The sequence below is a fragment of the Carassius carassius genome, chromosome 37 (assembly GCF_963082965.1).
Source record: "Carassius carassius chromosome 37, fCarCar2.1, whole genome shotgun sequence".
In the NCBI taxonomy this organism is placed as follows: domain Eukaryota; kingdom Metazoa; phylum Chordata; class Actinopteri; order Cypriniformes; family Cyprinidae; genus Carassius; species Carassius carassius.
In genome coordinates this window covers 24,811,264-24,955,442 of record NC_081791.1, presented here as the reverse complement: position 1 = coordinate 24,955,442, position 144,179 = coordinate 24,811,264, and the positions used below count along the sequence as shown (strand labels likewise).

The 144,179-nt window shown below is 36.9% G+C and overlaps 10 protein-coding genes across 17 annotated transcripts in view; 4 read left to right on the top strand and 6 right to left on the bottom strand.

Annotated features, from left to right (window-relative positions):
- LOC132118495 (chemokine XC receptor 1-like) overlaps positions 1–584 on the bottom strand; it is a 1,175-nt gene extending 591 nt beyond the window's left edge. Inside the window, exons 1-2 of the mRNA XM_059528368.1 lie at positions 453–584; positions 1–341 (exon numbers count right to left, since the gene is read on the bottom strand). The exon at positions 1–341 is cut by the window's left edge and continues 591 nt beyond it. Coding sequence (XP_059384351.1) covers positions 1–333 — 333 coding nt within the window. The 5' untranslated portion in view covers positions 334–341; positions 453–584. The remainder of the gene's footprint in view (positions 342–452) is intronic.
- Positions 585–937: 353 nt separating this feature from the next.
- LOC132117786 (chemokine XC receptor 1-like) lies at positions 938–3,578 on the bottom strand. Its single transcript, XM_059527093.1, has 2 exons — positions 3,415–3,578; positions 938–3,185 (listed from the first exon to the last, which is right to left on the bottom strand). Exon 2 carries the CDS (start codon positions 3,134–3,136, stop codon positions 2,228–2,230), a length of 909 nt encoding a protein of 302 aa, XP_059383076.1. The 5' UTR covers positions 3,137–3,185; positions 3,415–3,578; the 3' UTR covers positions 938–2,227.
- Positions 3,579–18,760: 15,182 nt separating this feature from the next.
- Positions 18,761–19,651, bottom strand: LOC132117785 (chemokine XC receptor 1-like). The gene has a single exon (XM_059527092.1). The coding sequence runs from the start codon at positions 19,649–19,651 to the stop codon at positions 18,761–18,763; it is 891 nt and encodes a 296-aa protein (XP_059383075.1).
- Positions 19,652–24,113: 4,462 nt separating this feature from the next.
- On the bottom strand, positions 24,114–25,422 carry LOC132118492 (chemokine XC receptor 1-like). The gene has a single exon (XM_059528361.1). The coding sequence runs from the start codon at positions 25,296–25,298 to the stop codon at positions 24,318–24,320; it is 981 nt and encodes a 326-aa protein (XP_059384344.1). The 5' UTR covers positions 25,299–25,422; the 3' UTR covers positions 24,114–24,317.
- Positions 25,423–31,466: 6,044 nt separating this feature from the next.
- LOC132118491 (FYVE and coiled-coil domain-containing protein 1-like) lies at positions 31,467–59,400 on the top strand. Of its 3 annotated transcripts, none has more exons than XM_059528359.1 (18): positions 31,467–31,524; positions 33,010–33,116; positions 33,521–33,627; positions 36,516–36,641; positions 39,108–39,214; positions 41,889–42,032; positions 42,230–42,323; positions 42,523–45,009; positions 45,607–45,699; positions 46,688–46,806; positions 46,983–47,150; positions 48,397–48,549; positions 49,820–50,043; positions 51,296–51,437; positions 53,741–53,833; positions 56,521–56,731; positions 58,010–58,119; positions 58,661–59,400. In XM_059528359.1, the coding sequence occupies exons 2-18, from the start codon at positions 33,056–33,058 to the stop codon at positions 58,734–58,736; spliced, it is 4,515 nt and encodes a 1,504-aa protein (XP_059384342.1). In that variant the 5' UTR covers positions 31,467–31,524; positions 33,010–33,055; the 3' UTR covers positions 58,737–59,400. The 3 variants fall into 3 exon arrangements, with proteins under 3 accessions (XP_059384342.1, XP_059384343.1, XP_059384341.1); XM_059528360.1 differs by having other exon boundaries at positions 33,007–33,116; positions 42,526–45,009; XM_059528358.1 differs by having other exon boundaries at positions 33,007–33,116.
- A 2,327-nt stretch (positions 59,401–61,727) lies between these two features.
- On the top strand, positions 61,728–97,514 carry LOC132117784 (growth hormone-releasing hormone receptor-like). 2 transcript variants are annotated; one of them, XM_059527090.1, is made up of 13 exons: positions 61,728–61,787; positions 78,550–78,658; positions 79,551–79,658; positions 81,219–81,310; positions 82,478–82,575; positions 83,442–83,574; positions 84,680–84,833; positions 89,099–89,159; positions 89,620–89,689; positions 89,767–89,858; positions 93,932–94,061; positions 96,279–96,320; positions 97,083–97,514. In XM_059527090.1, exons 1-13 carry the CDS (start codon positions 61,740–61,742, stop codon positions 97,182–97,184), a joined length of 1,239 nt encoding a protein of 412 aa, XP_059383073.1. In that variant the 5' UTR covers positions 61,728–61,739; the 3' UTR covers positions 97,185–97,514. The 2 variants fall into 2 exon arrangements, with proteins under 2 accessions (XP_059383073.1, XP_059383074.1); XM_059527091.1 differs by lacking the exon at positions 97,083–97,514 and adding an exon at positions 96,808–96,963.
- Positions 97,515–99,444: 1,930 nt separating this feature from the next.
- On the top strand, positions 99,445–122,630 carry LOC132118490 (G-protein-signaling modulator 2-like). Of its 5 annotated transcripts, none has more exons than XM_059528354.1 (14): positions 99,445–99,668; positions 110,986–111,207; positions 111,303–111,438; positions 112,567–112,706; positions 112,893–113,016; positions 113,336–113,451; positions 114,191–114,346; positions 114,446–114,554; positions 115,625–115,763; positions 119,913–119,989; positions 120,084–120,344; positions 120,464–120,623; positions 121,565–121,785; positions 121,871–122,630. In XM_059528354.1, exons 2-14 carry the CDS (start codon positions 110,987–110,989, stop codon positions 122,042–122,044), a joined length of 2,034 nt encoding a protein of 677 aa, XP_059384337.1. In that variant the 5' UTR covers positions 99,445–99,668; position 110,986; the 3' UTR covers positions 122,045–122,630. The 5 variants fall into 5 exon arrangements, with proteins under 5 accessions (XP_059384337.1, XP_059384338.1, XP_059384339.1 ...); XM_059528355.1 differs by lacking the exon at positions 99,445–99,668 and adding an exon at positions 104,975–105,034; XM_059528356.1 differs by lacking the exon at positions 99,445–99,668 and adding an exon at positions 104,983–105,019.
- Positions 122,631–122,964: 334 nt separating this feature from the next.
- Positions 122,965–126,680, bottom strand: LOC132117783 (protein-glutamine gamma-glutamyltransferase K-like). The gene is made up of 12 exons (XM_059527089.1): positions 126,232–126,680; positions 125,855–126,106; positions 125,638–125,756; positions 125,324–125,431; positions 125,031–125,208; positions 124,803–124,941; positions 124,524–124,716; positions 124,286–124,439; positions 123,869–124,153; positions 123,586–123,746; positions 123,358–123,494; positions 122,965–123,186 (listed from the first exon to the last, which is right to left on the bottom strand). The coding sequence occupies exons 1-12, from the start codon at positions 126,473–126,475 to the stop codon at positions 123,039–123,041; spliced, it is 2,118 nt and encodes a 705-aa protein (XP_059383072.1). The 5' UTR covers positions 126,476–126,680; the 3' UTR covers positions 122,965–123,038.
- A 6,207-nt stretch (positions 126,681–132,887) lies between these two features.
- On the top strand, positions 132,888–136,212 carry LOC132118689 (protein-glutamine gamma-glutamyltransferase K-like). Its single transcript, XM_059528650.1, has 12 exons — positions 132,888–132,981; positions 133,082–133,273; positions 133,363–133,614; positions 133,714–133,832; positions 133,993–134,100; positions 134,233–134,410; positions 134,493–134,631; positions 134,783–134,975; positions 135,070–135,223; positions 135,310–135,680; positions 135,854–135,990; positions 136,071–136,212. Exons 1-12 carry the CDS (start codon positions 132,888–132,890, stop codon positions 136,210–136,212), a joined length of 2,079 nt encoding a protein of 692 aa, XP_059384633.1.
- A 6,183-nt stretch (positions 136,213–142,395) lies between these two features.
- LOC132117782 (protein-glutamine gamma-glutamyltransferase K-like) overlaps positions 142,396–144,179 on the bottom strand; it is a 5,402-nt gene continuing 3,618 nt past the window's right edge. Inside the window, exons 10-14 of the mRNA XM_059527088.1 lie at positions 144,149–144,179; positions 143,784–144,068; positions 143,142–143,302; positions 142,810–142,946; positions 142,396–142,701 (exon numbers count right to left, since the gene is read on the bottom strand). The exon at positions 144,149–144,179 is cut by the window's right edge and continues 123 nt beyond it. Coding sequence (XP_059383071.1) covers positions 142,557–142,701; positions 142,810–142,946; positions 143,142–143,302; positions 143,784–144,068; positions 144,149–144,179 — 759 coding nt within the window. The 3' untranslated portion in view covers positions 142,396–142,556. The remainder of the gene's footprint in view (positions 142,702–142,809; positions 142,947–143,141; positions 143,303–143,783; positions 144,069–144,148) is intronic.

Genomic DNA, 144,179 nt, shown 5'->3' with positions numbered 1-144,179 from the left:
GCTGCTGTAAAAACCGAGAGAGAACAGAAACTTCACAGCTTTGCAGCCAGCCTCTCCAAATGTCCAACCCCAGACGAAGTACAAAGCCCAAAATGGAAGTCCAAAAGTGAACAGCAGATCTGACACGGCTAGATTGAAGATCAGGATGTTGACCAGCAATCTAAACTTCTCATACAGCACCAGGATGACCAGAACCAGCAGGTTACCAATGCAACTACACACAACCAGAACACCAAAGAAAACCGGAATAACAATGGATCCAGCTTTGACCACCTCTTCTTTGTGACATAGTTGGTTTTCTGTATCTGAATACTCTGTATACTCTTCAGTCATGATGTTTTCTGTAAAATCATATTAATTTTGTCATTAGAATGTATTATTGTATTTTATTAATTTGAAATATTTAATTCAGACGTTTATTTATTAATAAATAATAAGAAGACTATTCTTACCTTAATTGTTTGTCAGTTCTGTTTGTATTAATATGACTCAAAACTGGCAAACTGGAGCCCACAGCAAACTGAGGCTAATTTGTAGTGTTAAGGATGTTCTGGATGGGATATTTGAGTGATTTTATGTTGAGTGGGACTGACCTCAATCTCAGCCATTTCTCTTTTCCTTTAAAAAAGTGAAATGAAAGTATCGTTTTCACAATGAAAAGTAGTTGTTCTGTTGAGTGTTGTGGCAATTCCTAATATTTTAAGGTCATTTCAAGTTAATGGGAAGTTTCAAAACTGCTGGTTTACATTATAGTAATCACATGATTTGGTTAACTTTAATCTTAATAAGTAAAACAGCCTAGCTCCAGTCCTTGCTTTTGTTTCAAGTTTAAAGCCAGTAGTAGGACAGACTGAATAAATACATGAAGAAACTGCTTTTTAATCATCTATTTATTTCATAAGACTATTTAAAAAGTTGTAAAAGGTTGTTGCTTTTATAAAAGCGATAAGATCTTGGCATCTCATGTTCAGTATGTATTCTAAAAACATACTAATATTGTTGATATTTACCTGTCTAAAAATTAGATGCAAGAAATAAGTTTGGTATGATCTCAAATCTTCCATTTTCCTGTTTAAATAGGTCAATGATGATGCTGTGCTTCCTTCCACAGACCACAATTTACACTTTGTCACGTGAAAGAAAAACAGTCAACTTCCAGTCATGGTTACATTTGACATATTTCACTGCACAAAAACAAAACTGCATAATCTGCATTTTCACTAACAGTTGTCATGGTTTATTTTACAGTAATTTTAGGTGGGAGTATCTGAGAAGTTTACAACACATCATTCACAACATATTTTCCTTGAAATATTGCCTTCATTCTTTTGTGCATTCAAATTAGAACATGCTTTTAAACAGATATATAGCACTGAACATTTTTGTTTCAGGTGTTCTTTGTAATTAGTTTAATATGATGACCCCATGTGCAGACAGATACTTCAATCTTCATTGTTTGTTTTCTTACAGATTTTTAAATGAATAATTCACACAAAAATTAGAAATTGCTGAAAATGTACCCACCTCTGGGACATCCAAGATGTAGATGAGTTTAATTCTTCTACGGAACAGATTTGGAGAAATTTAACTTTTCATCACTTCAGTCCTCGGCAGTGAATGGGTGCCATCAAAACGAGAGTTCAAACAGCTGATAAAAACATCACAATAATCCACAAGTTATCCACACCACTCCAGTCCATCTTGTGAAGTAAAAAGCTGTGTTTTTGTAAGAAGCAAAGCTATCATTTAGACGTTTTAACTTTAAACCATCACGACTGACCATAATCCATGATAACGCTTCCTCTAGTGAAAAACATCTCTCACAGACATATTAGTTTAGGGCTGTTTTGGACCATTTTTGCTTGTAAACTGTGCTTGATCTGTTAATATTTCTCTCCTGATTCAGACAGGATGATTTATTCACTGGATTATTGTGATGTTTCTAATCAGCTATTTGGACTATCATTCTGATGGCACCCATTCACTGCAGAACATCTATTGTTGATCAAGTGATGTGATGCTAAAAACTCTCCAAATCTGCTCTTTTGAAGAAACATACTACTACTACTACTACAAACTACAATCTTCTTGGATGGCCCGAGGGTGAGTATATTTTTTTAGCGATTTTTCTTTTTCGTGTGAACTATCCTGTTAAGCACTTTTAAAGTGTATTTTCTCTCAAGTTGCTATTATATTGTTTGTAACAAAAATACAAATTTATATTTATTCATACTTTACACAAAACAAAACCTCCTTGAAGTTTTTCGTAAAACTTTGGATCTACAAAAACAAAAATCACTGGGTTTATGCAACAGTGTGAGAAAGCTAACATTCGGCAAGCATAATATGCGTAGTCAAGTCTTATGCTTACTTCACAGTCTGTGAATGGATGGATTGTCAAAGATTTTAAGAACATGACAATGTTATATGGAGCCCAACCGATAAAAAACACCAGCACGATAAAAAATATTAGTCTAACAAACTTGTGACTCTTCTTAGATTTTGTGATCGTCCGAAGCATTCTGCCATAGCAGTAACCCATTATCACAAATGCAATGAAGAAAAAAACATTTTGAAAATAAGCAATGCCAGTTTTCCATTTAATGCTGTCATATTCACAGTATAGGCTGCCGGATTCTATCAAGACTTCACTATGAAATGAACTAAGCAGTGCAACCGTTACACTCAGGATCCAAACGATAAAAGGAGATAAAGAAAGGCCTCTGCATCTCTTCCAGTCGGACAGAGGATGAACCACTGCCATGTAACGCTGAACGGTCATTAGAGTCAAGAACAACACGCTGCTGTAAAAGCCCAAATAGAAGAGAAACTTCACAGCTTTACAGCCAGCATCTCCAAATGTCCAACCCCAGACATAGTACGAGGCCCAAAATGGAAGTCCAATAGTGAACAGCAGATCTGACACAGCTAAATTGAGGATGAAGACATTGGTCAGGCACCTGAACTTTTTGCAGAGTGCAAGGAAAACCAGAACAAAGATGTTGCCAATGCAGCTCAATACAACCAGTGCTGTGAAAAAGAGTGGAATGACAATAGATCCGACCTTTACCACCTCCTCTTTGCGACACAACTGGTCTTCATAGTCATATGTGTAGTTGTAAATGTCCTCAGTCATGTTGTTCCACAAACTGGCCAGAACAGATCAGACCAGGTTCAGGTCTTTGCTGTTTGTACACAAATAAAGTACTTTTACTTAGAATTTTCTTGTAAAGTTTAGAAATAATTACAAAGAAATTTTAAGTTATGCTGATTTCTTTTAAAACATGGTTCAGTAGTTTTTGTTTTACTTATACTCAATACAATCCTATGACATCAATGCAATCCTAATCCAAACATTAATACTGTCTCTAGGGAAAACATGTAATAGTTATAATAAATATATAAAAGACTTACCTGAATTCTTGATGATCTTGTAGAGCACAATGATGATCACAACAGCTCATTAACTGATCACTGCAGACAACCACAATCTCTAGTATAAAATGAACTATATTTTTTACATCAACCAACTATGCTAACTGCAGTTTGTGTGAATGTACCATATCAATGAATCTTAAAAGGGCAGCGTTATTGTTCAGGTGATTTCTGAGAGATGTTTGAATGATAGATAAATAACATACATCCTCCCTCAAACCTCAGACTCGGAATTCTTTCATCTCACATGCTGAGAGGAAGCTGAAGTGGCTTTGTGATCTTTACACTTGACGTTACTGATCTACTAAGAGGCAACCAATACAGTAAGAAAGACACCTGCTTTCTCACGAGCAAAAGATCCAAATGATGTGTGTGTGATCGTGTAGCTTCATAAGAGAGTTACATGAGCTCAAATTTTCCAAGAAAACAAATTTTGCAATGAAAAGTAATAGTCATTTGGTTTGTTATGTCATTTGCTATTATAATGGGGGGGAAATTAAGTCACATTTACTTGATAAAAGCTAGGGAACAAATTTTCCCTTTCAGTCACAAAAACATTTAAACTATCCTATTACTTTTTTCCACTTTTTCTTTTAACACTGAAGTGCGTGCATACTGTCCATTTAGATACTTTTGGCTTTTGCAAACATAATTGCATTTACTTAAACATGTGACTCTACACTCAAATGTGTATTTCTACCCAGACAGATGCTGTCACTCACCACAACCTTATCCTCTGAAGAGCGAAACTGATGTTACACCAAAGTACATAATGGACTTAACATCCTTTATAACACTGTTAGTGTTCTAGATAATTCTTTTAAAGCATGGCTCTTTATGGAACCTTATAAAAAGGGTTTAAAAAGTGCTCCAAAGTGTTTACACTTGGCTTTGGCATCACTGTTTTTTAGAGGGGGGTCAGAATGGTAATTTTGATTCAGAGAATCAGAGCCAAATTACAGGGGGTTAAAATGACTTAAGAAAGATGGCAGCATAATAATGATATTTTTACACAGAGATTGGTAGATCTATCAGTAAAATCTGTTGACTTTAGCCATCTTTGTTGTATAGTGTGCCAATAGTGACCATTCAAAACTGGGGAAACAACACTTTTCAAAGTTTGCATGCCTGTAACTCAAGAAGTATTTATCGTAATGTCCTTTTAGACACTGAGTCTTTAAGGACCTAACTGCTTTAAACATGCCTGTCTGAGTCCTTTTCCAAAGTTTGTGTGCATATAACTCAATAAGTATTAAAGATATCACAACGTGATTTTGGATTCTAGGTCTTAGAAACTATTTTAGAATCTTAATTTTTTAAGGTCCTGCATCATTCAGTCCCAGAGATATGAGCAACTCAATGAGGCTCCATTTTCAGATTGTTGGATGTTACCTTTTTTCAGTGCTTGAAAACCAAATGTTGGTCACTTTACATGCAGTTGATTCTATTTAAAGCAAAATGTCTGAGGAATAAGTAATGCAGAAACTAGAAATGTATCTTGTTTCTCTCTATCAAAACAATTGTATAGGATATACCTGAGTATCATAAAATGTGTGTGCCTGTAACTGTATCTATGATTGAAGTTCCCAAGAAACTTTTCTTTTGAAAAATTCATTTTTAAGGGCCTGTATGGTTTAATCCCAGAGATATTAAGATCTCAGGGCAGTTCCTTGTCCAAATTTAGTATCCTACCCATTTTCAATTGTGAAAAAACCAAATATGGTTTTGTGTTTATCTTGTCATCACGGTTGACAATGCAAATAATAACAATAGCCCAGGGTTTATGAATGTACAGTGTGACACGTCAGACTATGAATGACCAGGATTAATTGTTAACCCTATTCAGAGTATGAACAGTGTGAAATGCAAAGTAAGATTACGCAGGATTCCATTTACTTAGGGTTTAGAATTACCTAGTAATATATATATATATATATATAATAAAAAATATATTACTAGTTAATTTTTTTAGATACTGTCTGAAATAGTATGTAAATTTGATTTATATAGCAAATGAAACATAGCAAAGCTATCCAAAGTGCTGAACAATGTAAAATAAAATTAAAAGTAAGAGGAAACACAGAAAAGAACAAACAACACATATAATACAATAAAACAGCAATGAAGTGAAATTAAAATGCTAAGGAGAAAAGATAGGTTTTCAATCTCGATTTAAAAATCGTAATGGAAGGTGCAAGGCGGCAGTCTAGAGGCAGTTGGTTCCACAGACGGGGGGCAGTGACTGAAAAGGCTCTGTCACCCTTAGTTTTCATACGGGAACGAAGGACAGATAAAATAGCCCTGTCAGCAGATCTTTAAAGTCTGGTAGATGGCAAAGGAATGATAAGATCTTTAAGATAAGATGGAGCTTGATTGTTAAGAGCTTTAAAAACAAACAACAGAATCTTAAACTGAACCCTAAAATGGACTGGAAGCCAGTGAAGAGAAGCTAAAATTGGAGTGACATGGTCATATTTCTTTGTCCCAGTCAGCAGCCTTGCAGCTGCATTTTGTACCAACTGGAGGCGTGAAAGCGATGACTGAGGAAGACCTGAGTACAGTGAATTACAGTAATCTAAACAACACTAAAAAAATGTACTTTTACTTTTGCCAATTTTACTTAATCCGTTCATGTTGTGATTAAAAAAACATTTTTTTTAACAATGTGCCCCTGATACCAATCAGATGTTCTAAACGGAAAATAAGAACATTATGATCCACGGTATCAAAGGCAGCAGTAAGATCCAGTAGAATCAATACTGCATTTTTACGAGCATCAACTGCCACCAAATTATAATTGAACACTTTAAGCAAAGCAGACTCCGTGCTGTGATAAGTAGTGAATCCAGATTGAAAAGGTTCTAATAAATTAGCTGTACTTAAGAATGTGATCAGCTCTAACTGCACAACTTTTTCCAAAAGCTTTGACAAAAAAGATAACTTTGAGACAGGCTGAAAATTGTTAAAGCAACTTTCATCCAAACCTTGTTTCTTAAGCAAAGGCTGAACAACTGCATGCTTAAAGCAGTTCGGGACCACACCAGTGTCCAAAGAAGAATTAATCAACACTTGGACACTGGGGCCAATTACTGGAAAAGCTGCTTTTATGATCACAGAAGGAACAACATCCAGTGAGGAATTAGTAGACTTCATTTTGTTAATGAGATCGGAAAGTTCTACATTTACATTTATTCATTTAGCTGACGCTTTTATCCAAAGCGACTTACAATTGCTATATATGTCAGAGGTTGCACGCCTCTGGAGCAACTAGGGGTTAAGTGTCTTGCTCAGGGACACATTGGTGTCTCACAGTGGATTCGAACCCGGGTCTCTCACACCAAAGGCATGTGTCTTATCCACTGCGCCAACACCACCCCCTTCTATTAAAGTGACATGTTAAAAATGGCTAAATAAAAATGGACTACCAGGCGAGTTCAAATACAGGTCTGAGAGCGGTGAAGTAAAAGCGAATAAGCGAATGGCACTCACTTTGTCAACAAAAAATGGCAAAAATGTCTCACAGAGCCCTGCTGATGGCTCCCTAGAGAACTGGGATTTCGGATTAAAAACTGAATTTATTGTGGAGAATAAAACCCTAGGTCTATGAGAGTGTGCACGGTAATCAGTTCTGAAAAATATTTCGATCTTGCTGACTTAGCAGCACTCTGAAACTTAACCAGACAATCGTTAAAAATCTCAAGAGACACAGTAAGATGATCAGTCTTCCATCTCCTCTCTGCTTTATGGCATGTCTGTCTAAGAGAGCGAGCGTTGTCATCCAACCAATAATAAGATTTTATCTTAGGTTGTTTAACTTTAAAAGGAGCAATAGAATCTAAGATATTAGAACAAACTGTGTAAAACAGAGAAATCATATCATCAGGCCCATAGGATGCCTTTGCAGCATGTAAGATAGATTTTTCAACAGCATTAGCTAGATAGTAATCATTGAACTGAGAAACAGTCACTGAGTTTATAAAACGAGAATAAAAACCAGCAGGCTTATTCACAGTAGCAGAGATTACAGCAGGAACCTTAAAAAGAATGGGTTTGTGATCAGAGAAGGAAGCATCATCAATGACAACATCAATGACAACATCATCTACAACGGAACCATGTGACATTATAAGGTCAAGTGTGTGACCAAAAACATTAAGTTGCTTGATTTATATGTTGAGAAAAGCAGAACGAGTCCAAGATATTACAAAACTCAGCAACCAAAGGACGCCCCAGGCAGCAAAGATGATTTGCCAGTTCACTATGATCTAGTTGTGGTTTGTTAATAAGAGGCTTAATAACCGCCAGCTTGAATGGTTTTGGGATGTGACCTAAAAATAACGATGAGTTAATGATATCGAGTGTTGAGTGGGTATTGAGTGGGTACAGGATCTAATAATAATGATGGGGTGGTGTTGGCGCAGTGGATAAGACACATGCCTTTGGTGTGAAAGAACTGGGTTTGAATCCACTGTGAGATACCAATGTGTCCCTGAGCAAGACACTTGTGTGACCTCTGACATATATAGCAATTGTAAGTTGCTTTGGATAAAAGCTAAACATGTTGTTGGTTTAGAAGTTTATTTAGCACTTCCTATCCTATAGTTGTAAAGCACTGCAGTTTATTGGGTAAGTCGTGGCCTAATGGTTAGAGTCGGACTCTGAATCGGAGGGTTGTGAGTTCAAGTCTTGGGAAGGCAGGAATTGTAGGTGGGGGGGAGTGCATGCACAGTGCTCTCTCCACCCTCAATACCGTGACTGAGGTGCCCTTGAGCAAGGCACCGAACCCCCAACTGCTCCCCGGGCGCCGCAGCATAAATGGCTGCCCACTGCTGTGTGTGTGTGTGTGTGTGTGTGTGTGTGTGTGTGTTAAAAGGGATGGGTTAAAAGCAGAGCACGAATTTTGAGTATTGGTCACCATACTTGGCTGAATGTTACGTCACTTTCACTATCTTTGAGATTGATGGATGAAACTGAAGTGTTAGACGCTGTAGAATCTACATTTGTTATTGTATTTCTGATGTTATCTATTTTATCAGAAGAAATCATAAAGTCATTACTATTAAATGTTGATGGAATATTTGAATCAGGTGGCGTCTGGGTATTTGTTAATTTAGCCACTGTGCTAAATAAAAAGCTTGGATTATTTTGGTTACTTTCAATGAGTTTGTGGATATGCTCTGCCCTGGCAGTTTTTAGAGCTGTTTATAGCAGGACATACTGTTTTTCCACACAATTCTAAAAACTTTAGAATTTTTCTCCATTTGCGCTCAAGACAACGAGTTTCTTTCTTGAGAGAGTATTATTGTTATGCCATGGCACAGTACGTTTTTCTCTAACCTTTTAAATTTGATGGGGGCAATGGCTTCTAATGTAATACAGAAAATAGTGCCCTTGTTGCCAGTCATTTTGTGTAGTTCATGTGTATTTTTTGCAGTTGATAGAAATCAGGCAGGTTATTGGTAAATCTGTCTTTGGTGGGTAAGTACATCCCCCCTCAAACCTCAGACTCTAAATATTTTATTTCACATGTTTAGAGGAAGCTGAAGTGGTTATGTGTTCTATAGAAGTAAATACTCTGCTTAAACCATTTTTTAATGACAGACAAGGCAACAAATACTACAAGAAAGTACTTGCTTTCTCAACAGCAAGACCCAAGTAATGTCATACATTATGTGTCTTCTAGCTTTCTCTTCTCTTCTTTATTTAAAGAAACCGGGACAGAGTACAATAAACATTAACCTCAAAGGGAGAGATGCATAGTACTGGGTTTTAGCTCAAGAGCTAATTTTCACCTGTAGTCCCTGGGCAGGCTGATGTTAAGCTACAATATATAAAACATACATGAGTAATAAGATTTACTCTTGCCAAAAAAAAAAAAAAAAAAAATTGTACAAAACTTCATGTTCACACCTTTCATATACTTAGACCACACACACATATCTGGTCACATGTGGGGACAAATTTGATTTGATAAAAGTCATTTCTTTGCTTGGCGTGTGAAGGTGTAAAAATGTGTGCTTTTTTTAGCTCTGTAGGCAACATATTCCACTGACGAGCGGCCACACAAGTAAATGCAAGAGTTTCCAAATACTGTACTGCGTTTAGGGATCCTGCGTTCACCTCACACCGTAGATCTTGTGGCTCGAGCTGTTGTTTCAGAGCCCAAAGATATGAATTCTTTTAGTGGAGGAGCAGCGTTGTCATGAAGGATCTTATACATCAAACACAGATTGGTGTGAATTATCAGATTTTGCAAAGCTGAGAAACTGGTATTTTACAAGAATATGACTGATGGAATCGTCTGCTTTTCTTATCGTGAATCTTTAGAGATCTTTTATATAATGACTCAAGTGGCTAGAGTGCAATTTTAGTAGCCTGTGACCAACTTGTCATACAATATCGAAAATGAGGAACAATCATTGCATTTAGATAGGCCCCTGAGGCCTCGATTGTAAAGGAATTTCGAATGTATCTGAACTGTGCCATATTAAATTTTATTGTATTTGTTAACTTTTTTTATATGCTTTTTAAAGCCTAAATTTGGTTCCAATATGACACCTAAATATTTTACCTGTTCTTGATTTGAAATGATTTGTCCATCAATTAAAATATTAGGGTAAATTTGTATTTTAAAACGATTTGTGAAAAACATAGAAACAGTCTTATCTAAATTTAGAGTGAGACATGAGTTCTTCATAAGAGTTACATGTAATTACATTTTTCACGAAAACTAATTTTGCTATCAAAAGTCATAGCTATTTGGTTTGCAGCCACAATTGCTATTGCCAGCAGGTACTTTGAAATCAATTTGATGACAAATTTTAGTGAAGACCTGATCAAGATTTTGTAACAACATTTTAAATTCATATTTAACGGCAAAGTCTTCTAGTGGTAATTGGGTGAAAATAGGAAGTTAATCCCACACTGAAACTGGTTTAATGTATATTTAGGCAATATGTTTGATGTTCAATTTACATCAAATAAACCTCATGTCAAGTTTTTGATGTCAGTTTTATTAGCATATTGAACCAGTTTTTTTACATCAATTTTGATCTGAGGCCTTAACATTAATTGTCCACTGGGTATTATACTGGGAAAAATTGAGTAGGATTTATTAGACAGAAATCTAGGAAACAATTGGTGAATTTCACAATTTCAAAGAAGTGGGAAGTAATTAGTGTGTAAAATTCCAAATAGAAGATTGAAATAGTATTTGTACTAATCTTTGTTTCATTTGCAACTTTGAAATCATTTTTAAGGCATCAATCAAGTTATATGTTAGCTAAATATTTAGCTAATTCAGATTTAGAGACAGCATTATTACTTTTTGTATGCAAAGAAAACAAAAATAACTTTATTCAACAATCCATCTCCTTTGAGTTATTTTTGTTTTCTTTGCGTACAAAAAGTATTCTCCTATAGCTTGTAAAATTACAGTTGAACCCCTGATATCACATGGGTAATTTTACCGATCTTATTCGATAGAAGTATTGGACTGTAATAGGTGAGGATTTATTATTTTCTAGCTTTCCTCAATGGGGTGTCGATCAGAACACAATGGATTCGATCAGTTCGATGCAAAGGAGGTTTATTGTTGACAGTTTTGGCTATGCACAGAACAGCAGTACACAGGTTGCTTAAAATTATTTAGATGTGTGTGTTTATGGTCTACAAAGGGAAAGAAATAAAGATATATATTAACAAATGTCTCTAGTATTATTATACAAACATTACTTCCAAAACTACATTTCTCAAATAAAGAATTATCAGGTTCGATTCTATATTAAATAAAGAAATCAATATGCAAGCAACGAGAATATGCAACACCGCCACCCGGTGGTCAGAAATGGCATAAACATACAAAACCGAAACTAAATCTGAGGTAATTTAAATGAACGGCACATAATCATAAAGATCGCGTCCTTAACTCGAAATAACAAGAGTTTCAAATACTAATGTAACGGTCACACATACATATGTACAAATCAAACACTGGGTGCAATATAAATATTATAAATTGGAAGTTATATCGAACATAAAACGGCACATTCACGAACTCTCAACCTCACGCGATTAACAGATTCATCTCTCTTGAACATGCATCACTTTATGAAAGTATGACATCAAGGCTTTACAGCTCCTTAACAAATATCGATCACCAAACTAGGTGAACAGTCAACTTACATATATTTATTGACGCACTTTGCACACACAGTCTTGCTTGTACAGTCCCGCTCATACAGTCCCGCTCTCTGCTGACGATGACTGACAGTAAATGGCGCATGCGCACATGACTCGGCCTTTCCAACACAGCCGCCCCCAAATTTGGTTACAAATTTGCTCCATTGAAAGGCCGACACTATAGGGACTATCGTTAGTCACTAGTGTGGCTTTTATCCACTTCATCTCGGATCTCCGGAAGAACAATCAGTCGAGCGATGGGTCTTGTGTAGCCTTTGTCCTTAATCTGCACCTCAACCGTTCGAACTCGATTATCAGCCCCCGGAAAGACATTAAGCACTCTCCCGATCTGCCACAATGAACGGGGTAACTGAGGGTCAACAAGCATGACAACTGTCCCGGGTTTGATGTCTACTGATGGATTCTGCCACTTTCCCCTGGCCTGCATGTCGGGTAAGTAATACTTTATGAAGGCCGTCCAGAATCTGTCAGACAATACTTGGGAATGCCTCCATCTCCGTCTTCCTAGGAGCTCAGACACTGGATATATGACTTGGGGTAGGGACCCATCCGGCCACCCCATTAGAAGGCAGTTCGGGGTGATCGGATCTGCATCAGCAATGTCTGCTGAAACGTAACCAAGAGGTTTGGAGTTGAGGATGGCCTCAATCTCTATGAGGACAGTTTGAAGCACTTCTTCGGTTACTGATTCTGAGCCCAGGGTTGTATAAAGTGCAGCCTTTACTGAACAAATCTCACGTTCCCACACCCCTCCAAAGTGTGGAGCAGCTGGAGGATTGAAACGAAAGCTAATTTGTTGCTTCGCTAGCTGCTGTTGCAGATCACCACTGAGCTGACTGAATGCTTCTCTAAGCTCTCTCTCACCACCTCGGAAGTTGGTGCCTTGGTCCGAGTATAACTCTGCAGGTTTTCCACGGCGACCTATAAACCGACGTAGTGCCATGAGAAAGGCATCACTATCTATAGATGTCAGCACCTCAAGGTGCACCGCCCGGGTGGTCAAGCACTTAAATAAAAGTCCCCACCGCTTCTCCGTCCGACGACCTATTTTGACCAGAAGAGGTCCAAAGCAGTCCATTCCAGTTGAATGAAAAGCAGGCTTGAACAACCGAAGTCGTGGTGGAGGGAGATCAACCATCTTCTGGGAGGCTGGCTTCGACCTCCATTTACAGCATTCAAGACATGTTCGCTGGTGCTTTCTCACTGCTTCTCTCCCTTTCAGTATCCACACATTTCGACGGAGCTCCGCAAACACTCGCTCTGGTCCTGGATGGCAAAGGCGAGCATCATATTCCTTTATGAGTAGCTGAGTGTTAGGGTGACTGGAATCCAACACAATAGGGTGTACTGTGCTTGGGTCTAATCCTTCCACCCGCCTTAATCGTCCTCCAACCCGTATTACCTCACCGGTTCTGTCGAACTCTGGGGAGAGACAAAGTAAGCGGCTGCTAGAACGAACAGGTTTACCACTCTTCAACAGATGGTAATCTTCATGAAAACTATCCATCTGGACCTGTCTCAGTGCGGTCAGTTCTGCCTTTTGGTAAGCACTGGCTGGAGGGGAGCCACTTTGTTCTGCCGCCCCTTGCAACTCCTGTGCTACTGCTTCGACCAAGTCTTTCCAGCTACTAAACTTGCTACCATCTGCTGTCACTGCTGCTGAGTTAACCACGCCACAGAATGCACTTCGCTTTAATTCCGTAGCATCATCAGGCACTAAGCTGTGCACAACTGGTGGTGCTGGCCAAGTACTCTGAGGTTGGAGGAGGAATTTTGGCCCTTGGATCCAACGATTGGGTTCAATAAGGTCCTTAAGGCTCTTACCACGGGTAAGATCATCCGCAGGGTTCCTGACAGAATCAATGTAATTCCACCCTTTAAGGTCAGTCAATTCTTGAATCTCTGCCACCCTAGTGCCCACAAACACCTTGAAGCGGCAGGATTCGGAATGTAACCAGTGGAGGACAGTTGTTGAATCTGTCCAGAAAGTGACCTTCTGGATCTTCAAGGTGAGCTCATTTTCAGCCAGCTTGGCCATCTGCGCTCCTATTAGAGCAGCACACAGCTCCAGTCTAGGAATTGAGCACTGCTTACGTGGGGCAACACGTGATCGGGCCATGAGGAATGAAAGGTGTAACTTCCCGCATGGATCTTCTGAGCGAAGGTAAGTGACTGCCCCATAAGCCTTCTCAGAAGCATCGGTGAAGATATGGATTTCCCGAGTGACCTCTGAGTTGTCCATGCTGGATGGAATGTAGCACCTAGGGAGTACTACAAGAGGTAAGCACTGAAGCTCAGCTTCCCACACCCTCCATGCCTGCTGAAGATCATCAGGAAGTTGTGGATCATCCCAGTTCCTGTTCTTAATCCAGAGCTGTTGAACAATCACCTTGGCTCGTGTGGTGAAAGGAAGAATGACACCAAGGGGGTCATACTGACTTGCTAACACACGATATATGTTCCGCATCGTCAGAGCACTGTAAGTAACAGGTCTATGCTTAAATCCTAGGTGGTCCGACTCACAGAGCCAATTCAGTCCCAAGGTGGATTCACGTAGGTCTTCTTTATTCTGTGAAAGCCACAACTCTAGTTTGGGAGATCTGGCTTCTGGTGGCAAGTGACTGACGACTTCTTGCACGTTGCTGGCCCATTGACGGATATCAAACCCTCCGGACGCTAGCAGCTTACGAAGTTTGTCTAGTAACTGCCGTGCCTCTTGAGCAGATGGGAAGCTCTGTAGACAGTTATCCACATAAAAGCAGCGTTCCACAGAATGTCTCACATCTTCATCCGCTGTGCTGTGCGATGAGACATGTCTTTGGAGGGCGAAGGATGCACAGCAGGGACTGCACGTGGTTCCGAACGGCAGCACCTCGCCGCGTCTCATGCCACGCCAGAGAAAGCGCAGGAGGGGTTTGTCCTCAGGTAAGAGCAGAACTTGGTGGAACATTCCACGTATATCACCGCTGATAGCAACACAATGCTCTCTGAAACGAAGTAGAACACCTAACAGAGAAGGGCTCAAGGTTGGACCAGGCATCAAGGAATCATTGAGGTTCAGTCCTTTATATTGGAAAGAGCAATTGAACACAATACGGTCCTTATCATTGTGGCTGACTAAGTGGTGCGGGATATACCAGGTCTCCCCTGCCATAGTGCTTGCAGCAGCTGAGAGTTTGGTAACTGCTCCATTCAGTTCCAGCTTTTCAATTTCAGCATTGTACACGGCTGCTTTCTCTGGATTTTGGGTTAGTCGTCGTTCCATACTCCGGAGACTTGGAACCACAGCCTCTTTCGGAGCACTAAAGGAGGTTGAAGCCTTTCTGCGCAACAAGGGTGTCGCGTAACGTAATATTCCATTCACCTCCACGCGAGTTGTCCTGGTCTCTAAGAGGTTAATGGCATCCTGGTCCTCCCTGGACCTTGTCACCTGCTTTTCACAACGGAAAGGCAAAACATCAAGTTGCCATAGCCTTTCAACATCTCTTTTGAGTTCTAGTTCCGCAGGGGTGAGAGACAGGAAAAGGCACTGCTGTGGCTGCAACTTGGTCTCCAAGATCTTGGCTGGTCCCTGCAGTGTCCATCCTAGCCTTGTCTTTATGGCGGCCGGACCACCAAGTGGACCAATTCGGACAGGTGCAATTGGTGTGATTAGATGGGTGTTATCAGCTCCGTTGAGAAGTAAAGGACTCACTCTTTCAAAGGCCTGCAGGGGGAGATCTTTGAGATGCTTGTACTTCAACAAACTGACAGGATAGGAGTAATCGGCCAGACCAAGACGTTTCGCAGTGAATGCTGCATTGATCTTAAAGGTCTTCTGTGGTTGAGTGGCAGGAGATATGTGGAAGGTAACCGTGGTTCCACTGATGGTCTGCACATCTTGGCGGATGGTCCGTAAGGCTATGTTTTCGGCTTGACCTTGTATACCAAGCTCATGGGCGGCATCAGGAAGAAGAATAGTGCGCTCGGACCCATCATCCATGACAGCATAGGTGTCGAGCGTCTTGCCTCCATAGCGCAGCAAGACCCGGATGACCTTTAGGAGAACACGCCTGCAGTCGGTGGGGTCCAAGTACAGAGTCTCAGTGGTTGAACTAACAAGGCAAGAACCTTCTCTGGTACTCTTTGTGTTGACCTCATGCAAGATTTGTAAGTGCTTCCCTTTGCAGATGCTACAAGGCTTCTTGAGTGTGCACTGGGCTGCTTGGTGTGCATGTCCACAGCGCCAACAACGATGATTGGTCTGGATCCATTCAATCATTTGCTGTTTATCAAAGGACTTGAAAGTGGGACATTGACTAAGATAATGGTCCTCGTTATCGCAGTAAGGACAAAAAGCTCTAGGTGGGAGTTTAGGTTTCTCCACTTTAACTGGTCTAACTTGAGAGGGTGCTGAGGGTATCTTTGTGGCAATGTCGTCCACTCCATGAAGGATGGTAGCTGAACGGGCAGTGGGTTTGGTTTCTCTCCAGCGTTCTGGTCTCTGGCTCTTGTAACTGATCTGTGTCTCACTGCTTTGACACCAGGCCTCATACTGGAGCCACTGTGAAAATTCACAAAGGTTATACACAGACCCAGGACGGTGGTACATCTGTCTTCGGAATCCTGATCTCATTTCAGCAGGTAACTTACTCAGCAGCCTCTCTACATGTGACCCACAACGAAGCTCGGCTTCACCTTCGTCTCCAAGAGTTTCCAACATACCCACCAAAGCCCTAATCTGTAAAGCAAATTTGTCAAAGGCCTCAGTATCTCCTCGTCGAATATCTGGGGAATCCATCACTTTGGCAATCTTCTTGAGTGCCAACTTGTGAGGCTGGCCAAACCTTTCATTGAGAGCAGCCATGGTAGCAGAGTACGGAAATGGTGAATTGAGATAGGAATCTGCCACCAGACGAGCTTCATCTAGCTTCAAATGATCCAGCAAGATTTGGTACCGGAACAGCTCTGTGGCATCTGATGGTAGAAGGTTCTCAAGAGCTATCTTTAAACGAGTAAACTCACTGGGGTCCTTAGTACAAAAGTTGGGTATGGTTGGCACTGGACCTCGGTAAGTGGTTTCTTGTCTTACAGGATTCAGGTTAGAGGCATAAGGATCTCTGTGTACTAACTGTGGCCCTGTGGGTTGCTGGGACTGAGAACGCACCTGTGTAGGGTAATCTGAAGACTCTCTAGAGGACTTATACAATGTCCTGGAATGCCAGTGAGGGACAGGAGTATCTGTTTGGAGGCCCGGCATAGGAAGAGCTGTTCTCTGATAAAGAGGGTGACTTGGGTTTTCAGCATGTTGCCAGGAAGGGAAATCATGGCCAGCATGTTCACCACACATGGTTGGCCTAATATGTGATTTAGTAGGTGCCGCCGCTAAGATCTGATCTTTCATTATCTGAAGCTCACCCATCATTGTTCCCAGAATGTCTAACATTTTAGAGTCACCTGTTGTGGCAGGAAGGGGCTGGTGTGGCTTTAGAGGTGACGCTGTTGTGTAGTCTGTCTGGCGATGCTTACCATAGGTAGGTGGGGGCAAAGATGTATACACCACGGAGTGTGGATTGTAGGATGCCGTTCCAGGATGTGGGAGGAGTCTATCCTGTCCAGGGAAAGATGTACTTGGCAACGGCGTGGACTGATGTTTTTCCCATGGCCGATGATATGGAGAAGTCTGAGGACTATTAACTGGCTGCACTGGAGCGTAGCTGGCGCTAGGTTGTTGCAGTTCTATATTATCCATTCCTTGGATAAAAAGATCCCTTTCCCCGACTATGGGCGACCATTCATCCACTGTGTCCCATGGACCTTGACTTATAGGACTCGTTCCTCTGGTAGAAGGTGAAGAGATGTTCACTGCAGCATCTCCAAGCCACTGTGTATGCTGTATTGTGTGAGGCGATACCGGCTGGCTGCCTGCTCTATGATGTACTGTCGTAAGATCATAATCTCTTAGGTAAGCAGGAAGATGAACTTGACGTTTTGGTCTGACAATCTGTGAAGATGCTTCTTCAGGTTGCATAGTGATACTGATCAATTCTTTGTCCATAAGGAATGCCAGATCCGGCTCGAAGGACCATTTATTCTATAGAAGTATTGGACTGTAATAGGTGAGGATTTATTATTTTCTAGCTTTCCTCAATGGGGTGTCAGAACACAATGGATTCGATCAGTTCGATGCAAAGGAGGTTTATTGTTGACAGTTTTGGCTATGCACAGAACAGCAGTACACAGGTTGCTTAAAATTATTTAGATGTGTGTGTTTATGGTCTACAAAGGGAAAGAAATAAAGATATATATTAACAAATGTCTCTAGTATTATTATACAAACATTACTTCCAAAACTACATTTCTCAAATAAAGAATTATCAGGTTCGATTCTATATTAAATAAAGAAATCAATATGCAAGCAACGAGAATATGCAACACCGCCACCCGGTGGTCAGAAATGGCATAAACATACAAAACCGAAACTAAATCTGAGGTAATTTAAATGAACGGCACATAATCATAAAGATCGCGTCCTTAACTCGAAATAACAAGAGTTTCAAATACTAATGTAACGGTCACACATACATATGTACAAATCAAACACTGGGTGCAATATAAATATTATAAATTGCAAGTAATATCGAACATAAAACGGCACATTCACGAACTCTCAACCTCACGCGATTAACAGATTCATCTCTCTTGAACATGCATCACTTTATGAAAGTATGACATCAAGGCTTTACAGCTCCTTAACAAATATCGATCACCAAACTAGGTGAACAGTCAACTTACATATATTTATTGACGCACTTTGCACACACAGTCTTGCTTGTACAGTCCCGCTCATACAGTCCCGCTCTCTGCTGACGATGACTGACAGTAAATCGCGCATGCGCACATGACTCGGCCTTTCCAACAGATCTCTTTGCTATGTTTCTGAACCTTGACCATGGTAATTAGATTGCTGTCTATGAGAGGGTCAGAGAGCTCTCAGAATGCATCAAAATATCTTAATTTGTGTTGTGAAGGTGAAGATGAGGTTGTACAGGGTTAGAACAACATGAGGATAAGTAATGACAGAATTTTCATTTTTGGAAGAACTATCCTTTTAAATCTTTACACAAAACTTCCTTGGAATTGCTCATAAACTATTGCGGAACCTTCCATCTGCAAAAACTAAAAACACAACAGTGTGCACAAAACACTGTGTAACAGCTAAAATTCGGCATGCATAATATTTAGCATGGTCGAGTCTTATGCTTACTTCACAGTTTGTGAATGGAGAGAAGGTCAAAGATTTTAAGAACACGACTATGTTATATGGAGCCCAACCGATAAAAAACACCAGCACAATAAAAAATATTAGTCTAACAGTCTTGTGTCTCTTATTAGTCCATGATTTCGTGATCGTCTGATGCATTCTGCCATAGCAGTAACCCATGATCACAAATGCAATGAAGAAAAAAGCATTTTGAAAATAAGCAATGCCAGTTTTCCATTCAATGCTGCCATATTCACAGTATAGGCTGCCGGATTCTATCAAGACTTCACTATGAAATGAACTAAGCAGTGCAACCGTTCCACTCAGGATCCAGATGATAAAAGGAGATAAAGAAAGGCCTCTGCATCTCTTCCAGTCGGACAGAGGATGAACCACTGCCATGTAACGCTGAACGGTCATTAGAGTCAAGAACAACACGCTGCTGTAAAAGCCCAAAAAGAAGAGGAGCTTCTCAGCTTTACAGTAAGCCTCTCCAAATGTCCAACCCCAGTAGTACGAGACATGAAACAGAAGTCCAAAAGTGAACAGCAGATTTGACAAAGCTAAATTGAGGAAAAAAACACTGGTCAGGGATCTAAGGTTCTCATGGAGTGCAAGGAAAACCAGAAAAAGGATGTCACGGATGCAGCTCAACACAACCACTGAAATGAAAAGGAGTGGAATAGATGCGTCTTTCACCCCGACCTCTTTGCGACACGACAGGTCTTCATAGTCTGTGACATAGTCGTATGTTGTATTCTCATCAGTCATGTTTTGCAGTTGCAAACTGGCAAGATCGGATTTGTTCTTGTTTAATTCTTTGCTCTTTGAACACAGAAAAAAACAACAACTTTAAAATGCTTGTAATTTTCTGAAATATTTGCAAAGAAATGGCAAGTAGGACAATAAATAAAACATTACATTTTTATGCAGACATACTGAAATAACATTTTCTTGTAAAACATAGGCTACACTGTTTTCTTTACATCATACAATCTTGGTATTTTTTTGCAGTGTATACAGAAAAAAAATCTATATATTTTCCTCAGAAGAAACATCAAGCTCCAAACTAAATAATTTTTTTTTTTTAGGTAGAAAAGCAGAAATCGAATTTTCTTGTAAAACAGTTTTTACTTCTAATATTGAAAGTATAGAGGATGTTTATGGAAAGATATTAATAAAATCTCTGCCTTTTCATCAGAGGAGAAAAGAAGTTATAGCAATTAATGTAACTTGAATGACATAGTCAAATGAAATGACTTACCTGAATTAACTTAAATATTATAGAGTACAGTGATGATCATGACAGCTCATTAACTGATCACTGCAGTCTCTAGTATAAAATGAACTGGAATTTCAGGAACCGTTAATAGATCAACTATTAGTAACTGCAAGTTGTAAGAACGTACCCAATCAATGAATCAAAAAAAAAAAAAAAACAGCATTATTGTTCTTGTGATTTCTGAGTGATGTTTATATGATGGGAAAGCAAATAAATGTGACCTCAAACCTCAAACTCTAAATCGTCATTTCTCATGCACAGAGGAAGCTGAAGTGGCTTTTTGATCTTTACACCAAGTGCGTGCTCTGCTTAGAAAATTTTGTAACGTCAAACTAGGCAACAAATACAGTGCTGTGAAAAAGTTTTGGCCCCCTTCCTGTTTTTTATTTTTTTGAACGTCACATTTAAAAGATTCAGATCATTAAACTAATTTTTAAATTACACAAAGATAACTCGATTAAATATAAAATGCAGTTATAAAATAATTATTTCATTTATTAAGGGCAAAAAGCTGTCCAAACCCGCCTAGCACTAGGTGAAAAAAGTAATTGCCCCCTAAAATCTAATACTTGGTTGTGCCACCATTGGCAGCAACAACTGCAATCAAGCGTTTCTGATAACTGGCGATGAGTCTTTCACATCGCTGTGGAGGAATTTTAGTCCATTCTCATTGCAGAATTGTTTTAGTTCAGCCACATTGGATAGTTTTCGAGCATAAATGGACTGTTTAAGGTCATGCCACAGCATTTCAATCAGATTTAAGTCCGGACTTTGATTTGGTCACTCTAAAACCTTCATTTTGTTTTTAAGCCATTCAGAGGTGGACTTGTTGCTGTGTTTGGAATCATTATCCTACTGCATAACCCAAGTGTGCTTGAGCTTGAAGTCACAAACTAACGGCCGGACATTCTAACTATTAGAGCAGAATTCATAGTTTCATTAATTATGGCAAGTCGTCCAGATCCTGAAGCTGCAGAGCAGCCCAAGACCATCACAGTACCATCACCATGTTTGACTGCTGGTATGATCTTCTTTTTATGAAATCCTGTGTTGGTTGTACACCAGATGTTAACGGGACACACACCTTCCAAAAAGTTCAACTTATGTCTCAATTTTACCTTGGACCTCTCCAATAGATGCTGTTCTTGCCCAGTCTCTTTCTTATCATGAACACGGACCTTAATTTAGGCAACTGAGGCGAGTGAGGCATATTCTTCAGATGTTGTTCTGGGTTTTTCTATGACCTCCTGGATGAGTTGTTGTTGCACTCTTGGAGTAATTTTGGTTGGCCAGCCTCACCTGGTAAGGTTCACCACAGTTCCAAGTTTTCTCTGTTTGTAAATGAAGGCTTTGACCGTGGTTCACTGGAGTCCCAAAGCCTTAGAAATGACTTTATAGCCCTTTCCAGACTGATACATGTCAACTATTTTGTTTCTCATCTGTTCGTGAATTTCTTTAGATGGTGGCATGATGTGTTGCTCTTTAAGCATGCTTCACTTTATCAGATAGGTTCTTTTTAAGTGATTTCTTGATTTAACAGGTCAGTAATCATGCCTGTGTGGCTAGTGAAATTTAACACAGCTTTCTAAAATAATGTGGTTAATCACACTCATTACATGATTTAACCGGAGGGGGCAATTCATTTTACATGTAGGGCCAGATAGGTTTGGACAGCTTTTATTCCTTAATAAATTAAATCATCATTGTGACGAGTGGGGCGGGGCCGAGAGACGTGGGAACAGAGCGAGGCCGGTGGAATGATTGGAGATGAGGGACACCTGTTCGACCCACCGGTCTCGAGTCCCACGGAGGAGATGGAAGGATATAAAACTGGAGCGACGACAGTGAAGGATGAGAGAGGACCAGGCCTGGGTTTTAGTTTGTGTTTGCTTTTTATTTGTGCTTGACAGTCGTCCGTGAGGGGCTGTTGCGCTGTTTTGTGTTTATTTTGATTATTAAAATCTCATTTGATTGTCCGCCGGTGATTAGGAAGGTTTTATTGTTACAATCATATAAAAACTGCATTTTGTATTTACTTGCATTATTTTTGTGTAATATTAAAATAGGTTTGATGATCCAAATCTTTTAAGTGTGACACATATGCAAAAAATAAAAACTGCACTATACCACAGAAAAATCACATGCTTCCTCATGAGCAAGAGACCCAAAGACTAACAAATGTGTCTGTTCTTCTCTGCAGTAATGACTAAGCATTTGTTAGTGGGGCTTTCAGTTATACTTTTATATGCAAAACTGAGAAAATGACAAAAAAGAAGAACACTGATTATAATTCAGAACATGATTTTCTCATAACTGAATGCTTTTGAATAATAATCTTAAGATCATATTATTAATCATAAGAGTCACATGTGCTCAAATTTTTACAATAAATAGCAACAAATTGTGCTATCAAAAGTCACCGTCATTTAAATTGAGACTTTTTGCAAATGTCAGAAATAATGACAAGAAACAGAAGGAAACATTTAACTATTTGTTTTACCTTTTAGATAAGTCATCCCAAAGTTAAACGTTGGTTCATTCAGATTTAGAGACAGTATGGTTTATTTTACATTTTACACTTCTGTTTCCCACTAATTCCTTTGCTGGACAACAGAAAGAGCATTTTCAGTAACTTGAGGCAGAATTTCTGAGGATATAAACCTGATTGGATGTAAAACTTGCATAGCTTCTGTGCCTAATATGTGATACTGTGGATGCTAATTCATTTTCTGAATGTTGATTTACCCTGCTATAAGTTGAGAAGGGTAATTATTCCACTGATAAATACACTCTAAAAAGAGGTTCTTTACACTTAGTAACAGTTCTGGAGCTCAACAGTTTCTGGAGCCCAACCATCCAGCTAGAGCTAGACAGACTACAAATGTCAACTTGTAACTGGTATCATATATCAGTCATGTCTCTTTTTATTTTGTTAAACAGAATATGTAAGTGTGATCAACTCCATTCAGTCAATGATACTTCTCTCTTCTTCTCCACTAAGTGAGTAAATGACACAGATATTAATACTCAGTTTTATGTTAACTGTTACTTGGGTTTCTGTATGCCCAGTGACACAAAACATCAAAGTTATCTAATGATTACACACACAGACAAATCTTTCAGATGATGTCACTCCACACAACCTCATCATCTCCAGGAAGAAACTGGCACTCAATTACACTAAAATACATGACAGACTTAAATATTCTTCATAGCACCATTACGTTTCTATATAACACTCTCAAAGCGTGGTTCTTTATGGAACGGAACCTTATAAAAATGTATTATTTAACACCCAAAAAAGGTTCTGCTATTTTTACAAACTGAATAACCATATCTGGTATCATATACAACCATTTAGGTGTAAAACAAATGTTAATAGTTATTTTTGACCACAAAACTGACCACACTCTTAAAAATCAAAAGTTTTTTTTTGTTTTTTTGCAGCAATGTCATTGAAGAACCATTTTTGGTTCTCCAAAGAACCGTTAATAAGTGAACAATTCTTTCCTAGTTTGAAGAATATTTGTATAATCTATATTTTTATCATTCGAAAGAATCTTTTCTGTAATGAAAAGATTAAATGGATACTAAAGGTTGTCCATTGAACCTTTATTTTTAAGAGTGCATAATAGCAGAAGGTTTATAACTGGACTCATACTTAATGCTCATGCAGTTTATTTTACACTGCATTATCCATTTAATAAACCGTACAGGCAGTGACATAAACATGAAAGCCACACAGTAATACATGCAAGAAGGTAAATAGATTTAATTTAATTTAATGTACAAATTGTTTCTGCATTAATGACTACACATTTGTTGGTTCTTCTATTACTTGCTTTTTGCTATATTTTTTACATAGAAAAAATGAGAACTTTAACCACAAAAATTAGAACACTGATTATAATTATTTTTTTTTAATTCACAACTGAATGCTTTCGCTGCTTGATAAAGTGGGGAATTCTCCTGCAAAATGGCACTTTATTTGAATTTTAATCAAGCAGATCAGGTTGTAATAATCAATTCCAGCATATTAACAATAATAATAATAAAAAAATTGCAACAGCATCTCTATGTACATCAATCAAACAGTATTTTAAAACTCCAAATAAGTTGGTTCGCTGCAATTGGTAAAAGTACTTGAGTTTTCTCTCAGTAAATTGAACCCAGCGACTGAATTTTTGCCTGTGTGGCTTGGAGTTTTTTTTTTTTTTGAATGAGCTTCTGCAGAATCATTTTTAGATGATTCCTGAATTTTACACCAACAAAAACATAAAATACAGGGTTCAAGCAACAGTGGGAGAAGGCTATCATTCGGCAAGCATAATATGCATAGTCAAGTCTTTTGCTTATTTCACAGTCTGTGAATGGAGAGATGGCCAAAGATTTTAAGAAAATGACAATGTTATATGGAGCCCAACCGATAAAAAACACCATTGCGATGGAGAATATTAGTCTAACAGTCTTGTGTTTCTTCTTAGTCCGTGATTTTGTGATCGTCCGAAGCATTCTGCCATAGCAGTAACCCATGATTACAAATCCAATGAAGAAAAAAACATTTTGAAAATAAGCAATGCCAGTTTTCCATTTAATGCTGCCATATTCACAGTATAGGCTGCCAGATTCTATCATGACTTCACTTTGAAGTGAACCGAGCAGTGCAACCGTTAAACTCAGGATCCAAACGATATAAGGAGATAAAGAAAGCCCTCTGCATCTCTCCCAGTCGGACAGAGGATGAACCACTGCCATGTAACGCTGAACGGTCATTAGAGTCAAGAACAACACGCTGCTGTAAAAGCCCAAATAGAAGAGAAACTTCACAGCTTTACAGCCAGCATCTCCAAATCTCCAACCCCAGACATAGTACGAGGCCCAAAATGGAAGTCCAATAGTGAACAGCAGATCTGACACAGCTAAATTGAGGATGAAGAAATTGGTCAGGGGTTTGATGCTCTCATAGAGCGCAAGGATTATCAAAACGAGGATGTTACCGATGCAGCTCAATACAACCACTGCTGTGAAAAAAATTGGAATAATAATGGATCCAATTTTTACCATCTGCTCTTTGCGACACAGCTGGTCTTCATAGTCTGTGACATAGTCGTATGTTGTATTATAATCAGTCGTCATGTTGTTCTGCAGTTGGAAACTACCAGATCAAATTCGGTTCTTTATTCCCTACCAACATTTTCTGTGTAGAATATGCTCCAGCACAAATCTGCCTTTTTATTTAGACAAAACAAGAAAAAAATTAGTTATTCAGTAATTAATTATCAGTTATTAATCAATGTATCTACATTTATTACTGTGTGAATATACTAAATTAGTTTACTAAACATTTAGTTCTTACCTGCTTCTTTCCAGTCGGTTTACAAGACAATAAACTGTCTCGTCTCTAACTAAATGGGATCAAACCCGTCTGATATGAAATATATAAAACCATTGCCCCCACAGATTTTTAAAGTTCTTTCTTCTTGTCTAGTTGACAGCTGATCAGAGAAGTGGAAGATGCATTTACATTGTTCTAATTTATACTGACAAAGAAGAATCAATTCCTCTTACATTTATAAACAGCTTCAGTCAGAAATATATACTGTAGGCAGGGCTTGACATTAACTTTTTTGCTCACTAGCCAATGAGCAGAGGTGGGTAGAGTACCCAAAAACTGTACTCAAGTAAAAGTAAAAGTACTTCTAGAAATATTTACTCAAGTAAAAGTAAAAGTACTAGTCTTGAATAGTTACTACCAGTATCGGATAAAAAATCTACTCAAGTAGTTAGTTACTAGTTACTTTGGGTCATATATACTGATCCTATTTTTATTTAGATATATAGATAAAATGTATGTAATGTATGTTATGTGTGTGTATAAATGTATATATTTCATCAGCTTTTACTCCAATTTATGTAATTTATTATAAAACCCTGTCTGTTTACTTAAGTAACAGATATAGGTGTCATGCCATAGCATATTTTTAATACGACTGACTTTATATTAAATGTGAATTTAACATTGAAAGTTAATGTGATATAAATATTGCTACTAATCTTTCATTGTTCAGAAAGAGAGCAAATAACATTTACATTATTAAAGATCATTTTCACTGACAGTCTAGATTTCAATCACTCTCAGAAACTCCCATTAAAATCACTGAAACTGTTAACACTGTGAAATCAATATCTTAATTAAAGATTCGTACACACATCTGCACTTTGTTGTTTCTGACGAGAGAATTCGCCAGAAAGAGGTATTCAGTCAGTGAGCGAGTGAAGGAAGAACCGGAATTTTAGCGATGACTCATCTGAACGCCTCTGATTGGACAATGCTTTAATAAGCTCAAAAGAATCATGTGTGATTGGTTATAATGCACAGCGCTGTAAAAACACATCTATCTCTGGCTCAGCGCCAGCAAGCAATCACAGATCTGAATTTAGCAGCTGATGATATGACTTGCTGAACGTACTCGCACTGGTGTGATTGTATTAAAATTAATAAAATCTTAATCGGCTATTTTTGTCTTTTGGAAGCTGCATTCAACTTGACTCCCCTCTTATAAGCCACACACGTACAACAAACTAATGTCACAGTGGTATCGTGTACTGTAATCGAATGTAGACCAAGTTATTACCTTTGCAGATTTGCTTTCAATTCAGTGCAGTTCCAAAGCCACGTTTTCAACGCTGCTGATGTTAAACGTTACAACTCTGAGTGAACCACTTCAGATGCTCAGCGCGTGCGGCAGGGAACTGAACGACTCATTCAAACTGATTCATGAACCAATTCGCTCGTTTGCCAATTGGTTTGATCAAGCCTTTGAACAGAATTGACTCAAAAGAATGAATCATTCGCGAATGGGCATTGCTCATTGCCCAGAGAAAAGTAGACTGCGCGTTTGGAATAAACTGAAGCATTTATAACATTTATTGCATTAAGATAAAGTAACGAGAGGAGCGTCACCCACAGTAACGAAGTAAAAGTACAGATTTTTCCCCAAAAATTTACTCAAGTAAGAGTATAAAGTACCCATCTTTAAATATACTCCGAAAAGTATTAGTTACCCCAAAAAATTACTCAAGTAAATGTAACGAAGTAAATGTAATTCCTGCCAATGTGGCTAGTGATTTTCCAAATTTACTAGCCATACAGCATTTTTACTAGCCACATTTTTGTTGTTGTGAATATACTCTCATATCATATACCAGCCGTTCTCGACCTGACTTCCATTTTTCGTTGAAAAGTCTTTTGTATTTCTTTGTCTCTTCTTCCTTTTTGGTTTCATCATCAGGTTTTCTCTTGTTGTCTGCTCACCAGTTTTGTTAAACCTTTTATATGTCGCCACATAGCTCCACCGGCGTCCAACGACCTAACTCCAGCAGGGCAGCTAGCTCTCTTCATTTCTGTCACTAGAGCGCAAGCGCAAGGCAATACTGTCGTCTCATAACCCACGGACCCCACGGGTCGGGTAAAGAAATTGTCACTTTATTTGTGGGGCGAGTTGGTCCGGGTCATTAAAAACAAAACAAAAAAAATCCATATATGTTGTAGTGTTGGGCTATATGGTCATTTTTCTAATCAGATCAGATCGACGCTTCACGATATTATCGTGCATGGGTGAAACAAGAGAGAGACTCTTTGTTCTAGTCATAGCATAACGGTGAAAATCAATAGTAGATTTCCTTTGAAGTCCAACAGTTTAACTCCAATATGGGACATAAACAAACACGTTAAATATAAAGTAGACCATTCAAAACAGGTAAGTTATTTGGAGTAAAGGTGAATTGAACTGATGCATCAGTCATACTCATGATGAGCTCGACGCACCGCCACAGAAACATGAGTGGGATGTATTCTAACATAATTGTGGCATTAAACTCAGTTAGTGAGGGCTCGTTTAAAATATTGCACATACTGTATATAGGCCGTTCAGATTACTTGTTAAAAGTGCAATGAAATACCTTATATCTGCAGACGATGTACATCTGTTTGTGGATGCAGACTTCACCGGCAACATGTGCTAATTCTCATTTGCGTGCGCATGTCTGAAATGCGATGCTGAAATTAAAAAGCTGGGCAGTTTGATAGCTGAATTATAATAGGTCGCCTCATAACCTGCAGTTCGGGTTGGGGCGGGTAAGGAAATTTTACTTTATTTGAGGGGCGGGCCAAATATTTTAATAAAATGGGACCCGTGGGTTGGGAAAAACCCTGACTCTCGCATCACTAGTGTGCATGTAATACTCATGGGAGTCGTAGTGTCACACTACAATATGGATTATTTAAGATACCTTTTAAAACCCTACCATTATTGAACCCGCCAAAGTGGCTAGTTGGAGTCACTGTGTTACCCGCCATGAGCAAAATCCACCCCCATTTGGCGGGTTGGTGTTAATGTCAAGCCATGATTGTAGGTATGATTTTGACATTGGTGGGGCATAACAGCAGACACCCCCCCCCCCCCCCATCCGACTAGTCCAACATTTTCACAATTATCATCAAACAAATAATATAATTCTTATTCTCAAGGATTAAATAAAAAAAAAAATGATTGCACAACCACCAGTTAGGTGGCGATATGAATCTAGTATGCAAACGACTTTTGACCAGAAGAAGAAGAAAAGTAGAATGGCAAACTTTTTCTTAGCGTCTTTTTCCATAGTGACTTGTCGATTCATCACTCTGTTGAGAATGTTTTGTGTGTTCACCAGGAACTTACTTTGGGTTAAATGAACTTACTCCCGGATGCGTTTTTGGAACCAATATACCTCAAGAAAGCAAGGCTTGGGATAGTCCACTGAGTGTTCAGGGTTTAGCAGATGGTAAGTTAACCGTGCTTTCTGGAATCAACCCTCGTTGTGTTGCAAGCAATGGCATCGTCAATATTGTTTAACATTTATGACCGTTTTTTTACCACAGTTTCAAGTCATCCATTGCTATTTTAGCCAACATACGTAATGGTATTAATAACTATGGTAGCCAGCATTCTCCAAATTAATAAAGATCTTTTTATGTTAGCCTCAGAGTACTGGGTGTTTTAATGAGGCTTTACATCATTTTATTTTAATATTAAAAATTAATTGGACCAATGATATTTCTGTTGCTGTAGTAAAGAATGCAACCTTCACCTCATCTGATTGACAGATAAATCACACATTCTTTTTTCAGTGTTTTTATTTCAGCTAACAGTTTGCTTTGTACATTCAGTTTAACAACATAAATTTACATAGACCAAACTTTATAATTCAAATGAATTGTCCACGTGTTTTAAAGGGGTGGTTGACAGATTTTTTTTTTTTTTTTTTTTACTTAAGGTAGTATATAATGTTGCTGTTTGAGTATAAACAATAGCTAGGCCCTATGTTTCCATCCACAGATTTGAATTAAACTTATGCGCAAAACTAGAATATCGCATAGAACATTTTGCGAATAAAGTGCTGTTTTTGCGAAATAGCATAAGCTGCCTGCCTTCAATTCATATTCTCCAAAATGGTGCTACGGTGACATAGAGGAGACGAACTGTTGAATAAAGTCATTATTTTTGTTTTCTTTGTGTTCAAAAAGTATTCTCGTCACTTCTTCAATTCAGATTGAACCAGCAGATGGACTAATATGATGACGTCTTTCATACTTTTCTGGACCTTAACAGTGTAATTTACTTGGCAGTATATGGGACAGTCACAAGCCTCCCGGTTTTCATCCAAAATATCTTAAATTGTGTTCTGTAGACGAACTAAGCTTTTAAGGGTTTGGAACAACATGGGGGTAAGTAAATGACTTAATGACAAAATTCTCATTATGGGGTGGAGTATCCCTTTAACTTACCAGCTGTTAAACCCTGAACTGTTGGTTAACATACCATCTGTTAACCCAAACCTTGCTTACTTGAGGTATGTTGGTTCCAAAATCACATCCAGGAGTAAGTTCATTCAACCCAGAGTAAGAGTCTTGCAAGACATTCTCAACAAAGCGATGAATCAACGAGTCACTATGGAAACAGATGCTAAGTCTGCATCCCAGTGTGCACGCTATCCATTCTAAATTCTGTGATATTAGAAATTTTAATACTATTTAGGGCAGATAGGGTGGATAGTATGCACAATGGGACGAAGGGTAAGAAAAAGTATGCCATACTACTTCGTTCTTCTTTTTCTGTTCGAAGGCCGTTTGCATATTTGGTTCATATCTCCAATCTGTATCAATAATCTGCCACGCTCACTGGACTCTGGTCAGTAGGTCACGCATGCACTGATGGCGCTGAAGTAAGATAACCCGGAAACAGAACATACTCTGCAGCAGGTTATGTTCAGAGAGTAAGTTGCTATGTTTATTTAGTAACCTTGGGTTTTGCAACTGAAAGCTGATTTTATCTGCTTACAGGGGTGGACTTGGGCCAAAAAGTGGTCATGGAGTTTTTAGCACAGAGTTGCCCTCCAAACCCGGTCTGCAACAATTGTCAGACAGGTTGTTCACGTGACATCTACGTCATCAAGCTCAGTTTGAGTCTGCGCAGTACGCTCGATCCCCAGGAAGTGCGTGCTTCTAATTGACTTCACTTGTCTCCGTTGAATCCAGTTGGTTCGCTGTGTCCATTTCTTTTACTGTCTTTTACCCGAACGATGAACTAATCAATTCTCTTTTCGGCTCAGACTGTATTGACTGACACGGGTGAATTACTACTAGCGAACAGAACCTATAGAATATTGCGCATGCGCGACTGAACGAATCACCCCCCGAGACGACTCGTTCTTCCCGAGTCACATTAAAGATTCGTTCAAAATGAACGAATCGTTCAAGAACGACACATCACTACACGGTAGTGTGACGTAGTGATGGGAAGGTCGGTTCTTTTCCGCGAACCGGTTCTTTCGGACGGTTCGATTCAATAAACCGGCCCACAGGTTCAGTGTACTGATGATCCTACAATCGATGCAACCGGTTCTTGACTCGAGAACGAGAACCGCTCTAACCAGCACGCAAACAAAATACGCGTCCGACAGAAACGCTCCAGCAGTGGGCGTGTTTGTTCGTCATCTGGCTCGGTGTTCATCTTTAGTTCTCTCGTCACAGCAGTTCAGTCAGTGTACTATTTGATTAAATGAATTACTCCGGGATATTGGTTTATTCTGACTCATAGAGAGTGTCTCTACGTTAAAAAAGTTAACACCGTAAGTAATTTGTGGATTAATGCTTATTGGAGACGCGAACCGTTTCAAACGAATCAGTTCGATTTGGTGAACTGGTTCAACCGGTTCACTAAGAAGAACCGGTTAAGTCGAACGATTCGTTCGCGAATCGGACATCACTAGTGTGACGATGTAAACTAAAAGTGGACCTTCTCGGATCCTTACGAAAGTTAAAGTATGTCCACTTCTTTTTTCACTTTCAAGATCTTTATCACACTTCCACACTGTTATACATACATGCTAACTTCACTCTAAAACCGCGTTTATCCGGAATACACATTCTGACATGTCATCCTGTGCGTGACGAGCTATTGAGCCCTTTGAATTCTTGACTGAACTTTTATACAGTTGTTCGTTATTATTATTATAATTTTTTTTAGAAAATCTTGTTTCTATGGCAACAAAAGGCTGTTCCAAAAAACTCGTTCTCTTTCATTTGAATTAAAACAGTAAGTTCAAAGGAATATGTGAGAGAACGGCGACACTCTTTGTTTACATTTAAAAACAGCTGTTTCTAGTGTTGTGTGACTCTAATCGAACAGTACAGTAAATATGCATGTTATTGTTTCTCTCAGAGGCCTTTCTGTACCACTCTGATGGTTTTGATGCCATATATGTGATCTTTTTTAATCTTGATATTTATAATTAAGGGTAAGTTAGTCATACATTCTCAGAAACAAACAGTAGACGCTGTTAAAATAGATTAGAGAAGTAGGTTTACCCTACCATATTTTAAATTATGTTTAGCTTGCAATTGGTACATTTTAGTAATTCCTTGTAGTTCCTGTAGTTTCAAGACATCTGATAGATGATGTCTTTTTGTATTTAAGCATTCACACCAGTTTTTGTCCTGCCACCATTGCTGTTACTAATTGATGCTGCACATTGCTTAATTTTAATGAGAAAGTAGACACTTTGGCCTTAACTATAGTTATTTGTATGCTAAATTGTTGGTTATCATAAGAGGGAAATACTGAGATCCTTATTTGTGGCCTTGTGAATTGAACCAATGAGCCTGATTATACCCGAAAACCAATTTAACCAGCGATATTATTTATCTGTACAATTTAAAAAATAGGTAATTCATGCATTGAAATGCTAAACTAGACTTTAAAACATTATAAATGTACAATCAGACTGAAGTATAAGCACTAATAATGATGCTTGATTTAAAGGATTATTCACTCAAATGGGTGCCCTCAGAATTAGAGTCCAAACAGCTGATGAAAACATCACAATAATCCACAAGGAATCCACATGATTCCAGTCCATCAGTAAACATCTTGTGAAGTAAAAAGCTGTGTGTTTGTAAGAAACAAATCCATCGTTAAGCCGTTTTCAACTTCAAAACATTGCTTCCGGATGAAATGCAAGTCCTCTATCCATAACATTGCTTCATCTAGTGGAAAGCACAGATCAAGCACAGTTTACAAGCAAAAACAGTTCTAAACAAATATGTCAGTGGATTTTAATGTGAGAGGACAAAAGGCGATGCCTCTTAAAATCACCAATGTGACCGATGTATCATGCTTCTTCTCTATAAATAAATATAAATGTGCATGTCAAATGTGAAGTGTGAGTGAGGTGACATTCAGCCAAGTATGGTGACCCATACTCTGTGTGAGTTATCTGTTGTCACTGTGATTCTTTTACTCAGCAGACTACAGATGACCTCTTGACCCCGTTGGCAGGAAGCTAGTCAGACCATGGCCGCTGGTGCTGCAGTTGGGGAGGGTCAGATCCAACGGATTATCAGAGATCTGCATGGTACGGATGTGCTTTGGCCTTAATGAGAGAGGCAAAGCTACTGTTTAGAGAGTAAAATGAGAAATGGTGGACCATGGTGGAGCACCAGCAATTGTAATTCTCAGGGTGCTGGTTTTCAACATGGGGGAAAGAGAAATGCATAACGAGAGAGACCTGCGTGTCAGAGTTCAACCCTAATGCGTGCCGTTTCAGTTCCTGAGGTCGATGAAAGGCGCATGGAGTAAATATAACCAAGATGGGCTAAAGAAGGAGAAAAGCACTTCTTAAACCCTTGAAAAATTACTATAAAGTTGCTGTTTTGTTGCCTGTGATCATTGTTAATTACAGTATATCCCTCTGAAATTGTTTTAAAATGTGATCTAGGTATTTTTGACTTGCTTCATTCTCATGATCTTTCTTTATAGATGATGTATCAGAACTGACAAAGAAGTATATGGAGAACGGCGAGCCCATTACAGATGACAGCTCCAGTCTGCACAAGTTCTCCTACAAACTGGAGTACCTGCTTCAGGTCAGAGACGCATAGACACAGAAAACAGGTGTAAAGTAGACAGAAATGCATGTGATCACATTGCATATGTTGTGTAACTTCTTATGCATCCTGACCAACAAAACAGTACTGCATACTCACCTGACAATCAAATGTTTTGCTAAAATAAGGATTTTAAACTTGCACTGATATGTGTGGGTTTAAACGAAAAGAAAGTGTAAAAAATAAATAAAATAAGGTTCAGGTCATATGACATTGTCTTAAGTTGCACTTTCACAAATGAAGGCCTTAAAAGGGCCCTGAATCAGAGCAGGAAGTCATGGCATTAAATGTTGCACGCTTTGGAAAAAAAATCTTCTTTAGTATTTTTTTTTTTTTTAGAAATATATAAACATCCTTAAATTCAGATATATTTGCTGGTGCAAATGTAAAATGTCTTGGAAAGATTGAACAAGAATATCGTTCAGTGGTTTATGAAAACATGTTTCCCCTTTGACTTTATTTGAACCCACTGACAAAAATGTTTTTGTTGGAAACTCAGAAGCGAAGACCAGGGGACATTGGAATATCTTTCACACAGAAGTTCCTCTTTATTGAGGACTCACTGTGCGTTGCTGCAAGTCTCACCAAAGCAATGATACTTTTATACATTCAAGTTGGAGGGATACATACAGTAGAGGTGGATACAATTCAAACAAATCATCCAAACTGAATACAGGGATCAGCCAAATACTGACCATTTTCCCCATCTTTGATCTTATCAGCATAACAGTCTCATTTAAAGCGATAGTTCACCGAAAAATGAAAATTATGTCATTAATGACTCACCTTCATGTCGTTTCAAACCCGTTAGACCTCCATTCATCTTGGGAACACAGTTTAAGATATTTTAGATTTAGTCCGAGAGCTTTCTGTCCCTCCAATGAAAGTGTCTGTACGTACTGTACATGTCCAGAAAGGTAATAAAAAACATCTTCAAAGTAGTCTATGTGACATCAGAGTGTCAGTTAAAATTTTTTGAAGCATCGAAAATACATTTTGGTCCAAAAATAGCAAAAACGACAACTTTATTCAGCATTGTCTTCTCTTCCGTGTCTGTTGTGAGCGCGCTCACTGCAGTGTAGTGATATCCGGTTTGGGAACGAATCACTCGATGTAACCGGATATTTTTGAACCAGTTCACCAAATCGGACTGAATCGTTTGAAACGGTTTGCATCTCCAATATTCATTAGTCCACAAATGACTTAAGCTGTTAATTTGTTTAATGTGGCTGACACTCCCTCTGAGTTCAAACAAACCAATATCCCGGAGTAATTCATTTACTCAAACAGTACACTGACTGAACTGCTGTGAAGAGAGAACTGAAGATGAACACCGAGCCGAGCCAGATAACGAACGAACGATTGACTTGTTCTGGACTTTTGGTCCAACAATGTTCTTTAACTCTCTCAGAACTCCCTCTCTCAATTCATCTTTACTGACATGTTGTAGTTCAGAAGTAACCCCAGACTCAAAACTGTTGAATTCAGATTCAGTTAGAATTTGTGACATCAGTTGTGTGACTTCTGCTAATGACATGTCATAGAGACGCATTTTGTTGATCAATGCTCTTCTAAATTCAGTAAAATGTGTGCCTGCTGAGGGTAAACTGTGGGATAGTCTCTCTATATCTTTAGGTCTTAGCACTTTGGCAACAGTTTGTTCTTGGACAACAGAAGAGTTGGGAGGAACACGTTCAATTCCCTCAATTCTCTGAGATCTCTTAGTCCCACATATCTTTACAGGCACATCAGTTACTGATTGGATGGCTACATCTGTTTCAAAGAAAGCTTGTAAGTCAGGATAATTGTTATCAGGCTGACTAACTTCTTCCACGTCAGTTTTTGCTGCAGCTTTGTTGCAGTTTAATTTCTTAGTCAAAGAGTATACTCTAGCTCTGAGCTCTTTGGTCTGTTTTTCACCAAAGCAATGATACTTTTGATATTTTATACATTCAAGTGGGAGGGATACATACAGTAGAGGTGGATACAATTTAAACAAAGCATCCAAATTGAATACAGGGATCAGCCAAAAACTGGCCATTTTCCCATCTTTGATCTTACTAGCATAACAATGTCATTTAAATACAGAGGTGCTTGACTGTATCGCTGATACCTTCACATTGTCATAGAAACAAAGGCACAGCTGTGTTTTGAGCTTCAGTCAGGAAGAGCATAAAAACAAAAGGTCATTAGCAAGACACCTAAGCTTCCTGATTTGATCTTTTAGAAGTGTCATCCTTTTTACCTCACAATGTATATAACTTTTTTCATTTAACATTTTATAAATTTGTAATCCCACATTTTCTTGTTTTAATCAGGAACTCACTTTTTTGAGTAGTTAAGCTGAAAACAAGACTTCTTATTTGTTATTTTGCTTCTCACAGAAATGTATCTTGATTAAATCATCTATGGATATTTCTACTGGAAAACAAGACAAAAATACTAAGGAAGGACATATTTTTTGCAGTAATGAAGAATTTCACTGAGATTAGGCAACAAAAGTGCTTTATTTATATTTCTGGTGCTTTAATTTTTGTGTATGATGTGCCAGACGTATTTAGTCACAAAATGGGAAACCTTGCTTTGATTAAACCCAACCACAAGTGATCACAGGAGATGCATGTTAATATCAGGTGTAAATGACAATGTCTCTACCGACAACTTGGGATCTGATCACCTGCAACGGATGCTAATACCAAGTGTGAAGTGGGCCATATGGATGTACTCAAAATCTCTAATCATGCAAGATGAGACCCATGCTGTCCCTAAAGGACTTGAAAATTTTCCATTGAAACTTCTTTGAGTCTGTTTTTAAGATGTTTCACAGTCATTTTTCTGAAGTGGTATGTTATTGTTATGTTGCTCAGTTTGACCAGAACGAGAAAACAACATTTCTGGGATCCAGAAAAGACTACTGGGATTATTTCAGTGACTGTCTGGCCAAAATCAAAGGAGCAAACGATGGAATCCGTTTTGTTAAATCAATTCCAGAGGTAAACATTTTCACTTATCTTCACTTCACACTTCTAACACCAACATCTGAGCAGCTTTTTTCTGAGTGACATACTAAATATTTAATCTAAAACTACATTGCTGTTTTTAACCTACTCCTATTTTTGTTTTTATTATAACAAAATAATTAATTAATAATAACAATAGTGTAGGTGTATAATATATAATACGGAAATGTGAAATAATAATGTAATGATGATATAAAAATATTTATTAAACTTAAACTTACTCATAAAAAGTAAATACAAATTTATAATATAATATAATAATAGTGCTAATAACAAATGTTATTTAAAGCATCTTTAAAAGTAGCTTCTCAAAGCACATTACATAATAAATCAACATTGTTAGCAATAAAAACATTGCAAACTAATGCAAATACATAAATATAATAAAAAATACATAGATCTGTGTCATTCACATTCACATATAAATATGAACAATAATAACTTACTAATAATACTACTATTTTGTTATTCATATATACTAATAATTAGTGCTGCACGATTATGACATAAATAGTAATTTTTCGATTGTTTCCTTAAAAGTGTAATTGCGATTATTAATTTTCACAATTTAAAATGAATCATTTGTATACCATTGTTTGGAGCAACCACATACCATATTTTTAGATGAAAATAAACAAGCTGAAAACACTCTAACTGAAAAAGTTGTGTTGCTTTTCTAATATTAATCCTCAAATGTCAACTGTACATTGGATTGGTTCCTTAAAATATTAGATTAGTTTCTTAAAAATAGTTATGGTGTTTATAGTAGTTTAGTATAATATGTTATACTAAAACTAAAATTAAAACAATGGAAAAACCCTTGAGATAACCTGCAGAAAGAAAAAAACACATCTTAAGCACACAGAATAACATAAGTGGACTTTGAAAGATTATTTGCCACTTTAAATGATTACGTAATTGTGGCATCCGTAATTGTAATCAAGATAGAAATTCAATTAATTGTGCAGTCTTACTAATAATACTCATTTATTGCTTATATTTATTATTCTCTTTGTTGCATATGCATGAAAAAGTGGTTAATGTCCACGTTAACTACTCTTTTTTTTGTTGTTGTACAGTATTAGTGGACATCTCTTACCAAAGCATGTCTGTAGACACACACATTTTGTTTAAACAAATTTTCCTATCTGAATTGTACAGTTCCGTTTTTTTCACTAAAACACAAGAAATATTAGTGGTGCTATAGATCAGGTTGTTCCTTGTTTTGCCCGCATGAAACACGGATCTAAATGCCATGTTCTTTTTAAAAGAACCACTTTCACATGTTTGATATTGTCCAGAGCCAAACTCGTATTTGTATTATCTTGATGCAGGGGAAGTCGTGGCCTAATGGTTAGAGAGTCGGACTCCCAATCAAAAGGTTGTGAGTTCGAGTCCCGGGCCGGCAGGAATTGTGGGTGGGGGGAGTGCATGTACAGTTCTCTCTCCACCTTCAATACCACGACTTAGGTGTCCTTGAGCAAGGCATTGAACCCCCAACTGCTCCCCGGGCGCCGCAGCATAAATGGCTGCCCACTGCTCCGGGTGTGTGCTCACAGTGTGTGTGTGTGTTCACTGCTCTGTGTGTGTGCACTTCGGATGGGTTAAATGCAGAGCACAAATTCTGAGTATGGGTCACCATACTTGGCTGAATGTCACTTCACTATTGAACTGAATGCTATAGTGGTGACCAGCTTCTCTTGTTGTGTGTTTATTTTCACTGGCAGATACCTAACTTTGACTTTGAAAGTTGCTTGTCTATGTGTAGGCAAATATATAAAAAACACTGGATGTTCTTCATTGTGTAAATTAGATAACTATTTATTCTTATTAAAGTTACAAAAGAGATTTAGTCCAGAGGAATGAGATTTTCTTTGTTTTGTTGTTTGATTATAACATGAATGACATACTGCAGGAATATTAGACTGCAGTCACTTTAAGAGCTACCCAGATCCAATATTCTGTTACACGTGATTTCTTCCTCAACTGTTTGCTTTAACTTAAGATCTAATTTACTGCGTTTACAATGATCATTTCAAAGATGGGCATTTTTTTACACATACAAATGTGTTTACCACGTAGCACAGAATCACGTGAGTATATAACTGTGATAGAGACAATAGTCCAAAATCTCTACTGGTTGACAAATTTCTACCAGCTAATCATGTCTGCCTATATATTACCCACCCCTAATATCCATCAATTTAAAAGCAAAAAGATATATATATATATATATATATACTGTCAATTGAAAAGCATTAATTAACTATATATGTAAAAAGTCCACCCAAAATCGACCACCCAAAACGTCCTAGCAACCACTTTTCGAAAATGAAAAAAAAAAAAAAAAAAGATCTGTTATCATTCATATTTTTTAAAAGGGTCAGATATGTTTTGGGCCACTGTAGATTCTTGAGTGATGTTCTTTTTCTCTCTTAGCTGAAGACATCTCTGGGTAAAGGCAGAGCATTTATTCGTTACTCGCTTGTGCATCAGCGGCTGGCAGACACACTCCAGCAGTGCCTCATGAACCACAGGGTCACCAGGTAACACTTCACGGTCCCCTCATCTGTCATGTTGCCCATCTTTTTTCATAAACATTGAATTTAATATTCAGACCCTTAGTCAATCTTTTGATTGTTTGAGTTCCAAATATTACACTGAAATGTTGTCCTTTTGATATTATTAAATAGTTTTTGTTTCAAAATAAAGAGAATGACAAACAGTCTATCTGTGCAATATTTCTTCATGTAGGTTTATACAAAATCATATATAACATGGATTAATACAATATTTGACAAAAGTTTGGAAATGTTTCTGAATAAGAAGTATCTTATGCTCACCAAGGCTGCATTTATGTACAGAATACAGAAAAAACAGTTATATTGTGAAATAGAATTACAATTTAAGTTTTCTTTTGCCATAAAATGTAATTTGTTCCTGTGATGCAAAGTGGATTTTTTTGCTTTATTACTCCAGTCTTCATTGTCACATAATCAAATAAGCTGATTTGCTGCTCAAGAAACATTTCTTATTATTATCAGTGATGAAAACGGTTGTTTTACCATGAAATACTACCATTCAAATGTTTGGGGTATGTTTTTGTGTGTGTGTGTTTTAATTTAAATTAACAAAGTAGTTTGAAAAACTGGAGTATTGATGCTGAAAATTCAGCATTACGAAAAGTTGACATCCCTACTATGCTTCACTGATTTTTTTAGTACTTTTATTTTTCTTCCTCTTTCTCTGTATAAGTGGACGGTTTCATGGCATCTGTTTGTACATAGTTCTTTTGAAATTTGACTTGAGATTTATTTCTGAAAGTGAAATTAATCTGAATAAAAATGTTGATCACAAAAAAAAAAAATGCAGCATTGCATCACAGAAATAAATTACATGTTAAAATGTATTCAAAAACAAAGCATTTCACATTACTGCTGTTTTTACAGCAGTTTTGATCTAATAATTGCAACCTTGGTGAGCAAAAGAGACTTTAAAACTTTAGACAAGTACTGTATACATAATGGGTATTGGAAAATATAAATACAATAATTATAGTTCTAATGATACTGATAAACTTGTATGGTGTATGAAAAATATGGAGATATATATATATATATATATATATATATATATATATATATATATATATATATATATATATATATTATAGATTTACAAAAGTTTTATTAAAAACTTTATATGGACATTTGAAATAATAAATATCATCATAATCAACTATTACTGCACTTTTAAAAGTAGCATCTTAAAGTACTTAACATAGTAAAAACAGCCTTAACAATACAAACATTACAAATGAATGAAAATTATAAAGCATGCAATTTAAAAAAAAACGTGTATGTACTTGTATATGTTATAGTATATGTTGCAGTGTGTGATTGTATTTTTAATCATGGCAGGAAATTATATATGATACTTTAATCATTTAAAATGGTAATTTAAAACTTGATTTTCTGTAAGGAAGGTAAATCATTTAATCAAATGACCTTAACCTTTTGTTATTCAACATTTGTATTCTAAAGTTAATCAAACACACACACTGTTTTATGCAGCGATTATGGAGAAATGGCACCTGTCCCATCATAGCTGACGCATGTTGGTGTTCACCATCTAAACCAAAAAAGGCGAAAACTTGAACATAAGCTATCATTTCCTTATGTTCTATTTTCAGTATTTTAGCAATACATCTTAATTCATTAGAAACAATACTAAGAGTGCAGTTTTACTTCTTTAAATGGCTTCCCTGTTTTAAGAGAACACTATTTCAGGTTAGTGGGTTTGTGCTTTTTGAATACAAGCTTAATGTGAGCTTCCTTATTTTTAATAATAATTTATTATTTCTTAGACACTGTAGTGCTTGTAATGAATACATGGCATGATAACCCATGGCGAGATTGAATTAATATGGCCAGTACAATGTAATTTGATATCTGGTAAGTTTGCACTTACTCTGTAGATATTGTGGTCTTCTTTCAGATGCATGCCTCATTAGGGATGTGAGATTAAAGTTAACCTGCAATAAAGCATCCCAGTTCATATTCTTCTACAATGCACTTATGTACTATCCTGGTTATGCTGGAGTAGTTAAAGCAAACTAAGTTAACCAAGAACTGTCATAAACATTTGTGCAACCGGTTGTTGTAAGTTACATTAGCCAAAACTGCTTGCATTAATCAATACACATTTTAAAATGCTTTTTGAAATAGTTTGGGATTCTGCGAGGCTTAAAAAGGTCTTAATTCACCTTTCCTTTAAAAGCTTTAAAGCAGAGATGCAAATTGAAGATATGAAGTCTTGTTTTGAACTAAATTTAATGAGCTTGTGCTTAAAACAAAAATAAATATGTGATTTTGGTTTTCAGGTAAATGTAACTTTAATTATTTTAGACATTTGTACTGGGAAAACAAGAAACTTTTTTGTGATCAGAAAGTATAATAATATAATAAACATTATTTCCATATTCTAGAATTATTCAAGGTTTAGTTTAGTTTTATTTTATTTATTTTTTTAGATTAATGGAGATGGAATTTTCATTTTCAAACTTTGAAGCGTTGCCAATACAAGACATTTACACTTAGAGTACACATTGATGTGTTTAATTGGTCTTAAAAAGTCTTAAGGTTTAGAGCGCCATCATTTTTCTGTCTCATTGGAGAGTTTTAGACTGTTTTCCAATGTTCTACTGGTGTTCCTCTGTAGTGACTGGTATAATTCCCGGAGTCCATTTCTCAAACCCCATCTCAGTGTGGACATCATTAATTACCTCTATGAGCTGAATGATGTTCAATTTGATGTGGCATCCAGGGGTCATGACCTTGACTCAGAATGGCCCACTTTTGCCAGGTAAAAGCATGCTGTCATTTTGTAAAGTAGATTAATACAAACACATTGGCACAAAAATAATGCTCCTAATTTATAGTCCAATTGCCAGTCCATTTGTCATGATTGGTAATAGTTTGTGTGTGAATGCATTTGAATCAGCAGATTGATGTTCAGTTAAGTTGGATTTTAAAATTAATTTTAAAAAAAATGTCACACAGGAGGAAATTGGGAATGACTAGCTCCCCCAGTTACACTTGGAAACCACTGAGTCGTAGTTCCAGCATCAACAGTCTAGCCAGCACATACTCACAGGTACCAGCAAATCTTAAGAAGTTCCTTGTTGTCATGTTTCACTCTAAGCTTACTGTAGAAATATTTACGCTACAGTTTTATATCCAGTAGATGGCAGTGTTTGTCTCAAATCTGCTCTGATTCAACTTGAAGAAATCTGTTTTTATTATTTTGTTTATGTACATTCCCTCTCACAAACATTAATTCTCAAACTTTTTAGCAGGCCCATGAGTTCCCAGGGAGTCCAGACTTTGGACCTGGGCTTCTATCAGACATGTCTATCCAAAACTCCAGTGGACTAAATGATTCTTCCATCAGTGCTATAGATGAGCTCCGTCTGGAGCTGGACCAATCTGAATTAAAGCAAAGATATCTCCTTGACCAGGTTCAGCAGTTAGGCAGCGAAGCGGGTGAACTCCGAGGGGTTGTGGTAGAACTCCAAAGGCAGCTGGATGTCTCTCTAGCTGCCCAAGGTAACCATCAGGAGCTCCAGCTGAACCTGGAGGTGCTAGCTTCGAGTGAACGAGCACTATCTCATGAGCTGGAGGTCTTGAGGGGACACGAGACTGTCAGGGAGGCCTCCTATAAGGACCTCCAAGACATTTTGGCAGCCGCTGAGTGTAAAAATGAGGAATTGATGGCAAGGCTAGATGGAGTATTGGATGAGAAAGGCCAGAGGGCGGCCAGTGACTTCCACTCTGCCCAAAAGATTCACGAGTTGTTGAATGAATTGAAAGAGGCTGAGAAGGGAAGGATACATGCTGTGGCAGAAGGAGAAGAAAGGAGGAGGCAGGCAGAAGAGCTGGCTGAGAAAGTCAGAATGAAGGATGAAGCACTCAAAGAGGCTGAGGTAAAAATGGCAGCTTGGATGATAAAGGGTGAACAGCTGCAAACCAGGGCAGAAGAGCACCGTAATGTCATGGACAAACTTCAAGGGGCACTTGGCGTGCGAGAGGAGGAGACCAGCAACATGCAGAAGCAACTGCAACATCTCCAGCACTCTTTGGAAACAATGGAAAAGCAAGCCAAAGTGGAGCGGAAGGAAATGCAAGAGGATAAAGAAGATCTTGAGAAAAAGATGAGTGGTCTGGTAGAGCAGTTGCAAACATTGCGGACACAGCTGAAGGCTAAGGAGTCCAATCTTCTTTCCAGTACCAAGAGAGTCCAGTTTTTGGAGAAGGAATCAGAGAAGCTTAAAAGCAACAAACAGAGTCTGAGAGAAACCATGTCTGAACTGGAGAACAACAGCCAAGAACAGGCCAAGAAGATTGGAGAGTACAAAGATAGCTGTGCCAAGTTAATGGAGGAAAACAGTGAGCTCCTCCAGATGGTGAACAAGAATGAAGAAGCCAAGAAGGAGTTGCTTGAAAACAAATCTTCCCTGGAGAGTGAGTTGGCTGGATTGAAGGCCTCGGAGAAGCAGTTGCGAGCACAAATTGATGATGCCAAAGTGTCTGTGGATGAACGAGATCAGCGGCTCAGAGAGGAGAACAGAAGTCTGGATGAAAGTCTTCATAAGGCCAATATGCAGTTGAAGGAATCCAAAAGTTCAGTTCGCCAACTGAAACTGGAGAACAAGGACCTCATGGAGGTTCAGGTCACTCTTAAAGCATCTCTTGCAGCAATGCAGGAGGAGATAAGCAACGTCAACAGCCAGAATGCTGAACTTGAGAAGAGTCATGGAGCTGCAAGATGCAATAAGGCAAACTTGATGGCACAGCTTAAAGATAAGGATTCCCAATTGGGGGATCGAGAGAAGCTCTGTGAGGAGCTCCAGAGAAGGGTGGAAGAACTTGAAGGTCGGGAGAAGGATTTAGAAGTGGAGAAGACAAAGGCAGAAAGAGCCTTTGTCAAACAAACAGAGATGATTAAGAGTCTGGAGGTCCAGAGGAAAGCTGCAGAGAAGGTCCAACTTGAGCAGAGTGCATGCCAGGCTAAAGAAACCCAAGAGATGGCCTCAAAAGTGACTCTCCTGGAAGATCAGCTGGGACGGAATGTGAAAGAGGTTTCTAGGCTTCAAGAGGAGGTGCTCAATCTCAGGGCTAAACTCCACAGTGCCATAGAGGAAAAGGACAAGACCCAAGCAAAGCTGGATGTCACCGAGGCTACCTGTGCAGAACTACGAACCTTGACTGAGGAGTTGAAAAAGAAGGCAGAGGAGCAGAATCGACTGCATGTGAAAGAGTTGCTGCAGTCTAGCGAACAGGTAAAAGCAATAACTTTGCATCTGAATCAGGAGACATCCACATGCATGAAAACAACTGCCGAACTCACTTCAGTCCAAGAGGAGCTGGCAGAGCTCAAGGCCCAGAATGAAAGGTTGGTTCTGGAGAATGCTGAGACCAGAGAGGGTCTCCATCGTGTCAACACAGAAATGGCAGAGTTGGGAATGACAATTTGCAAGCTCACTGGCGAGCGGGAAGAAGCCCGGGAACAATGGGCTGCCGAAGCTGCCCGGATCCAAGAACTTCAACAGCAGGGAGAGAAGGAAACAGAGAGACTTAATGCCAGCTTGGCGGCTCTTCACCATGAAAACTCTAGTCTGCAAGAAGAGCTCCAGCAGACAGAGAAACTTTCAGAAACTCTGCTGGAGCTAAAGGAGCTGCTGGACAAAACTGTGGGTGAAGGGGATGCTGCTCGAGAAGAGATCACCGCAGTGAAATTTCAGATGAGCATGGAGAACATGACTCTCAAAAACCAGATAAAGGTAAAATTAGTTTATAATCATCAGTCACTATCACTTCAAGTCTATTCTGTCAAATACTTATGCTGCGTTCATGTCATGGTAGAATTACCATAATTACAAGTTGACAACTCTACTCTGTACAAGCTCTCTGAAATAATTTGTTTCTATGGTAACAGTCTTAATGCAAAATGCATTAAATGTATCAGACTTTGATGTTGATTTGCCATGTATATCTGCTTACTCTATTAATTACTAATAGTAAAATTAGAAGAAATATAAATTAAATAAAATATATAACATACTTTTTTCTATCATTTTCTATCCTTTTTTATTTTATTTTTTATACATGTCTCAGCAGTAAAGTGAGATAAATTGCTCTCAATTCAGGTTCAACATTGTGAATGCAATTTGCAAGGCAAGAACTCATAATTACAGTAATTCTGACTTGATATGAATGCAGCATTTCCAGTAGACTTTAGTGATGTTTTATCTGATTTACTTTGTGATTAAAAGTAATCCAAGTACTTTTCATGGAAAATTGTGACTCATAGTGACTATTTAACATTTTTTAATACTTAATCTATAATTCTTGATATAATTATTATGTTTTTAAACTAGAGCCTTAATGAAGAGATTGAGGGCTTGAAAACTCAGTTAGACGTGGAGTTGAAGAGGACGTCTGAGCTGGAGGCCAAATTATCAGAGTTAGAGGTATGTAAATGTTGAGCCAGGTGACGATAGACTAATAGCATCACTTTTAATACTTTCATTTCTATTATCTACATGATCATAAGCTTCTTTTTGCATACCAGCATGTGAATGATTATTATTCATCTCTGTTGGCTGATAACACTGATATTAGTAGGTGATGAATGTCTGATCTCCTGCTGCTCCTTTTGTTCCTGTTTATTGGAGACCCACTGTGCGAGACAGTGGAACAGAAGACAAGAGTTTGGGGTTAATTGCTAGACAGTGATGAATAATTTACTTCTCATTTGCTCTATAATTAGGAGCAGTGCAGACTGTTACCTGCAGATATTAGTCAATTAGAGTACAAGTGCCACTGTAATTATTTTCAAAAATAATGTTCCTCCAATTGTGCAGCTTTTTGGAACAATAAAACTTATGCTGTTGTTATTTTTTTCACTTTGTTATTTTGGTTTGCATTACTGTTGAGTTAAAAAAATTTATTTACAGTTTATTGGAAGTACAGTTATACAGTGATGGTATTTGATGATAAAACCATGATGCTGAATTATACCATATTTACATGGTATTTTAAAGAACACCACAAACAGTATTCCCTCACAAAAAGTAGTTTGGTCGTACCATGGCATAGTAGTGATTTTACACTGTGGTGCCTTAAAAATGGATAATATGCATGTATTTAATATCACGGTTCATGTCCAAAATACCACTGTTGTACAAACAACCCTGATTAAACCGGTAATCTTTTTTGTAAGTGTTGCCATGTCCTAAAAAGATTAGTTATGGAACATTTGTGTTCAAATTAACACATTGTTAAATGCTGTAATTTCATTAGGTAAACAAATTAGCATTTATTATTACATTCCTTGGATAAGATGAAAGTCAAAGTGAGACAAAATAACTGTACAGAACATTGTCTAGATATGCAATTATTTGATGTTTCTGTGTACAGATTGCGTTCATGCATTTAGCTGTTTGTTCGTGTGTTTAGGCAGTAAAAATTGAATACTCTCGTCTGATTGCTGAAAAAGACTCTCACATCACTGACTGTGAGACTCGGATGCGTGAAAGAGAGTGTGAGACGCAGCAACTGCAGGAAAGTGTATCAAGGTGAGCATTCAAAGCAATATGAAGGTCAATGCAGCACAGATAATGGATTTGCACTAATGGATTTCCAAATGGATCTTCATGAGGATTTCTTGGACCATGGAAGAGATTCAGTTTTAGTAATTTTTGGTCAGGTTATGCATTATTATGAACTTCCATTTTCTTTTTCTCTCCTTTAGTACCAAGGAGGCTCTTGGTGAAGTACAGAAAGAGAGGAAAGAACTAAAGCAGAAATTGGATGAGGTGTTGACAGAGGCTCAGAATCAGCAGCTTCAGATGTCTGCGGAGCTGGAGGATCTGGGTCAAACCAAAGTCAATCTGGAGGAACGGCTCATCGAACTTATTAGGTCTGTATAACGCTTGCACTTCAGGTTTAGCTTCTTTTTCCTTACCTAAAAACAAGGTTATTTCATTGTTTATGATTAGCTAGCGTGTTTCATGATTATAGGATAGATTTCAACTTTATCCAGTTTTCCAAACATAGTCATATTCATAAAGCTCTATCACACTTAGCATGTTTTGCTGGAAACAAAAGAAACAAAGATTCAGTGCATTTCTATGCCCCCTTTTTTTTTTTTAAATGATTCATTTTGCTCTTGGTGTAAATGGATTTAATACAAAAATTTGCATTAATGTGACTGTCATTTTGAAAATTCTTTAAATACTTTTAATTAGTTTGATGCAACAAAGTATTTTTGTTATTCTTTTGAAGGTTAGATGGGAAAATCATTTGATGATTTTTGTGATAGACTGTTTTCTGTTTATGATTTAGATTTTTTTTTGTTGCTCACTTTAAAATAGTTTTCGAATGAAAATGATTGGACAATTTTTGCTGGAATTCTATACATAATTTATTTTTTGTATTCCTTTTATTATTTTTTTTTAATAAAGATGTTGATGGAAGCCCTTCAATTTTATTTAACTACTTTGGTCATGCATGTTATTCTGTACTGCATGAAATAAAAAGCTCCGGTCATGCTTCTGGGAAGAGAAACAAAAAAATAAAAAAGACTAAAAACTATTTTACAGATGAATTTACTTGAATTCTCAATGAAATGTTAAGAAAGACTGATAATGGTGGTGTGAAGTGCATGTTTCTCAAAATACATGAAGCACACGTTAAAGCAGGTCAAGGGCCTGTTCTCAGCTGCTGGATTGTTGTTACTTCATCTCGGTTTAATTCAGTTCCCGCCACATTCGCCCACAAGCAAATTTGTTATTTGCTCTTTTTAAGTGTATGGTTTATTAAGTCCTAGAGGTTTGTAAGGTAATTCTCTTTAATTCTCAGTGAGAGCTGGACAACTGGGTAGAAACCCAATCAAACAAATATAAAGGTGCTAGTGCCACAGAAGTGTTTAAGGAACTTACATAAGCATTAATTTTTTTTTGATGAAATATGCAGTTCAGTATGAATAAAATCATTCACCTAATCAAAGGCTGTTATATTAGATGTTATAAAACTTTACCCCATGACATGAAATGGAAATAAAGCATGAAAGGTGCTTTAAGACATTGAGGATCCAAGAGACAAAAGAGAAGCAAAGAGATTCTGAGTCTTTATTTCTCACCTCCTCCTTTCTCTCTGTCGTTCAGGGATAAGGATGCTCTGTGGCAGAAATCGGATGCTCTGGAGTTCGAGCAGAAGCTGAGAGCGGAGGAGCGGTGGTGGCTGGTTGATAAAGAGGCCACACATTGTCTGGGCTGCCAGGGCCAGTTCACGTGGTGGCTGCGGCGCCATCACTGCAGGTGGGCAATCAACAAACACCCACTCTGATCTCAAGGTAGAAGTCAAGTGAAATGCAAAGGAATGCAGAAAATACATTAAAGTTAAGGAAAGTAGAAGTATTGTACACATTTGTTGAAGAAAGGCTCTGAAAGACTTGCCCAATCATCCCATGTTAGAATATTACACAATGCTAATGTTTTTTGTTGGAGTATTTTTAATATTTCTTTAAATTAAAGTAATATTTTGTTAAATGATGCAAATACATTTATGCATTTTAAGCTTTTTGATTCATCTGTTTGTGCAGGTTTTGGCACTGGAGGTTTTAAATTGAAGGATTGTCTTTTTTTTGGGTTTGCTTTGCTTCCTGATCTGCATAATGACTTTAGTCAATCCGGCTGAAACAATGCAGACAAAGCATGCAAATAAATACATCACAGAGAAATTCATTCTTAGTCAGTCCACACCTCATGTCTTTTAGACACATACTGAGGTTTGGATGGCAATTCTTTTGAGTACATTAAAAGACTAGTTAACCCCGAAATGGAAATTTGCTGAAAATGTACTTACCCTCAGCATGTAGATTTTGATGATATGAGGATAAGGATGAGTTTGTTTTGGAGAAATTTAGCTCTACATCACTTGCTCACCATCGGATCCTCCGCAGTGAATTGGTGCCGTCAGAATGAGAGTACAAACAGCTGATAAAAACATCACAATAAACCACAAGTAGTCCACACAACAGAAGCGATGATTTAATGATGGTTTTGTTTCTTACAAACATGCACCTTTCAATTTACAAGACATTAATTGATGGACTGGAGTGGTCAGGATTGCTTGTGGATTATTGTGATGTTTTTATCAGCTGTTTGGACTCTCATCCTGACGGCACCCATTCACTGCAGAGGATCCACTGGTGAGCAAGTCATGAAATGCTACATTTCTGTAAGTCTGTTCTGATGAAGAAACAAAATCTACCATCTACCAAATGTTCATTTTGGACAAACTGTTTAATTAAATAGGGTGCTATTTTCAATACTTATTGTAAGTACATATTGTAAAAAGGTAATATAATCATAATTCATATTTTAAGACCTGATAAATTATTTGACAACAATTTTCTGCTACAGAACTATTTAAACAGGGTCAGAATTTTTCATCAACCTCAGCAAAATATGTTTCATCATAGTTCATCAAAAACGTTCATCATAGGACAGTATTTCAGACTCTGTATTAGTGATGTATTGTTTGGTGCCAGATATTTGGAGTTATGTTATTCTGTGTTCCTGGCAGGCTGTGTGGCCGTATCTTCTGTTACTACTGCAGCAATAATTATGTGATGACTAAAAACTCAAAGAAGGAGCGCTGCTGTCGAGAGTGCTACACACAGCACAACGCTGTGGTGGAAAGATTTACGAATGCTGAACTCAACAGCTTGTCGGAGAATCCTCCACCGCCTCATGCAAACGCTGCCGGTCAACCCCCACCACCATATATACCCACACCTAGAGTTACAGGTACAGATACATCCGAAAACAGACCCTAAAATATGAGTTGATTCCACATGAATGACACCTTAACAATTTAAATTATATAACAACTGTGAATGTTAACTTTGTAGTTTAGATTGTATGCAATTTGTTGGTGAAGAGTGGCCAGAAAACACTACTCATTTAGCTGATTCATGAGAACAGACGTGTGCAATAAAAAAGACAAATTTGAAAATGTTCATTTTATTCTTCATTATATCATAGTTGCTGTCTTGTAAGTAGGAACTCCCCAAGAGGTCTTGCATGTAAAATTACTTTAGTTGTTATTCTTTGCATTTTAAATTTAGGAAACTTTTTCCATTTAAGAGCACCTCAAAACTCCCTTAGCAAGCATAAAGTAATTTGTCTTTCTCTCTACATAAGTGCTGATAACAAAGGTGCTGTCAACATCGAATGGGTTTTTCATTCTGAGTGTGTGAATACAGCCGCACGTATGATTGAGAGAACCTTCAAATGCTTAAATATATTGTTCTGTCTGGCATTCATCTTTTGTGTTTGAAGATTGTCTTCTTGAATGGATTGAATGGGCAAGAAGTCCATTCTTGAATGCTAAAGATCAGGATTTTGCTACAGAGCGCTTTGTTTTTAACATGCGTCATTGTAATTGGCAGGAAAATGTCACAAATTTGTCTTGACTGTAACAAGCAGTCCTGTCATTGATGTCGAGTGAATATTGTTTGCTAATTAATGTTTCTGTATGTCTTTCTCAATGGGGTGCTTGATGGTTCAAAAAGTCAAATTCAGTAAAAATCATGACATTTGAAAGGAGTATAACAGAAAAGTTACACTTCATGTGACAGAGCAATCTATGTATCATTTATAATTCAAACCTGAATAATGATACTTAAAAAGAGCTGCCTAGTGTTCTTTTAGTATTATTTATATACGTACATAATTTCTCTTTTGTGCATTTTCTTTTGTATAGATTTTGATTCAGCTTGAATTTATTTTTATTTAAGCTTTATTCGTTGTAATTGTAGTACTTTTTTTCAGTTAGTTTGTAAGGCTTTTTTAAGTTTTTCGTCTAATAGTTATGTTTTATTTCAGCTTGATTTGAAATAAATGAAATACATTTTTAACAGTTTTAGTTAAAAATAACAACACAACAACATTTACAGGTCCCTTGCTTAATGCTAATTTCCGTTTTACTCACTTCTTAAATTTCTCATGGGTTGATCTCGTACTGAGGCTGATAATGTCTTCCTGTCCTGACTTGCAGTTACAGATCCTGGTGAGAAACCTGATGATGGAGCGTTTGACATCATAACAGATGAGGAAGTGAATGAGATTTATGACAGTGACTCGCGCACCACCACTGGGTCACTGGAGGAAGAAGGAGATGGAGGGCAAACTGGAGACCTGTAAGGACACACACACACACACACACACACACACACACACACAAACAAATAATCCTAGACAACACTTACGGTATATACACAAATGTTTAGAAATTTGGTTTCAGTAAGATAAAAAAAAGAAACGTTTTTCTCAGCAAGGATGCATTAAATTTAAGCGAGAGTAAAGATATTTATAATGTTACAAAAGATTTTTGTTAAAAAATAAGCTGTTCTTTTAAACTTTCAACTTAGAATAGGGAAAGGAAAGAAAAGAACAACTATTTCTTGAGCTGTAAATCAGTATATTAGAATGAGTTCTGAAGGATCATGTGACACAAGACAGGAGTGATAATGCTGAAAAATCCATTTGAAAAAATGTAAAATGTATAATAATTTATATTATTTTTTGCATAAGACTTCAAAAACATTTTTTAAAAACTCTTACAGACACCAAACTTTTAAACGGTACTGTACGTGGTGAACTAATCTAGCTTAAACTTTAAACCTGGCTTTCAGATATGCTTCTGTCATTTGAATAAATGTAAAAGTAAACAAAAATACATTTATGTCACATATACAGTCTGCCTAAGACGTGTAGTTTCAGCAAATAAAGATGCTTTTAGACTTATTTTTGCAATAAGGCTATGTGATGCTAGATGTATCTTTTTATTGCAAGACATTTTCCATTCTTTTAAAAGAACTGCATTTATCAAATGAAATCTGATTTTAAAAAATGTTCGTTTCTGTATGCATTGTGCACAAATTTACACACAAAAAGAAGTGACCAGAGACAATAGATTCGCTAAAACGGTCCCATGTTCACAATCTCACTCAGAATGGTCCACTTTATAGCAGTGTTATCAAGATTCCCCAGGCTGCATCACCGGGCCTCCGTTTAGAAAATTGTGCTGTGATGCTTCCTCAAATAAGTGTTACAGACAGACAGGAAGTCCTGCCGGGAGATTGATTGCGGGGGGAAAATGACTGTCAATTTATGCATACATTTCCTAACATTTGTCACTCTGAGATGAGCACCTGCCTGGCATATAATTCTAAAGCAACCTCAAAAGAGCATTTTCCTGTGTGTGAGCGAGGTTTCCGTAATTACACACACTCCATGGGAAAGGAGAGGGTTTTAATGGAAAGATTTTTATTTTTGATCATGTAGGTTTCTTAGTGTTTTTCCCTTATTATTTGCATCAAGCCCAACATAATATGCGCGCGTGTTAATTACTCTTTTTTTTTTTTTTTTCCTCTCTCACTGTGCCTGTAAGAGCTTGATGCATACACAATTTTTGCATTTGAATTAAAAATGCTACTTGCTCGCAGGTTTGCTTTTGGGCGCAATTTAGATTTTGACTGCTCTATCCTTCAAAAACAGTCTCTCTGCAAAGCTACGTTACTTTACTTTTCCATAACAATCAAAACTGAAATGTGCCACACAAATTATAAATAATATTAAGCAGAACAACTGTTTTCAGCATTGATAATAATAAGAGATGTTTGGATCAGCATATTACATAAAAAATGTTGGAGGGAAATTTAAAAAATGTGCATAAAAACTGATAAGAAAACATGCACATAAAGTACAAAGGAAATACTTTTACCGAATAAGGAAAAAGTTCCTTAATGCACATCAAAAAAGACTTCTACTTGACTTTGTAATGGAACAGCATAAAACTGCACCAACCTATGGAACGATCTCATCACACAACATCTAAAAATTCTAGTTTTGTCATTCTAAAATGCTTTGAGCAAAATCTCATCAAAGTTTATATATAAGTTTATATAAGTTTAATTCGTAACTTCGAATGGAAGCATAGCTACTGAAGACTAGAGTAATGATGCTGAAAATTAAGCTTTGCATCACAGGAATGAATAACATTTTAACATACTGTACTGTATATGTTAAACAGTTATTTTAAATTGTAATACTATTCTACTACTGTTTTTGCTATTTTTGATTAAATAAATGCAGCCTTATGAGCAAAAAAGACTTAGTCTTTTTTATTATTTTATAATTACTATATTATTTAGATATAATAAATAATACAGCTGCACAAATTCAGAAGGGCAATTTTTAGCAGCTTAGAGATCTTTTTTGAGATCTAAGAGATACAGAATGTTTTAAAAGTTGAACAATGATAGTTAATTTGTTTTTGACAGTGTAAACATGAGAGCAGATTTTTCTTTGACATCTAGTAACCCATTAACAAGCATTCAAACCCCATCATAGCAACATCCAGGCAACCATTATGAACAATCCATTTAAAAAAAAATTCTGTCTATTTATGGTTGGTTGTAATTGTTGTGTTTTACTGTAGCATATCGAGTGACGTGACCCCTGATGAACAGGAAGAGATGGTCCCTCCTGTACAGGATGCAGAAATCACCCTCCTCAAATCAGGAGAACTCACGTTAGTATATGCCAACAGAAAACTATGGGGGGGCCATCTAAGCCATAATTCATTCTGGCACTCTCACACACATACATTCTCCATTCACATACATACATTTATACTCTTACACACATACATTCTCCTTTCACATACATGCATACATTTCTACTCTCACACACATACACTCTCCTGTTTCACATACATATATTCTTGCTTTACACACATACATTCTCCTTACACATACATCATTTTTTTTTTTGCTTTCACACACATGCATTCTCCTTTTACATATATATATATACAGTACAGACCAAAAGTTTGGACACCTTCTCATTCAAAGAGTTTTCTTTATTTTCATGACTATGAAAATCGTAGAGTCACACTGAAGGCACCAAGGGCTATTTGACCAAGAAGGAGAGTGATGGGGTGCTGCGCCAGATGACCTGGCCTCCACAGTCACCGGACCTGAACCCAATCGAGATGGTTTAGGGGTGAGCTGGACTGCAGACAGAAGGCAAAAGGGCCAACAAGTGCTAAGCATCTCTCGGGGAACTCCTTCAAGACTGTTGGAAGACCATTTCAGGTGACTACCTCTTGAAGCTCATCAAGAGAATGCCAAGAGTGTGCAAAGCAGTAATCAAAGCAAAAGGTGGCTACTTTGAAGAACCTAGAATACTGTATGACATATTTTCAGTTGTTTCACATTTTTTTGTTATGTATATAATTCCATATATAATTCCACATGTGTTAATTCATAGTTTTGATGCCTTCAGTGTGAATCTACAATTTTCATAGTCATGAAAATAAAGAAAACTCTTTGAATGAGAAGGTGTGTCCAAACTTTTGGTCTGTACTGTGTGTGTATATATATATATATATATATATATATATATATATATATATATATATATATATATATATATCTACCTTTTTTGCTATCCATTACTTCCTGTTTAAGCAGGACGTCACTCTCAGAGCAGGAAATACATGTGCAAGACCTGCTCAGCTCTTCCTCACAATTTTACAGTTATGCTATTCAAAGTCATCCTGTTTTCTTTTCAAGTACATATTTTAAGTTTTTATTTTTAACATGTCATTATGTAACCAACGTGTTCTAAAGATCTGTGTACAAGTACTTAGACACTGATTTTGATCGTATTAACAGGGCTTAACACTAAAGACATTTTCAACTGGTCCAGTTCGGCCTGTGGTTTATTTATTTTTTACTTGCCCTGGCTAAATTTTCACAGGACTTGCCACAATCAATCAATCAATCAATCAATCAATCAATCAATCAATCAATCAATCAATAAGACTATTTTTTTTCATTGTTGACTGTAAACATTGTATTGTAATAAATAATAACCATTTTGCACAAATAAATAAACCATGCTTTTTCGGGTCTTTCAGGTAGGTCTAACTATTCCAGTTAAGGATGCACTGATCAGGATTTTATTTATTTTACAATCAAATGAGCCGATTTCCATTCTCGTTGCCAATTTATTTAGTTCTTCTTCTTTTTTTTCTTTTTTTTTACATTTATTAAATGTTTATTTTGCTCTGTTACTGGCCATACTAACCTTGAGCAAACAAACAAACAAAAAAATATATGCAACATGAAGCAAGTGCACAAAACAAAAACATCATATTGGCTTAATGAATATTTTATTATTACTATTTATTATTATTAGTTTTATTTCCTTAATTATATGCGTGTCTGCACTATGTTTGTACTTTCTGTACTGGAAGCTCCTGACGAAATTTCTTTTGTGTGTAAACACTTGGCAATAAAGCTCTTTCTGATTCTAATGAAAATGCTAATTCAATCTCTGACAGCAGGTGGCGCTTATAGAACACTAGTCTAGCACTGAGTGCATGCAGAGCTGCAATTGAAAAAAAAATTAAATAAGTAAATGAAAATCTAAAAATAAATAAACTGCAATGAGTCTTGAGTTATTTAAACAAAGATATCGCTGTCCCTAACTTGCAACATCCCACTTAATTAACTTCCTAAATTAAATGGAAAAAAAAAACCTTGTACGCTTATAATTAGTCTATCTAGCAACACGACTGAGGCTGAGCTCGCGTCCTCAATCACAACTCGCTCAAAGTACGAGGCCATGTAAAGTTTTCATAATAATAATATTTATTTATTTTTTAAAAACCAAGATAGCTTGCTGAAATACTTCTGCGGCTGCCTCATCTGCCTCAGCCATGCTGATCAAGACCTGTCACGGTGAGCCTGATCGCACCTAACCTGCCTTCCGTTTCAACTAAACACCTTCCGTTTCCACTATACTCTCTCTCGCACATACATACATTCTTCTCTTACATACATCTATATATGTTTGTGTGTATATGTATGTGAAAAGAGAGTTTATGTGTGTGAGAGTAGAAATATATGTATGTGTAAGGAGAATGTATGAGTGTGAAAGCAAAAATATATGCATATGAAAGGAGAATGTATGTGTGTGTAAGAGTAGAAATGTATGCATGTGTAAGAAGAATGAAAGTGTGTGAAAGCAAGAATATATGTATCTGAAAGGAGAATGAAAGTGTGTGAAAGCAATAATATATGTATGTGAAAGGAGAATGTAAGTGTGTGAGAGTGCCAGAATGAATTAAGTCTTGCACGGCCCCTCATACACATGCACACTCATCTGGCTATTATTATTGATGATAATTGGGTGCGTGTCTTTGTGTAGTGCCTCTGTGCCTCTGGACATAGATGAGATTCCTCATTTCGGCGATGGTTCCCGTGAGCTGTTTGTCAAGTCCAGTTGCTATAGCGCCATTCCCATCACTGTGGGCGACTGCGGGCCCATCATCAGCTGGGTTTTCTCTTCCGAGCCCAAGAGCATCTCCTTCACTGTGGTGTACAGAGAGACACTTGACACACCTGTTGAACAGGCCAAGGTAACAAACACACACATACATGCCCTTCAACACCTATTTGGTATGCAGAGGTTTGCATACCAAACAACTTGCACTCATGCTCATTCGCATGTTCACGTGCATAAGCTGTAAAATATGGCCTTGTTACAGTGCTGCTCGAGTAGTTCATGAAAAACCTAGTTATAGGTGTCTCTTTGTGTTTTAAAACCTGATTTCTCAGATCACTGCTTTAAATATTGCCCCACTTTTAGTGCTGGAGAGTAACAAATAAATTAGAATAAACATTTATAATTGTCATTATTTACTTTTGACTTTCTTCTGTGGAAAAATAAGTCTTTTTTTAAATTATATGGATAAAATCTGAAGAATGTTTTCCAAACAATAGAATGAAAACAAGGCTTTCAAGCTTCAAAATGAAGGCAAAGAAACATAAAACCTTTTGCTTTTTAATAGCGAAATAATATTTAGTAAAAATTGATAGCAAATTCTGTGTTTATTATTCATTAGTTCAATTTAGGACTATTTGTGTGCACTTTAGATGCATTGACCTAAATTCAAATTCTTATTGTTTCTCTGTAAGTTGAGTTCTTAAAAATATTAAATAATGAAATCTGCCAGAGGAAAAAAAAGACTAAATAATCCCTGCTTTAATGTAATTAGCTACTTTGTGTTTGTTAACTTGTAGTCATTGTTATTTTAGTATTAATTACTATTTTGAATTAGCTTTTATATATTTCAGTTTGCATTTAAATTTTAAGTTTTGGTAATTTTATGTTCTTTTGTAATTTATATTAGTTTTGTTTATTGAGTTAAAAATTGTTATGTGTAAGTTATATTTCAGTTTTAGTTTAGTTTTAGCATTTCAACATTTTCTGTTTAGTTGTAGTGTTTGAACTTATTTAAACTGAAGATTTGTAAGTTTTCATTGAATACTCGGATTACTTCACACTTTACTTAGCTTTATCTCAATTAATGAAAACTATTTTTACTAGGTAATGTAGTTTCCCCAACATTGGCTGCTTTGTTATTCACAGTAAATTAGACTGTGTGTGATGACTGTATGTTGAATAATAATCAGTTAGGAAAATGCAAAGTGCTGCAGGCTGCATGTCCTCGCAAGCATCACAGACACTGCATCAGCTTGCATTATTACTTCTCTTCAGTGTGGCAGCGTCTAAAATGCATCCCTATTTTTATCTTCTGGAAGCCGTTCTCACTCTTTGAAATGACGAGCATAAATCCTAGCAGCCCTTTTAATTCATAAGAGTGCTAAATCTATTTTATGTCCCTGTGGTTCAGGTTCTGATTCCTCTCACACGCTGTAACTCACACAAAGAGACCATACAGGGCCAACTGAAAGTCTGCAGTCCTGGAGTCTATGCACTCATCTTTGATAACTCGTTTTCCAGGTACAGTGACACACAGCTGACATTTACACACTCCAGGGAACCTTTCAGAGCTTTTGTGCTTCTCAGAAAATATCTACCCCTTTGATAGAATTTTGCTGATATTTAAGGCAGTTTCAGATGCAGTGCATTTTACAGGGTTTCTGCGGGTCTTAAAAAAAGTATTAATTCACACCTTTACAAATTATAGCCTTAAAAAGACAGAGAATCTTAGATTTATAGTCATGTCATTATTGCATGCATTGCCAAAAAAAAATTTCATGTTGTTCCTCTGTCTTTGTCTTGTTCCAAAACATGTTTAAAATCAAGATACATTTACTTGAGATAAATAAAGTCTTGTTTTCTGAGATACACAGTTACAAAGAAACAGTAAGCAAGACATTGAACACGTGAAATTTTGAAGTAGAAAAACATAAATAGTCTTTTCTTTTCAAACATACTGCACTAATCATTGTTTTATTTGTAACTTTGAACTTTGTGTTGTTATTAACAGGAAAGATGGAATGCAACAATCACTGCTTCTCTTGTGTTTTCTTATCCATAGATTTCTGTCCAAGAAGGTCAACTACTACCTGACCATTGAGAAGCCCATCATCTATGATGGAAGTGACTTCCCTTAAATGTGGCTTTGTGGTGTGGAGCGTCCTCGTGGGAACTTGATGTGTTTTATTTTTATCCTTATTCACTTCAGACCTGTTCCTGTGTGCCAAGGGTTTCCGTTTTATAGTTTTATGGGTTAGTATAGTATTAGATGTTTTATTGCTGATAGCATTAAGGTTATCTGTGGTGACCTGAGTTAAGTGTTATGAAGGGCTTTCTACAGCACTTTTTACGGTACTTATTGCAAGAGGATTATTTGCTTTTGATTAACCTTTCTGGGTTTTATTTTATTGTGCATTCAATATTTTAAAATAATTTTACAAACACTACAGGTGAATTTAAAGCACAGTTGAAGCTCACATGGGTAAATATGCAAAGAAAGTGAGACAATTACATAAAAAAAATAATTTACCCATAATTGAAAAACAAAATGCTGAAAATATACTCACTTTCAGGCCATCCAAGACATAGATACATTTGTTTCTTCTGCAGAATAGATTTGGAGAAATTTAGCATCAGTTGCTAACCAGTTGGTCCATTACAGTGAATGGGTGCTGTCAGAACAAGTCCAAACATCTGATAAAAACATCACAATAATCCACAAGACACCAGCTTATCAGTTGACTTCTTGTGAAATAAAAAGCTGCATGTTTGAAACAAACAAATCTATCAAGACATTTTTAACTTTAAACTGTTTCCAGCTAAGATATGAGTCCTATATAAATAATATTGTTTCTTCCAGTGAAAAATGTAAATCGGGAGTGAATATGCACAGATCAAGCACCATTTGCAAGTGAAACTAGTCCAAAAGTGTTCTTTTCAAATATGTGTGTGGATTTTGATGTGAGATGACAAGAAATTGACTTTTTCACTGCAGAAACTTACTATGGATTATGGACTCAATTTGTCCAGAAGCAACAGTCTCTTAATGATAGAGTTGTTTCTTTCAAACATGCAGCTTTTTTTAACTGACAAGATGTTAATTGATGGTCTGGAGTGGTGTGGATAACTTGTGGATTATTGTGATATTTTTATCATCTATTTGGACTCTTATTCGGACGGCACCCATTCACTGCAGAGAATCCACTGGTGAGCAAGTCACATAATGCTACATTTCTCCAAATCTGTTCCTATGAAGTAGCAAACTCATCTACATCCATCTTGAGTGGCCTTAGGGTGAGTACATTTTTAGCTAATTTTAATTTTGGGTGAAATATTCTTTGAAAAGATATCACACTACACTTCCAATACAGATGAGGTTTTTTTTTTTAAATCATAAAAAAATGTCATACAAGGTACAACTATGGTTCTTAAAACAAAGCTGGATGCTAAGATATTGTGTCATGACAGAGTCCTGCAATAGTATATCCGTTTTTATTTTTAATTTTTAAATTTTTTACTTTTTATGGTCCCCACCAACTAGGTCAGATTGTCACTGGTAAGACAGCAGTAGAACTATTTAACTACGGTACTCACTATTCTTGGGTCAGCTATATTGTTTTATATTCACCATTTATAAATACATAAATGGCACTTTTTAAAATTGAATCGACTCCATGCAGTAATGTGTTTGCGAATAGAAGGCTCAGTTTTTTGATCTGATATAATTGGTTTACTGATGCTCAGATACATCATATTTTTTGGCATGTTCAATTTTAATGCCTCATTTCTGTATATGCATCACTGAATCCTCATCCTGGTACATCATCAAACATTAGTAATATGAACACTAAGACTGTTAAATGTGCATTTAATGAACTATCTCACTTTGTTTAGTTATTTTATGCAACATCTAAAGCACAAATGCAGGACACACGTGTTTATTCAGGTGTATGGCTCACATAATTTTCCAGGTGACAAAGCTGAACAAGACTGCTGCGCTGAAGATCTGTTTATATATTTATATCTCAAGCTCCTGTTTGAACTGTGCAATTTTAAATACTTTCCTAATAGGACTTGTTCTTTTGCAAGAGTTTTAAAATGGTATTTTAAATAAACTGATGCTTTTGAAGGTACTTTTTAAAAGCAGTTGTTCAGGATATTGTGAATACATAATGAATGTCACTGAATTTAATATCTGTGAATCTATGCAATCACAGCGCAATGTTTACAAATTGCAGAACCCTTTAAGTGTAATAAAGTTGTTTTGTATAATGTTAAGTGTATAAATGTCCTTGTTTATAAGCAATCACTTGTCTGTATGCATGCACATGATGATAAACAGACTTTTTATATTTTTATGACTAGGCCTAATTGAGGCCGCTTCATCTCTATTGGGAAGATTATGTGATGTGTTGCTCACTAGATCTATAGATCATATTTCTGCTAATAATTTGGTGGTTTGTGCGACGTCGCTGGTCATGTGATGTCAGCATGAGGGGCGACCTTCTCCATGTAGATTACATTTTCTGGGAGAGTAAATACATTTCCTGTAAGTGTACATCGTTAAATATTTTTTAAAAATGCTATTAATTTCTTTAGATTTACCAAAAAATACTGAGTCCACCATTGAAGTGAATTTAAAAAAGTACATTGACTTAATAAATTAAGGACGCCCATTTCGCATCACTTTGTGCCGAACAGATACTGTGCGCGGAGGAGCGCACACACACGGACTCTTGTTATTGTCCTTGGTGACTTTAACAAAGGAAACCTCACAATTGGACTCCCCAAATACAGACAATCTATTAAATGTCCTACCAGAGAGGAGAACATTCTGGACCACTGCTACATTAACAGTAAGCAGTGTCAATCACGCCGTCCGGAGCTTTGCCCCCATCCCCCTCCCCCCCCTTTAAAAAAAAGGATCACAGCTCTAAATGACTACAGACCTGTCAGGTTCTTGTCTGTCTGGTTTGAGGAGTGTTCGAATTCCTGTCTGCAGCAGAGATGCAATGGTTTTAACGCGCCCTGTGCTGGATTATGAATGATGTGCTCTCTCTCCTCTGATTGGTCAGAGTCAGTCTATAAAGCATTTGATCCAAATACTGTTGTCAGCGCGCGCTGTGGACACGACTGGAGACATGCGCTCGTGGGCTCGCGGGATCCTGTGGTTGTCATCTTTTACAACTGTGAGTACGCACAACCTCGTGTATTTATTCACCCATTCACAGTCGTGGAATGCACTTTTTACAATGCACATTTGTGTGAGAAGCATCTTCATAACTAGGGCATACTTTTAATCGGTTGTTTGTGGTCTGGCAGGCTAATTATATATATAACGTGTTAAGAACGAAGACTGAGCTTTGTGTTTTCTCCGTATCTCCTGTACTAACTTTGTAATTTTTTGCAACATATTATTTTGGGCTCTGTGAAAATATGATCGCAATCTTAATTCATTATAGTGCACGTTTGCACACCAGATGATGCGCTGCATCAGAGGTGGAGTAAATGTTTTCTTTATCCACACCTGTTTCATTAAATATCGAAAAAGACGGTGGAGCCAATTAGAATACGTGGGCAATCAAGAAGACTCTTTAAAATGTGATTCATACTAGTTACAAGTGCGTAAATGGCACGGCTGTTGTCTTTGCAGCACACACAGAAATGCGTAGTTTGGTTTCAAACACAAAGAGTGAAATGTTCAAATTCACTACATAGTCCAGGGCCCGGTTCCCCGATAACGCTCACTCTTAGCGCGCTAAGAAGACCTCGAAAGATATATTTTACCAAAGTTGTTTATGTCCCTAAGTGTGTTCCCCGAAGTGTCCCTTAGGAAGCTTCTTAGCACGCTGCCTCTACGTCCGACGTTACAAGAGCGCTGTCCCGAGTGAAGGTGCTGAATTAGTTGGCATCAATTGCTAAGGAATCGATTTTCCTCTTCACGCGAAGGTGCATTACAGCGTTAAGAAATATAACCCGTTATATGCAAATGAAACATTCCTCAAATTATTCCGGTAACATTTTTAACATAGTTTGAGTTATCAGTAAAATATACAGTATAAATTAAATTATCAAATGGTCAGTAATATGTTCACACGATATGTTGTGACGGTTAGACGAACCGGGGAATCCCTCGCTAATCATCCACCCTCCTTATCCTGTAGTGCCACTTGTGCTGCTTCTTGACATGGGTTTAACGACTTCTAAAAATTATGTAATACACTTTTATATTAATGGTAATGTACTTTACAATCAGAATTGATTGACAAGCAGCTGCAGTTACTTTTGTTTAATGCGGTATTGATTGCCATTGGTTAATGTTTTCAATAAAAAGCAACCTATCTACAATGAACAGAGAGAGATACAGAATATGGTGGTGAAGCAACGTAAAAAAAAGGACACCAAGCTTCTCGTCGGAGGAACTTGAAGTATTGCTGGACCTTGCCACCAAATCAGAGATCACACCCCTATGGTCCACTATAACCTGCACGTTTATGGCCGCGTATCCCTTTCGCGATATGTACGCCTGATCAATCACTGATGGATTGGCGATAGGGATGAGAGGGCCATCCACCAGGATGTAATTCCCGGCATGGCGCAGAAGGGCTTTGGTGACAGTGTGGACCCACCTCCACACCGAGGTCTTGATTAGGCCGTAGCCCTCTCCCACGACCTCGATGAAGCTCTCTGTAGCAAAAAAATAAAATAAAATAAAATATATTTTTTAATATAGCCACGTCAGGCAAAATGTCAAAAGGGCTTATAGTCAGCTGCATTTATGTCTTGACCCCAAAAAATTCTAACAAAACGTTTCTCAGTGGTTTACAGTAGTATCAAATGTACTTAAAATCATACTAAAAGTTTACCAAAGTTTGACTCCAAGAAATGCCCCGTTTTCAAAATGGCAGCCGCCAGGTCCTTAAAATGACCATTACTCCTTTGTATTCCTCCTAGACCAGAAATATTGGTGCCTGATACATGTTTTGGCCATGTAATATTCTAATTAGCATATTTGCATGATAGATAAGTGATTACAAGTCCAATTATATATTAAAGCAATTGGTTACAAGCATATTTATGGGAAAAATATGTACAATTTCCCTTAAGTACAGGTACATGTAAAAAAAAAAAAAATAGAATATCATGGAAAAGTTCTTTATTTTTTGGTAATTTAATTTAAAAAAGCAAACTTTTTTTTAAAAAAGACTGAAATATTTAAAGAGTTTTTTGTCTGAGTTCTGATGGTTAATACTTACAGCTTCAGTATCTCAAAAAATTAGAATATTTTCTCAAAGATCAATCAAAAAGAGATTTACAAAACAGAAATGTTCAAGATCTCCAAAGTAGGTTTAATTATGCACTCAATACTTGGTTGGGGCTCCTTTTGCAATTACTGTCTGTGGCACTCCAGGTTGTTTTGATAACGGCCTTCAGCTCCTCTGTATTGTTTTTCAGATGTTACTTATCTTCCTCTTCACAATACCCCATAGATTCTCTGTTTGATTCAGGTCAGGTGAATTGGCTGGCCAATCAAGCACAGTAATATCATGGTCAGCAAATCACTTGGAAGTGGTACTTTGGCACTGTGGGTAGGTTGTCAGGGTTTTGCATTGTCACTTTGTTTTATGTTTTGGTTCTTGTGTCTAGTGTCAGCACATGGCCTTGTTAGTTATTTTCTCGGCCATGTGCTCCTTTAGCCCCTCCTCCTTGTTTCCTTTTTACCACACCCTCTTGTTAGCCTTAGTCTTATTGTGCTCACCTGTCCCTCATGTATTTTCCTCCCTATTTAAAGTGCCCCTAGCACTTTGTGTTTGCTGGTTCATGGTCATTCTCACCCCCTCTGTCTCTGAATGTGGCTGAATATGTGTCCGTGTCTCCTTGTCTGGTTGGTCTTGTGCCCTTGTCTAGTCCTTGTAGTTCTATGTGTCTTGCTCCTTATTTTTAATAATTTGTTTGTTCTTGCTTTTGGCTTTTATTTGTAATATTTATTTAGTTTTTCTAGTCTTGATTCTTGGTTTTGTTCGATTATTCTCTAAGTTGGTTAAATTGGTAATTTCTTATATTGTTACTTAACCTTTTATTAGTTCATTGGCTTATATCTTTCCTTGAGTTTAATATGTGTTTTTGTGGAGCTTTGTCCTGTCTAGTCTTGTGTTCGAGTTCCTGACCTGTCCCTGTGTGTCCTGCCCTGGTTCTACCTACCTGGCACTTGGTCCGTTTCAGAGTCAGTGGTCAACATGTGTCTGAGCTCTGCTCTATGGTGCCTTGTGTGGTCTTCTACATCAGCCTGGTCTTGCTGCCCCCTCTGTTGCCAAGTATTCTGCCAGTTGTTTCCTGAAGCTTTCCCAGTGGCGTCCCCTACCTGTTCCTGTTTACTGTTTTCCTGTTGTGGTATCAATTGTTCACTTCACTACCCTCTTGTATCAGTCTGTTTTGTCAATAAAACCTTATTACCTTACACTGCAATTGGGTCCTCCCTCCTAGATCCCTGACATAGGAGCTAAATTCCTGCTGCAAAATTAAATCAGCATCTCCATAAAGCTTGTCAGCAGATGGAAGCATAAAGTGCTACAAAATCTCCTGGTAGATGGCTGCATTGACTTTGGACTTGATAAAACATAATGAACCAACACCAGCAGACGTCACGGCACTCATATCATCAATGACTTCAGAAACTTCACACTGGACTTTGGATTCTGCGTCTCTCCAGTCTTCCTCCAGACTCCAGACCTTGATTTCCAAATGAAATGCAAGATTTACTTTCATCTGAAAAGAGGACTGTGGACCACGGAGCAACAGTCCAGTTCTTTTCCTCCTTACCCCAGGTGAAATGCTTCTGATGTTTTTTTTTCTGGTTCAGGAGTGGCTTGGTTTTAGGAATGTGACAGCTGTAGCCCTTTTCTTGAAGATGTCTGAGCGTGATGACTCTTGATGCGCTGACTCCGGCTTCAGTCCACTCCTTGTGTAGCTTTCCGAAGTTCTTGAATCTGCTTTTCCTGACCATCTTCCCAAGGCTGTGGTCATCTCTGTTGCTTGTGCACCTTTTCCTACCTCCTACCTACTTTTTCCTTCCAGTCAACTTTCTATAAATATATTTTGATACAACACTCTGTGAACAGCCAGCCCTTTCAGTAATGACCTTCTGTGGCTTACCCTCCTTGTGGAGGGTTTTGATGATTGTCTTCTGGACAACTGTCAAGTCAGTAGTCTTTCCCATAATTGTGGTTGCATTTTCTGAACTAGCCCAGGAGGTGCCCAGTATTTATACTCGTAATTAATAAAACTAATCAAGCTCAAAATGGAATATTCAAATTTTTTGAGATACTGAATTTTTTATTTTCCTAAGCTGTAAGTCGTAACAAACAGAATTAAAACAAGAAACTCTTGAAATATTTCTGTTTGTGTGCAATGATTCTAGAAAACAATCGTTTACTATTTTGAATTAAATTACAAAAAATAAAAATAAATTTTCATTTTTTTAAGTAGTCAAGGATGAATTTTGTTTGAGCAAAATGGTATACACTGTGCTGCCAACAACATTACAATGAGTCAAGCAATATCAAATGTCAGTATTTTTTCTACCATCGTCTGAATCGCTGAAAATTGTGAATTTAGTTTTGTTGGGTTTAGTATAATGCCACCTTTATACTCAAAACATCTATAGAGGATGCATTACATATGTATTACCTTATTAAAATTGAAATGAGTGACCATTTTAGAGGTTTCACACACAGGCTGTTCAGGCTAATACAGGGTTGTTTATGATCACAGTTATACAACTCCAATTTAAGTTACTTTTGGATGCAATAACTTTTACATTGAATGTAAAGTCTGTGTTTTAGCAAAAAAACTGATACTGAGTAGGAGTTATATGACATAGGCTAAATTGTTTACATCTCTGGTTCACCCCAAATAATGATAAAACCTTACAGTATTCTCACAAAAACATGTATTCCATAAGTATGTAATCATGTCAGTGCAATTTAGACAGGTCCAATGGATTCATAGACCCAGAAAACATGGGGTTAGACACTAAGATTACTTGACTAAGTCAAATAATGAAGGAGTTAGGATATTTTAAGGTCTCCCTGCCCATCTTGGACGCCATCTTGAAAATAACACCTTTCTAGTGGTCAAACTTTGGTAAACTTTTAGTATGTTATTAAGGACACCCAATACTTAAAAAAACAGCTGAGAAACCTTTTGTTAGAATTTTTTATGGTTAAGGGGTTTTATTTTGTATATGCAGCGGCCTATTAAGTTTTTTTCGGAATATAAAAATTGACTAAACGGCACATAAAGTCAACTTCATAAATAGGCCTGTATCCATTGCGAACATATTTTATTATGAGTCTTAAAATGTCCATAACATAAAATCATTGTTGAGCCACAACATTGTCAACATACCATAGTTTGACTTTTACTGCACTGCGCTGATTTCTAAAGACTAGCGTCTTGAGCTCAAACAACGCTAAGAGAGAGCTTACGAATGGTCCAGACCAACCTTACGAAAGTGTGACTTACAAAAGATATACTTAGCGAGAGAGGTTAAGGAATAGGTTAAGAACTACTTGGCGATAAGAACATTTTGGGGAACCAGGCCCAGGTTAGTTGTAACATACCCTGGGGTGAGATGTGACGATATGATATCCACCTGGGAGAGATGTAACATTATGCAACAAGGATTATGAAAAAAAACAAAAACAAATTAAATGTGAAACTTTCTATTCAGCACTGACTTAATTAAAACATAATTTTCTTCATAATATGAGATACCCCTTGGCCTGGACTTTTTCTTCCAAGACCTGAAAGGCATACTGAAAACCTATAAATAAAACAAAATTGTTTGGACTAAGTTCTAAAATGTTTTATTGATGTTATAACTAACCCTGAGTCTTGATGTTACCACTATCCCAGAGTCTTGTATCCATAAACTAGATTACCTTACAGCTAACAGCCAAAGCATTGGCAGCTTGCATGAAAAATATCTACACAGACACACAATAAATATAATTTTACTTCGATGAGTTTAACTACAAAGCAGGAACAGTCATCACAAAAATCAATTAAATATCAACTCTTCTACAAAATCTGCTGTGTCTGCCACAGTGCTCTATTTCCTTACATTTGGAATAAGGACTAAACTGAGAATGTGTGAAGTGAATTAGGTGATTTGTAACTTATTTGAGAAATCAGAAGTGTTCCAACTGCCCTGTGTTCCAACCATCCTACTGCATATTTGGACATTTTGGCACATTTTGCTCCTACTGCACATTTGGGTAATATATTGAAACAAGTGTGCGGCCATCTTTACAAATTTGTCTTTGAACTTCCGTTTTTGGGGTAGCTCAATCAGAGTTTGATGAGAGGGTCGGTATTACTCACTATTGGAGAAAGCATAATGGCTGACTTGGATCACGTGTGCCTTAATAACCGATCACATTACAGCCTTGACGTCATTGTATTTCAGTCCGAGTTGTGCGACACTCCGTCGCCGTTTACCGTTACCTTAGAAATGAATGACAAGTGCCATAAGCTGAATCCCACCTGTTGCAAAAAGTTAGTGACTTCTCTTATAAAACAGCCATGTTTTTTTGTGGTAATCTCATAAAAAAGGTGGGATTCAGCTTATGACACTTGTCATTCATTTCTATGGTATACGTAAACATCACCCTTGCACCATTTTGGAGGGTATACACTGAACGCAAACAGCATATGTTATTCTGTGTCAGCTGTGCCACATGGATATGTTGTTTTCATTCAAATCGAAGCAGAAAACATATTAGTGTGATGCAGCTGATACAGAACAGCATGATTTTTGTTTGTTTTGTATATTTAATCTTGGATAGTTATTTGAATGCTGTTATTTGCAGTAGTTCATGGGATTGTAGTTCTCTCCCTCATTAAAGCCGTTACATACATAGTCTTGTACCTTTTGTCTTTTTGTCTGATTTTCACATACTTTAATGCTTCAAATAAAAGTTTGGTGGTTTGGTTTCATGGATTATAGTGCTTTTATGAAGACTTTTTTTTTTCTTTTTTTTTTTTTTGAAAATGAATGGAGAAATACTTTCTGGAACCAGTGCTGGTGAGAAAGCGTGCAGGCACTGTTACATTCTGTACGACCTTGCGTAAAGTTTCATTGTTAAATGTAATGGCCAGAAAACATATCCCTTTTCCCCCACCCGAGGCAGCTAATGGTCTTCCTCTATCACCTGCATCCATGTGTTTTAGCCACTCTAAACCCCAGCACTGATGGAAAACAGAAATTGCAACACTTCTTATGTCAAGGTTGCTATCTGGGGTCGAGCTTAGAGAATGAAAAAGAAAAGAGAAAACCACAAAAGAGTCTTTTGTGGAGTGTTAAATTCTCATTTGTCAATGCGGGTTTGAGAGCAAGTCAAAATGACTTCGTATTTTTGGACACAGGTCTAATTTTTCTCTCAGAAATGGGCGTTAATTCATCTCTCGGTGTTGGATATTTTGGCTACTTCTGTTTCACAATGACTTTTAGTTGTTAAGTTATCCATTACGTCTCCTGCAGCAGCTGGTGAATTCAGGTGTATGTGAATTTTGTCACCAGGAGAAGGCTTTGAAATGATCTCAGGATTTCTCGCTGTCAAAAATAAGTAAGCACTCAACTTTCCTCTGGTGCATTTGGTTGTGCACTTGTGCGCCCATTCCCCTGGCAACTGCACAGCAAAACCTCTATATAAAGTAAATGTGGAGGCACAAGCGCCATCTGCGAACTGAACTGGGGGACCCTTCTTGAAAACGGAGCAGTTAATGGATCTGTGTGCTGTCCTGTAGAATGGAGATGAATGTTCTCCAGGGAGGATGCACGTAGAGCGCTCTGTAAGCGAGACAGGTGGTTTAATATGGCGCAGGTGTTTTTTTCTGAGTGCCTGTACAAATATACGTTTTCTTTTTCATTTTCTTTGCTGAAGCAGATTAACATTTCAGCCCTTTGGAATTCATCAATGGAACCAGTGGTTCGGCTGGTGTGACATTTTCAGATTTTTAAAGTGGTGGTGTTTCATCAGTTACAAAAAGTGTCCCCATATTTTGATACTCTTGGATATAAATGGTTTTTACTTGCTCGTTGACAAAGCTGCACATGCAATAAAGATCTACTTTTTCATTGACAAATGATAGAAGACATTTGCAAGTGTTGTTTTCTACAATAGAAAGATATCCCTGCTGTTTTGTTATATCTTTCTTGTACTGAATCCCAAACAATTCACACCTTTTCACAAATTCGTTTGGCTGATTAGAAAAAAAGAGTGATTCATTTGTGAATCTGAAGAATATTCTTTAACATTTGATAGAATATACATATATATATATATACTTGTGAAATATTATCAGGATAAATTATTCTCAGATCGGTATATGCTTATCTTCACTGGTATATCATATAAGGATTTATCAATAAGTGAATTAAAATATGATATAAAACTTATTTCAGCTTCAACATTTCTTATTTTAATTTAGTTTAACTTGATTTACTAAAATGACTAAAAACTAAAATTAAATGAAAAAATGGACATATATATATATATATATATATATATATATATATATATATAACTACTAAAATGTACAAAAACAAATTACTAAAACTTTCATTAAAATAAAAAAAAAGTTACCAAAATTACACTCAACAATTTTCTCAAAATTCTTTTTAACATTAAAAATAAATGTTTCTTGAGCAGCAAATCAGCATATTATAATGATTTAAGAAGGATCATGTTTTTGAAAACAGAATTGTAATAATATTTCACAACATTTCTGTTTTAACAGATTTTTTGATCAAATAAATGCAGCCCTGGTGAAAACATTGTGCTCTCATGGCTGAATACTGTGAAGTGCTGCTGTTATGCAGCTCAGGATCCAAACCATTAAGTAAAAGCCCATAACAGTATTTAATTGTTTTGATGAAATGCATTCTTTAATAGCAGGAAGAGAGAAATAAAACCACAGACGGAAGAGCATGTTGGCTAAAATATCCACAGGGTGCAGCTCTGAAATCCACGGAATTCAAATGTGAATGATGTCATAGTAACAGCATGAATGCAATAATGGGCTCTCTTTTTAGTTCATGTCCAGAAAATCAAAAGCATTAGTGACAAAAGCACTGCCTCTCTTCTATCCTTTTTACACTAATTAAACCGATTGTGGCTCTGAACACGGCGGAGCATCCAGGTCAAGTTTAGCAACTGGCAGTATTAGATGTAAATGAGTGTTGAACATGGGGGTAGGTCGTAAATATTTCCTTTGTGTAATGAAGAGGGCATGAGACTTTATGAATGGAAAGAGACCTTAAATATGCTGCTTGCTTACAAATCAACTCTGACTAATATACTAGAAATACTTTACAGACCCAGAGTCAGTGCTGATTCAATTACTAGTCAGTTATTATGAGCAACATCTCAAACAGAGGTTTAATTACTTTTATGATCATGCATAAACCCGGTCAAAGGATTGCATTAGTTTAAACCGAATGTGTACGAGATTGTGAAGCCTGCTTTCAGGAAGATTTGCATTATGACTTCATTTATATGACAGTTAGGCACATTTTCCTTCCAAATTCTCAATACTTAAAAAAAAAAGAAAAAAAAAAAGAGAGAGAGCGAGAACTAATGCATTGTAATAATCATAATACAAGATTAGAAATCAGCCTGTCTGGACACAGGAAACATGAGCAGAACAAATTGTACAACAAGCCAAAAACGTAACACAATCATATTTATATTATTGGAAAATTAATGCAAATATTAACCCAAATGAAAATTATTTCACAATACACAAAATATATGTGCTGAAAAAAATAAACTTAATTCAAATAAATAATATACAAATTTTATTTATTAACAATGTCACAATGCGCAAAATTAAAAAAATAATAATAATTTACTGTTTTTCCTTTTGATATTGGGGTATATACTTATACACTTCTATATATACAGTTTTTAAAATAAAAACAAATAAATTAAAATCGAATCTAGGTGCAGAAAAATAGGCTTCTTGTTCTTAACGTAAAATGTGATTTATTGTTTTTCCTTTTGATTTTGGGGGTGATATATGACCCAGACAGCATTCATAAACTTCACCCAAATAGTAACCTAATTGTGCTGTTTCCCCACAGATAACATAACCTTGAAGAAACAACTTCAAGTAACACTCATATAAAAGCACTCAGGGGAGGCTTGTGTCACAAACTCAATTCAAGTCCAGAGCGTTTTGGGATGTTTCTAGTCTTGCTTTCTAAAAATAGTATAAAGCGTATAATGGTTCCAGAGCACTGTCTGGATTATTGCTATCAGAGCAGAGTTTGGGCAGCTTAGAGAAACTAAAGAGGTGATGTTGAGCTTGACCTGCTTTCATAAGCACTAACAGTACATTGTGCTTCTGCTTCGTTTTCACCTTTTCTTTCTACTAGCAGAGAATGCAGGAGAATATCTGGTGAGGTTATACACCTGACCTGAGAAGTTTGTTACACACACACACTGACTCCTGTAGCAAAACAGGGCGTGTTTCGACATTTCATCAAATTTTCTACAATTGTTTCTTCAAGATGTATAGCAGTAGAACGATTCAGCTGTCTAGGATACTGCTGCTGCTGCTGATGATAATGACATGGATGTGTGGCAGACTTTCATCTAGGTTTTGAATAAGGTGACAGCACTGTTCTTCAGAAAATCTTGCAGAGGTGAAAACCACCATATAAATGCACATTTTTTTATAGGCCAAAATCAGGAGATTTTGGCACTTCTGGTTATGTCCTCCTGAAGTCAGCATTTAAATTTTTTTAAATGGGTTTTTGGTTAAACACCTGATATAAGGTCTCTGGTTAACAAGCTCAAGATATTTTCACATTTTAATGATTTTTTAAATGCTTGTACTTGTCTTGAAAAATAAGGTGTGCTATTGCTAAAAAGTGGGACCTACAGAGTTTGTTAAACTTTTTCATACTGAGCAGATAAACTCATCTACTCATTAGTCGCTTTCACAGGGTCATTGTGTTTATAATCATGCTCTTACAAACTATTCTGCTATCTTTTGAGTTTGCCTACAAAAATACACACTATTGTCCCTAGGGTTGATTTATCCACCTTATTTTTTAATGCAGAAGTAAGCTGTTTTCTCTGAATGTGCAAGACTAACAGTTCATTATTCGCACTAGGGAAATAACAAGAAGAATAACAAAGTGCAGTAGACAGTAAAACTGTTTGCACTACAAACCACTGTGTTCATTATTAAGATAATATGGAAAAAAAATGTAAGACACACCAGTTAGCAATATAAAGCAGCAAAATGAGCTGTTTTCTTCAGCTAAACATAGCTGGAAGTGAATGACGCCGAAAGACCACTCTTACTTGAAATATAAGGTGGATTATGCTGTGTTAATAGTTTTATGTTGCAATAATTTCACATTCAATCTTTAACTTATACAGTAGTGTAGAAACAACATAAGGGCAGTATGTTTTTGTATTTTATGACTGAAGGCAACCAATTTTATTGATGTCTCTATGAAATTAGAATTTTCATTCAACATTACAGTATAATTAAGAGCTATCAATTTTAAAATGTATTATATTTATAAAAATAGAATAACTTGAACTTAAAACAAACTTCACATAAACCTATTACCTTAAATGTCATATTTACCCATGCCCTTCAGCAAGTAGGAATTCTACAGAAATTGAATAAAGTTATCAAACACTAAATTCTTGAATGAAATATAGACCAATCCTTAAAGCTACAAAAGTTATTGATTTCCTCTTTTTTTCCTTTCTTTCTTTCTTTCTTTCTTTCTTTCTTTCTTTCTTTCTTTTGTTCTTTGACTTTTTACAGATATCACTTCAGCTGGATTTTAGTTTATTTGGCTGCTATTACTCTAAGAGCTGCTGCTACTGAACATGACGTGGATCTGACACACATGCTTTTCATTTCATTCGCACTTTATATGAAATAATATAGGATACTGCGCGATGGCATATTTGTGTGTGCAATTGAAGAGCATGCATTATGAGCATAGTAACGGCTGATAGGAAGATTAGTTTTTACTGACATATGGCCTAACAACATCTCATCTGACTGCAGTTCACTGTTGTTCTACTGAAGCTCCTTCGTCACCTTTTCTGTTTCCACGATCGTTTGACTAGCGTCTGATACTGACGTGAAGTTGAAGTGCACATCTGTAAAGTCCCCCTTTTAATGTGGTGGTGAAGATGGTCTGCATTTAAATAAATGCAATTCTTGTCAAGAAAAAGAGACCGCAAGTGGGGTGGCCAACCTCCGCCCCTGCCTTAAATATGTTTAATGCCATTAAAGGGTTATTTCACCCAAAAATGACAATTAGGCTGTGTTTTACTTACACCCGAGGCATCCTAGGTGTATATGACTTTCATCTTTCAGACGAATCCAGTTGGATTCGAGTCTTTGATCGAGGGCCCTATGAAATCCGTTTTATTTTTTCCTAAATTCCTTTTTATTTTAAAAACAATTCAGTTTTTTCTGTTTTAATTTTTCTGAATTCTGTTTTTTTTTTCTGTTTTAATATTTCTCGACTCCTAGTTAATTTAAAGTTTTATTAATCATAAAGTGTCTAATTAATTAAAACCATGAAACTTATACATATTCACATCAATTTAATAAAAGTTTAACAAAAATTATATGTTTAGGGCCCTATGAAATGTTTTATTTTTTCCTCAACATATTTTTTATTGTAACCAAATTCTGTGTTTTAGCATGTCTAATTATTTGAATGCATAAAAAACTAAATTTTATCTTTTTTTAAAGTAGCCTTATAATTTTTGTAAAACTATGTTGTGTATTTACATTTTTCTGGTTATCAAATGAAGGCATAAAAAAATTTATTTTATTTATCTTTTAATTATTGAAAATTAAGCAAACAAAATTTTTTGCCAAACAAAGGGGATTTACTATTAAAATAAAAACACAGAAGAAATGTTGATCAGTCCTTAAAAAATAATGTTTGATTAATTTTAGTAGTAGTATTAGGCGATGTACATTCTGCTGAAAAATAGAGTTTTACTCAAATCAAGGTCAAATGCTCATGAAGTGACTCTCAGTGCAGTTCTGGAGATGTTCTTCATGTGTTTTCGTCCTCATTTAGTGAGACGGCAGACGCTGAAATCACCGCGAGCGTAATGCATGCTTCTGTATATGTGCTGTAAATAAAACCATGCGTCTGCGTCATTCTTTAACAGAGACACGCAGAACATACAGCATTCATATTTAAATTGACTTTTGTGGCTCAATAGTTACAGACACTAGTCCATATCGCGATTTGATTGAAGTGTACTGACCTACTTTTGATGAATTCATTTGAAATTTGACAAATTCCGTGTCATTCCACGCTAAACTGTGAATTCAATTTTAAAACTGGATTCCTCGATTCCCTCCATGTTAACCACATCACGGAAATCATAGGGCCCTATTGATCTTTCAAAAGGCCTCCTGTTCACCCCCGGAGCCGTATGAGACACTTTTTTTTATTTTATTTTTTTATGGATGAGTGCTTTCTATTTAACTTATTTTGGACTGAAGCAATGCAACACCCACTGCCTGCAATGATAGCGCTTGAAAGACCAATATAATTTTTTATATAACTCCTATTGGATTCGTCTGAAAGAAGAAAGTCATATACACCTAGGATGCCTTGGGAGTGAGTAAAACGCAGCCTAGTTTTCATTTTTGGGTGAATTAACCCATTAAACTGGAAAAATGAATCGCCTGCATTATCCCGCTAAATATAGACAGCATTATTTTATACTGATCATCGGTATGCAGGCTACTATGATGAGACAAACAGCCGTTAACTAGATGATGCTATTGTTTCGCTTCTTGAAGTGGTAGCTAATACGGGTTGGCTGGGCTCCTCAGAGGACAAATGTCCAGAGCTCAGAGATTGAGTTTCATTTAAACTTGCTTCCGTTTGAATCGTTTTGAAGGGCTCTCCATAGTTTTTCATCATGTGAGATGAATAGAATAATTAGATTTATTAGGCTGCTGTAGTTCTTAGGGTAGCCTCGTAAAGAATGTTCCAGGACGGGGGTTTTTGATCATAAGTACTGGTACTTTGGTTCAAAGCAGGATAGAATGAACTCCTTGTGGAAAGTCACCCTTTCGACGGCTCTCCAAAGCTGTCATCTCTGGAAGACCTCTCAAGAAGACTATTCCCTCGGTTGCTTCATTTTTATAATCATTTCCATCAGCTCACGATTTCTCTACCTCTCTTGTTCTCTCTCAATCTTTTTATGTACGTATACTACCAGTCAAGATAAAGATTTAAAAAAAAAATGTTTTTGAAAGAAATGTCTTATGCTTACCAATTATTAAAATAAAAAAAATACAGTAAAAACTGTTAAATTGTGAAATATTATTGGAATTCGAAATAACAATTTTCTATGTGAATGTATTGTAAAATGTAATTTTTTCCCGATGATGCATCATTACTCACATGATCATTCAGAAATTATTCTAATTATGAATTATTATCAATGATGAAAGCAGATGTGCTGCTTAATATTTTCGTGGAAACCATAATTTCAGATTTTTTGATGACTAGAAAGTTCATAATAACAGCATTTATTTGAAATATAATTTTTTATAATATTAAAATGGCTTTATTGTGACTTCTAAAGAATTGTATTTCTCCTTCTGAATAACAATTTTAATTTCTAATTAAATTCTGTAATATATTTTTTGCCATTTTATTAGTTTTTTTGTTTTTGTTTATTATATTACTATAAGGATCATGTATTTCTATTGCACTTTAAGTTTTCATTAAACTTTTTCATTCAATTTTTATTTATTTCACTTGGTTATTTTGGTGCTTCAGCTTAAACATATTTCAGTTAGTTGCCAAGGCACCAAGTTGACTTTTTAATTTTTTTTTATTTAGTTTAAGTCTAAAATACACCTCCCATATATTTATTTCTCTACTATTTATATTTTTAAAAAAATTTCAGCTATGCCAGGTCAAAATCTTTTAGATTTCTATAATAACCCTGGTTGTACTGTGCAATAACAGAATTAATCTCAAAACAATCCACTTTCTCTTCTTCTCTCCACTTCTGTTTTCCAACTGTGCTTTATTTTTTCCTTAAGACACTGAAAATGGCAAGTGATAATATTTCCCTGCGTCTCTAAGGATTAGCAGATATAGAGAGATAAATGTTGAGTAAAACCAGCGCATATGAGATGGTTGGAATGAGATGGAGCTGCTGTATGAGACTAAAGAACCTGACGCAGATAGGAACACACACACCGTCTGCTTTCTCTGTAGTCTTGTTTACGATCTTGAACGGCTCAGTGTTTTTGAAGACATCTTTTAATGAACAATACCCAGACGCTGACCTGTATTTTTCATTCAGTGAAAGCTCCCCCTTGTAGCAGAGAGACGTGAGCACTTTGGAGATGATTTACCTCTAAAGACAGAATATAAGCACGTACAACCAGCCTTATCGAGCGGCCTGTGAAGAGCAAAGTGTTGAACTTTTACCTTCTCTTGCCTAAAATAATATTTATTGAACTTTTTAGAATGTTATTGGCAAAATCTTATATCAAACTAAATGTAATATGGCGGGTGTAATTCACAAGAAATGGTGCTGTGTGTGCGTCATTGACTTACTATTGATGTGAATACACTGTTGGGGGCGGTTTTTGAAAGATTTTATACTTTTATTTAAGAAGAATTCATTAAATTGATCAAGAGTGACCGCAAAGACGTTTATAATATTACAAAAGATTTTGGTTTCAAATAAATGCTGTTCTTTAGAACTTTCTATTCATTTTTTTCGTGAGCAGCAAATCAGCATATTCGAATGTTTTCTGAAGGATCATGTGACACTGAAGACTGGAATGAGGCTAAAAATTCAGTTTGATCATGTAAATAAATTACATTTTAAAATTTATTAAAATAGAAAACATTTATTTTAAATTGCAAAAATATTTTTACAATACTGAGGTGTTTTATTTTTTATCAAATAAATGTAGCTTTTTTGGTGGCCATGAGACTTTTTTCAAAAAAAAATGGCTATGTATAAATATGGATATACATGTGAAATATTGTGTTAAATCAGTTCTCTATTCATTTCAGCTATGGAGTATTATGAACTATTGGTACCACATGTTTACAACAGTATAGTTTATAAAAAGGCCATTGAAAACTTATATTTGTTACACAGAGATCTCCCTACACTGCTTCTGTAATATCTGGATCTGTTACTTTGAGCCTGAGGTGCTGCAATACTGGTTTCTTGAACCTTTTTGAACAATAAAACAAATTTCCCTGAATATTTCCCTGAGCGTTTCCTGAGAGTAAGCCATGAGTCTTTGATTGTGATTGCTTTCAAAAGCTGCTAGAGCTCACAATAACATTTGAACTCTTAAAACGCATAGATTCACACTGAAGTGTTTGATTGGAGACAATCAGCGATGTGATCACATGTCCATAGTTAATGAATGCATATGTTTGTGCATACCATATGTTGAAATGGTTTTTGACGAGGGCTACTTCATTAACAGCCACTCTAAAAGAAACAATGATTTGAAATGAAACATGTGTGTAGTTTTGAAATTGCATATCTGATTTCTTTTCAGTAACCTCAATATGGCGCAACAACTATCCATTGAAAAGAAGAAATCTCACCTTTGTGCTTATGCAATCAGAAGTGATGTTTTTCTGTGCTGTTATTACCATTACAATTTCAATCTATTTTACTTTGCACCTAAGCACATGCCCTCTTTGTCTGCATCTAGAAAAAATGTGTCAGGATTGCGTCCGCAATTTAATAGTCTTATTTTTTTTATTTTTTTTTTTTAACATGAGTGTCTGAAGAGGGATCTTTAAGTGTTGTGTTATAAGGTAGATCTGCATTTTTATGCATCACTCACTCTTTTAATATTCTCTCTCTGCAGGTGTTGTCTAGTTTGCATCCTGAGTGTGAGTATATCTTTCAGCTGGCAAGAGATGAGCAGCGGTGTCTCAGAGAGATCACAGATCTTGGAAACCTCAGCAGCTCTTCAGGTAGAAATAAACAGACGCTCCTGATGAGATGGTGAAGGGGTTTTTACTCCCAGCATGTGAAATGCATGCTAAACAGCACTGGGGTTTAATTGAGAGCAAATGGAGACTTTTCTTGCTTCTCAGATTTGTTAGAGATACGAAATTTCTGCAATCAAAAGCCAGAGGTCTCCGTATGCACTCAAACATTCCTCAGTTTTATCCAAGGCTAAATAACATGACCGTTCAGAAGTTTATTATCAGTGTTGAAAACAGTTATGCTGATGTGAAAACCATTATACATCATTTTTCAGTATTCTTTGATAAATAGAATGTTCAAAAGAACAGCATTTATTTGCAGTAGATGTCTTTACTGTCACTTTTTTTCACAGAAATCTTTATTAAATCATTCAAATACTTACCTCAATCCTGAAAGAATATACTTTTTTTTCTGTAAACCATACCATCATCAGTAATTTCTGTTGTCAAGCATTTGAACTTTTACACTTTTTTTTTATTTGAAGTGACAGGAAAACAGGTCACAAACCCTTGAGATGTCATTTTAAATAAATCACATCTGCATAGCATTTAACACTGCCATAAGCTGCCAGTGGTGACAATCATAGACAGAGTTTAGGATGAGATCACACTCATTGTTATGCAGTGCCATGCGTTTGAGTTTCCCAGTGGATCCCAGAAGTGAAGGATGTGTTTGGCAGCAGCTTTGCAGGAGATTCACATGCACAGATGTACTTGTGGTGATCCAACATGGCAAACTGGACATTGATAAAGCAAACTCTAGCTGTTATGTGCCACAGAAAGCCTTTCGGATATATTGTTTTTTTGATGTTTGGTGATGGAGTGCATGGGTAAAAACAATCCCTTTGTGTGTGTGTGTGTGTGTGTGTGTGTGAAGGTTGTCTGCCAGTATGGGATGCTGTAGTGTGTTGGCCCAAAGCTGCAGTGGGTGAGACGGTCCACTTGCTCTGTCCTGCTGTTTTCTCTCTCTTCAAGAACAACACAGGTGACACACATACACACAATCCACATCAGACTTGTGCATGATTCAAAACTGAATTTAAAAATACAGTTCAGTACCTGAATGTAAATTAGGTAAAGGTAGCAAACTGGATGAATAATTGTAATCTGAATTTAAATTGAAATACATAAATACATAGAATTAATAGACAAATAAAATGAAATTTAACTTTTTAACATTTTCTGTGTCTGTATATATACATGCATGCATACATGCATATATTTGTGTGTGTATCATATTTTATATATATTTAATTAAGAATTAAATTAAAACTTTGCAAAGAAACGTATGTACCAGTATTATATGATTATGATTTTTAATTTTTCCATGCATGTTATTATTAAATTAATAACCAATATTTCGGATAATCATTCATATTTGTTATATAAAAATATTTCATTATTAATTAAAATATTGTATTATATGAATAACCAATTAAATTTGATTAAATGTTTTATGTGATTTATCCATGTACATAATCTTATAGCATTAAATTAAAACATTTAATTATCATAACCGACATTTGATATGTAACAATTCATATAACTATATCATATGATCAATTAAAATATCGAATTTGTCATTATGAATTATCCATGCATTTTTTTTAAATTATTAATTATATAATAAAATGTAAATTATTTTTTTAAAGCAATTTTTTTCGAGAAATTAGTATCAATTTCCCCATATTTAATGCTACTTAATTAACTAACTTTGATTTAATGGAATAGTTGAAAACTATAAAAAAGAATTTTGTGGTGCTGTTTGGCAAAATTAAAACATTTTTGATTGGCAGTGTTAATTGTTTTGACATCACTAAAAGCACTTAATGAAATACACATAATAAAAACATAACTGGGCAAATGATGTGCTTATTTTTGTTTTGATAGAACTCCAAATGTCTGGAACAGTTGAAATGTTTCTGTCTAATGAACTGAAAGAGAGTTTTCTCGACCCTGCTCCATACACGCATTTCCACATTAACAGCTTCTGCGAGCAAACCAGTTGGTTTCAGTCTGTGAGCTTTAACAATAGACACATCTACCTTGAGAATATAAATGGAATCCTGCAATGGTAAAATGCTCAGCCTCAATTTCAAGGCTTAGTAAGTTTGAGCCAAAGTAGGCAGGTTTTCATATTAGCCACTGTAATAATATTGCACAGAGTCTCCACAGATCCAGCAGTATAACAAACGAAGCTCCGTCTGAGCCCGGCCAAACACTGCTTTCAAATCTGAAAGCTCTCAAATGAAATTGTGCTGCTGCAGTTTCGTCTGATGGCGACTAAAGCAGCACTCCATCATTGTATCTCTTTCTCATGTACAAAAGGATACAGACCTGATTTCACATTCAGCTTTAGCACAAGCTAAATTTATGCATTGCTTCTCATTCTCTAGGGAAAGAAATCAGTGCAAATCGCATGAAATGCCAACTTGCGTTTATTCATTTATTTTGAAGAACTTTTTTGAAAAGCTTGCAGAGATTTTGAATTGATTTTGTTTTGAATTCTTGTCATTGACCTTTGACCTTTAATTCATTGCTCTAGGTATAGTGAGTCGTAACTGCACGGCTGGCGGCTGGTCCCATCCGTTCCCTCCTTACCATGAGGCCTGCATTGTTGAGGATGAAATCCCCGAGGTCAGACATATTCTGGAATTCATACTCGCATATATTTGATAATCATTTCTTATTTATCCATACGCTTTTGCTCAAATCTCCTGCTTCTCAGATTATTCTTCAGAGTGAAAAAACACAGTAATCTCACAAGAGCCTCCTCTAGTTTTGGAAGAGATCTCGACGACGTCTCAAACTGTGCTTAGATTTGTAAAGACAGTCAATAATCTCAAAATGAACTCGAACATTTCACATCAAATTACTCTAAGACCAGTAGCTCTATAGTTGTACTGTATGTCTACAGTTGTCTTTTTTTGTATACAAATTTTAGGCATCTGAGACAACTGAAACTTATATGAAACACAATCGAGATCTTCATTAATGATGTCCCCTGTTTATGAACATCTTTATCCATATGCATACAGTATATCATAATTCTCATGAGGAATAGTACTTAATGGCTTATAGTTTTAAAAGTGCTTTGAAAGTTTTTAATTTTATGATGAAATAAATGTTGTTAATATACAGTGTTAATAATTGAATACATTAAGAAGTAATTACATTGACAAAATATTTTATGACTAAATATAAATCATTCCTTAAATTAGTTTTTATATTTTATTATATTTAATATTTATATGTATGTAATATTCTTTCTTTCTTTAGACTTTCACAGTCATGTCTGTCTCCATTACTGCAATTGGATTATAGTTCATAAGTTTTTAATTTTATTATTAAATAAATCAATAAATGTAGTTAATTTACAAATATTTGAATACATTGATTATAAAGTCATCGAAATGACTAAAATATTTAAAAGACTCCATTTAAATTGAATGATTGATATGTATATGTGTGTGTGTGTGTATATATATTTATTTATATACATATAATAATAATTATTATTATTTATTTATTTATTTTTTACTAAAAATGGAAACCAAATCTATAATATTTTATTATGCTTGTTTTGAGGCTTTAGGCTTTCACAGTTATGTCTGTCTGTCTTAACTGGTAATTAAATGAAATCAAATAATTATCATTTCGGGTGTAGGATTTATTGGCTGACTGATGTGCAGATTGATTGATTTAGGTCTTTCATCTAAAGGAATGTTTATTGTATAGAAACAGACTCTCAGATCTGAACATGATCATTCTGATGTAACTGAATTCAGCTGGTTTGTCCCTCAGGAGTCGTATTTTTTCACTGTGAAACTGATCTACACTGTTGGTTACGGAGCATCACTGCTGTCGCTCTCTGTTGCCGTGGTAATACTGCTGCTCTTCAGGTACTGCACTTTACAGTGCATTCTTACCATAGATACAAACTCTTCACCTTTAGTTGACAACTCGCTTATTCAAGATCAAAATAGGTCACCTATAAGATTTGCTTAGATCCATTGAGAAAGTGTTTTATTTGGTGGGGGTCCTACTAGGGTACTTGTGATCTTACACGGGTAAATAAAGAACTGAGGCCGGCTGCAGACTGGTTATAACTTATTATATTCAGTTATGAAAATGTAGACTGGTCTTATTTGTATTGGAAATGACTCTAACCACTTGGCTACTGCTAGTAAATTTTCTATATTATTTTCTTTACTCTTACTAAAATATATTGGTCTAATCAGCCGATATTGTCTTAAATAGCCTGCATGCACTCCAGCTTTTATAACATGTGATTCTGACCAGATATATTCAATCTTGGTTTTTGTAAAGTATTTCAACCAGATGTTATTTTTTGTGTGTGTGTAAAAAATTACAGTTTTGGACATATAAGTTAATAAAATATTTTTAAAAATACCTTAAAGGAACTATAATTCAGCTTGTACTGTATATATTTAACAAAACATCCATGTGGAGCATGCCCCCAGTTCTCACCTTTTTTCCCATCTTTTTTCCCATCTCTTCTTACTGATGGACTATAAAAAAACAAAAATAAATCCCACACGCATTGCTGATATAACCCAAGTTATTATAAATAATTGCTTTAATATAGTTAGACTTATGTGAGTATCCTTTAGCATGTCTAGCTACTTTTCTTTTTACACAAACTTGTCATCATTACCTCTTTAAATAAGCTCGTAGCTTGGAAACTATTTTGAAAGTAGTTACTGCAGCACTGGACAAAGTCTTAACTGTTGTTTGTATTCTGTAGGCGATTACACTGCGCTCGAAACTACATCCACATGCAGCTGTTTTTCACCTTCATCCTGAAATCGGTGGCTGTGTTTGTCAAAGATGCTATGCTGTTCTCCAGTGACGATACGGATCACTGCACACTCTCCACAGTGAGTCTCTGGTCTAACAGCCTTTAAACGTGGTTTCCTGTGAAAAGAACAGAACACACGCTGCTTGTGACCTCAGATCTGGGACAGTATTGTTTTTATACTCTTAACTGTATTTATATTTGACGTTTCTCCTGACTCCATTCACCATCTTACTTGATTTTTGTCAGTAGTCACAATGCATTCTGGGATTGGCTTCTTCAGGAATGATAAATGCGATGCTGTGCATCTAAACCAGGCACAATGTGACAACAACAAAATCACAGCCAGTCAGAAGACTATGCTTAAGGAGAGAGAAAAAAACTGAATTTAAATTATTAACTGAATTTAAATATCTTTGAAAGCTTTTCAAAAGTTTGGGGTCTGTAAAGTTAATGAAGAAAATATTACAAAAAATACTAAATTACCAAAGATGTATTTATTTGATTAAAAATACAATAAAAACATTAATAATACGAAATGTTAAAAAAAAAGTGATGCAAAGCTGAATTTTCAGCATCAATAATCTAGTCTTCAGTGTCACATGATCCTTCAGAAATCATTCTAATATGATGATTTGATGCTCAAGAAACATTTCTGGTTATTATTAATGTTGAAAACAGTAAACTGCTTCACATTTCTCAGGATTCTTTAACGACTACTAAGTTTAAAAGAACAGCTTCATTTAAAACAAATCTTTTGTAAGATTATAAATAACTTTGCTGACACTATCAATTTAATGAATTCTTTATTAAATCTAAATTCTTTATTAATATATATATATATATATATATATATATATATATATATATACTTTATATATGTGTGTATGTCCTTGTGGGAAAAAAAGCATGCATTACTTTCTTAAAAAAATAATACTGACCCTGGATTAGAGGTTAAACACCTCTGAAAAATTCAGAAAAAACACACACTAAAAAAAGAACATTTTCTGACCCTAGTTTCAAGGAAAGGAAAGCTGCATTCATTTTTAAATAGTAATTTTCACCTTCCTTAATTTCCTGCTGAGTTTCTACTTTCTTCATCCGCTCTCTAGTCTCTCTTTTGCCGTCATGCCCTGTTTATCATTCTCAGCATCTCTCTCTCTTTCTCTCTCTCTCTCTCTCCGCAGGCAGCCTGTAAGGCGTCGGTGGTGTTTTGTCATTATTGCGTCATGACTAATTTCTTCTGGTTGCTGGTTGAAGCCGTGTATCTGAACTCTCTGCTGGTCTCAGACTTCCCGCGCAGCCGCCGCTGTCTCTGGAGTTTCGCTCTGCTGGGCTGGGGTGAGACGCTCATATCTCTGTCCCTAGAGCCATCCGCCCCGTCCTCTCTCACACTCTTTCCTCTGGCCATCACAGATGAGGTTTATCTTAATAGCTTAGACTATGTGAGTTACTGAATGAACAAAAACTGAAATTTAGTTTGCAGTCCTGACATAATTTCTTTGACTAAAGGTTCATTCACAAAAACACAGAGAACAATAACTAAATTCATTTAACAGCAGCTAATTAATCAAATTAGAAACACCTGGTCACTCTGTGTAAAGCAACTCAAAGAGAGAGGTAAAGAAAAAAAAAAAATGGAAGGAAATTCAAATTGCATCTCTTACACAAGTCATAAGTGTGAAACTATCATTATAAATTAGGCTTAAGTGTAGGAAATTACAGATGTGGTAATTGCAATCATTGTGATAATATGGTTAAGACTGGTGTGTTTAGAGATGTAACCTCTGGTTCTGAATTTAAAATAAGATCATTTATTAATTGTAATACCTCATTCGTGGTGTATAAGTTGGAGTGTCCATGTGGTTGTTTTTATATAGGGATGACTACAAGAAAATTAAAGACCAGATTAGCAGAGCATAAAAATGTGATTAGAGTTTGCAACCCATTATACCCTATGGCCCTACACTATAGAGATGCGAATCATGGTAATCCAAGTACATTAAAAATTACTGGCATTGAACATATCCCGAAATCAATCAGGGGAGGAGATAGGACTTATAGGTTGTTACAAAGAGAGTCTTTCTGGATTTATACATTGAAAGCAATTACATTTCCAGGCTTAAACAGAGAGTTAGACTTTGTACCATTTCTGAAATGAAATTTATTTTCTTTCTTTTTTTTTTTTTTTTTTTTTTTGTCTCTCATGCATTATATTTATGATGATAGTTTCACACTTTGACTTTTGTGTAAGAGATGCAATTAGAATTTCCTTCCTTTTTTTTTGTCTCATGCATTATATTTATGCTGATAATTTCATGATTTATTACTTTTGTGTGAGATGTTTTGATATTATTAATATTATTTTTTTATTTTATTTTATTTTTTTCTCTCTCTCATGCATTATATTTATAATGATAGTTTCACTCTTATGACTTTTGTGTAAGAGATGCAATTTGAATTTTTTCTTTTCTTTTTTTTTTTTTACCTCTCTCTTTGAGTTGCTTTACACAGATTGACCAGGTGTTTCTAATTTGATTAATTAGCTGCTGTTAAATGAACTGAGACATTGTTTGTAATACACACCCTGATGAAGGCATGTAGCCGCAACGCGTAGGTGTACCTCTCACCAATTTTTAAAAAAAAGCAAGCCAAGAATGTAATAAAGGCTTTTTAATTTTTTCACTGAGATATTCGAGTGCCTTGGAGTTCTTGTCTTCAGAGATTTATTATCCCACAACCAAAGAGCACCGAGACTTTATACCCCATGCAGCACTTTTGTTTTTGCATTACTTTGAACAATAACTAAATGGTCCAGCTCTTTTAAAGCATGATGGATTCTGATTGCCTGTGAATTTTGTTATTGTTCATCTGTGGGAAAGAAAATATAAATATTTCTAAAGTGATTCCAATTATACTGTTTTCTGTGTTAATATTGTTATAGTTGTGGTTGAGCAAAGACTAAATTAAATAGCTGAAATAATGACAAACACATCCCATCTGCCATTTGTCAGATTAATAGTCCTGCCCCAACCTCACGCTGTTGGCTATATGAACGTTGTTGTGTCAATGTTTATAATGGTTGTGGCAGAAGCTAAAAATAAATTATTATTATTAAATTATTATTTGTATCACTTCTAGCCTTAACCAGAGTCGTGCAATTTTTTTATTTTTTTTTTATTAATACTTTCATTCACCAAGGATGCATAATATTGATCAAAAGTGACAGTAAAGACACTTATAATGTAAATATTTTTTTAGAAAAAAATGCTCATGTTCATTTATCAAAGAATCCTGCAAAAGTTATGGTTTCCACCAAAATATGACGCACCATATCTGTTTGCAACATTGATAGTAAGAAATATTTTTTGAGTACCAAATCAGAATATTAGAACGATTTCTGATCATGTGACACTGAAGACTGGTGTAATGATGCTAAAAATTTAGATTTGCATCACAGAAATAAATTCCATTTTAAAATATATTAAAACCTGATAAAAGCTATTTAAATTGCAATAATATTTCACATTATTACTATTTCACTGTATTTTTGATCTCATAAATGCAGGCTTGGATGGCATAAAATACTTGTTTCCAAAAAATGTAAAGATCTTACCAACTCTAGCATATGTATTTAAAGAAGAATACATGTGCTTTGTGACACGTCGCAGTCCATCTAGGGTTTTATTTTTGCAGTAATGTCCATTTTATTACCGACAACATTATGATGCTTATTTCTGAAACCTGTTATTTTTCTCATGTTAGCAGCTATTACAGTCTCACTGACTCCAATCAGTGAAGTACAGCATGATCCTTTTGTTGTTCTGTTACTCAATTTCCATTTATATTCTCTCTCTCTCTTTTTCCTGCTGTCTGTTACCCTGGGAGGGCTGAGGAGTGTCAGAAGAACTCTTGTGATTGGCATCTCTATCATTTCTGATTTGAGCAGACAATTGAAAGAACAAACAGTTCAAATCACATTGTCAATGCAGTTCTCAACATAGATGTGCAAATCACTTCTCGTTCTTATACATGTTTCTGTAAGCTGCTACCAGGAGTCTGTGCAGGGAGATAAAGAGAGGTGAAACATGGGCTCTTTTGGGGTCATTGCATTCTTAATCATTTATGAAGGTTTGATTGTGCATGATGATAGTCCAGCCAGAATAGTATTGCAGCGTAGAAGAGTATTGCAGTCCAGCCTAGAAATAACAAGGTCCTGGACAAAAAGATGTGCAGCATGCTCCGTCTGAAAGGGCCTGATCTTTCTGATGTTGTACAATGCAAACCTGCAAGATTGAGTAGTTTTTTTGCAATGTGGTCTTTGGAAGTCAGCTGGCCATCAACGATTACACCAAGATTTCTGGCCAAACTTGATGGGTTAGAGCTGTAGGTGATGTTCTTTCCTCCATGCCAAGATGTCCAACAGGCAGCCAGAGATCCGTGCAGCTACCGTTGGGTCTTTTGATTGAAATGAGAGATAGAGCTTGTGTGTCATCAGCATAGCAATGGTAGGAGAAGCCATGTAGCTGTATGATTGGACCCAGTGATATAGTGTATATGGAGAAGAGAAGGGGTCCAATAACCGATCCCTGAGGAACTCCAGTGAGCAGTTGATGTGCTTTGGAAACCTCCCCTCCTCGTGTATATATACAGTACAGACCAAAAGTTTGGACACACCTTCTCATTCAAAGAGTTTTCTTTATTTTCATGACTATGAAAATTGTAGAGTCACACTGAAGGCATCAAGGGCTGTTTGACCAAGAAGGAGAGTGATGGGGTGCTGCGCCAGATGACCTGGCCTCCACAGTCACCGGACCTGAACCCAATCGAGATGGTTTAGGGGTGAGCTGGACTGCAGACAGAAGGCAAAAGGGCCAACAAGTGCTAAGCATCTCTCGGGGAACTCCTTCAAGACTGTTGGAAGACCATTTCAGGTGACTACCTCTTGAAGCTCATCAAGAGAATGCCAAGAGTGTGCAAAGCAGTAATCGAAGCAAAAGGTGGCTACTTTGAAGAACCTACAATATGACATATTTTCAGTTGTTTCAAACTTTTTTGTTATGTATATAATTCCATATATAATTCCACATGTGTTAATTCATAGTTTTGATGCCTTCAGTGTGAATCTACAATTTTCATAGTCATGAAAATAAAGAAAACTCTTTGAATGAGAAGGTGTGTCCAAACTTTTGGTCTGTACTGTATATATAAAGTGCTTGAAACTGGAAATAAGTTCAATACTTAATAAATGCTCTCTAAATGCTATCTAATTTCCATGAAAATGTAAACTTATTTTCATAATTAAATTATTCATTTTAGATTTCGTCAACTTTTGGTAATTTAACAACAAGGCACTTCATATTTCATACAGCGTAGCTCTGATTCTTTTAATGTGCTTCTGTCTGGATATCACTCAATAAAGTCTGTAAACTGCTTCAGATTCTACAGTACATTTAGTGTCATTATCATGATCATCATTGATAATAAAAGCTTCTAGGTTTATTATCCCTGCTCATTTTTAACAGAGTTGCATTGAACACTCTCTGTAAGATTCCATTTCACTAAAAACATAATCTTTTTGTTCTCTCTTGTCTTTTTGTTCCCAGGCTTTCCACTGGTTTGCATTGTCTTCTGGATCTGCTCCAGACTGTATTTTGAGGACACAGAGTAAGTGCGTATTTCCCTACCTTAGTTAGTGGTGCTCGGTAATACTAGGGTTAGGGATTTAAACAAGCCCCTAAAGCCAAGTGCACAGCACAGAAATAAGTCTCATCGCCTTTAATGTTTTCTGCCAGCTGCTACAGTAGTCTGCTATAAGAAATCCCAAACTGATACCCGTGCAACACTCTTCTAGAATGAAAGACAGCACTATGATAAAGCAATGACTTTTGTCATTTGCTGCTTTATTGTAAATTATTGGTTAGGACATTGAGGGTGTCTATCTACAAACCAGAATATCACAAGACTTGGGTTTGTAAGCAGTGACCCAGAACACCCCAGCAACCACATAGAAACACAGTAATTCCAATAATAGGACCGGAAATTAGACTTTTAATGTATTGTGAGAGCAGAGAAGGTGCAGATTTTAATCAGCTCTGTTTTATCCAGTCCTTTGGTTTTTTTCCAGGTGCTGGGACATAAATGAAGACTCTCCTTATTGGTGGATCATCAAGGGTCCCATTGTAGTTTCCATAGGGGTGAGATAAAGCACGAAGACATGTATAAATGGGTTTGGCTCATACACGCTTATTTTCCTGTTTTCCTGCCCAACCAGATGAACTTCCTTCTCTTCATGAACATTATCAGGATTCTGGTGCAGAAACTGAACCCTCGCTTGATCCAATTCAACAATTCAGCTCAGTACAGGTACAGAAAACAAGACAACACCACAAACCCATGATTAGGGGCTATCAGAAACGGGACAGGAACTGCATGTGCCCTAGTTACGTGGCGACGAGTGGTTGCTTTCAGTTCATTCTCTGTGGGGATTGTGGGATTGACAGTGTAGGTCAAGTAGTAAAAACTTTACAATAAGCCTGACAAATTACTGGATTCAATACATCAACTTTGGTAAATGCATTAGGTGTTATAATAATTCATAATCCATAATTCATTAACTGATGTTATCATATCAGTGTTATTTGCATATTTATTTACAATATAGTATTTATTAATTATTTACATTTGAATTCAAAGTAAAGATCATGTTCCATGAAAATATTTTGTAAATTTCCTACCAGTAAATATATCAAAACTTAACTTTTGCTTAGTAATATGCATTGATAAGAATTCATTTGGACAACTTTAAAGGCAATTTTCTCAGTATTTGGATTTTTTTTTTTTTGCACCCTCAGATTCCAGATTTTCAAAAAGTTGTATCTCAGCCAAATATTGTCCAATCCTAATAATTCCAGGGAAGTCGTGGCCTAATGGTTAGAGAGTCGGACTCCCAATCGAAAGGTTGTGAGTTCGAGTCCCGGGCCGGCAGGAATTGTGGGTGGGGGGAGTGCATGTACAGTTCTCTCTCCACCTTCAATACCACGACTTAGGTGCCCTTGAGCAAGGCATCGAACCCCCAACTGCTCCCCGGGCACCGCAGCATAAATGGCTGCCCACTGCTCCGGGTGTGTGTGTGTGTGTTCACTGCTCTGTGTGGGTGCACTTCGGATGGGTTAAATGCAGAGCACAAATTCTGAGTATGGGTCACCATACTTGGCTGAATGTCACGTCACTTCACTTTAAACCATACATCAATGGAAAGACTTATACTTAAGACTGGTTTTATAGTCCAGGGTCACATATTTATTTAGATTTTTTTTTCAGATGTCAAATTTAATTTAATGTGGGAATGAAATTCACAGATAAGCACTACAGATGTAAAGCTGAAGCAAACCTTGCATGCTGAAAGGAAATAGAATTGAGTTCCCAGAACGCTCTTGAAGGAGATGGTAGAGGACTTGAGACATCATTGTCACTGTGATGCTCCTTGGATAATGTTTAGCCACGGAAGTGTGATTTTCTTAAGCCGAATTCAGACTGCACAATTTTAGCCCAGTTTTTGGCTCGCCAGCAGGATTTGAGAAATCACAGACAAATGCCTGAAATCACAGGCAAATCTGTGCTCATTCACGTGATTGACAATCACGCAGTGTGAATAAACAAAGACGTGAACTGAGAGAATCGCTGACGAGTCGCAGATGCCCATGAGTTATTTGACATGCTAAATATCTGGACCTGTCGGCGATTCAAAATCATGCTGTGTGAAAAGTGTTCTGACTGAAAACTACATCGGCAATTACCGACAGCCAATGAGAGAGCAAGATACAGAGCAGCGGTGAGTTCGAGGAGGAGTTATAGACGCTTTTCTTTTTCTTGTTTTCGCTGCAAATCAGCTCACAGGCAATTCGTATTACAAGCTTCTTGCGGTCTACCATTTTTAATAATAATCCCAGTCTCACATGAGAACTCCGGTCTTGCATGCATGATATTGAGTTGTTTCCTTGTCACATCTCACGTGTGTTTGGTTGTGAAACATAGTTTGCGTGCCAGACAGAGTTGTCGGTGATTCTTCCTATTGTTCTTCCTCAGCTTTAGGTGCTGTGCACTCGTTCTTTCATCTCTACTGTACTGTACTTCCCCCGTAGAGCCCACCAGATACTGTAACAGCACTGCTGATTATGACAACACTACCACAGGAAATAAGATTGCTTTGCTATTTTAGGAATTTTTACAACACAGTTACTTTGAATTATCATAGTGTTACTAATATTTTTTTATTTGCTTTCTTATACAATGTACTGTATATACACTTGCAACCAAAAGTTTGGAATAATAAAAAGTAATTTTAATTTAAAAAAAAAAGTATTTTATTATCACCAATGCTGAATTTTATTTAATCAGAAATACAGTAAAAACAGTAATATTGTGAAAAATTACCATTTAAAATAACTTTTCTCAATTTGATATTTTTTTTAATATAGTAAATGTAATTTATTCCTATGAAGGCAAAGCTGAATTCTAATAAGCTAAATTGTGGCTCAGTTATTATTGGTGCACAATTTTTTATGATGGTTCTTATGTTGTTCTTAACAGTTTTCTTTATTTTTATTTTTTATTCAAACTTTATTTATGAATATTATATGAATGTAATAATACAACCCACAAATTAACTCCAATATTTAGTTGGAGCCTATCAATACCATGGTATTATGGAGAAAGGCTGCATGCTTCAAAAAAGGACCATGGCATTACCATGATGTGTGGATATGGTATCATGGCAATTCATAGTATTCTTTAAAGTACCTTGTAGTTTTCTGTAAATACCTTGATATAGGTAATAATTTGGGATTGTATACGACTGGATGAAATGGTAAAACTATGGTACTTATATACCATGGTACTGACATTTACATAGTATGCCAGGGTACTTCCAAGAACAACATGGTACATGTCCAAAATATTCTTTTTTTGGTAGTAGTTTTTTTGTTGTTGTTAGTATTAACAATAAAATTATTACATGTCAAAACCATAGTACATAGTATTTAATCAAAATAAACAGTTCTTCTGCCTTTTTCTATAATCAAACTGTAGGCTGTTGCAAAGCAACATAATCAAATTTCAATACTGTTTTATATCCATGTGTCAGAGGATGATTTCCAGTACATTTCTGCGTGGCACAGTTCATGTTTAAGAGCACTGAATGACCGTACGCAATATTCGGAGAGAGATTTGTGTATGTGTTTGGTTATGTGTCCCATTTATTTTGCTATCATGAAAAGACTCTTCGTTTTTGCCTAAAATGAGTGTTTGCTGTTATGTTTATATTCATACTCATACATATGCAGATTTCACACAGGCCTGTGAATGACAGCTACGCTCTCTAGGATCTGTGTTATTAAGAGTTTCTGTCAGATTATTTGATGGTTTTGCATTAAAACTGTGTGCAGTGGTGCTAATACAGTAAAACACGGTGAGTTCATTGATCCGTGAGTGATTTGAATTCTGAATTTTAATACAGTAAGGGACCTCAAAAATTAATATTTAAAAGAATAGCTCACCTTATATGAAAACAAAAAGGTTTTGCCATTAAATATCAGTGAATAAACTTTCAATTTCACACAAAGTTGACTTCAGAAGACTTGGAATATAGTGTACAAGTTATATAGACTATACTTTTATGCTACAGTTCTTCATACAGATTTGTTTTATGAAAAAATCAACTAAATCTCTCTTTTGCATTCCATGAAGAATTAGCAGAGCAATTATAATAACCACTGCACATATGTTGACATTCATGCATATTCACTCTTTTCTAGCTCACATATAAAGAACAATACAAACACAATAAATGATATTACTGGAAGCTATGAATACAACGCTACTCAGTATTCACATCAGTGTGCATATACAGAGGACACTTCACCCTACAATGAAAATTGTCATTGTTTTATTACCACCAATATGCTGTTAATTGTCTTTTTCCACAGAAGAATGAATTGCTTGACACGTCTCATACTGCATTTTTCCAGCGTTAATGGAAAAACGATATGGTCTCTTGTAAATATGAATGTGCATGATTTCACACAAAGCTACCTATAAAATCAAGCCTACAAGTCAAATAGACTACTTTAATAATTCTTTTATAATGCTTTCGGCTCCTTTTTGGAGCATTCACAGCGTCTGTCCCAATTCATTTTCTTTGTACATGAAAAAAACAAACAAACACCATGCAGGTTAGGAATGACAGGTAAATAGTAAAAATCAACAGTATTTAGCTTTTTCATGAACTATTCCTTTACGGTGTTGTCTGAAGTCATGCCTTATCATGTTCTTACTCGTTTGAATCCAGGAAGTCCACTCACCAGAATCTCTCAGCACTAATCTGCCCAATAACACTCTTACCCTTCCTCCTCTTCATCCTTTATCTCTCCTCCCCTCAGGCGACTGACCAAGTCCACCCTCCTCCTCATCCCTCTCTTCGGCACTCATTACATGGTCTTCAACTTCCTTCCAGACCAGTTCAACGTGAGCCTGCGGCTTTGCATCGAGCTGTGTCTGGGCTCCTTCCAGGTTATCAGCACAACACAGCTTAAACACAAACAGAGCATGAATACACTTATTAAGGCTGGACTTAAACTACACATCTTTTGCCCAGATAGATGTGTTGATGCTAGTTGGCAAAAACCAGAACCAGTCTGCAGATTTTCGTGTGTGATTCACAAACAAATGACTCTTTCTGATTGGCTCTTGTTAGTGAATCAGAATCATGCAGCACATACTGTATAGTCCAATTCATGAACTAATTGAAATTTTCAGTCTGTTCTTTATTGAATAAAAAACTTCCAGCACAACCAGTGTAGTCTAATTAACTAACAAATGAATCAAAAACATGAAAAGCAACCTGTGTAGTTCACAAATGAGTTAAGACTGAATTTAACCACTTCTTTTTATTTAATTAGAACACACAGCACAAACAGTCTAGTCTGATTCACACACAAATGACTCTTTTCAAATGGTTCTTTTTAGTGAACCACACACATACAGTACAGCTCAAACAGTGTAGTCCAATTAACTAACAAATGACTCTTTTAAAATGGTTCTTTTTAGTGAATCAGAAACATACAAAGCAACCTTTGTAGCCTGGTTCATGAATAAATGATTCATTCAAACCAGTTTTTTATTCAATCAAAAACATGCAGCACAAAAAGTATAGTCTGATTTACGCACAAATTACTATTTAGTCAGTCATAAACATACAAAGCAACCAGCGTAGTCCGATTCACAAATAAATGACTATTTTACAACTATTCTTTTAGTCAATCAAAAACACCTAGCTAGAGCCGATGTTGTCCTTAAAACACAGAATATGAAAGCTGGGTAGTTACCCTGAAACACCGTCCTCTCAAAGATGATTTTATTTTAAGTTCTTGAATTTGGCTAGCAGTTATGAAAATATATTTTAATGTGTTGCGCTGTAGCCCTTTCTATGTAAAAATCAGTCAAATCATATAACTTGAATTTCGTACAGTCTTGCTCGAGACCAAAGAACTAGCTGAAAGCATGCCGATCCGATTCTTTTAGTCAATCAAAAACATACAAAGCAACCAGCATAGTCTGATTTACAAACGAGTCTTTTAAACCAGTTTTTTTTATTGAATCAAAAAGCACAACTGTAGCACAAACTGTATAGTCTGAAGCACAAACAAATGACTCTGTTAAACCAGTTCTTTTCATTGACCTCATTCTCACCTTTGATCTCTTGAGATAGGAGATGGACATGGGGGCTTTAGAGATATTACTTAGTTAGATGGAATACTAATTGAGTTTCCTGAAGAGCCGACGACTAATTTTAAAAATGAATTCCATGCAGGTGATGTGTTTTTTTTTTTTTTTTTTACTTTTTTGAGAAGGCTAACATTGAACTGTGTCATTTATCTTGACATGTCATCTCACCCTTAATGTGCAAAATGACTGGCACCTCAAGTTTTCAGATTGCTATTTGCTGTTTACAGGCTACGGGGGTCCTAGTGACAGGTTCGATATCTATATATACTATATATAACCTGTAGAAATTTGAAGAGTAGTTCTATGGATACCATCTTTAAACTCAACAATAATGTGCTAAATTATTCATTTGCTTGTTTATCAGACTGCACTGGTTGTTTGGTCTGTTTTTGATCATCTATAATAACATTATTCTATTTAAAAGAGTAATTTCTTTGAGAATATGACTTCATTAGTTGTGCTGTATGTTTTTAATTCGCTAAAACAAGCAGTTTAGAAAAGTCGTTTGTTCATGAATTGGACTTCAGTTTCTGCGCCGTGTGTTTTTGATTTGATTGAACAACAACACAAATTTGACATTTAACACAAAAGCACAAACATTCTTCAGAATTGTTCCCTTTGAATTCTACAGAATGATTAACAGTATAAGATTTAATGAACGATTCCTATCATGTTTATATGACACCTGCAAAATGTGTAAGCTGTTGGATGTTAACTTATTAGTGTGGAATTATCCAATTCTTCAGAACGTCATACACTTAATCTCATGGATACTTCTGAAGGATTAGGATCTGATCCGGATGACTCGAGAAACATAGATACATGCATGGTTATGCATGAATGGTGTAACCAGTTTTAACAGCATAAAATAGTTTTGTCTCAAAACACTGAGATGAAAGGGAGAGGGAGAGAAATGGAGCTATAATATTTGTAGATATTTGATCTGAAGAACATTTTATTCAGTTTACAGAAAATAACTTTGTCTTCAATGATTTTCTTAAGGGCCTCATTGTGGCAGTTCTCTACTGTTTCCTGAACCAGGAGGTGAGTGATCATTGTGTGGCAGCTCTCACACACCAGAAAAATACAAAACAAACACCAAAATTCAAATAATGTGCTGAAAGCTAGATTCCAAAAGTGCAATGCCCTTATGCTTTCAACAAATGTAAAAATGCATGCAAGTCTCATATCTGGACTTAACCAGCTTGTTTAATGTTGATTCTGCAAGTCAGGTTTGTTTTTGAATGGAGATAATCAGAGTCCTCAGATGCCTAAACAAGATTTGTACTCAAAATCTGGCCTAATAAAATCCTTGACAAACATATTTGCTAGTCTTTGTTAATTTGATTAAGAAACAGACTGGGGAATTAACAAGAGGACTGCTTAAAGGCCAATACACAATTAAGGATGAATAATAATAATGCATTGTATTTCAGTCTTGCATTTAATGAAAATCATTTTTAACAGCCAATATATTAAAGGAACAGTTCACTCAAAAAATTTAATTTGATGAAAATGTACTCCACCTCAGGCCATTCAAGATGTAGATGAGTTTGTTCCTTCATCAGAACAGATTTAAAGAAATGGAGTATTACATCACTTTCTCGCCAATGGATCCTCTGCATTGAATGGGTGCCGTCAGAATGAGAGTCCAAACAGCTGATTAAAACATAGGAATAAAATGAAATGATAAAATATATGCACACATTTAAGATAACATATGTTAGATTTCGGTTTTGTTTTGATCAAAGTGTCTCCTGAGATTTTGTGTTTTTATATTATGCAGTACATGTGTTTGTCTGTTAGGTTCAGAAAGAAATACGCTTGCGTTGGATGCGATATCAAGAGGGGAGTTACATTGTCGTCCCTGTTGGAGCCAAAGGAAGTCAGATGGACACTCCATTCTAGAGTCATTAAAACTCACCGGTGCCTCTAATATACAGACCTCGACACCTCCAGAAAACACGAACATCTGAATCCAACAGTTTTATTAAATACAGATTGTATTGCTCAGTCGATATGACAACAAATGGCTTAAACAGACAAAATATATAGTATTTGGGCTGCAGTATATCTGTGCATTAACACACTTAACAGAGTTCATTAGAGAGCATGGTAAAAATGTGGAATTCATCAGAACAAAACTGCTGCTTTTGGGGGGATTCTTGGTGGGTTTAATCAAAGTATGTACATGTATAGAGAAAAGCCTATCAAAATATACTTCTGCTGCCCTTCAAATTAATTCATTATAATATTTATTACTTTAAGGGAAATGTTAAACTCTAAAATTGTACCCAATTAAAGGCAGTATGGCAGTTTTGTATGTGTATGTATTTAGCTGTACGTATGTACATGTTTACACTATTAACATTTGTAAGTTAAGTGAGTGAGATAGGCCTACAGGTAACCAGGCAAGTTATGTTTTATATGTTTAATTCTGTAGAATTTGTTAACTACAACTTCGATTGGCAAAAACAGTGGTTTGATATTTCCTTATCATTTCACAAGTTGTTTTGTGTTTTTAACTGTATTTATATTTTGCTGAAACACCTGTTATAGGCTGTTTCAATCAAAGTCAAGTTCCCTTAGTGTGACAACACGCCTGCAATTTGCTCATCGTATGTTCCTGTATCTTTTTCCCCCGCCATATACATGTTCAAAATCATATTTGTAGCAAAGACCCACTCTCAAAATGACTATTTTGAGCTAAAGGAGTGTAACAACTAGCCCTGGCTTCTCCTTTCTGCTGCTTGATTCTTTTATTGTTAATACTTAAAAATGACATTAGTATTAAAATGTTTCAGCTATCCACCTTAATTCGTGCATCCATTTGTAACTTGATGTGCGAGGCTTCCGGTGCCATTAGCTTTCAGTTATTTTAGCTCTACTAAAATATACGTTTTGCTACAAACAGGTGTTTGTTATGATATTATTTTAACTCATTATCATAATCATAAACACACTGGTTTGTTGCACAAATAGTCCTACCATTTACTGTTTGTTTGTTATACTTTTAGTATAACGGAAGTGTTGTACATTCAAAGAAAATTAGAGAAGAGATATTTAAATGCCAAATGTGTTTAGCAGTGGGATGTTTTCATATGTCCAAAGACTGCTGTTGTGTTGCTTTATATGTAGCCTTCTCTTCTAATTCTCACCAAATGTGCATTTATATTGCCTATAAACAGCTAGTAAAATCACTGTAAACTTTTTAATATACTGTATTATAGCCTACTGTATATTTTCTAGCTGTAATACATTATTTATTTGTTAATCTGTCTGTTTTCAGATGCTCTTTGAGTGGCTTTAAATGCATCAAATTGTCTGCATTACAGAGATGGAAATATTATCCAATTTTATGCTCTATCTGTGTTGGATTTGATCCTTTTTTAACTTTAATAGTGCAATTAAGGTCACTCGTGTGTGCTTGCTATTATGTTTGTATATGTGCGTAAGCAAGCTTGCCAAATGTGTACGTGTATCTATTTTTTAGCTCAAGTTTAGATTTTTCTGCTTTAATATGTACAATATAATTACTTAAAGGGGGGGGGGGGGGGGGGGGGGAAATTGTTTACATAAAATGTCTTTCTGCTGGATTTGTCTGTCACTAGTAAGCTAGACACTGACCCCTGCTGGTCAGTACATCACACTACTTACTCACCATCATTATTTTAATGAGATTTTAGTCATGTTTAAGGTTTTGAAAGTCTTGTTTTTTTTCTTTCTTCTATATTCCTTTTTGCTAACTATTATAAACAAACTGAGGTGCAGAAAAAATGGTCAATTTTATGGTTCAATAAATGTTGCCAAGTAATTTGGATCTAGCAGCACTTGGACGTCCAATTCATTTTAGCGAATTGATTCTTTCACCTAATCAGTTCAATGAATAGATTCACCGCGAGTCCTCACTTGTTTTACGATTTTTATTGTTAAAATGTATTTTGGATTAGTTTATAGCCCGCCCACGTGTGCTTTAAAACAAAACAACAGCAACAACAAAATAGATTATTATTAATTCTACAATATTGCTCCCCCTTCATGTTTTTTACGAAAATTTGTGAATCACTTTCCGAAACGGTTCGACTGAATCATTTTAAAGATTCGGTTAATAAACGATTCGTACGCGAGCTAGCATTACTTCAGCGCTGAAGCATTATGATGGCGAGGCGTGGCGTTTACAAACTCCTGTGTAATGATTGGCGTGCCAAAGTAAAAGACGTTTTCCTTTTTTCCGGAAAAAAAACTATTTAGGAAAGGAAAGTGTCTTGAGAAAACATGGCGGAGTAAGAGAAATAAACTTTACCGATGCTTCCTGAAAAAGCCAGAAACTCTCCCACCACAGGAAATGTAGCGCGGTTACACACTTTAAAGCTTTTCAAATCTGAAACTGAGGTATGAGTTTGATTTCGTTTCTCTTTGGCATATTTATGTTTGTGCCCGAACAGCTTGACTTCTCCTTCTCTGAACTATTTTGTAGCATATGCGTTGCATGTTTACTTCCTCGTCTTTTTAAAGTATGTTCTTGCATAATTTTTTTTTTAATTCTATGGCAGTTTCATCCAAGAACGCCTTTATGCAAGACAAAATTATCTTTACAGTTTATCTCAAAGACACGTCAGTAGGCTTTATGCTAACCAGGGCATAGGAGTATGTTAGTAAGTATATGGTAACCACAATCGGTTCTGTCAAAACATGAAAAAATATTATTATTATTATTATTATTTATTTTTTGTATTTTTTACATAAAAAAGGTTTCTTGTGGTATCATTAAGCACATTTTCAATACTGGAGTCCCCAGTAAAAATAAAGATATAATATTTACATTTCAATGTATTTATAACAATAGGCCTAACATAATATAAAGTAATATATAGCTTTTATTTTATGTCTATTTTAAAGCATTTTATTTATTTATTTGTTTACTTCAAAGAGTCCAGACAGGGTGGTTTTCATCAGTTAGACTCATAATTGACAGTAATGAGAATTACAAGTAAGAAATGTACAAGTAAATCAGTGGTTTTTATTAAAATGAGAATTGAGCAAAAAAAAAAATGTGTAAGCTGCTTTCCAAAGCATCCTGTGAGATTTTATGAGAAACACCTGGAAACGCTCCGGCTGACGGAATGGACACAGCAGCTCTTGTGTTTGTGTGCTTGAGTCTTTTAATGAATCGCAGGCGTTTACAGTGCACAGGCTGAACCTTTGTGTTTTATTCCATTCACAAAGCTATTGTCCCTATTGTAGGGCCTTTGAATGTGTGGCTCAATGACTCTGGAACTGTTAGCATAAAGAAAACATGAATTGAAATGATGGTGCAGTTGTTTCTTTATGAAAGTTGTTCAATATTCCTGGCATGACTGTTTAGTGAAATTACCCTGCAAAGGATGTTGAAATCTCAGACAAAAAGGAAAAATCATAGAGCATGTCTTTATCACATGCTTGAGTAAAGAAATGGTTGGACATGGCCTGGGCTTTGCTGGACCAACTGGCTAAGGACTTTAGGAAAGGAGCCAAAACCACAGTGTTTGGCCTAATGTGGTCTAAAATACAGAAGTGTTTACAATTCATATCAAATGAAAGATTTTTTTTATTTTTATTTTTTACTCAATACAGCAGAGATGGAGGACTCTGCCCTTTCCTGAGTATTCAGATTGTTGGTTGATCTAGTTTTGAATGTGAACAATGCTTTTAGATTTCTGCTCAATACAAGGAATTCCTGAAGTACAAACAAATATGATTCATGTTCATGTTGTGTTTTCACACTGTTCTGTTTCTGCTCAGGATGAAGTTAATTCAAAGATAAAAGTGATATCAATTTTAACTCGCACTCTTGCATTCCCAAACTTAGGACATTCTCCTCTGCAGTATTATTTTAGTATTGTTTATAAATATGCTATTGAATAATTGAATTAGCTTTTATATATTTTTTAAATTTTAGGTAATATTTAAGTAATTTTGTTATGACTTGTTTTGTTAGTTCTTTTTTTAGATTTTTTTTTTTTAGATCTTCAGGTTAAGCATGTTTTATATCAATTGCAAGACAACGTTTCTAGTTTTGATGTGTTTTTTAATGTTTTTAATCTAATATTTATATATTAGATTTATCAAAAATATTTTTACAATTATTTAAACTTTATTTCAGTTAAAAAATAATAATAATGCTAATGTTATTTTTTAAATCATCTTAGTTTTAGTTTTAGTTAACAATGACATGGCTGCGTCTGTGGAATACAAAAGAAAATATTTTAGAGATGTCAATCACCAAAAATAATGATAAAGATCTTGCAACTCAAGCTCAAGTATTCTGAAGTCATACGAACATTGAGTGAGAAAAACATAAAAAAATCCATTCATCCATCCATCGTCTTCCTGTTATCTGGGGCCGGGTCGCGGGGGCAGCAGTCTAAGCAGAGACAGACCCCCAGACCCAACAGATGCCTGAGCCACCTCAGCTGGCTTCTCTTGATGTGGAGGAACAGTGGCTCTACGCTGAGCTCTTTCCTAGTGGCCGAGCTCCTCACCCTATTTCTAAGGGAGCGCCCAGCCGCCCTACGGAGAAAGCTCATTTCAGCCGCCTGTATCCGGGATCTTGTGCTTTCGGTCATGACCCACAGCTCATGACCATAGGTGAGAGTAGGAATGTAGATCGACCGGTAAATCGAGAGCTTCGCTTCAAAAACTCAGCTCCTTCTTTACCACGACAGACAGGTACATCGACCGCATCACTGCAGAAGCTGCACTGCCTGTCAATCTCTCGCTCCATCCTTCTCTCACTCGTGAGCAAGACCACACTATACTTAAACTCCTCCACTTGAGGCAGGAGCTCTCTACCAACCTGAAGGGGACAAAACACCCTTTTCCGGCTGAGAACCATGGCCTCGGACTTGGAGGTGCTGATTCTCAACCCAGCTGCTTCATACTCTGCTGCAAACCATCCCAGCGCACCCTGAAGGTCCTGGCCTGATGAAGCCAACATTACAACATCATCTGAAAAAAGCAGAGATGAAACCATGTAGTCCCCAATCCGGACATCCTCCAACCCCTGGCTGCGCTTAGAAATCCTGTCCATAAAAATAATGAACAGGACCGGTGATAAAGGGCAGCCCTGCCGGAGACCAACATGCACCAAGAACAAATCTGTCTTACTGCCGGCAATACGAACCAAGCTCCTGCTGTGGTCATACAGGGACCGGACAGCCCTTAACAGAAGGCCCTGGACCCCATACTCCTGTGGCACACCCCCCATAGGATGCAGCAAGGGACATGGTCGAATGCCTTCTCCAAATCCACAAAGCACAAGCAAACTCCCATGAACCCTCCAGCACCCTGGCGAGGGTATAAAGCTAGTCCAGTGTTCCATGACTGGGACAAAAATCGCATTGTTCCTCCTGAATCTAAGGTTCGACTATCAGCCGAATTCTCCTCTCCAGTACCCTGGCATAGAGTGTAGTTAGAACACACCCTCCGGTCCCCCTTTTTGAAAAGGGGGTCCACCACCCTGGTCTGCCATTCCAGAGGCACAGTTCCCGACCGCCACGCGATGCTGCAGAGGCGTGTCAGCCAAGACAGCCCCACAACATCCAGGGACTTGGGTTGGGTACCGAAACCTGGTGCCAATATGGCACCGGTACCTATGGAACCAGTATGCACCAAACCGAATCAAGTCACAGATTTCGGTGCTTTATTTCAGTGCCTCTTAAATGTCTGAGCGATCGATTGAAATATTTGTCCTGGTTCTCCGAAATGTACACAAGAAGCATGGGCATCGCTAGGCTTTTTTAGCGGGGCTATTGGATTTAGCTCCATAAACTGTACACAAATTTGCGATCGCCTCAGAGTAAATCCTCTTAAATTTCATATGAATGCGGCGTCATTTCATATGTCTTTCAGCGCAATCTGCAGACCGCGGCGAAGCAGCGTGAGCAGACTCAAACAGAAAAAGAGGACAGAAGGTGTGTGTTTATCGATAAATTGTTAGAATATCTGAATCTGTGCAGTTCTTTGTCATAAATATAGTTTTCAAAAGGTCACGAGGGAGCAGTAGGTTTCCCATCTATTGTAAAGTTTTCGCTCCATTCACCGCTCATCACACCACAGCGGTTTCCTCCAGCGAAAATCTAGCCCTTAACACATATGAACGCATACTTTAATTACACTTTTTTTTTTTAAAATATACATAAATATATATAAATATATATAAATATACAAATTTAATTATACGTACTTTAAACATACACTACTGTGCAAAGTCTTAGTCTTAGGCAGTCTGTTGTAGACTGCAACAATCTCACTAGATTATTATTAAAATTAATGGCAAAATTAATATTTGGAAAATTTGTCAACTGATATTTACTACTTTACAACATATTACAGCAAAATATATAAATAACTGGCTTAAAACCCTTTTTTGGGGTGAAAATACTAATGTGCCTAAGACTGTACTTTACAAACGACATTGTTGCTACTTTATAAAGAATGATGGCCATAGAGTCATACACAGAACTGATTAAAGACAGTGACAGACAGCACTCATTTTAACTAAATATCAGAGTGATTGACAGAGATACAGTAGAAACATTATGTGTGATTTTGTATTAAATAATGACACAGATTGTGAAATTAATTTTCAATCTTTTTAATGTTCTTTAATGTTATCCATTTTAGGCTTTTTTAATAAATAAATTAATATATTTTTATAGAAGTATTGGTTCAGGCACCGTTTAGGCACCGGTACCGTTTTTTAAAAGTATCGGAATGGCACCTGTATTGGATAAAACCCAATCGATAACCAAACCTAGACTTGAGGAAGTTGGGGCGTATCTCATCCACCCTTGGTGCCTTGCCACCGAGAAGCTTCCTCTGTGACTTCAGCTTGATGGACGAGTCCACCTCTGAGCCCCCAGCCTCTGCTTCCTCAATGGATGAAATTTCGGTGGGGTTGAGGAGATCCTCAAAGTATTCCTTCCACCATCCGACAATATCCGCAGTTGAGGTCAACAGCTGTCCACCTCCACTGTAAACAGTGTTGGCAGGGCACTGCTTCGCCCTCCTGAGGTGCCGTACGGTTTGCCAGAATCTCTTCAATCCAATTGATAGTCTTTCTCCATGGCCTCACCAAACTCGTCCCAGACCCAAGTTTTTGCCTCCACAACCACCCGGGCTGCAGCCTGCTTGGCCTGCCATTACCCGTCAGCTGCCTCAGGAGTCCCACAAGCCAGCCAGGCCTGGTAGGACTCCTCCTTCAGCTTGACCCCATCCCTTACTTCCGGTGTCCACCACCAGGTTCGGGGATTGCCACCTCGACAGGCATCAGAGAGTTTACGGCCACAGTTCTGAGTGGCAGCATTGACAGTGGAGGAGGTGGTTCAAGTGTCACTGAAGTTGCAAACGTGAGTGTTGAAGTACCCCAGTAAATCCTATCCCCGACCCAAAGGTGCAGGGAAGCGTCCGTCTCATACACCGGGGTAAACTCCAACCCATAGCGGCTGAGCTGGGGAGCTATGAGCAAACCCCCACACAAACCCACCACCTCTCATCGTGGGCAACTCCAGAGTGATAGAGATCTCCATTGAGTATCTCTCAACGTCCCGCACAAACTCAGACTCCTTTCCCGCCAGCGAGGTGACATTCCACGTCCCTAAGGCCAGTTTCCGTGTCCACAGAGATCGGTTTGTCAGGGCCCCTGCCTTCAACCGCTGCCTGATCCACAAAGCACCAGCCCCTTATGGTTCCTCCTGCAGCTGGTGGGTCCACGGGAGGTACCATCTTAATCGTTTTAGTTTTAGTTAACAATGACATGGCTGCGTCTGTGGAATACAAAAGGAAATATTTTACAGATGTCAATCAAAAAAATTATGATAAAGGTCTTGCAACTCAAGCTCAAGTATTCTGAAGTCATACAAACTTTGAGTGAGAAAAACACTAAAAATATAAGTAATTATTTTGTCAAAAAAAGCTTATTTGCACAGATGCATAACCATATTCAAACATATTGTATAAAGAAGCATTGCATCAGGTTAAATATCAGCAGTGCCAAGTGGCGTTGAGTCCATGGTATTTTCCTCACACAAACCTATCATATGACTTCAGAAGACTTAGGATAGTTTGTGAGTCATATGGACTTTTTATGATGCTTTTTTTTTGTCAACTTTGTAGCTAGACAGGTTCTAGCCACTTGAAAGTAAATTTTTGAAAGTATATCCACTTGTGTTGCTTGGAACAAATCAACTCATAAGGGTGGGTCTGAAATGCCGTAATGGTGAGTAAATAGTATCTAATGTTTCAGAGTCCCTTCAGATGAAAGCATTAATCAAGATTATAAATGGTGATGTTGGTCTCAGTCTTCATTTTAAATTAAAAACCATTGTTTTTCCCATGCGCTTGTTTGTCCGACACTTGCCTGGTTCATGTCAAACAGCCACTGTTTGCAATAACCTTCCAAAAAAAAGGGTCTTTTGATGATCTGATGGTTGCTCGCAAGGGAGTCAAGAGACTTCCTCATGTTCACCCATCCACATGAGATGCAATATGATACATACTAAGTCAGAATTAGTTTGTAGAGTGGAAGTGTAGCATGTTGTGATTAATCAGTCATTGACTGTTTTCTTAGTGAAATCATTACTTACACCTCTGTGTGTGTGTGTGTGTGTGTGTGTGTGGGAGAGGCTCAAATTTCTTAGACTCTTTCTTTAGTGTCGCTCGCCTGCCAGATGGACGAGGGTTCAGATCCGATGAAAGCATGGACATCTTCACTCTTTATGTTTGTCTATTGTTTTAGAGTTATGATGACATGATATTAGATTATTTCAAAATCTGCAGGCTTGCTGTTGGGTTTTTGTTTTAAACTTGGACTTTTACTATGAATTTATATGGATGTGATTGCAAAAGACGAGGATCAAGCGTTTCATGTTCGTTCCAGGTAGGAGAACAGACCCGTCTTACCATATGTTAACTCGTTTTACAGCTCATCCGTTCTCTTCTACCTTTATCTTGGTATCTGGTTTACGCAACCAAAAGATTTCAAATATGTCGTTCAGCGCTAGAGTTTGTCATTCTTTAGCATATGTGATCCAATGACGTGCACTAGTTTTTCCATCAGATTAACAGGGTTTGAAATGTAATACAGTGTGTGGGTGGAGGCGAGTGAATGAGGGCTCAGGTTTGTCGAGAGATCTCCTGTGTGTGCATTTTTAATAGGTGTGTTTAATAATTAAAAGGGTGGTTCATCCGTTGTTGCACTAGTATTTTGTCCGTTTGTTTTGCTGTCGTACATCCTGAAATACTGCAGGAGCATTTTACGCTGGACCTGAAAGATGAGTCAAGGGCCTGTGTTTCTTCCCACACATGCAGCTGTTACAGAAAATATTGGCGAGAGCAGTGAATGGGATTGAATTTGGCATAATTTGGAGCACATGCACAAACCACTACGCCACGGCTCCAACAAGGTCTTGAAGTTTGGATGGGATGGTTCATCTAAACTTTAACATTTCATCATCATTTGCTCACCTTTATGTAACTGCAAACCTTTCTTTTGTAGAACAGAAAAGGACATGGTTGAAAAGATTCTTACGTTGCTCTGAAAAGCATGAAAAACACGAGCATAACAGGAATCTATGCGTGCATTTTATTCCAAGTCTTCCAAAGCTGTACAGAGACTGTTCCACTATTTTATGGTAAAAAAAAGTAATTTAGTGAGTATCTTTACTGCTACCAGAAATCATTCCCCAATCTGAACTATGTTGCATTTGGTCATCACCTTATTTTAGTAATGTTTTATGTACTTATATGTAATTGTTATTTATTTTCTTTCTGTTTTAGTAATTGTAGTACTTAAAAAAAAAAAGTTCATTAAATTTTTTAACCTTCTTAATTACCCAAAATATTTAATTTTTTTTTTTTTTTTTTATTAAGTTTTATTTAACAATAACAACACTAATTCAGATGGACTACTTTTACAGCACTTATTTTGTGTGCCATTTATTTGTATTTTTTTGGTCACATCTCTCTTTGATTTTATGGAAACCAAAATTTCCATAAATAGAGGGAAGTTGTGGCCTAATGGTTAGAGAGTCGGACTGGCAATCGAAAGGTTGTGAGTTTGAGTCTCGGGCCGGCAGGAATTGTGGGTGGGGGGAGTGCATGTACAGTTCTCTCTTCACCTTCAATACCACGACTTAGGTGCCCTTGAGCAAGGCATCGAACCCCCAACTGCTCCCCGGGCGCCGCAGCATAAATGGCTGCCCACTGCTCCGGGTGTTTGTTCACTGTGTGTGTGTGTGTGTGTGTGTGTGTGTGTGTGTGTTCAATGCTCTGTGTGTGTGCACTTTGGATGGGTTAAATGCAGAGCACGAATTCTGAGTATGGGTCACCATACTTGGCTGAATGTCACGTCACTTTCACTTTCACAAAATTAAGACTAGGCCTATTTTCCAGCTCCTTGAAAGTTGTACAGTGTCTTTCATCCTCTGTTTTATTGTCAAAAGTGATTTAATGAGTATATTTCATGTTGAATTCAGTCATGAATAATACCACCCAATGTTATTTTAGTATTACTATATTTATTAATATTTATATTAATATTTTGAATAGTCTTTTATATTAGCATTTCAGTTTTCTTTGAAGTTTTAGTAATTTTATGTGCTTTTGTCATTTCTGTTAATTTTTTTATTATTATTTAGATTTACAACTGAAACTTATTAGTTGCCAGTCCAGTATTTCTAATTATCATGAAATTATATTTTATTTTTGTTTAATCTTTATTCACTAAAATCATTTCTGAACATGTTTACTTAATAATAACACTGATAGCAGCTTAATTTACAACTTCGACATGCTCCTCAGACAATGCTCTGGTTTGGCTTTGGAAGACTGGTAATATAGCTTCTGATTTAAGTGTACTACTTAAAAGTAACTCACAACTCATTTTGTATGGAAAAAGAGACATTGTGCTAAACCATCTCCTTTAAAGTTCCACAGAACTCATGGAAAGATTTGAGGGTGAATAAATCATTCTAAAATTTTCATTTTACATTAAACGGCCCCCTTAAAGACTGAGTTTTAGAAATGAACGGAAATAACGAACAACATATGCCTGGCGTTTTAGTAAGTATCAGTGAAATTCATGACTTCATTAGAAGTATGAGTTAAGCTCGGCCTGCATCCCACTTCGCTGAGGATAAAAGAATTTAGAACATGTGAACATCGCCAGCCTTCAGCTGAGGACACTCTGGGAAAAGCGCAGGATTTAACACGGTCTAATGGATTTTCCCGGCGTGGCCCAGGTTACCCAAGTGTTTCTCTGGCTGGAGTCCATCCGTTCTTCATGATAAAATCTCACTCTACTTCAGCAGAAGATGAATCGATTCTGGCAGGTTTAATTTCTTCACAGCTCTAAAGCCTTTACCTTCTCTTTCTCTTGCTAAGTGTGGTTTCTAAGGGCTTCTCTGTTGTTTGCCAGGAGGATGTTTGAGTTTACAACCCAAGTTAATCACTGTTCAAAAGTTTGTGGTCAGTAAGGTTTTTTTTAATCTATTTTTATACATCAAGGATGCATTAAATTGATCAAAATTAACAGTAAAACTACTTATAATATTAGAAAAGATTTCTCCTTCACAAAAACATCTCACTCTACTGTAGCACTGAACTGACTAGATTGTTTGCTTAATGGCCCAAGCCAAAAGCCTAACTAGACTCTCATCTTTTGTGTCCTTCATTCAGTGTTGCCTATTGTATTATGACTATTTAAACTATCCTCAACAAGTCACATGATTGGAGGTATCATTCATGTGTGTTGCGGAAATGGTGAAGGACTAGCTAAGTGTCAAAGCGTAATTCTCAGGCTTATGGGTTTGTTCTAATCCTTAACCTTGAGTATGAGTAAGGAATAGTAATGCATGCCTTAGCAAGCAAAACGAAGTAGTTACACTCAAAAAAAGGTTCCAAAATGGGTTCTTAAAATAACCTTTTCTCTCTTAGTTTGAAGAAAAAAGTTTGTACAATGGAAAGATTCCATAATTTCTCCATGGAACCATTGCCGTTTTTAAAAATAAGGTTCCAAAAGTTCTAAAAAGGTTCTTAAAGGTTCTTTATAGAAATAATATACCAACAAAGATCCTTTATTTTTAAGGGTGTAAGTTACTTAAAAAAATTTTTTAATGAGGTTGGCCCATCCAACTGGAACAATGGGTTTAGGAGCTGTTCAAGATTTACTCTCTTTCCATCCTTTACGTGTGATAATCTCCATTTGCCCTCTCACTCATAATTGGAATTGACGCTTGCCACCGGGTGTCCGTAGATGACACTGGCATGTCGCACTGTTGCATCTGTTATCAGCAGGCTTACCGCTGACCCTCCGTTTATGTGTCCGAGACCCGGCATAATCTGTCTCTGCATGTCAACAACAAAACATTTTACTAGCTACAGCCTGGTTTGGTTATGCAGAGGCTTCTCACAGGCGTAGAGGCTTGAGAAAGGTTTCACAGAGGGGGTTATCTTGAAATTCAGTGTCTTTTGGAAGAGGTCGGTCTGTTTCGGGATGTGTCTGAGAGGGTGGAAGCCTTGGGTCTCATGCATCACCCTGTGGAGAACTAAACATGTCTATCACACCGGAGGAAAGAAATACATGAAAAAGATTAAGATGTTTAGACGGTGCTCTGAAAGTTCCAAAACGAAAAAGGAAAAAAGGTGAGGTTTGTGAGATTTCCTGCACACATATGTGGTTGCTAAGGTGTTGCCGGGGTGTTGGAGGTGATTGCTCATTGTTTTTAAAAGCCATTCAAAAGTTTGGTGTTAGTAACATTTTGTTTTTGAAAAACAAATACTTTTGTTCAGCAAGGATGCATTAAATTGATCAAAAGTTACAGTAAACGTGTACATTATATATATATATCATATATGCATCATAGAAATAGAAATAGAATCCTTGTATTCAAATACAACATGCATGTTTATATTTTGCAATTATTAAGTCATGCTTTAGACCGTTTAGAAGTGTTGAAGTCAGCCTTCTGGTGACTGGTTCATGGAAGCGTTTTCAGCTGAGATTCTTAGTCACTCTGTGAAACTCTTTAAACTGGTCATAAGGGAGTCGTCATGTTTTAAGTGCATGTCAGCCAAAAAGACCTTTTCAAGAACTTGTGTAGACAAAGACCTAATGATGTTAGTGTTGTAATAACTCTTTCTAAATTTTGCTGCCGTTTCTGTGGAATGCTGTTGTTTTCCACAGACATAGGAAACATATTTACAGTAAATAGACTTGTTATGATGATGTTATGACTTGTTACAGTAAAATGAAAGCTGTTATGATGATCTGGGCCCCTCATATTTCCTCATCTGTTTATTTATTGCATTTATTTAGCATTTTCCAAAGGGCACCTATTATGCCTCATTTTACAAATCTTGGGTGTCCCCAGAATGTGTCTGTGAAGATTCAGCCCAAAATACCCCACGGATAATTTATTAAAGCCGCTAGAAAATGTCTTTTTTGGGGTGTGTCTAAAAAAAGAGCTGCGTGGCACTGCTCAATCAAAATACTTTGATAATGTACGCACACAAACACGGTTAAAACGATAAGTACTATAGTGAAATGATAATCACAAAGCAGTATGGAGTGATAAATCTATTCAGGTAGATTTTGAAGCTATATTTATTAATAATTTTTTTTTTTTTTTTTTTTTTTTACAAAATAACAATTTTCTACTGTCCCGTGCAGGATGGAGGCCTCATGTCTGGAACTGGCTCTGGAAGGTGAGCGTCTGTGTAAAGTGGGAGATTACCATGTAGGTGTCTCCTTTTTTGAGTCGGCCATCCAGGTGGGCACAGAAGACCTGCAGATTTTGAGCGCCATCTACAGTCAGCTTGGCAATGCCTACTTCCACCTGCACGAGTACAACAAGGCACTAGAATACCATCGGCATGACCTCACGCTCACCAGGTCTGAATCTGGATGATGCTTATGTCACTGTTTCAAAGCTAGTAGGATTATCTCCTTATCTGAAATAACATGTTTTGTTATTGGGACTCTTTCAGAACTATCGGAGATGAGCTGGGAGAAGCTAAAGCCAGTGGTAATCTTGGAAACACTTTGAAGGTTTTGGGTCGCTATGATGAAGCAGCAGTTTGTTGCCAAAGACATCTGGACATTTCCAGGATGCTCCATGATAAGGTAAGGTGGTTTAACACAACCAAAGGGCCTTTCAATGCAATAGCTAAACCCAAAATTAAGTTTTGGTCATCATTGAAACGCAAAATATGATATTTCAAAGAATCTACAGTATGATTCTCATGAATCAGTGGCATCCTGTATTGATGTCAAACGTGGCGTTTCAAGGCACAGTGTACATACATGCGATGTGTCCGTGTGAATAAGATCTGGCGGCTATCATACGTCATCATCAGGATGAGAATATCACGTATTGAATGGTATTGACTAATTTTATGGCACTTTTTTATTCTTTTTTGGAGCTTGACAGCTCCTTGCATTGATATGCTTGCAGAACCAATTAAAAACAAAAAAACAACAACAAAAAAAACTTTTTCAAATGCATTTATTAACTGATTTAATTTATTTACTGATGCAAGCAATACTATTTATTTACTTATTTATTGATAAACTGTTAATAAATAAATAAAATTGTTTGTATTATGTTTTTTGATAAAATAAAAATTTTACTTTTTTTTAAATAGAAGACTTAAAATAAAATAGTACAAATAATACAAAATAAAATAATATAAATAAAACTCAAAATAACTGACTTACTAGCTAATATAACAACTGTTTAAAATAATTTACTTTTGCTGATATAATTTGCTCATTGTTTAAAAAAAGAGATGTAAATCAGATATAATAAGAAGCTAAAATGTTCAAAGATTTGTTGACTGATAATGTTTTTTTAGTAAAGTAAATAATAATTATTTATTGATAAAAATAAGCTATTCAAAAAAGTATTAACAAACAAACAAACTGATGGGATTACTTTGGAAATCATCATGAAGATAAATTCTTCATATTTTTAAACAATTTTTTCTATCTCCAATGTTTAAGGGTGAGTACATGATGACAAAATCTTTCTATTCCTTTAAACTCTGTTTGAATAGTTCATGGCCAAGTCTGCCTCGGATGTTTTTGGAAGTCCTGTTATCCCGAGACACCACTTGATCTATTTTAACAGACCATAAACCTAGTTTAAATGCAAGCCGTCTATCCGTTTTAGGTGTGTAATGAGTGTGGACTGACGTGTGTGTGTGTGTGTGTGTGTGTGTGTGTGTGTGTGTGTGTGTGTGGTTTTGTTAGGTGGGGCAGGCCCGGGCGCTGTATAATTATGGGAATGTGTACCACGCCAAGGGGAAGAACATATGTTGGAGTGGTATGGACCCTGGAGAATTTCCCGAGGAGGCACGCATCGCTCTGAAGAAAGCAACAGAGTACTACGAGTGAGCCAGCCAGCATTTGTTTTTTCATTCTTTTGAACACCCAAACCAGTGTGTAGACGACATTTCAGAAAATATTTTTTAGAGAGAGCATTACAGAGACTGCAGTAGTGTTTTTCAAAGGCATGCTAAAGCTTTTATTGTTTTATCCCTGCCACTGTATCTAATACTGCACCTCTCGGTTTGAAGAGCGAATCTGGCCATCGTGAAAGAGCTGGGGGACAGAGCGGCACAGGGCAGGACCTACGGCAACCTTGGCAACTCACACTATTTGCTCGGAAACTTCCAGGATGCTGTTCTGGCTCACGAACAGGTATTTCATACGGAGAGTTTCCTAAATGAACAAGCCTGTGGTTTTCATTTAAAATGGACTGAAAAAACTGAAAGTGTCATAAAAATTATGGATAAAAATGCATAAACTGGCAAACGTCGTAATACTGCACAGAAAAGGTCTGTATTGTTTACAATTTTGTATATGTATTGCAACAGTAAATATTTACTAGATATACAATAATAATGCAGATCTTGCAGTGTTGTACTCTGTGCGTATGTCATGCAGAAAATGCTCTTGATTTCATGAATTATGCCTAATGTAAAAATAAAGTGTTTTGTTTGTATGTTTGATTTTACAGCGTCTCCTTATTGCAAAGGAGTTTGGAGACAGAGCTGCAGAGCGGAGAGCTTATTGTAACCTCGGAAATGCATACATATTCCTTGGAAAATTTGACGATGCAGCTGAACATTACAAGTCAGTTGGCATTTTATTTTGTTTATTTATTTTTTCTGTATTTTATTCCAAGTTTTTAACATAATATACAAAGCAAGGAAAACAAACAAAGCCACACGCAAGTTTTTTTGACAAATATTTTATTCTAAGTAAAACTTAATATCTAGAGCGAGGAATATGAACAAAGCAACAACTGTGATAATTTAATTTAATTTAATTAATTAATTTTCCGCTTTTCTCTTTATTTAATGTTTTTTATTATAGACGTTATATTTAAGCCCTTAAAAGTAATGTTCATTGTCATTTTTGTCCTCGCAAGACAGAGAAAAAAGCAACAACTGTGATTATTCCCCCCTTTTGACATTAATGTTTATTTTATTATAATTAATTGACAAATTATAATTTATTTACTTCCCACTTTCCTATTTATTTAATTTCCATTAATATAGACATTACATTATAGCCATTATAACCCATGTTTGTCATTTTTTTCCTTGCAAGGCAGAGAGATAAACCTGTATTAATCGAAACCTTCTACCTAACCAAAATAAAATTGAGCATATATAGAAATCTGAATAGACTGGGGTCAGATATACTGGGAGCCTCATGCATGGATTTCTTCAGCAGTCTTATATACAAGTGCAATGGCTAAAATATGATATTACCATGGTACAAGTCCATAAAAACGTCAGCACGTCTGTACTTTGCTGTTAGATGAGCGGGAGTCATATGATGAGTTGATTCTGGTGTTTTCCTGCAGGCGGACGCTGCAGTTGGCGCGGCAGCTGAAGGACAGGGCCGTGGAGGCTCAGGCCTGCTACAGTCTGGGCAACACCTACACACTCCTGAAGGACTATGAGAGAGCCATAGACTATCACCTCAAACATCTCATCATAGCTCAGGACCTCAAGGACAGGTACACTGTCACTGACACTTCCTGTCTGAGCTGCTGCTCTTCCTGACTTCTGACGCTGTCTCTGTCTCTGTGTGTGTGTGTGTGTGTGTGTGTGTGTAGGATCGGAGAAGGAAGAGCATGCTGGAGTTTAGGGAACGCCTACACCGCGCTAGGAAACCACGAGCAGGCCATGAGCTTCTCTGAAAAACATCTGGAGATCTCCAAAGAGGTGTGTGTGTGTGTGTGCACTGAGATAACACCAACACACTTCCTGTCTGCACAGTAAAGCCCACTGGTGACTCTCAAGGAAAAAAACAATAGAAAATGAAAAAATTGCAAGAAATTATGTTTTAAATCGCAAAAAAAAAGATCGTTTTAGGATTATGATTTTTGTATTATGATTATTATGGTATTTTAATATATTTACTGTACTATTATAATTTTAATTCACATTTAAATCGCAAAAAGAAGATTGTTTTAGGATTATGATTTTTGTATTATGATTATTATGGTATTTTAATGTATTTACTGTACTATTATAATTTTAATTCACATTTTGAATTAAATTACATTTTTAATATTTTATGTTTTCATTTTAATATTTCTTAAAGTGTTTCTCTCTCTATAATTTTAGTCATTTAACTTAAACTAAAAGAAAACAAGGAATGTTGCCTTGGCAGCTAGCTTTTTGTGTATTATTTCAGCTAATGGTTGTTTTATTTCAAGTAATACAATTATTTTTTTTAGGTTTTTAGTTAACTATAGTAACTCTGATCATGACATTATTTTTATGTCAATTAAGATTTTCAGTTTTTCACCCAAATTCTCAGTTCTTAAAAGCAAGCTCCCCATTTTTTCCAGTTACTGTCTCTGATACATTTATTTGATTTAATCATCATAAATTAACACGTTTGTGATTTAAAAACAAATTTAACATCAAAATCTTATTGTGAATGATTTTTCATAGTTATTCCACTGAAATCTAAATAATTTCCTCTAAAGTGACTTTTCTTTTCTGCTTATGTAGCATTAGACCTGTTCTAATAAAATCAGCTTCATTAGAACACTAGATTCGATTAAGAAACAAGCTAGAGCAGAGGTGAAACGCAAGAAAGCAGAAGTGGAATTTTCATAAAAAGTAATGTGAGGGTAAATATTCTTATTTCTTTCATTTGATTTTGAGGTGAAGTGTGACTCAAGTGGGCTTCATGTGCATGTTCGTGATTGAATTGAGTGTGTGTTTTCTGGAGAAGCATTTCCAGTAATGTTTTTTCCTTCCTGTGTGTGTGCGCTTCTCAGATTGGAGACCATAGTGGGGAGCTGACGGCTCGAATGAACGTATCTGATCTGCAGTTAGTTTTGGGTCTGAAGAGGAATAATTCAACCACTAACAGCTCTGCCTTCATAGAGAGTCCAACCGGTGACAGCAGTCTGCCTGGTAACAGCACACACAACTATTATCAAACATTAAACCCACAGACGGCTGTTGCATTTGAATTTGTACAAGAATCCTTAAAGGTGCACAAAGTTTGGTTACACTTTATTTCATGCTGTCCTTGTTACAGTTGGCATATTGAAAAGTTTAGTTCGAGAGGACCATATGTTTGGTGTTAGGAGTTTGGTGATAGTGCCACCTACTGGATGAAAGCTTTGGTATTACCGTATTTTTTGGACTATAAGTCTATGGAGTGAGAATCATGCCAAAACCTCACACACACACAAACGTGTTTTACTCACACCCAACGATTCACAAACAAACTCAGTGTGGTTTGCAAATCCAAAACATCACTCACAAACTAATACATTTTTGTTCTGCAAATAAAAAACGTAGCTATCAAACAAATACAGTACGTTTTACATATACAAAGAAACGTATTTCTTCAATGACAAAAAATATCCTCCAAGTACAAACTAAAATCTTTCAAGTACAAAAAAAAAAGCTTCAAGTACAAAACAAAATCCTTCAAGTACAAAACAAATTTCTACAAGTACGAAAAACTGTCACGTGACTTTTGGCACTAATTTTTCGCCTTGTTGATCCACACGCAAATGCCTTCAGATCCACACACATGCTAGTAAACTGTCATGTAATTTGCACTCCACAACAGCAGGTGGCGCTGTTAGCGACTTGCTTGGCGCCGCCACCGACATGGAAACAGAAGAGAAGATACGCTAGCGTAAGGGGCGATTTGAACACGATGAGCGGCCAACAGGTGAGTTTGCAGTCATTTCTGGTGAAAAATCAGCCTGAAGGGGTTGTTATTCGCTATAACAACCGCCTCGCTATACATGATCACACTTATTACATTGCACAAAATATTGATTTAAATATGAGTTTATTGATTATAAAAACGATTCTATTGCTTCCGCTAAAAAAAATAGTCCGTTCCGCATCCATGGCAAGGGTGTGTTTAGACCTCCAAATCAACCCTGGTCTTCTCCTGCTAGTGTCTAATAGAATATAGAGGCTTCATTCCATGTCAAATCAGTCAGAATCCAGGAAAGTGGTTGCAGCAACATCTCAGAGTTTTTTTTATATTATATATACACACACACACACAACTTTTTAATTCTGACTTTTTCTAGAAATAGACTATTTTTCCACAAATTTATTTTTAAATTTCACAAAAAATGCATCCCATTGACATTAATTTGAACATACACTGACAAAGAAAGTAATGTTATTCAGTCTCAGAATTAATATTGTGTATTTCTGGAGTCTGTTACAAAATGTTATCAAATGTGGTCTGGGTCCTTGATGTAAAAATGTTTGAGAACCACTGCCCTACATAAACACTTTACATGTCTTTTCAGGGATTGTACCTACCACATTTGGACTGGGAGGACAGTGGCCTGCCTGATGTGTCACTGTTCCTGAGATGGGCGATGTACTGAGTGATGAACAAATGGCAGCACTAAGGGCAGCCATAAATCACCGGGACACTCCCAATCACATGGCTCAGACATCTACCTACTTACTGTGCAGTATGTCCATCACTTACTAGGCTTACAGTAAAACGTACTCAGCAAAGGACCTGATTCAATGCATTTGTAGCACAAATACAAAAAGAACACTTATTTACAGAACAATGCCCCTGCTAATAACTGGTTTGTAAGATGTTACAGTTACACAAATAAATATTTCTGAATCAGTGAGGTGGTCTAATGTTTGATTTTTCTCTGTTTAATCAAATCAGACCAGCAGACATACCCCGTGTTAGGACTGCCAGCGGCAGCAGGAAGCATAGCTTTCCTCAAGCAGTGCTAGCAGCGGACTTTAAGGCTTTCAGCTCTCTTAATGTCGTAATGAATGTTCAAACCAAACACATGTAGATTGTATTATTTTTTATTGTAGTGTGAATATAATCTTAAAACATCTGGGGGGTTGGAACAACCAAAAAAAATACAATATCTTTTTTTTTTTTTTTTTTTTACTATGGGGACCTGGTTTTTTCTTTCATAACCAACTTGTGCAGCTCTGTGAGTGCATCTAAAATGCCTTTTGGGATGAGAACCTGGTTAGAGGCAGCACTAAAAAGAACAGCCTCCTGAAAACACACAAATTCAAGGTAATCCAGGTCAAGTGTTGCTGACAGACAATATGCTGGAGCCATGTGTGGATTCTCTCTAACATTGTCTGTGCAAGCAGTTCCTAGAGAGAGGGGAAAAGAGGAAAAATGTTTAGCCATTTACCCAAATCTATGGCCTTTCAGGATCTCAATAGGCATGCAGTACAAACTTTGGTTCAGTTATACTAAGAACATGTTTGTCTTCCATCCTGCAAAGTTTGGTGAGGTTATGAATAACACTTTAAGATATTAATGCCCAAACATGGTTCTCTGATAGTGTTTTTGATGCTATAAAAATGACAATCTCAAGGACTGACAAAAATATGAATATTTTTACAGGCCTTGGATTTGGGACCCAAATATAATATAGAAAAACTCTTCATCCGAGATGTTGCTGCAACCACTTTCCTGGATTCTGACTGATTTGACATGGAATGAAGCCTCTATATTCTATTAGACACTAGCAGGAGAAGACCAGGGTTGATTTGGAGGTCCAAACACACCCTTGCCATAAAACACACCCTTGCCATGGACGCGGAACGGACTATTTTTTTTTAGCAGAAGCAATAGAATCGTTTTTATAATCAATAAACTCATTTTTAAATCAATATTTTGTGCAATGTAATAAGTGGGATCATGTATAGCGAGGCGGTTGTTATAGCGAATAACAACCCCTTCAGGCTGATTTTTCACCAGCAATGACTCGAGCGGCAACCTCCCGCTCTCTCTCTTGAGGCCAATAAGGAAGTGACTAAAACTGCAATTCATCGACTGGCCGCTTGAGGCTGGCTGCAAAAGGGAGTCAGTCCCATAGACTCCCCATGTTAAAATGCCCAACTTTACAGCAGGAAAAAACATGTTTACAGCCTGGTGCAAAAAATGATTTTGGTCTAAATAGCTAATTTTGCCCTTCATGACAACTGTGAGGGGGGTGAATTTTTTTATAACTCATCCGTTTAAATTATATTAAGACTTAAAGTTCTGCATAATTAAGGGCATAGCCACTTGAGTGACAGGTGGATTGCCGCTGCTGACACTGCCGTCGTGCTAGGTGGGTGTGGCTTCAGCAACTAGCTCCCGCCTTTTTGCCCATTTTTGATTGTCCGGGAGGGTCACGTGGTGACGCGCTGCCAAGATGGCGACGCCCGGCTCTACACACTTTAGGCTTCAAAAACACACTTCAGGAGTCTACGGGTGACGTCACGGACACTAGGTCCATGTTTTTATACAGTCTATGCAATGACTGCAAACTCACCTGTTGGCCGCTCATCGTGTTCAAATCGCCCCTCACGCTAGCGTATCTTCTTCTCTTCTGTTTCCATGTCGGTGGCGGCGCCAAGCAAGTCGCTAACAGCACCACCTGCTGTTGTGGAGTGCGAATTACATGACAGTTTACTAGCATGTGTGTGGATCTGAAGGCATTTGCGTGTGGATCAGCAAGGCGAAAAATTTGTGCCAAAAGTCACGTGACCGTTTTTCGTACTTGTAGAAATTTGTTTTGTACTTGAAGATTTTGTTTTGTACTTGGAGGATTTTTTTGTCATTGAAGAAATACGTTTCTTTGTATATGTAAAACGTACTGTATTTGTTTGATAGCTACGTCTACAGCCACGAGAGGGCCCTCTGTGATTTCAGTGTAGACTGCAGGAGCAGTGAGAGGCATAGAGCGCCCTCTCGCGGCTGTAGACGGTAATGTTTTCTCTTGGTTCATTTCTCTCGGTTCATGTCAAATTAATTTTGATAAGTCGCACCTGACTATAAGTCGCAGGACCAGCCAAACTATGAAAAAAAGTGTGACTTATAGTCCGGAAAATACGGTAATTGGCTTGAATATCCTCCTTGTGCTGTTCTTTAATTTTTTGGATCACAATAATATATACATTTAAATTATACAAAATTACTTTGTGCGTGATCAATATGCTTGACAGAAACAAATACTAGTAAATTTATGCAATATATTCTTTTAATACTACTGATCTACAGAATGAGTCACAGCCAGCTTCTTTCTGCTTCTGTAGATGGAAGATCCAGAGGAAGCAGGAGACACAGCATGGAGAACATGGAGCTCATGAAACTCAGCTCTGACAAAAACATGGTGAGAGATGCGCTGTGGTGCCTTTATTAGTGTGCTGAATAAGGACTCTAATGTTTTTGGATGGTTTTACTTTGCTTTGTTCGTGTCAAGTCAGTGTCAGAATTCAGACTTGAATATCAAATCGTTTGCTGAAAAAAGTGTTGCCTCATCTGTCCAGGACCAGGCCTGTGAGGAGTCTACAACCCCTCAGCAAACCAAATCGCCAACCAAATCATCCATAGCCAAGACATCTTCTAAACTTTCCTTCATCAATCGCTTCAGGAGCAAAAAAAACAGGCTGAATGGGTCAAACTCCAGTCCACCAGCTGAGAACCACAGCACCAGCAGCCCATCTTCAGCCTGTCCGGACAAACAGGTCAAATACTAATCTTTTCTGAATGACACATGAGCAATAGCAAGTTGTAATTTTAAATGATAAATTATACAAAATATTTATTATGAGTGTTATCATTCCTTGAATGGCTTTTCCCACAGTATGCCCCAGACACTGTGGGTGACGATGGCTTCTTTGATCTTCTGAGTCGTTTTCAAGGCAGTCGCATGGATGACCAAAGGTGCTCGTTACAGGACAGCCTAAGCCGTGTTCCCGCCCCTTCCGTTCCCTGTGAAAGCCCACCTGTAGCCTCGAACAAACGTGAGTCGTCCTTCCTCAATGACCTATATACTTGGATATGAAGGAGCATTCACATGACGGTGATTTAACACAGAAAAGTAGGAGCAGGTGATTTGAAATTAGCTTTCTGCAAATATCAAACATAGTTGCAGCAACTTACAGACAATGACAGTGTGAACGCACCTTTAGTTTATAATAATAATACCAGTGTATAGCAGCGCATACATTAACAAGCAATGTGTGAACACTAAAGTGTTGTCACATGACAAAATCACAGCTAGTCATATTTGAGGTTTCAAATACAGTAGCTGTTACAAACAGAAACCAAAATGATCTGTTGTTTATTGCAAAATGTCAGCCTTCTACTTTTGCACATTAAAACATAAACACACACACACAAATTTTTATTTTTAACAAAATAAAAAGACCGGGGTCCGTAAGATTAATGTTTTTGAAAGAATTCATACTCATAAAGGCTGATTTTATTCAGTCAAAAAATTCAGTAAAACAGAATCATTTAAAATAAATTGTAATCTATTGTAATATTTTATAAAAATTTAATTTATTCCTGAGATCAAAGCTGAATTTTCAGCATCGTTACTCCAGTCTTCAGTGTCACATGATAATTCAGAAATCAGTCTAATATGCTGCTCAATAAACATTTCTGATTATCAATACTAAAAACGGTTGTGCTGCTTTATATTTCTGTAGAAATTGTGATTTTTTTTTCAGGATCCTTTGATGAATAGTTAAAAAAAACACCATTTGTTAATATCTTTATTAATATCTTTACTGACACCATTTGACCAATTTATTGTTTCCTTGCTGAATAAAAGTATCAATTTCTGTTAAAAAACAACTTTCACAACATCAAACAACAGTTGTGTTGTGTGTATGTGTGTGTGTTTATATTTTAGCAATGTTTAAATAGACCGCATTGCTCTGTTTTGAACCTCGTTTAGCAATTTCCACGTCCGGAGCGGAGGCCTCGGCACAGCCTGGCCATTTCCTAGACCTGCTGGCCAGCTCACAGAGCCGTCGACTGGACGAGCAGCGGGCCAGTGTGGACAGTCTCCCGGGTCTCCGGCTGGACCAGCGCCACAGCCAGGACGTTCTCAGCAAACTCATGGCCGATGACAAAGAACCGGATGAAGACTTCTTCGACATGCTGATTCAGTGCCAGGTTAATGTTGTTTATTATATGTGTGCATGGAACTATTAACTCTTCCTGAAAGCATATGTTCAAAAGCTGTTTTTGGCTTGTACAGGGATCCAGACTGGATGATCAGAGATGTGCTCCTCCACCTCCTCCCACCAGAGGCCCTACAGTCCCAGACGAAGACTTCTTCAGCCTCATCCTTCGCTCCCAGGCCAAACAGATAGATGAGCAGAGAGTCATCTTACCAACAGACACAAGACCTCTTCAGAGCAATCCTGACTGACATGTTCTTTATGAAGCCAGAATAATATTTTAGGACCTTGCAACCTCACTGAAGTCTTACTCCTGAATCATTTCCTTGATGAAAATCAGAGCCTACAAGATGATTTCTCCTCTCACTTAACAAGGTTTTTGTAAGAGGAGATGCATGAAGTTCTTTTATTCTCTCTTCTACCATGATCTGAACTGGATTCAGATATTCAGACATAAGATATACGCTTATATTCAGACCATGACCGCAGTCTCTTTCTCAGGGATTCAGTACAATGCACTGAAAGTATTTCATTCACCTGGATAACTGGATGGACTTACTCAGCGGTGGATTAGGATGTCTGAACATTTTATATATATTTTTAACACTAAACATATATTAGTTCTGTTTTGATTCTTTCTTTGACTTGAAATGTTATGTTATATCTTTTAATACCAGAGGAGCAAGGCTCTATATTCATATTTTTAGGTTGTACAATCAAGCAGTCTGCAAAAGTTTGAATTTATGTGAATATAAAATTCTAGATTCTGGAAAGTGTATAAGACAAGAATGTGTTACTCATTTTAAATGACAAGAGGAATAAAGCCTCATTTGAATAGATCCCGCTCAATTACACATCACAAACTCAGTTAAGTATGCTGTAAATATTTTATCTGAAGCTGAAGCTACACAGGACAGAGCAACCAACACCATGAAATAATTACTTTAGTTTCCAATTGGGGGAAAAAATGGTTAATGACAATTCAAAAGGACATTTGCAGTCTCTCAAACTCATAAATGCCAATTTCCAAAAAAATCTAATACAAAAAAAAAAAAAAAAGCTTACAAGATAAAGTGCACTTGTCCTAGATAATGACTAAATGCACCATAAGAAGTTTAAGGTTTACAGTTTGTTGGTTAAGAGAAAAACTAAATGTTAATTTATTTTAGAAAGAATCAATATAATGTGAGCACTTTCTGTTCAATGGAGCCATGACGTTTTCTCTGTTCTGGCAATTTGATTGGTTTAACAGTGCTGTTTGACAACAATGTTGGCGAATCCATGCACCTGAGTGAGCTGAGGACAATCAAAAGATGCCAGAAGTTTGTGTGAGCCGTGACACTTGGGAAGAAACTTCTCCGTCAGGCACACTGTGGCATGCCCTGCAATGTCACTGTGACAGAAAGAATGATTATTTAACACTACTGCGCTTATTACATTGACTTTTTTTTTATTAAATAATCACTGTTTGAGTTTAGCAATCATAATTTATACAATTAAGTGAAAATTAAACATAATAATGTGACATTTATTATTTAATTAAAAATAATTAAATTAATTTTACCCATAGTTAACAACTCTGGCATGCTGCAGTCCAAGACCCACAAAGCGGAATACAGTGTTCTTCAGGACACAAGGCAGCGGATTCTGGAAAGTGATTTTGACTGGCACTTCTTGACCCACAACGGCGTCACATACAGGCTGAGAAGAACCACATACAAGACACATATCAGCATGAAATGATTTCAAACAATCAAAAGATAAATCATTTGAACAATAAATTTGAACTCACAGTGATAACAAGATCAGGTGTGCGCAGTCTGAAGTTGTACTGGGTGGCCAGAACCTGCTTGGTCTGAGCCACATGTCCGAAGAGGTTGAGCATCAGTGAGGCGTGATCCACCAGGTGTTCTTTATACTCGTCATAACTCAGGGTCCATTCCAGAGGTCTGCCTATTGTGGAGAAAAGTGTCAAATATTGAATGAATATGTCTCTTTACCCATAAGCTGCACTATGCCAACTGTGTAGTCTCATGTATTGCAACTCTTTGATTTCAGATTTTATGATTTCTCACATTCAGAGGGCTTGAGCTCAATGCATGTGTGGTCTCTCTTCAGGAAGGTCTTCCTGACTCCGGTGTAGTACGTGGCTGCAGCCTGGCTGTAGAGGGTGACGCTACGAGGTGAGCTGCATTTGTTTTTTAGATTGATGCAAAGCACAGCATCTTTGCCCACACATGATCCATCCCCTTTTAGGTTGACTTCACAGACAACATCCTCAGCACAGGGCAGTGGGTATGTGCATCTTCTCAAGCCATGACGAAGAGCTGTTTCCAAAGCAGTACACTTCTCAGAAGAATCTGATCAATGAAAGTAAAAGGAACATTTAGAGAGGGATGAAACACAGGAGAAACACCAACATTCATCATTAGTATAAGCACCATGGTTCAAAGTGTTGAGTGTTGGAATAGATAGAAATGCATGTTTTTTACCGAGTGGGTGTTTGTAGAGATTTGTGATATCCACACGTTGATCTGAGCCGACAGCCTTGGTGCTGATGCAGTGACCTACTACATCCTTCTCAACGTGGACAACACCAAATGTTCCATCACATTTCCTCTGCCAGTAAACTTTATCATTATTCACCTAGAACACATAGAGACAAACAAGCATCATAAACATCATATAATTTTTGTATGACACAATGGTAAATTAAAGGAATTAACGCACTTCAGCGAAAAGGAAGGGCACATCATGCTTCAGGAAGACTTGTCCGCTGCAGATCGCAGCAACAGCGGTTGGGCCGCAGCGGAAGAAGCCCTGGCTGGTCAGTTGAGGAGTGGAATCAACCACCTGCCAACCTCCGAAACCAGACGGCAGATCAGGTCGAGTCATCCAGGCCTCATTCCACACGTGGTAGTTCCTACATGGAAGAGGAGAAGAAAGAAATAGAAAAACTTAATGCACATTCAGAATCTTTAGGACATCACAAATGGCAATTACACTTACCAGATTGAATCACGGTTCATGTGATCGATCAGTTGGAATTTCTCATCCAAATAGATGTCAGATGTCAAACAAACATCAGTGTCATGAGCAGAACTGAAGTTTGAGACCGGACGAGCAGGAATACCCAAGCACCTCAACACTACAGGAAAGAGAAGAATATAAGTTCATTACATCTACAATCATTTTCTCAAAACCTTTTCTCCTGGTCCAGTCTGCAGGAACTCTTACGTGTGTTGGTGACTCCAGCAAAGGCCAAGCTCTGTCCATATTTAACAGGTATTCCTCCACATTTGTAGTATTGTTTCAGGATGGCACTGCTGCTGCACCAGGACGTCGGAGCAGTTCCATCTCCATAACAGTTTGACCAGTTACCCACCAGAACACCACAGTCTTTGTTGGCAATAACCTGACAAGGTAATTGAAAATATTATAGAAGTACTGAATTCAGAAGAGAACAAATTAGACCATTGTGCCAGGCTTTCATAGATGAAATCAGGGTACCGAAGAAAATGAAGACTCACCATGTCAGACACGACTCTGGAAATGTTAATGGGGTTTCCCCATCCTGAGCAAGGTGTACAGCTCTTCTCCAACACATACATACACGCAGACAAGATTCCTTCCTCAAACTAAGAATCCCAGATCAGAGAGGAAGAAAATTAGATATTGTTATTCAACCTTCATGCTATTTTATGCACTTGTTCTGTGGAATTATCAGTTATGGGAAGGTTAGGAAAAACTGTCCAGGGTGGCCAGCAACCATAGCGATGCCTTTATCACTGAAATATCTTAAACTTGATCTTTTATAATATATTAATACATTTTTGGCTCTTACTTGACCAAAGTTCCATGTTCTGCAGCCAATCTGCTGCTTAGTTCCATAGTAGATTCTGCCCATGTCATTCAGCACATACTCGGCTCTCTCTGAGTCATCACTCAGGTACACACAGTCATCTGATAAAGAGAACATTGGACTTTAAATGAAAAGCTTCATTAAGTTTAAAAAGTGCTCACTTTACTCATTCGATTACATGTTCATATTTAGGTTTTACCTTTACACCAGGGGTTGAACAGCATGTAAATATCATTTTCAGGAACATATGGTAAAGTGAATCTGCCTCCTGGACAGTGTGTCACGACACTGAGCTGGTATCGTCCAACGCAAGCAGTCGGAACAGAGTGCACACACAGTTTGATTCGGTTTTGTTCTTGTTCCACAATCTTTGCCCCCCAGCAGTCTTTCTTGAATTCTTCCACTATTGGAACGATCACATAAGTGCCGTCCCGGATTGATGGGATGTGACCTGTTAAACACACAGAAGAACAAAAGATTTTAATAATGGTAGCAATGCTGATTCAGCTCCTCACGTCGTCTTCCTGTTCATGTTATTTCTTGGCATGCTTCCACATGCTGTTTGTCATAACTAACCTAGTTTGAGCTCCAGGTGAAGCTTGTCACAACTGGGATTGAAAGGACGGCAAAGATCAACCCACATATTGAAACACTGTCCTCTGCGGATGATGAGATGATCATCAAGGAAACGATGTGTGTGATGCTCCTGACGATTCTGTCCAGTCTTGCATTTGAGAAGGTCAACTTTACTCACCCGGAGGACAGCATCTGAGAAAATGAAAAAAGCAGAAAACAGGTAATTAATTATTAAACAGATCATTCACTGAGTTATTATGAATAAGGATAATTCCCATCGTTTATTTGAGGACAAAGATAAAAAAGACCCTTACCCTCGACCCCACAGACTCGCTTGCTTGTACAATCCTCCACACATTCCTTGACAACTTCCTTTGTCTCATAATCACGGCATGGAGTAACAAAGCCGCAAGAGTTAGGGTATGGAGCAGCACAAGGGTTAACACAGGGGTTGACGCATGGGTTAACATATGGGTAAGCATAAGGGTAAGCATAAGTGATATTGCAAGGGTTTGCCAAAGGGTTTACATAAGGTTTAGAGCAAGGGTGGACACAAGGGTTTGCATCCAGTTTGACACAAGGATTTGTGCATGGGTTAACACAAGGTTTGTTGTAGACCGGTGTGTAGCATGCTGCTTTCCTACAGTCATCCTCCTGCAGTTTAATGGCTGGGAAACGACCAACGGTGCAGAGATTTTTGTGTGGGTTGTATACGAAAGGCATGCTGAGCAAAAAAAAAAAAAAAAAAAAAAAGAGAGAGACATGAGTGTCATTTGTAATGGGTCAGTAGATTGTTGTTAATTCATAAATAAGAAATCTCTTAGAAATCAGATCTCCAGTTTCTTTTAAGTTTGGTTTCTTGACAACATAAGGCTGTTCCAAAAAAGGCCAAAATTTGTAGCTACACAAACTGAAGAATCATACCAGAAAAGAAATGTCTTAAGAAATAATAAACCATGTTTTTAACCAACTCTAAATTCCAGATGTCAGCTTGCTAATAGCCATTCATAATTAGTTTCCAACAATTTCCGAGATGATTACTTACGTGATTTTAGTCCTTGTCTGTTCAAGAGAAACTGAACCGAAAACTTGAAGTGCTGCAGCAAGTGAACCTGTGGTGTTTGTCTCCACAGCAGAGAGGATATTTATACTACATCTCCTTCTCCACCCCATCCACAGCTCATACGTAGCTGAAGAGTGTGAGCAATTGTCCTCTTAAGAAAAGGATAAAAGGATTCTGAGTCATGTTCATTTTTATTAATTAATGGGACAAGTGAACATCTTAGTTGAATTGTTCTGAACCTTTAAATTTTAGGCAGAGTCATTTTCAGACTAACACCTTGTCTCCACTATCCTTTAGCGACGAGACACAGCGTGACTAAAGACAAGATAATCCATTAAAATCAGTGTGATACTGTCTACACTGAATACACCAAGATGATGAAAATAGTACTAAAACTAATATATATACACACTTTAATTTTATATCTTGAATTATACTTTTAAGCAGTATACAGTATATTAATATTCTCTCAGAGATCCTGTATCAGAAACATTCTATGAGCAAAGTATGTCTATATATTTCTTAATGACCCTGTTTTTTATTTTATTTTGTTCTATTAATAGAGCAGTGAGTAGCACAATGATTTATGCATCTTATACAATGCCAAAAATCATTTCTTTTACATACTTTTGAAGAAACTTTGCTACTTTTAACAAAAAGCGATTAGACAAGTGGAAGTGGAAGTTTGAGCAAGGAATCTGATTTCATAACTTTAAATGAGTATGTACATTTGGATTTATCAACTATAGTATAGAAGGCATTGTCAAGTATGTCATGATTTGCATTTTTTTTCTGAGACATCATAATTGTTCACCATCCCCAACCTGAATCCTATGCTCCACCCAGAAGGCGTATGAGAAAACAAGGAGAAATAGCCTTTAATCTGACCAATTAAATCAAAATGACCCAAAAACACCCAGAACTCAACAGTTCAGCATATTATTAAACCAACAATGGGCTTTAGCAAATGTTTATGACATAACTATAGTCTATCTAGTAATTCTGGTCAAACTTGACAGAAAACAATGAAAGGGACGATGTTCATTCATCCAATATTTATTTCATCGTTCCGTCCATGCATGTATACACACTTAAAACTAAAGTCAATGTCACCTTTATTTATATAGCGCTTTAAACAAAATACATTGCGTCAAAGCAACTGAACAACATTCATTAGGAAAACAGTGTCAATAATGCAAAAATGATAGTTAAAGGCAGTTCATCATTGGATTCAGTTATGTCATCTCTGTTCAGTTAAATAGTGTCTGTGCATTTATTTGCAATCAAGTCAACGATATCGCTGTAGATGAAGTGACCCCAACTAAGCAAGCCAGAGGCGACAGCGGCAAGGAACCGAAACTCCATCGGTGACAGAATGGAGAAAAAAACCTTGGGAGAAACCAGGCTCAGTTGGGGGGCCAGTTCTCCTCTGACCAGACGAAACCAGTAGTTCAATTCCAGGCTGCAGCAAAGTCAGATTGTGCAGAAGAATCATCTGTTTCCTGTGGTCTTGTCCTGGTGCTCCGCTGAGACAAGGTCTTTACAGGGATCTGTATCTGGGGCGCTAGTTGTCCTGGTCTCCGCTGTCTTTCAGGGATGTAGAGGTCCTTTCTAGGTGCTAAAAAAGGTTCTTCACAGCGATGCCATAGAAGAGCCATTTTTGGTTCCACAAAGAACCATCCAGTTAAAGGTTCTTTAAAGAATCATCTCTTTCTTACCTTTTTTAAAATCTGTATAACCGTATTTCGCCACAAAGAACCTTTAGTGAAAAAGAAAGTCCTTCAGATGTTAAAGGTGCTTTATGGAGTGTATATGGCTCATTCCTGGCATTTGGTAACATTTCAACTTTTTTAACTACATATTCATTTTCTAAAGTCCCCACATCATTAGCAAACTTCCAAAATCATCCAAATCATATTTCCCACCTAAGACAATAAAGACTAATTTTCGTTCCTGTTTTTTTTTTTTTTTTTTTTTTTTTTTTTTATTTAGACACCTCTTTTTCTCAACCCTGTAATGGACAAAATGGGATTGGTTTAAAAAGGATTTTACACAGAACTTATAAAACAAACATCTACCTACTGTTCATGTGTCCCTCATAACTTTAATGATGAACAAATGTAACATTAATTTTCACATTTTCACATTTATAAGACCGAAGCTAAAAAAAAAACACAAATTGTGTGTCTAAGGTCTCTTTACTTTTGTAAAAAAATATAAAAAAATTTTTATATTAGTTAAATAAAACCCACAATTTTATTGTTTTAGTCCTTAACATGTCAGACGTCAATCAGCAAGAAATGCTTTCTTTCTTAATTGTCTTCCTGATATTTTCCCAAATATATTAATGAGACAAGTTGTGTCAGGATTGAAGACATTTAAAGTGGTACATTGCCTCTAATTTTGGTTTTGTTTCTCTCTCATATTGTCCCCATCTTTCTGGGTCAACATATCTGCATGTCCAACGCTGTCGTTCTGCTGCAAATGTGGGTGCAGTTTCTTATTTATTATGCTTGTCAGAGTTTAAGTGGACATATTTCCTCAAAAATACTATTTATAATAAAATATGAATTGTCACGATGTTGGTAAGTATATATTTACTGAAACCATGACTTTTTTTTGTTTTGTTTTCATTAATTTATCAATAAATGAAGTTTACAACCCCGTAATAATGAGAAATACATATTTGTGACGGGGTTGTGATTTTTCTCTTAAAATTGCCACTGCTTCTCATGTAGTTTGGAGAGTAGACCATATATAGAAGCAATAAAATAAATACATTGTATAAACTTAAAACGAATTAAAACAAAATGTTAAAAAAAATATAAATTTCCATCTTAATTTTGTGACAGGGCTGAGTTGTTAAGCTTGAAGGTACCGTCCCTGACTATAATATTCCTCAGAAATATGAATAATACGTATGATACTACTAACCTTTTTCTGCACCACTGTTAAAGAGACCTGAATGATGTCATTTCTGGTAAATGATGTTACATGTGAGCGGAATCTTGATTGTTATGGGCATTGAATCCGCACATTAGTGTGATGGCTTGAGTTCAGACTGAGGGAAATATTTTGTTAACAAACTCAGTGAAGTGCCCCGGGGGAAAAGACAAAATGCTTGGTTTAAGATAGTTAAAAGATATAATTTTATGCTACAACAATTATTTGTATTCAGTATAATGGGCATGAAAAGCCTCTATCAATTCATTTTGGTGAACCACCACTTTAAAAACTCCCAGGAATGACCCATGCATCATTATACACATTGTTCTATCCATTCATTTTTCCATCTATCCGTCCGTCCGTCCAATTCAAAATCAATCCGTGTTGAAAGGTTTTAGATATTCTTGCACTTATTAAGCAGTAACACTTAAAAATGGCCTTGTGTGAAATAATTTTAGTTCTCTTTTTCCCCCTGACAATTTGCAAGGCAATAAATGTCACGCTCCGAAAGGTCAGGCTTGAAATGCCACTGAAACAACAATGAGAACTAATTATATAACCATCAAGACCAACCAACAAGTTCTCCCATTCCATTGTGTTTATCACAAACCATAGTAATGTATTACAGGGCGGAGTGGCAAGTTGATGATGTTGGGTGGAAACCAAATAGCCCAAGTGCAAAATTTTAAAGAAGGGCTCATTGCTGTACTTTTATAAACAGGGTTGCTCTGAAATGACCATCTACTGTAAAGCATTTTATAATCTACTAAATTACTCTATTGCATTACAGACAATTATTATAATGCTACAGTGCATAATTACCTCTAGCTTTTTTAAAAAAGGTTTTTTTTTTTTACCTCCTCTCTGCAGTCAGGTCTGTTAGAGTATTAGGAAGGGTTGTGTTGCTTTGGATGCTTCTCTGTGGTCAACTTTACATTTACAGAATGTTAGGCAAGCATGATATATGTTTATCGTGTAAAATTGGTGTTCTTTTAAATTTACCACAACAGTTTACATTACAATTATTGGCAAGACAATAATCTCTTTCAGAGTTTTCCGTCTATGCCTGCACAGACATAAAAGCAGTCATTATTATATTATATTTGAGTTCATAATTTTTTCACATCCTTTATAAATGTTATTTTGAAGCATAATGAAATAATTTCTGATCTAGACTGTTCTTGTTCATTTCTATATTTAATGTATGCATTCAGTTTCACACCGTGTCCTACATGAGTTTTGATGATATGATATGTCTTTAACAACTTGCAAAGCAGGCCCCATATAGTTTGATGTCCAAAAGTTTCGAATAACTGCCATTAATAAATATGGTAAATAAGTAATTTCTCAGATTAGTGGAAGTTTGGCAGCAGAATTTAGAAGCAACATTGTGGTTTGTGGTTTTTGGTTGATCAAGGTTCATAAAAATCCAGTGCAACAGTGCAAACCAGAGAGCAAACTGCACATGATTAAAATATGGGATCATTCACCAAATTTCAATCTGAAATTGATGTAGCCAATCTAAATCATTTTACACAAAACAATGCCAGTGACAAAATAAGTGTCCTGCTTTGCCTGTATTCTCTTTGTGTGTGCATGAGAAAACTCAATAGTTGCCTGCTTTTAGATTTCTGACAGCTCAGCACCAAAGCAATTATACAACAATGTTCCTATATTCTATATTATCCATTTGACTCATTATTATTATTTTTTTGTAAAAGATTGATTTAACGGAAAAACCTGCATGACTCACCATGAAGAAATGATTTTCACACATTATGTGCAGTTTGGGTGGAGAGGAGCTCATTAGCTAAATGAGGAGCTCATTTCCACGGGAATCGTGGCCTAATGGTTAGCGAGTCGGACTCCCAATCGAAAGGTTGTGAGTCCCGGGCCGGCAGGAATTGTGGGTGGGGGGAGTGCATGTACAGTTCTCTCTCCACCTTCAATACCACGACTTAGGTGCCCTTGAGCAAGGCATCGAACCCCCAACTGCTCCCCGGGTGCCGCAGCATAAATGGCTGCCCACTGCTCCGGGTGTGTGTTCACAGTGTGTGTGTGTGTGTGTGTGTTCACTGCTCTGTGTGTGTGCATTTTGGATGGGTTAAATGCAGAGCACAAATTCTGAGTATGGGTCACCATACTTGGCTGAATGTCACTTCACTTTCACTTTCATTATATACCAACGGGGTTCATTTGGAGCAGCATCACTTTGTCCCAACAAGACCTGCTTTCACATGCTTTATTAACTCAAGATCCCTGAGAACAATTACTCTGAGTACTCTTTAAAAAAACTGATAAAAGTCCATTTCAGGCACAAGGACTACTAACATGTAAGTATTAAAACATCAATTCTTTTAAGATTGTGGCCTGGTTTTTATTTAACAAATACTCAATGCATTTAGAAAACTGGCATCTGTGTTTTATCATGTGGCTTTTAAGATCAAGTAAGAAACAGAAATACGGTACCAGTCAAAATTATATTTTAAATATATTTTTTAAATGATCATGTATATTAAGACTGACATTTTAATACATAAATACACTTCAGAAGCCATTTATTTTGAATGACAGGTATTTCAGTTAATTCTCTATTTTTAAAGCTTTTGAAATGTCTTGTGAAAATATTTGCACTGGAATCAAGCTGATGCCGGAAGAGCAGGAGGGGGAATGCGGCGGGTCCATTTGCAATATCAGCCCATGTGGTGATTTTAAAGGCATACAAGCTTGTGGAAGTGATGGTAAGAGCTGTAAATCTTCTCATTGCACTGCATGGTGGGAATAAAACATCTAATATCAAGGTCTGATCTTTGATTGTTTTCTGCTCTTGGTTGTCCTCAGATGCAATACTCCAGGTGTGCTCTGTTGACCTCCTTAAAGACAGAAAAGGGAAAAATCGACTGGAGCATCACACAGATTGTTATCAGAGTGATCACCTTATCATCCGCAGAGGACAGTGTTTTCAGATGTGGATTGAGCTGAACCGAGCTTTTATTCTAAACCGAGACAAACTTCACCTGGAGCTGAAACTTGGTCAGTTATAGCCCTTTTTAACGATCACATGACAAACAGTTTATTATTTCAGCCTCACTAGAACATTCGTTCTTCTGTGTGTTTAACACGTCACATCCCATCCATCCGGGACGGCACTTACGTGATCGTTCCATTAGTGGAAGAATTCAAGAAAGACTGCTGGGGGGCAAAGATTGTGGAACATGGACAAAACCGAATCAAACTGTGTGTGCACTCTGTTCCGACTGCTTGCGTTGGACGATACCAGCTCAGTGTCGTGACACACTGTCCAGAAGGAAGATTCACTTTACCATATGTTCCTGAAAATGATATTTACATGCTGTTCAACCCCTGGTGTAAAGGTAAAACCTAAATATGAACATGTAATGGAATGAGTAAAGTGAGCACTTTTAAAACTTAATGAAGCTTTTCCATTTAAAGTCCAATGTTCTCTTTATCAGATGACTGTGTGTACCTGAGTGATGACTCAGAGAGAGCCGAGTATGTGCTGAATGACATGGGCAGAATCTACTATGGAACTAAGCAGCAGATTGGCTGCAGAACATGGAACTTTGGTCAAGTAAGAGCCAAACTTTCAAATTTTGCAGAACACAGGATCTAACAGAAACTCGAGTCTGAGACTCTAATTTGCAGCCTGTAATGTGTAGAAAGCTATTACCAGAAGGGTAATTGGCTGAAATGTTTCCATATTTTCTTCCTCTCTGCTCTCTGTTTCTTAGTTTGAGGAAGGAATCTTGTCTGCCTGTATGTATGTGTTGGAGAAGAGCTGTACACCTTGCTCAGGATGGGGAAACCCCATTAACATTTCCAGAGTCGTGTCTGACATGGTGAGTCTTCATTTTCTTCTCATCAATACCCTGATTTGAAGTTGAAAAGCCTGACACAATGGTCTGATTTGCTTTGTTTTGAGTGCACTACATCTTCATGAATCTTTTTTTTTTATCATCTCTCCTTGTCAGGTTATTGCCAACAAAGACTGTGGTGTTCTGGTGGGTAACTGGTCAAACTGCTATGGAGATGGAACTGCTCCGACGTCCTGGTGCAGCAGCAGTGCCATCCTGAAACAAAACTACAAATGTGGAGGAATACCTGTTAAATATGGACAGAGCTCGGCCTTTGCTGGAGTCACCAACACACGTAAGAGTTCCTGCAGACTGGACCAGGAGAAAAAGTTTTGAGAAAGTGATGTAATGAACTTTTATTCTTCTCATTCCTGTAGTGTTGAGGTGTTTGGGTATTCCTGCTCGTCCGGTCTCAAACTTCTGTTCTGCTCATGACACTGATGTTTGTTTGACAACTGACGTCTTTTTGGATGAAAAATTTCAGCTTATTGATCATATGAACTGTAATTCAATCTGGTAAGTATTATTCTCGCGAAAAGTTTTTACACTGTCACATGTATAGACTATATTGATACATAGCTGAAGTTGTTAATTTTTGTTATCATTCTTTTCTTTTTCTTTCACAGTTTGTTTTCTCTTCTCATGATTCTTTTTGTCTTCCGTGTAGGAACTACCACGTGTGGAATGAGGCCTGGATGACTCGACCTGATCTGCCGTCTGGTTTCGGAGGTTGGCAGGTGGTTGATTCCACTCCTCAACTGACCAGCCAGGGCTTCTTCCGCTGCGGCCCAACCTCTGTTGCTGCGATCCGCAGCGGACAAGTCTTCCTGAAGCACGATGTACCATTTGTTTTTGCTGAAGTGCGTCAGTTCCTTAATATTCCATCATGAGCGTTTTGATGTTCTCTCCCATGTGAACACAAGTGCTATAGTAGTACTGTTGATTGTGTTTTAGGTGAACAACGATAGAGTCTACTGGCAGCAGAGATATGATGGTACTTTTGGTGTTGTTCATGTTGAAAAAAATGCAGTTGGTCACTGCATCAGCACAAAAGCTGTCGGCTCAGACAAACGCTTTGATATCACACACCTCTACAAACATCCACGAGGTGAAATCTCACACATCTCAGTAAGGTAACAGTCAAAATTTGGAAATGTCTTGATGTTAATTGTCGACTTTATTAACATTTATCAGGTACGGAGGAAGACCGCATTGCTTTAGAAACAGCAATTCGTCATGTCTCCAAGCAGTGTACCTACCCATTGCCCTGTGCTGAGGATGTGACTGTTAAAGTCACAATGCAGGGTGATGGACCATGCGTGGGCAAGAATGCTATGCTTTCCATCGTTTTGAAGAATAAATGCAACTCACCTCTTACCGTCACCCTGTACTGTCAAGTGGCAGCCACATACTACACGGGAGTCCATAATGCCTTAGTGAGGAAGAGCCAAATGAACATTGAGATGAAGGCATGTGAGGGTAAGTCAGCCCTGTACTGTAAGAGAAAGATTGCAACTGTTATTAAAGTATACTTCAGGCTGCGCACACCAGATCTGCTTATTTCTGTGAGTTTAGCAGATTCTGTCTTTTAAACTCTTCATGGGTTGCTGATGTCCTAGAGGATAACAATTACAACATTATTGGTGGAAACTGGCCATTGATCATGAATTTTGCTTAAATGTGCAAAATGTCGTGGTACATAAAATTGTGAATTTATTTTTATTTTTTTACCTTTCAGCCAGTATGTGATGCTGTTGTGGGCCATGAAGTGCCAGTAAAAATCACATTCCAGAATCCGCTTTCTTGCAGTCTAAAGAATGTGATATTCCGTATTGAGGGTCTGGGACTGAATCATGCCAGAATTGTTAAATATGGGTAAGATTAATTCAACTCTTAACTCACAGCAAATGCATTTATTAATATTTCTACATGTAATAATTCTCTCACTTCCTCAGTGATATTGCAGGCCTGGCCAAAGTGAACCTTACAGAGACATTTGTTCCAGTGCGGCATGGCACACATAAAATTCTGGCATCACTTGACTGTTCCCAACTTAATCAAGTACATGGAGTTGCCAACATTACTGTTAAACAGTGAAAAAGTATTTAATTACCTGAAGAGAAGAAATGGCTGTTGCTATGAACTGTAAACTTGTTCATTACTGTAATAATCTCAGATACACTGTTTTTTTTTCTTCATGTTGAAAAACTTTAATTAAAAACCTTTGAAAGCTCAAATATTTGTGGTTTGACGAAAATTTTAGCAAAAAATGCTACATATTCTGCCTTTGGCTGCACTGACGGGCACAGAACACTGTTTAGAGTCCCAGCCTCAGAGGACACAACAGAGCAGTGGATTTATTGATTTATTTACTGTATACTGCTGATGCCACACAGATCTAAAATAAACATGCTATTTATTTCCCAGCTGTTACCTTCATACATAACTCGTGTGATTCTAACGTAAGCTTGTGTGTGAATGAGAAATTAGTTTAGCACTCACATGCTGTGACATCCACTTTCTTTCCATGTGCTTCAGATATGTGCACTCAGAAAACCATATATCAGAAGTTTAAACTAATATGGCTTTAAAACACATGATTTCAGTGCGATAAACATAATAATCAGAACCACAACAGATGATTTAACAGGTACAAGCTGTAATGGTGCAGCTCCATTCTACATTAGCATCAAAAACAGGCGTTTCATTTTTTTATAAAGCACATTTAAAAACAACAGCTGTTGGCCAAAGTGCTGTACAAAGTTTAAGCAAGTGTCCTTTGTAAATAAATAAATATAGAACACACCAATGAACAAGACAGTTATACCACTACACCTACTTATGGCCTTGCAACAGTAAATAAATGAGTTTTAAGAAGAGATTTAAAATCAACGTATGTTGGTGCAGTTTTCATTTGAATGGCAAATTGTTCCAAAGCTGTGGAGCAGCCACTGAAAAGGCATTGTCTCATGTACTTGGAAAAGTCAACTATAAACTACTGGTTGACTGGAGTTCTCTGGATGCATTATGGGGAAACCATGAACATCATCATCATCATTGTTATTATAATCTTTATTATTATCATTTTACACAGGAACCAGCAATTCTTTTCATTGCTTTTTTTTTTTTTTTTTTTTGCTTTTTTAACTCTTAACAATTTAAGTACCTGGACACAATCTGGTCTCAACATTTCCTTCTGAAGTCATTCTTCTAAACAGTATCCGTTTACAACAGAACCTGTTATACTTGAACAGCAAACAAATATTTTACATGAAGGGACTGAAAAATGGGTGCATATTTAAAAACAAATTAAGATGCAGACAGAGGAAGATGTGAAACCACATTAATTATACAATACTAATTACACTAAGTAGGACTAGTACACACCCAGTGCATTAACACTTATCATGCAAACCTGAAAAGCATATGGTAATGATGGCTCATATGTCCAGTTAGCAGTTCAAGAGGAGTGAAGCTGCTCTACTGCCCTCATTTATTAATTAATTCCATGCATAATACTGTCTCACATTAAATGTGTTACTTTTGCTATGCATTATGTTAGTTATTTGATCCTTGGAAATTGTATGGCAATTTACTGTATATGCCCTATATATTAGGTGCACTTGTTAAAACTAGGCTATGATTGTTTTGCAAAAGAAACATTTTAAAACTTTAAGTAACAATGTTGATGTATTTGCAATTAAAAAGATTATTCTTATCTTATCTTCTTTAATCTAAAAATGTATTTAATAAAAAAAATAATCAATAAAAACAATTATTAATTTTTGGTTCTGTAATAATGTCATGAGCTCAAAGTAGAACTATACATGGTTAATTAATGTTCCTGGAATGTAACTGTAAATTAAGCAGGCAACCTCTTAATTTTGTGAAACACACTCTCTAAAAGACAGTCACAAATAAATATACAGAAATAATAAATTACTTTCATTTCAGATTAAATACTTTTTAAAAATGTACCGTTTAGAACATGCATAAAAAAATGTATTATATGAGAATCAATCAAGTGACTTTTGCCATGATTTGTTTAGATTCTGTCATCATAATAAATAAGCATTTTCTCCTAACTCTGGAATTTCTAAATTACATCTCATTCAGTCCATAATAGTTAAACTAAGACAATTTGACTTCACTCCCTAACACAGAGAATTTTAACAAGCAAGTTAACATACCGTATGTCACTGACCCAAAATCCTTTCTTCTTGCTCACAGAAGATGTGGATGGGGTGGAGATGGACATTGAGTATATATTTATCCAGGGCTACAGTGGAAAGATGAGCTGGATAAAGCAGGACTTACTGTTCACTTCTGTAAATCAACTCGTCTCTTCAGTTACTTGTTAAATACAAGGAAAAGGTCTAAAATCATCCTTGATGTTACTTTATACCAATTTTCTGGTTTTACTTTGCACATATTCATTGGTTTTATGGATAATAAATAAGCCACAACAAAACGGTTCACATTATTTACCTTCTAATAAATGTATCTAGAGAAGTACGTAAGTTCTACAAACCTGAATTAAATGGATTTAAAGGCTGGAATATTCAGGGGAAAAGTTATTTTAAATGATCCACCTGAACTTGTGCATGAGCAAACAATCATAATTTTGTATCATTTATTTATTTATCCTCCAAAGACTACTTTCCTTTTTGCACAGGATGCGTTTTGTCAACAATCCTTGCAAAAACCTCTGCACTGTTGGTAGTTTTTCCTGGTATTAAACCGCAGGCAGAAAACAGCTTGAAAGGAGAATGCTATGCACCGGTTTAAACTAACCCATGTGCAAACCATGCACAAGCCTATCTGTAAACCCCTGGGCAAATGTAATGTATACATGAACCCATACAGTGTGAAACCATGTGTTAACATTTGCACTACTCCATGTTACTCCTTGCGCTATTCTGTATGTTACTCCATACACTAATCCTTACGGCTTTGTCACTCCATGCCGCGATTATGAGACTAAAGAAGTCGTCATCAAGGAATGTGTGGATGATTGCACAAGCAAACAAGTTTGTGAAGGCAATGGTAAGAGTCATCTTTGTCCTGCAAGGTATGATGAGAATGAGCCTTACTCATAATAACTCAGTGAATGATCTGTAAATGACCTGTTTTCTGCTTTTTTCATTTTCTCAGATGCTGTCCTCCGGGTGAGTAAAGTTGACCTTCTCAAATGCAAGACTGGACAGAATCGTCAGGAGCATCACACACATTGTTTCCTTGATGATCATCTCATCGTCTGCAGAGGACAGTGTTTCAATATGTGGGTTGATCTTTGCCATCCTTTCAATCCCAGTTGTGACAAGCTTCACCTGGAACTCAAACTAGGTTCGATTCTATATGACCTATGAAAACAGAGGAATCCTCACTGGAATCTCTTGTTCTTCTGTGTTTAAGAGGTCACATCCCATCCATCCGGGATGGCACTTATGTGATCGTTCCAATAGTGAAAGAATTCAAGAAAAACTGTTAAACCAATCAAATAACTAAAGTTTATATATATTATATATATATATATATATATATATATATATATATATATATTATATGTGTGTGTGTGTACAAAAAGGCCAAATATCTATTAAAAATATTTTTCAAAAAAATTTATTTATTATATATTTTCTACCAATATATATATATATATATATATATATATATATATATATAAATGAATATTTAGAAAATAGATTTTGTTTTTAACATTTAAAAATATAATATCATGCACACACGTCACATTTAAAGATAACTTTATTTGTTGCCTATACTGTTATTCGTTTTAACACATTGGAATAAAAATAAATGATGAACAAAGCGTGGGTGATCGTGGGTGTATCTCTCTATTAGTTTTATTGGATCTTAGTGCTGCGTTTGACACTATTGACCACAACATTCTTTTGCATAGACTTGAACACTTTGTTGGCATTAATGGAAGTGCATTAGCATGGTTTAAATCGTACTTATATGACCGCCATCAGTTCGTAGCAGCGAATGAAGATGTATCATATCGATCACAAGTGCAGTATGGAGTACCTCAAGGCTCAGTATTAGGGCCGCTACTCTTCACGCTTTATATGTTGAAAAACTAATGGAATGCATATTCGATATAAAAAACTGGATGACGGGTAATTTCTTACTGCTAAATTCTGAAAAAACAGAGGTGTTAATTCTAGGACCTAAAAACTCTGCTTGTAATAACCTAGAACACTGTCTAAGACTTGATGGTTGCTCTGTCAATTCTTCGTCATCAGTTAGGAACCTAGGTGTGCTATTTGATCGCAATCTTTCCTTAGAAAGCCACGTTTCTAGCATTCGTAAAACTGCATTTTTCCATCTCAAAAATAAATCTAAATTACAGCCTATGCTCTCAATGTCAAATGCAGAAATGTTAATCCATGCATTTTATGACCTCAAATTTAGATTATTGTAATGCTTTATTGGGTGGTTGTTCTGCACGCTTAGTAAACAAACTACAGCTAGTCCAAAATGCAGCAGCAAGAGTTCTTACTAGAACCAGGAAGTATGACCATATTAGCCCGGTCCTATCAGCACTGCACTGGCTCCCTTTCAAACATCGTATAGATTTTAAAATATTGCTTATTACTTATAAAGCCCTGAATGGTTTAGCACCTCAGTATTTGAATGAGCTCCTTTTACATTATAATCCTCTACATCCGCTACGTTCTCAAAACTCAGGCAATTTGATAATACCTAAAATATCAAAATTAACTGCGGGGGGCAGATCCTTTTCCTATTTGGCGCCTAAACTCTGGAATAACCTACCTAACATTGTTCGGGAGGCTGACACACTCTTGCAGTTTAAATCTAGATTAAAGACCCATCTCTTTAACCTGGCTTACACATAACATACTAATATGCTTTTAATATCCAAATCCGTTAAAGGATTTTTAGGCTGCATTAATTAGGTAAACCGGAACCGGAAACACTTCCCATAACACCCTATGTACTTGCTACATCATTAGAAGAATGGCATCTACGCTAATATTCGTCTGTTTCTCTCTTATTCCGAGGTCACCGTAGCCACCAGATCCAGTCTGTTTCCAGATCAGAGGGTCACTGCAGTCACCCGGATCCAGTACGTATCCAGTCCAGATGGTGGATCAGCACCTAGAAAGGCCCTCTACTGTCCTGAAAGACAGCGGAGACCAGGACAACTAGCGCCCCAGATCCCTGTAAAGACCTTGTCTCAGAGGACCTTCAGGACAAGACCACAGGAAACAGATGATTCTTCTGCACAATCTGACTTTGCTGCAGCCTGGAATTGAACTACTGGTTTCGTCTGGTCAGAGGAGAACTGGCCCCCCAACTGAGCCTGGTTTCTCCCAAGGTTTTTTTCTCCATTCTGTCACTGATGGAGTTTCGGTTCCTTGCCGCTGTCGCCTCTGGCTTGCTTAGTTGGGGTCACTTCATCTACAGCGATATCGTTGACTTGATTGCAAATAAATGCACAGACACTATTTAACTGAACAGAGATGACATAACTGAATTCAATGATGAACTGCCTTTAACTATCATTTTGCATTATTGACACACTGTTTTCCTAATGAATGTTGTTCAGTTGCTTTGACGCAATGTATTTTGTTTAAAGCACTGTATAAATAAAGGTTAAAAAAAACAAAGCCTAGACATAGGATACTGAAAAACTGGAAATACATTTTCCTGAAATACTGAAATACATTTTAAATATGTTTTGATACATGACATTTTAATCAAAACTTATTACAACGTATTCATCTTAAAATGCATTTTGGACAGATTATTTCTTTATTAATTTTGTTCAGTTTTTTTTAATTCATTTTCCTCTGTATGGGAAACTTTTGCATTTGATACCACTAACCTAGCAAGTTATATTCCACATTATTCCACCTCTGGTATTTTTATTGTTTTCTCTCTATTTTATGAAACATTTCTCAGGGTTTGGAAGTTTAAACTTTGTTTAAAAAAAATCACTAAGTATCACCTTATAAACATGAATCTATCTATACTGTAATGCACAGCAGCCTAATTAGAATCATAGTGTTGTTGTATAATGTCATGATCATTTCATCCACAGATTCATAGTTAAACATCACAAATACACTTCAAATAGTACTGCAAATGAATAACTTTTATTGATGCATCAGGGAGGACATATTATCAGCTAAAAGGTGTGAATAAATCATTGAACTCAACAACATACATCATTTGGTGAGGCTGACTACAGAACAAAACGAAACAGCTGAAGTTGTGAATAATCAGAATGTCTGGCTTAAATCACCGTCAAAAAGTAATATTCCGATATTAAATGCACCCTTTGGTTCAACTAAAGATTATATAACTAAAATTCCCTTTAATATCTCTGCAAATCAATCCATGTGAAAAGCATGATGTAAGCTTTCTGTTCCTCTACTTATTTGAGAGCTTCTTCACTTTTCTTTGACAACAACGTCGGTGAATCCATGCACCTGAGTCAGCTGAGGACAATCAAGTGAAGCCAGAAGTTTGTAAGGGCCAGGACACTCAGGAATAAATGTCTCAGTCAGGTTCACTGAAGCCAGGCTTGCGATGTCACTAAGAAATAGATGGAAGTAAGACGTTTAACTTTATACCAATTTAAATGAACAGCAGTCCTGTTATTTTGTATAGTTTAATAGTCAGTCAATCAGATTCATTTCCTACCCATAGTTAATCAATTTGCAATGCTTCATTCCCAGTCCCTCGATACGGACAACTGCATTCTTCAGCACTCGGGGCAGTGGGTTCTGGAATGTGATTTTTACTGGCACTTCTTTGCCCACCACACAGTCACATCCAGGCTGAAAGGGAAAATCACAGTCTGCATTAATACCATTCAGGTCACGAATAATTATGAAATAGACTCCAAACCCAGCTAATAATCAGTTGTTTTTCATTCATCTCAGGCCTAGGATTGAATGATTTCACTAAACTGGATCAGTTTTATCCATAAACACCAGCTGGTGAAGTATAGCTTTCCGTTTTTTTAAACTCACAGTAATAACAAGATCTGAAGTGCACAGTCTGAAGTTGAAGCGTTTGGCCACAATTTGCTTGGTTTGAGTGACCCGTCCAGCGACAGTGAGCATCATGGTTGAATGATCCACAAGGTGTTTCTTATAATCCTCATATCGCAGGCACCACTCCAGAACCTTGGCTAAAAATGGACAAGCGATACATACTGAATACATACAAACTACTTTTGAATGCAGTGGTAAACGTCCTCATCACCACCATATCAGAACAATTTCAGAATACCATTTCAATTTAGTCTCTACTGAGTCTCTACACTCTAAAAAAAGAATATTTAATTGCAATAAAGGTTCTATTAAGAACCTTTAACATTCCATTCAATAAAAGGTTATTTCTAGTGGAACTGTAAAGAACATATCCTCTACTAAAATCAGATTTATGGTCTTTGGATGAAAGCTTATAAATTGAGCTTTTTTTAATGATTTGTTTTTTTTATTTTATTTTCATTTTCCACTTATAGTTTCTAGAGAAGCATATGGAGGATATAGAGCTCACGCAGCTCAGTCTTGAAAGGCTTATACGATTTTGTTCAAAATCAGTTTTGCAGTGGATCTGAATGGACTTTTGCATGTTTGTATCTCAAGCTCTGAGTAATTGTTTCTTACTTTCACTGGCCTTGAGCTCAAAGCATGTCTGGTCCTTCTTCACCAAGGCCTTGTGGACTCCGGTGTAGTATGTGGCGGACACCTGGCTGTGGAGGGTGACGCTACGAGGTGAGCTGCATTTGTTCTTCAGAGCTATGGAGAGCACGGCATCCTTGCCCACACATGGTCTGTCACCCTTCATAGTGATATCACAGACTACATCCTCAGTGCAGGGCAGTGGGTATACGCATTTTCTGCAGCCATGACGAAGGGCCAATTCCAGAGCATGGCGTACCTCCTCTGAACCTGACGGGTGTTAGAAGCAGAGGTTAAATGAAAAGTATTCAGAGTGAAAGAGTCTTTAAGTGATGTGTATGACTTTTCACCTTCTGGGTGTTTATAGTGGTGTGTGATATC

What these genes read in the sequence shown, in the direction of transcription:
- LOC132117786 (XM_059527093.1), bottom strand. Translation starts at nt 3,136, where the DNA reads ATGACTGAGGACATTTACAACTACACATATGACTATGAAGACCAGTTG.
- LOC132118492 (XM_059528361.1), bottom strand. Translation starts at nt 25,298, where the DNA reads ATGACGACTGATTATAATACAACATACGACTATGTCACAGACTATGAA.
- LOC132117785 (XM_059527092.1), bottom strand. Translation starts at nt 19,651, where the DNA reads ATGACTGATGAGAATACAACATACGACTATGTCACAGACTATGAAGAC.
- LOC132118490 (XM_059528352.1), top strand. Translation starts at nt 109,810, where the DNA reads ATGTGTCTGAGAGGGTGGAAGCCTTGGGTCTCATGCATCACCCTGTGG. An exon ending in ACCTGTAGCCTCGAACAAAC is followed by an intron (nt 120,624 to 121,564) that starts GTGAGTCGTCCT and finishes AACCTCGTTTAG; the next exon opens with CAATTTCCACGTCCGGAGCG. An exon ending in ACATGCTGATTCAGTGCCAG is followed by an intron (nt 121,786 to 121,870) that starts GTTAATGTTGTT and finishes TGGCTTGTACAG; the next exon opens with GGATCCAGACTGGATGATCA.
- LOC132117783 (XM_059527089.1), bottom strand. Translation starts at nt 126,475, where the DNA reads ATGATCTGTTTAATAATTAATTACCTGTTTTCTGCTTTTTTCATTTTC. An exon ending in CCAGAGTCGTGTCTGACATG is followed by an intron (nt 125,209 to 125,323) that starts GTGAGTCTTCAT and finishes TTACCTTGTCAG; the next exon opens with GTTATTGCCAACAAAGACTG. An exon ending in CACCTGATCTTGTTATCACT is followed by an intron (nt 123,495 to 123,585) that starts GTGAGTTCAAAT and finishes GGTTCTTCTCAG; the next exon opens with CCTGTATGTGACGCCGTTGT.
- LOC132117784 (XM_059527090.1), top strand. Translation starts at nt 61,740, where the DNA reads ATGCGCTCGTGGGCTCGCGGGATCCTGTGGTTGTCATCTTTTACAACT. An exon ending in TTGAGGATGAAATCCCCGAG is followed by an intron (nt 81,311 to 82,477) that starts GTCAGACATATT and finishes TTTGTCCCTCAG; the next exon opens with GAGTCGTATTTTTTCACTGT. An exon ending in CTGTATTTTGAGGACACAGA is followed by an intron (nt 89,160 to 89,619) that starts GTAAGTGCGTAT and finishes GTTTTTTTCCAG; the next exon opens with GTGCTGGGACATAAATGAAG.
- LOC132118689 (XM_059528650.1), top strand. Translation starts at nt 132,888, where the DNA reads ATGCCGGAAGAGCAGGAGGGGGAATGCGGCGGGTCCATTTGCAATATC. An exon ending in GTTCAACCCCTGGTGTAAAG is followed by an intron (nt 133,615 to 133,713) that starts GTAAAACCTAAA and finishes TCTCTTTATCAG; the next exon opens with ATGACTGTGTGTACCTGAGT. An exon ending in CACCAGATCTGCTTATTTCT is followed by an intron (nt 135,681 to 135,853) that starts GTGAGTTTAGCA and finishes TTTACCTTTCAG; the next exon opens with CCAGTATGTGATGCTGTTGT.
- LOC132118491 (XM_059528359.1), top strand. Translation starts at nt 33,056, where the DNA reads ATGGCCGCTGGTGCTGCAGTTGGGGAGGGTCAGATCCAACGGATTATC. An exon ending in TTGTTAAATCAATTCCAGAG is followed by an intron (nt 36,642 to 39,107) that starts GTAAACATTTTC and finishes TTTCTCTCTTAG; the next exon opens with CTGAAGACATCTCTGGGTAA. An exon ending in CACCTGTTGAACAGGCCAAG is followed by an intron (nt 56,732 to 58,009) that starts GTAACAAACACA and finishes CCTGTGGTTCAG; the next exon opens with GTTCTGATTCCTCTCACACG.